At 49.8% G+C, this 141542-nt stretch overlaps 2 protein-coding genes, 1 long non-coding RNA gene, 1 other non-coding gene and 1 pseudogene across 13 annotated transcripts; 4 read left to right on the forward strand and 1 right to left on the reverse strand.

The window, feature by feature from the left end:
• The first annotated feature begins 677 nt into the window (after positions 1-677).
• On the forward strand, positions 678-1575 carry LOC140595185 (large ribosomal subunit protein eL19-like; annotated as a pseudogene).
• Positions 1576-12221: 10646 nt separating this feature from the next.
• On the reverse strand, positions 12222-15746 carry BARX1 (BARX homeobox 1). The gene is made up of 4 exons (XM_072734609.1): positions 15417-15746; positions 13491-13782; positions 13312-13396; positions 12222-12836 (listed from the first exon to the last, which is right to left on the reverse strand). The coding sequence occupies exons 1-4, from the start codon at positions 15640-15642 to the stop codon at positions 12672-12674; spliced, it is 768 nt and encodes a 255-aa protein (XP_072590710.1). The 5' UTR covers positions 15643-15746; the 3' UTR covers positions 12222-12671.
• A 9923-nt stretch (positions 15747-25669) lies between these two features.
• LOC140599300 (uncharacterized) lies at positions 25670-42239 on the forward strand. 3 transcript variants are annotated; one of them, XR_012002012.1, is made up of 7 exons: positions 25670-26111; positions 29110-29368; positions 34422-34572; positions 34772-35009; positions 35255-35342; positions 36145-36275; positions 41991-42239. It is a non-coding gene; the product is annotated as an uncharacterized lncRNA (long non-coding RNA). The 3 variants fall into 3 exon arrangements; XR_012002016.1 differs by lacking the exon at positions 25670-26111 and adding an exon at positions 28885-28991; XR_012002011.1 differs by lacking the exon at positions 29110-29368 and having other exon boundaries at positions 25689-26111.
• A 2259-nt stretch (positions 42240-44498) lies between these two features.
• LOC112908878 (U6 spliceosomal RNA) lies at positions 44499-44602 on the forward strand. Its single transcript, XR_003232999.1, has one exon. It is a non-coding gene; the product is annotated as a U6 spliceosomal RNA (small nuclear RNA).
• Positions 44603-49216: 4614 nt separating this feature from the next.
• On the forward strand, positions 49217-114808 carry PTPDC1 (protein tyrosine phosphatase domain containing 1). Of its 8 annotated transcripts, none has more exons than XM_072760984.1 (10): positions 49217-49338; positions 89812-89899; positions 99128-99299; positions 101360-101440; positions 101654-101772; positions 102732-102869; positions 105286-106523; positions 109427-109612; positions 110862-110972; positions 113012-114808. In XM_072760984.1, exons 2-10 carry the CDS (start codon positions 89818-89820, stop codon positions 113129-113131), a joined length of 2247 nt encoding a protein of 748 aa, XP_072617085.1. In that variant the 5' UTR covers positions 49217-49338; positions 89812-89817; the 3' UTR covers positions 113132-114808. The 8 variants fall into 8 exon arrangements, 4 of the variants coding, with proteins under 4 accessions (XP_072617085.1, XP_072617087.1, XP_025840172.2 ...); XR_012002050.1 differs by having other exon boundaries at positions 49228-49338; positions 110857-110972; XR_012002052.1 differs by having other exon boundaries at positions 49228-49338; positions 110857-110972; positions 113015-114808.
• Positions 114809-141542: the final 26734 nt, after the last annotated feature.

Consider the following 141542-nt stretch of genomic DNA (forward strand, 5'->3'; position numbering starts at 1 on the left):
GCTGGACGCCATCCTCTCCAGTGCTCGCTGCCTCTTCTTCATGGGGCTGCTGTCATGGCCTTGCCACCGCATCGGCCAGGGAAGGCCCCTCTGCAAACAGCCGCCCACGGGGGTAGGCCAAGTGGGCTGACCATCCCGCTCCGGGGACTCACCCTGGGGTGCATGCGAGTCCCGGCCGTTCTCACGGGTGTCCGCGGCAGCCCTGGCTGCACCTGCCAGAACTTGGAAGCACCTGGGATGCCCTTCGGTGGGTGACGGACACATGAACCATGATCCATGGGGACCTGGGAATACCGTCCAGCTCGGGAGCCCCCCTGGGCCTCAGAGCCAAGGACGCAGAGGAGCTGGGCATGCGGAGAGGGGGCGAGGCTCCCCGCCATGACACTGCGCGTGCGGGACCGCAGCAGACACGCCTGGTGGATGCACCGAAACACCCCAGGGTTATGGGCTCTGGGGTGGTGGGCGGTGCGTGGGGCGGGGAGGGCGCCGTCACCACCCCAGGGCAGCTTCCGCGTCCCCAGGTGACACGGTTCCCACGTGCGCACATCGGTGGTAGCGGTTGTACCATCTGGCAGGGGTGTGGAGGGTAGGGGGCACACATTTTAGTACCTTTTCAATTTGCTATGAAGCGAAAACGGCTCTAAAAATAGTGTTTATAGCCTTTCGGTGCTGCAGCCGCAGCCATGAATATGCTCAGGCTTCAGAAGAGGCTTGCCTCCAGGGTCCTCCACTGTGGCAAAAAGAAGGTCTGGTTGGACCCCAATGAGACCAATGAAATCGCCAGTGCAAACTCCCGTCAGCAGATATGAAAACTCATCAAAGATGGGCTGATAATCTGGAAGCCTGTGACTGTCCATTCCTGAGCTTGGTGCTGGAAAAACACTCTGGCCCATGGAAGGGCAGGCATATGGGCATTGGTAAGAGAAAAGGTACTGCCAATGCTTGAATGCCTGAGAAGGTAACGTGGATGAGGAGGACAAGAATTCTACGCAGGCTGCTCAGAAGATACCGTGAATCTAAAAAGATTGGCCAGAGGATCCCTGGGTGGCGCAGCGGTTTGGCGCCTGCCTTTGGCCCAGGGCGCAATCCTGGAGACCCGGGATCGAATCCCACGTCGGGCTCCCGGTGCATGGAGCCTGCTTCTCCCTCTGCCTGTGTCTCTGCCTCTCTCTCTCTCTGTGACTATCATAAATAGTAAATAAAAATTTAAAATAAAATAAAATAAAATAAATAAAATAAAATAAAAAGATTGGCCACCACGTGTATCATATAGCCTGTACCTGAAAGTGAAGGGTAACGTGTTCAAGAACTAGCGGATTCTCATGGAACACATCCACAAGCTGAAGGCAGACAAGGCTCGCAAGAAGCTTCTGGCTGACCAGGCTGAGGCCTGCAGATCTAAGACCAAGGAGGCCAGCCAGCACTGTGAAGAGCAGCTCCAGGCCAAGAAGGAGGAAATCATCAAGACTCTCTCCAAGGAGGAAGAGACCAAGAAATAAAACTCCCTCTCTCTTGTCTGTACATAGTGGCCTCAGCATGAATCAGATCAGTTATTCAATAAAACAAACCTTTATCTGCCAAAAAACAATAAAATAAAATATAGTGTTTATATTAATAAAAAGATACTGAAAAATTCTAAAATATAGAAACAGGAATTTATTATTTTTTTTAAATTAATGAAGAGGTCTACGGACGCAGGGGGACACTAGTGTCCTCTCTCTGCAGCCTCTGCTGGCCTACCAGGGAGAGGACACAGCTCCAAGACTCTGACTCATATGTCACCCGGGAGCACCCACTGTGCCCTGAGCCTCCCGTGTGTGGGCAGAGGGCTCTGAGGCCAGGGAAGCAGTGGCCCTGCCCTTCCAAGTCTCCCACTTGGCTGGGAGGCAGGCGCATCATTGAGGATGGTGCAACTGAGTTGTGGGACTCCAGGGTAGGAAGATCTCGGAGGGCTTCCTGGGGGGAGGTGGCTTCTCAACTGAATCTGAAAGGGAAGCAGGAGTTCAGCAGCATCCAGGACATGGCCAGATAGGGAGGGTGGGCGGTAGGCTGCACAGGGGCACCCACATCCCTGAGCACATTCTCTATGATGCCGCCCTACAAAGAACATTTGCAAGGTGCTGTGTTAATATAACCATTGACAATGGCAAATAGGCGGCAGGAATTGGCACAGGCCTGGGGGCATGTGTCTGTGGGTCCTGCCTGAGGGGCCGCCTGAGGAGGGGAGGAGGGCCAGGTGGCACTCCCCAGGCCAGGCTCTCCCGGCAGCCCTAGTGTAACCAAGGATTTAATCTACAATGTGCACAGTCTCCTACAACTTCATAAGGAAAGAAAAAACAGAAAACAAACCAGGTGGCCCATAGGAACGGGGAAGAGGTCCCGAATGAGCACGTCACCGATCAGGATGCCCACATGGCAATCATCACAGCAGAAGGCGCTAGTGGAAAATTCCCGGCGAGCTGACACTGCATCCACGGAACGGGAGCCCAAGGGGCCTCGGGGGGAGGCAGCAGGCATGGCTGGCTCACCCACCTCTGCACTCTGGGAGCTACCCCATGGCAGGTTCTCAAAAGTACAGGGTCCCCTGGCTGCCTGGTGCACCCCAGCATCCAGCCCAGGACCTGATGTTCCTTACCTGACCCAGCTGTCCCTTGGAGCAGGTCTCAGGGTCCCAGGGCGGGCAGCTCATGCTGCTGAGCACAGAGGCAGGCAGCCTGCACGCCTGGCCCAGCGTCTGCGGCACCCCAGAGGGGCCCACTGGGCATGGGCACAGCCTGGAACCCACGCGGCAGACCTGCCCCGCACGCTGTTTACTACTCTCCATCCCTATAAATACCCGGCCGAGGCAGAGAGCCTCCCGATCATATTATGACCAGCCAAATAAGACTCCTTTAGTAAAAAGAAACACACGGCCCCATTTATACACAAGTGTGTAAAATATATTAAAATAATTTTAAACGCATGAGTCACCCAGAGAAGAGTGTGTTTTTTAAAATCTCACAAACAGCACTTTGTGGTCAAGAAGGCAGGGAACGGGGGCTCGTCCTACAGACCCAGACCTGGCAGGGATTGGGGCACAGACGTGAGTAGGGCACAACCGTGTCCCCCACACTGGTCGGCCTTCCCTCGGTGGGCGCATCGAGTCCCAGCTCCCGCCCAGCATGGGAGCCTGAGTCTGGCACACCTTCCCCCGGCGCAGTAATCCTCTCATGGCCCCTCTCACACCTCACACCACCCGTGTCGGGGAGCTCACGCCCTCAAGGCCTCCTCGGGCAGCTGACAGGAGCCCCAGCCCAGCCCTGCTTCTGCTCGAGGCCCCCACCGTCAACCGTTTCTAAGCTTACAGGTCAGTGGTTGTGCACCCACGTCCAAAACTCTGTTCATGTCGTAAAACTGAAACTGCACGTGTGACGCGCTGATCCCCGAGCCCTCCCCCTCCTTTCTGTCTGAGTCTGACTGCTGTCAGAGAAGAGTGTGTTTTTTAAAATCCTGTGGGCTGCATCCTCGTGTGATGCTCATTTCTCCTGGCAAGGTGCCCCCTGGGTCCATCCACGGTGTAGCAGGTGCCAGGATGTTCTTTTATTCCATGCCTTGGATATACCTCGTTTTCCTTATCTATTCATCCATTGGTGAACACTTGGGTGGTTTCCACCTCTTGGCCACTGGGAAGGATGCTGCTGTGAACATGGATGTGCAAATAGGCATAAATACCTTTTTGTTACAGAATCAAAGGAGGCGGTGAGATGTGCACGCATTCATGGGGCATGCAGGCTGAGGGTGTTCCCGCAGACCCTCTGGAATGGCCCCTGTGTCCCACCCCACCCCCCTCACCACCCTGGGCTTGCACATCCTCCAGCAGCTGGGTGTCGCTCACCTGGCAGGGCCTAGGCTCCAACAACCATGTGGCCCCCTCTCTACAGGGGCTCCTGCCAGGTTGTGCCTCACAACACTGTCTACCACTCAGGTCTCCTAGACACACAGGAAGTGCAGGCCGGTGTTCAGAAGTCTGGACGGCGCTGGCAGGGACTCTGGGGCTGGGCTGGTGTCCTTCTCTGCTTCCACCCTCAGCTTCCTTCCCGCCCCCTGCCACACGCCAGGGACCATGGCCATGCAGAGCCTGCAGTGCTTGAAGGTGAGTGGATGGCATCAAGGGCCCCAGAAGCTCTGAGCTGGGAGGGGTCCTCAGGAGGCCCTACAGTCCCAGACCCCATGGCTCAAATGCAATCATACCAGAGCTCCATTAACTCAGAGCTGTCAGGGGAATGCTTGCTATGGTCCCATTCACGTTACCAACAGCAACACACCATACAGGGGACAGAGGGGTATGTTTTCCAGTAAGTTCTGCGGTGGGCCACTGGGAGTGAGTGGCCACGCTCCCCCTCCAATTTCACCAGCCATGGCTCACTCACTGGGGGCAGGGGCTGGTGACAGCAGAGGCCCCCAGCCAGTCCAAGGCTGGCCCTGGCAGGTGGAAGTAAGACCTGGGCCAGCATTCATTCACGCACTCACTCATTCCTTCGTTAACAGGCCTGCCAGTGTCTGCCCACAACCTGGAGGGGACGTGTATTCGCATTCAGGTTCTGGGCAAGCCTAGGGACTGTGGGAGCACAGCCTGGGGTCGGGCCCAGTGCCAACCGGGATGGGGATGCTGCTTCTGCAAAGCATTTGTGGGCAGCCTGCTAAGGAAGAGCAGAGCGGAGCCTTGGGCCGAGGAGTCAACATAGCCCTGGAGGCCGGGGCCTGGACAGACTGGTTCATGGAACTAGCCGGAAAAGGTGTGTTCAGAGAAGAGGGTGCAGGGAGGGCTGGCCTGATGAAGAGTTAGCAGTAGCCCTGTCCCCGAGAGCATGTAGCCCCCCTGCCCGGGGCCACACCCAGGCTGCCCTGGCATAGCCTGCCAACCCCAAGGCCCTGAGAGGAGGGGCCCTGCGTTCTAGAGCAAAGATCAGGAGAACTTTCTCAGGTGAGACCTTCACAGGCATCCTCAGGGCACAGCAGGGGTTTGGGCCCAGATCTCCAGGCCTCTAAGTGGCATCTAGTCCTCTGGCCTGCAGGTGTTTCTGGTACACTCAGCATGTCCCAGGAAGAGGGGTGCAGGGGCCAGCAGGACACCAGGGCAGACATGCCAGAAATCCATCAACTCACGACCACGACGATGACAAGGATAGTAAGTGCCATGATGACATGAGGGGGGAGTCGGGAAGGCAGGGGCTACTTCCTTGCTGGCACCCCAGCAGCTCCCATCAGCCGCTGAGACACCACACCATGTCATGCCCTCAAACTCATTCCAAAACTCCTTTGTGAGCAAATCCCATTCACTTCAGTGGTCAGGCACCTCAAGGAGGACATGAGATTTTTTTTTTTTAAAGATTTTATTTATTTGAGAGAGAGAGAGTATAAGCTGGAGGAGGGGCAGAGGGAGAAGCAGGCAATTTGCTCCCCTGCAGGGAGCCTGATGCAGGACTCAATCTCAGGACCCCAGGATCATGATCTGAGCTGAAGGCAGATGCTCAACCACAGCCACCCAGGTGCCCCAGGATGTGAGATTTTATGATCAGTCACTATTTTAACGAGAGAGAGGCATGGAAAGAATGCATCACCCAGCCAGTGAGTGGTGAAGTCAGGCCACCTGGCTCAGGAGCCATGCCCTTCACTGTGAGGCAAGTTGCTTCCATTGCTCCTGGCCAGACAGTCCCAGAAGCCTCCATGGGGTCAAGGACACGGAGCCGGAGCCAGAGCTGGAGCCAGAGCCCGAGGAGCTCTGTCTGCCCTGGAAGTGGAGGCGGGTCACCCAGGTTCCTCACCTATGACAAGGACTCGACTCGATAGTCTCTGTGTCTAAGGGCTTTGAGGCTATCCCGTGCGCAGTGACGGGGCGCTGCCCTGAAAAGGGTGGAGGCATCGTGTGGCAGGCTTGCAAGCTTGGGGAGGGTGGTGCCATGCAGAACTCTGCACACCCTCAGGCAGCACCCTGGAAGGTGGACAGTGCTTGGCTCCAGACCCCGCTCCCAGGCCAGCCCCCCACCCCCAGCCTGTTCAGGCAGGAAGGAAGGACCCTGCGGAGGCCCTGGCAGGGGGAAAGATCTCGGCCACAGGTCACCTGGGCTCTGGGAGCTTACAGAACCCCTGCAGGGGGTGCCCGCCCCCGCCCTCCCCGCCCCCCACCCCCTGCCCCAGCCAAAGCCCAGAGGTCCCAATCCGGGTTGCCTGGCCGCACAACCAGCACTGCCTGTCGTGCAAGGGAATGCCAGGTGCAGAGCAGCTATGCTGTGGGGTCCCAGGGCTGTGGGCGGGTGGGAGAGCTGGGGCTGCCATCTGGCACAGACCCCAGGGAAAGGCACCGGGCAGCGGGGCCAAAAGAGTCCCAGCCAGCAAGCTGCGCTGGGAAGGCCAGGGTCCGGGAAGCAGGGAGGCTGGAGCCTTTGAGAAGCTGACACACAGTGGGAAAGCCGCGGGCAAAGGCACCCGAGCTGCCTGCCTTCCACGTCCCTGTCTCACCACCCTCAGGTGAGCAACACCTGGTGTCACCTGGCCATGGGGGATACGGCCGGCCGGGGAGGAGGCCCAGCCCTGAGGTCCCTAGCTCTGAGGTACCCGACAGGTCCTCCCCTCCCCTGCTCCTCTGTCCCCTTCCTGTACCCCCCACCCCACCCCACCCCCACCTCACCCCAGCAGGGCCCTGCCCTCTGTCTGCACCTAGGCCAGGCTGTGCGCTCCTGGTGCACGCAGCGCCCACTCCCTCCCAACCACATTCGTGGCTCCAGTTCAGCTCTGGGTCCGGTACGCCCCCTCCTGCTGTCTCTCGCCTCTCCCCGCGTTCCCCAGGGCCCGCCCCGCCTCCACCTGCCCCTTCCTGGTGCCGCCTCCAGTGCACAGCGCCTGAGCCTTGCTAATGCGTTTCGCATGGCGCGTCAGTCAAACGCCCTTCTAATGTCCTTAAAGCACGCAGAAAATTGCATCCTTATGAAAAAAAAAAAAAAAAGCAAATTGCCTGGTGGAGGCGGAGCTGCCGCCGGGCTCTGGCAGCCGGGCGCCCAGTTTGGAGGGGCCAGCAGCGGAGGCGCCTGCCCCATGCTCTGAGGGCTACCGATTGGAGGGAGCCAGGATGCCGCCTTCCAGGTAGGCCTGGGCCCACAGTCTCGTCCCCTCACCCACTACCCTTGACCACCTCCCCACCCTTGTTCCCCCACTCCTGCCAGCATTTAAGGACAAACTCCTAACTGCCTCAGGACCTTTGCACTTGCTATGTGGGCTGCCTGGCATACATTCCTTCAGGTCTCAACTGTAGGTTCAGCTCCTGCCAGAGCCTCACTGACCATGCTGACCACACTGACTAAGCCCCCAACCCACTCATTGTCTATCACCTGCTTTATTTTCTATAAGGCATGTGTGACTCTGAAATCATCTTGTGGGTTTAATTGTGGCTCCTTTGGGACCTACCCAAGGCCCCTCACTTCCCAGATGAGCTCCTGGCATTAGAGGCTATAGTGCAGTGCCTGGTGCACAACAGGCATTTAATAAATACTTAATGAACAAGTGGACACACTCATTCTGGGCAGGCAGAGGCTGTTGGGAACCCTAAGGCATCTTGGGACTGCCCAAACTGAACCTCTTCACTGCTGGGTGAGGGGCAATGGAGACCCAGAGTGGTGAAGTCAATCCAAATTCTCCTGCTAATAGCTGTGTGTCCCTGGGCAAGTTGCCGAACATCTCTAAACTTTATATTCATTTGCAAAATGGGAGTAAGGTACCTACCTTGCTGGGCTGTCACTGGATCAACACAGAGGAGGGGCCTGTTGGGACTGCACTGGGCACTGCCCACCATGCTCAGTAACCTCTTTGTTAAACAAAGGAATGGCCCAAGGAACTGCTTGATGAACATCAGGGTCCATGATGCCACTAAAGTCAGACACTGATATTTCCGGAGGCTCTAATAAAGAAACATTTGTGAAGATATTGCCAATAGAGTCGTTACCTGATGTTTTCATGTCGCCAGAATTTTTATGTCATACTTACTCAAAGATCTCTTTGGGAGCCCTATTAAGACATTGATTTTTTCCCCCCACAGATCACTACTGAGTTTATATAAAAAGGAAACTTTTACATAAAAAAGAAATCCGTGGCTCGGGGTATCCCAACACTTTTCTAAGGTCAGAGCTATGTCTGAATCCGCGCCATCCTGCAGCCCAAAGCCTGAGCCCCTTGCCCTCTGCCTGGAAGGCCATCTGTCCCCTGTCCCTCCCCCCATCTCCCTGCACCTCAAGGAAGGTCTCCCTCTTCCAGCTGGCTTCCTGGATCTCTCCTTGAGGTGAGGGGTCTGTGCACCTGCTGCTGGAACAGTTGCATCCTGCAGACACGAAGCCCACAGGGCCCTGGACACCTCCTCCAAACTGTCATATGAACTGAGAGTTCAGAAAAGGGAAGACGTTGTCTTAAACCTGGTGAGGTTCAGGAAATCGGTGTAAGAACTAGGGCAAGGGGGGTATAAGGGAGAGGCCCCTGCAGAGCTAGGCCATGAGGTACCTCCCTGGGCCCTACTGCAGACAGGAGCAGGACCTGCCTTACTTTTTATTATTATTATTATTATTATTATTGGAGTTCAATTTGCCAACATATAGCATAAGACCCAGTGCTCATCCCACCCAGTACTCCCCTCAGCGCCCAACACCCAGTCACCCCCAACCCCCCACCCACCTCCCTTTCTACTACCCCTTGTTCGTTTCCCAGAGTTAGGTTTCTTTCATGTTTTGTCACCCTCACTGATATTTTCACTCATTTTCTCTCTTCTCCCTTTATTCCCTTTCATTAATTCAGTTGGAGAAAGACAAATATTATATGGTCTCATTCATTTGGGGGATATAAAAATTAATCAAAGCACCTGCCTTTCACCGAATCCTGTGCGTCTGGTGTCAGGGCCAGGGCCAGGCTGGCTCTGTGTGCCTGGCCCTGTCTCTGTGGCCACCCATCTGCCCTAGTCACTGAGTAAGACTCCCCTGCTCCCGGAGAGGTAGTGTCAGACATTCCCTTCAGCTCCAAGAGTGTAGGCCTGGCTGAGCTGGAGAGGCTGGTGGGGCACTTGTGGTCCTCCTCAGCCTTACTATGGCTCCTGGAGAGGCCTAGAGAGCAGAGGCTTCCTGGATGAGCTGGGACTCTCTCTGGAAGCGGGATCTCTAGGTGGGATCAGAGCTGTCACTTCGGAGGCAGGAGCTCCTCTAGACTGTATAAAAAAATCAGGCCGTGGGTGTCCTACAATGAAGGAGATGCCCAGTTTGTCCTCCCACCCTGGAGGCCTGTGAGGGTGGGCAGTTGTGCCAAGTCCAGGCTGAGCAGCTAAGGCTGCTCCCTCCTCTGCGTAATGGAGCCCCCTCCCTCCAGGAGGCGCAAACTTCCCACCGGCCTGACTGGTGTGGCTGGGCCCGGGGTTCCTGCTCATCCAACCTACGGGTCCCACCAGTGGCGTCCAGGACTCCAGACAGGGAGAGGGTGAAGCCAGAGTAAACTCTCTGTTTTATGCGGTGGAGTGGCATGCGGAACCCCCGCTCCCGACTGCACCTGTCACGTCTGGCGGTGCGGGCTCTGCACTCACCCTGCGCACCCCAGGCCCGCCTGGATCGGACCACCCTGTCCCCAGACGCTCCAAGGTGCCACGGCCCAGCTAGGCTCCCGCTTCCACCGACGAGTGCTGCTTTCTCGGGGCCGGGGTCACAGTGCCCCCTCCCTGCCTCGGACCGGCAGCCAGCCGTCCTCCAAGGCCTCCGCCGGCTGCGGGGCCTCCGTCCCTGAAGCACGGAGAGCGCAGGTCTGGCGGCTGTCGCCTACTGCGGCAGCCCCGCTCACCCAGCGCTGAGCAGCCCTCCGGGGGACCTGGACCTTCCAGCGGAGGCAGGGGGCCCAGGTGCCCAGGACGCTTCCCCCACCCAGCACCTCGGTTCTTGCGAGACGCCTGAGCCCGCTCCCTTCCCCGGCCGCCGGCCCTGCGCTCCGGAGGCGCCGTCGCGACCTCGCTCAGCCCCCGGCTAGTGTTTCCCAGGACCTGGGAGCGGAGAGACGTTCCCGCGGCAGGGAGCGGGGAGGAGAGCGGGGAGGGGAGCGGACAGGGGAGCGGACAGGGGAGCGGACAGGGGGGGAGCGGACCATCCCTCCCTGCCCGCCGGCCGCGGTGAGGGTCCTCTGCGCCGGGTGGCTCCCCGCGGACTCAGCGCGTCACCTCCGAAGGGGAGGATGCGGCCCTTCCTGCAGTCCCGGCTCTGCGCGCCACCGCTGGGGCGCCGTGGGCACGCCGTGGCTTCTCCGGGAAGGGCTGAGCTCCCTCCTTCCCGGGCTGTCCCGAGCTGCCCAGCCGGCCGCCCCTTCCGGGCCCAGCGAGGGCCGCGGCGGCCGGCAGCGCCAGGAACCCCTCCCACCCGCTCGCGCACGAGGCCGCTCCGCCTCTAACGGGCTGGCGACCTCGACAGCAGGGCCTGCTCGGCTCCCCATCTGCGTCTGGTGGGCCTGTGGTCCTTAGACTGTTGGGGCCCCTATGCTCAGGCGCCCGATTCTCCCTCCCCTCCCACCCCCCACACTCCGCTCTGGTCCCTCGAGGCCCTTCCGTGTCCTCCAGTGAGGGGCTGCCTTGGGGAATCCCCGCAGGACCGCAGGCCAGGTGCTTAAAATCGCATTCCTCGCAGTAAGTCCAACCCAGAACCCAGAACCGAGTGGGAGGGGTGGGTCAGAACCCCTCCTGCTCTCCTCTGGAACCCTCCTTGCTTCTACAGCTGCCCCGGCTGCCAGAGGCTGAAGCTGGAGTCCATGCCCAGGGCCCACTGGCCGAACTGTGGGACAGAACTTTCCCTGCCCTTTGAAGTGCATGTAAGGAAACACAGCAGGCCTCGGAGTTGGGCTGGCCCCCGGGGATGGGAAGGATACCACCCACGCCATAGGCAGTGGCTGGGTAGCCAGGAGGTAATCCCCCAGGGCCCAGGGCCGGGAAGGATGGGGTGCTGTCAGCCCGACACCCCATCCATTGGCTCCAGTGGCCTGGGCCCCCAGGGGACGTGCCACCTAGTAGACTGGAAGCTGTTTGCAACGTCGGGGTAATGGCCTTTGAGCAGGAGTTAGTTTCCCTGAGACCTGGCAGGGCCAGGGCCTCTGAGATTGTCTGCAGCCCTGGGAAAACCCACTCTCCCCTCCTCCTGCCCTAACCAAGGCCCCGGGGTGCTCGGGGACTGGAAATCCCAGTGCTGATTTCACCCGGGAAGGTCAGGCTTCCATGTGAAGGACAGCTGTGGCCACCCCAGATGGAGGCCATCACTGTCATTTTCACATTCCAACATGCGAAACCCAAATCTGGGTATGCTGTTCCTCTGTCCCCCGTATTTGCGGCTGGAGGACCCACCTGGAATTCTGCAGGGCCAAGATGGGGTCTCTCCCTGGACTTTAGCCAGCAAAGTGGCCATCTCTCCATCCCCATACTCTGGTGGTGGTCCTTGTACAAGTACAAGGACTGGAAGCCACAGGCCTGCCCAATCCAGCCTAGAGGGACGGAAGTCAACCGAAACCCTCCGGCAAGGAGAGGGCGACTGGGGGCCCACGCTGCGGAGCTGCACCTCTGGAAAGGGCGTCTTGCACCAGCTGGGTTGGCCTGATGTCCTCCGCCTGGTCAGATGCCCTCGCTGCCGGGAGCTGGGGCGAGGTGCCGGCACTTGGCGTGTACCACGTACATCGCAGAACGTGAAGACCCGGCCGCAGGCGCGCTGCGGGTGGGGCTGCGGCGGGTGGCGCACCGCGGTGCGGGCCTCGAATCCCAGGCGTCCCCTCTGCCTGTTGAAGAGCGGGCCGGGACCATCTCCAGGACCTCTCAGGCGGTTCTCCGAGTCCCTGGAGACGGAACCAGCAACCCAAGGGGCTCCAAGCCCCGGGACACGTCCGGAGCCAGCTTCGCGGCTCCGGGGCTCCGGGGCTCCTGGTCCTTTCGACCCCTGTCCGGCCAAGCTGCCCCCGCCCGTGCCCGTGCCCTGGCCTGGGAAGAAAGTGCAGGAGGCTCACCCTGGCCCCTCACCGAGAGGAAGCGGCGCCGGGGATCCTGCAGCGACCGGGCCGCCTGCCGAGCATTGAGCATTCGGAGCCCAGGGGCAGGTCACCTTTTGCTTCCACAGCCCGGGGTGGGGGTGGGGGTCCCTCTCACCTCGCCGCAACCCCCTCTCCAGCCCCGCAGACTCAGAAACCCCTTCATCAAGGCCCGCTGTGTCATAAAATATTTTATTGGAAAAAAAATCACTGTCTTCGCAAGAGAGGGGTAGAAGCCCCAGCGACGGACGTCGGGGACCCGGCCTCGGGGTGGGGTCTGTCCCGGCGGGCCGGTCCGCGCCAGCCTCGGGGCCCCGACAGGCGGGAGCAGGTGCGCGCCGGCGACGTCGGGACGCGGAGGGCCGGCTGAGGCGGGTGGGGGTGCGGGAGAGGTGCGGGCGTGAGTGCGCGGAGCTCCAGGCCCGGGTGCCGGACGCCAGTCTCCAGGCCGGGGCTGGGAGCGCACGGGGCCGGGCTTGGCTGCGGGCTCTGTGTCCTTTCTTGCTTGGCCCCAACTGTCCGCATTCAAGGTAATAATAAAACGTTTAGAAAGCAAACGGCGTGGCCGCGGAAGGGCCGCTCTCGGCTTCCAGCGGGCGGAGGGGCCGCGGCGGCGCGGGGCGCGCTCAGTCCTCTCGGCTCCTGTCGATGGTGTCGCCGGGCGCCTCCGCCGGCTTCTCCGCCTCCTTGGCGCGCTCCTGCTCCGTGAGCTGCTCGCTCGTGGGAATGGAATTCTTCTTGGGCCGCCCCTTGGGCTTGGTGGGAGACTCCAGGCCGCCGCCCTGCAGCACCTGCGCGGAGGACGGCCGGCCGGGCGGTGAGCGGGGCCGCGCAGCGGAACCCGCGCTCTGTGCGCAGGCACGGCCTCCCCGGCACAGCCAGGCTCTCTGAGGCCGCGCCTAGCCCGGGGACAGGGCAGCCGCCATCTGAGCGCTGCTGGGGAAAAGCAACTGAAGGGTTGGGCCTAGGGGTTCAAGGCTGCGGAAGGCCTGAGGGCGCAGCAGAGCAGAAAGGAATGTGGGCTGTGCTGGGGCACCCAGGGGCAGGGACAGAGCAGAGAGGGTCCCTGCGGGTACCAGGCACCAAGGGAACAACAGAAGGGTCGGGTAGAGGTCTCCGCGGTGGGGGTGAGGGTAGGGGGAGCTCCTAGAAGGCAAGGGGGCCTGGGCGGGAGCTCCTGGAGGGCAGGGGGTCCTGGTGGGTGGGTGGGAGCTCCTGGAGGGCACAGAGGGTGACCAGGGTACGAAAAGTCACAAGCACACTCACTATTTTCTTCCACTTCATCCTGCGATTCTGGTACCACGTCTTCACCTGCAACTGGCTCAGACCCAGGGATTCCGCGAGATCTATTCTGGAAAGAGCAGGATGCACCTTCAGCGGAGCAAGGAAACCCCTCCCACCCACCCTTCCACCCACGTTGGGCTCAGCCTGGCCCCCACGGCTACCTGTCCGGCGTGGAGAGGTATTTCTGCTTCTCAAAGCGTTTCTCTAGGCCCATCAGCTGGAGCTCAGTGAACACAGTGCGGCTCCGACGCCCCTTCTTGGCTTTGGCACCCGGCTCTCCGGGGCCCGGTGTCTCCAACTTCCCCCGGAGCTGCAGCTCAAGCGGCAGGTGCGGCGCGCTGGGGGCACCGGGCAGTCCAGGCCCCGCTGCCAGCAACGCAGAGCTCAGCCCGGAGCAGCCGAGCGGTGCCAGCGGGAACTTAAACACCGCTGCCTGCTCGGCCTTCAACACGGCTGCAGGGAGAAGAGAGTGGAGAGCGGTGAGCTGGGGCCACGCTCTCCTCCTGGAGATCCCCGCACTGTGCATCGGTGGGAGAGCTCACGCTAGGCCAGTGCCACCCAGCTTGAAACCTTCCTTCCTGCCTGGCCACTAAGTGCAAGATTTGTGCTGCACGCCTCCAGTGACCCTCTTCAAAGCCAGTGTCACTGGAGTCTGGGAGGGGGTAACCTCCCCACCCCCCCAGGCCTCTGCCTGGTGTTCCCCAGGCCCCAGTGGCCTCTGGGATTCTCTGAGAAGCACAGTGTGTCTTTCACAGAAAAGGGAAAGCAGGAGGAAACGGCGGCAGCGAGTCAGGAAGGTGAGCGTTTGCCCCCACCAAGTCGGCATTGCCACGTCCCAAAGCAGGAATGGTAACTGCCTGAGCACATCTGCTCTGTGGAACGGGAGCACAGCCACGCGGCGTGCAAGCGGGGGTCTTCAGCCCCAGAGGGCTTGGGCGCTTCCTGGAAACTCCAAGCACCCCCTGCACCAGGAAACTGTCCTTCCTGTTGTCTCTGTTTGGACTGTTCCTGCAAGATGTTTCCATGTTTTCATTAGTCCTATGATGATTTTTTTCCCCCCCCGCTTCAAACGAATTGTTAGGCACAGTGCAAAGAGCAGCGGAGAGGCTGCATCTGAGCTGCACTTCAAACGAACAAGCTGGCCCTGCTGCCCTTCGTGCTGGTGGGGCAGTGCCTGGGGGCTCATGGGTGCAGAGCAAGGCCAGGGGCGTCTCCAGCTGGAATGTAGGCAGCCTTCCTTCTCGGATGCGGATGCTCGCCCTGCTGGAATCGGCAAGGGGCCGGGCAAGGTGCTGGCAAATGCGCAGAGGGGGAGAAGCCATCCTGGGGTGGAAGGTGGGAGAGCCAGGGCACACAGACCCCATGGAAAGAAGGCCACCTATGAGTGGAGAGGGCCTGGCGAAGGCTGGAAGAAGAAGGGGTGCAGTGGAGAGAGCACCGGCAAGGAAAGGTGGCATCAGCCAACGAAGAGAACCAGTGGCGGCAGCTCAAGCTCCAAGGAGGCCCAGCCGACCTGGAGTTAGGGCCGGGAGGACAGCGGCTCACCGCCAGGCCTCTGGTCTCCCAGCAAGGCCCGCAGGCAGCGGAGCAGCAGCACAGGCCGCGGGTGCCCCACCCGAGACCCCAAAGCCAGCGTCTGCCCCCAGCACGGCTCTCTCGGAGACGCGGGCTTCTTTCCCCCACGGTCCGGCTTGGCCGCCGTGGGTAGCCGCCGTGGGTAGCCGCCGTGGGTAGCCGCGGCCACTCCCGACCACTGTCCTCGGCGTAGGCCCGGGAGCCCGAGGCCCGAGGTCACTCCGACCCGCAGTCTGACATCCGCAGTGTGGTCGGACGCCCGCGCTGGGGATGCGGGCTCGGGGCTCGTGGGCTCGGGGCTCGTGGGCTCGTGGGAGGCCGCAGGTCCGCGCCGAAGGAGCCGACGCCCGCCCGGCCCGCCCGGCCCGCCCGGCCCGCCGACACCAGGCCTGCTTCTGCGCGGCCCGGCGCCCGCCGCCCCCGGCCCGGCCCGCGCGCCCGGAGCCCCCGAGCTGCGTCCTCGAGGCTGCGGCCCGCTCCCGCCCCTCCCGCCCCCTCGGCCCCGCACGTACCCAGGTGGCTGTGGAAGGGCCGCGCCGCCAGCAGCGCCTGCACACCGAACTTGAGCAGCTCGCCCGCGGCGGCGGCGGCGGCGGCGGCTGGCGCGGCGCCCTTGGGCCCCGGCGGCTCGGTGAGGATCTCCTCGATCATGAAGCTGCGGTAGCGGTGCGGCGGGGGGTCGGCGCAGCCCTCGGGCGGCCCGAAGCGCGCGGCGCCCGGCTCCCCAGGCCGCTGCATCGCGGCGCCCGCTGCTCGGCGGCGGCGCGGCTCGGGCGCGGGGGCCCGCGCGGGGCTCTAGGCCGGCCCGCAGCTCGGGGCGGTGCGCGGGCGCCGGCTCATGCCCCCTCCCCCGCCGGCCGGCCGGACCCGGGACTGCGCCCCCGCCCCGCGCCGCCGCGCCTCTAGCCCGGCTGGCCCCGCGTCACCGCCCCGCCCCGCCCCGCCCTCGCCACCGCCCCCACCCCCCGGGCCGAGCCCGAGGGAGGCCGGAGCGGGGAAGGCGGCGGGAGGGAGGGGGCCGCGAGAGGGGCGGGCCGGCGGGCCAGAGGGGACCGGCGGAGCGCACGCCCAGGAGGGCGAGAGCGGGAGAGCGCTCGGAGACCAGACCCCCAGAGATGGGAGCGCAGGGTTCGCGACAGAGGTGAGAGAGGGGCCAGCGCGAAGCGGCGAGGCCACACAAGACGCGAGACAGTGATGAGAGGGTGCCACGGACGCCGCGGCGTGCGCACGGAGAGGCCGGCGGAAGCGCGGGAGCCAGCGGGCCGCGACGTGCCGCAGGGCACAGAGGCAGGCAGGGCCGGGCGAGGGGCAGGGAGAAAGAGCGGGACGGCGAGGAAGGCAGCGGCCCGGCCCCGCCGGGGTTAGGGAGGCCTGCAGGGTCGGGGGAGGAGAGGCGAAGGCCGCGCAGCGTGGCTGGGAAAGAAGTAGCCATGCGCAGCCTCCCCGCGGGCGCTCGCAACCACCCGCCAGCGCCAGCGTAGGATGCAGCAGCAGGCAGGGGTGCAGGTCTCCGACAGGGGCTGCACCTGTGCACTCCCGCCTCAGTTTACCAGACACGGCCTCACCTGTCCCGAGCTGCCCTGACGGGTTCTCCTGCCCGGATGCGCTTATTATATTGCCAAGTGATGAAGGGACACATCCTCCCTGGCGATCCCCCTCCTGAGGGGCGGGTTCTGTCCCCCAGCTTAGAGGGAGAGATGGATGCCATGCCACCGCCTCACCTCCTCCCAGCTTTAGAGAGGGAAAACTGGCACAAGGCGGAGCTGGGTGAGGGGGCACTGGGTGCACTGGGAGCCCCCCCCCCATATGCCTGAGAGAGGTCCAACTTTCCCTGGTCCCCTGCCGTCACTGCAGGAATATAAACCCAAGCTGTGGGGTGAAGGATCCCCCCAGCTCTCTGCTGAGTCTCTCTTTCTGGCTCTGCCACTCCCAGCAAGCCACTGCCCAATCAGGGCCTCAGCCTCCTGACCCGTCCTGAGGAGCTGCTGCCTCGGGGCTCCAGGGAGGCTGTGATGACTGAACAGGATGTGCCTTAAGGTCTGTTGGGGAGGATGCACCATTTGTCTGGGCAAGGAGGGTGGGGTGTCCATGGGTGTCGATGGGTGTCTCTGGGAGGCTGGGGACAGTGCCAGCCCTCTCCTCTTATCCCTCTGGAGTCCATCTGCCTGGGTCCTGGACCATTTCTCCCATGATGTGAGCTCTGCTCCCGGCCTCAGTGTTTGCTTCTGGGAAATAGGGCCTGCCATACCTATGGCCCTACACTCTGCAAGTTGATGCAATTTCTCTAGTTCCAGCTGCTGACAATGAGATCTTGTGGCCAGTTCCAAGCACTGGCACCTGCCCTAGACCCTTCAAGAACTAGGAGATGGCCAAGACATCCCTCTGGATGTCCCTATGGACAAAGAGAATGTCTTAGCAGAGGCTCTAAGATCCCAGCTGCCTCTCTCCACAGTGGTTGGGTGACTTGCTGGGGCTGCCCCTTCCTGAACATAACAGCCATCATCAGGTCTGAAAGGTGGTCTCCAAGTGTTCTACCTGTGGGTGGTCCTCTGAATCACATGGTGATTGTTTGGAAAGGGACAGGGTTAGTATCTCACACCCAGCAGGCCTCCCCGTAGTGAGAAGTGGCAGGATGGTGGGTGGGGCCATGCTGCCACCAGTCCAAAAGAGAAAAGCCAGTGTCTCCTGCCACGCTGGGCAGCCTAGCCTGGACGCACTGCCCAGGGGGCCACAGGAGTGGGCTGCTTTGCTGTTACTCCCTGCATGCATCAGCACCACAGCCTGTTCCCCTCAGCTCCCCCCACCCCAGTAGGACCCACAGGCCACTGCTGCCTCCATCTCCTCCCCGACCTCCTCCTCCTTTCCACTTCAGGGTCTTTCCAAGGGCATAGCCTGGGGGTGTTTTCATTGGAGGGTTAGGCCCAGCCACCCCCATTCTATCCCTTCACTCCCATTTGGACCCCTGATGGAAGCTGCCCAGCTTTGAACCACCTCTTTTCTGGGCAGCTGCTATTCTTGGGGGGGGGGGGGGGGCTCATGTCCCTTAGATGAAGACCTGGTGGGAGTCCCATTGGGTATTGAGCAGCCCTCACCAAAGCTATTTGGCCGGCAGTCGGTCTCCTGGGTCAGGTTTGGGGGAAGGTCATTTTCAGGGTGAGACCTCCCGTCTAGATTTTGGGGAGTCAGAAAACCAGCGCAGCCCAGACTGTACCTCATTCCACAGGTGCCTCCCCCAGCCCTTTGGACATCCGCCAGGGCTCCTTCCCTGTGGCCCAGAGGGGGCTGCTGCACAGGGAACCAGGCCCGTGGCTCTTTGGGGAACGCCCTTCGGGAAGAGTGGGAGGCCTTGTCGAAGTAAAGTTCTGCCTGGCAGGCCCATCACCATCCCCCTGCATCCCAGAGGCGGGAAGGCCTCTGACCTCCCCCAGCCCGACAAGGTCTCCCCGCGTCTGGCGATCCCAAAGCAGACCCAAAGATAAACCCCTTTTAGGCGAAAAACTGCGCGCACACAGCGGCAGGGCCTCCTCTGCTGGGGAACTGCGGCGGCGGCGGCCGACAGAGGGTTCACAGCGGGTCCCTCCTGCCCGTTCGAGCCCCGCAGCCCCCACCCCAGGGGCGCAGCAGCCCGGCCAACGCCTGGGACCCTGCCGGGGCCTCTCGCCGCCGCCGCCGCGAAAATCCCGGAAACCGTCCGCTCGCGGCGGGCGCAGTGGAAAAGGTGACCTCAGCGCCCAGGCCAGCCACCCACTCCGGCGGCGGGCGCGAGGGGCTTCGGGCGGCAGGGGGGTCCCGGCGCCGCCCCGACGCCGGCTGGGGCCCTCCCCCCAGCGCTCTGCTCTTCCGGACCCCAAGGCCCAGCCGGAGGGGAGGCGCGGGGCAGGGGCTGCCTCCTCCCCTAGCCAAGCCCCCGGCCGGGGTGCGCAGGTTCCAGACGCTCCCCCTCCGCCAGCCCAGCCTCCCCCTCCCCGGAGCCTCCCCGCGGGACGCTACAGTCGTTGGCCCGGAGGGGTCCCGAGCCCCGCGCCGCCGGGAAGCTGAGCCGGGAGCGCGCAGGCCCGGGTGAGGTCGGCGGCCCCGCGCCGCCTCTGCGCGGGTGGAAGGTCCCGGCACCGACTCCCGCCGGCCCCCACCCCGCCCACCCGGCCCGGCCCGTTTCCCCGCGTCTCCTCTCGCACCTGCGGCTGCGGGTTAGAATCTCAGGCGGCAAAACGGAGCTGGGTGGGCATGGAGGGTGGGCATGGAGGGCGGGCATGGAGGGAGGGCGGGCTGCTTCTGGGCCTGCGGTCTCCCCTCCGAGTGCAGTCACCCAGCAGCCGCCTGCGGGGAGTCCCACGCCTCCTCCCGGCGGATAGGATCGGGAACCCGGGCCCCCTGCAGCTCCGGCCCGCGCAGGCCTCCCCCAGCGCGGTCCTCCTCCGCTCCGCGCTGCGCTCCAGCAAGCCCCGCGTCCGACGGCCCCGCTCCGCCTCAGTGGGCAGCACCGGGAGCGCACCGTCCGGCTTCGGCCCGGCTCTGCTCGCGCTACTGGTGCGTGGGTTCGAGCCTGGTGCCCGCTGTGCTGCCTTCGGAGGGGGAAATCGCGGTGTCCTCACGCTCGCGGGTCACATGGTCCGGGGACGCCGAGTCACTTTCTCGTTGGAGAAGCCGGTCTCTGTGGCGCCTTCCTTTAACAAAATTTCGATGTCGAGGGTGGACTTTTCGTTTCGGATCATTTCAAACCCCTGTGAGCTCAGGGCTCAAATCGGTTTGGGGACAGTGCCTCAGGACACATCCCTCTGTCTTCCCTTCAAATTATCCCTTTTTGGGCATTTTACAAACTTGCTTCTTTGGAATGTATTACTTTATTTTTGTTGTGTGGTTATTTTTCTTCAGCGTATGGTTTTCTTTAAAAAGGATGAATTTTAAAAGAAATCTACAAGCAGGTAATGACTGGCCTGACATATCGAAGACCCAGAGTGACCCTGCTGGACAAGCACAGACCCGGCCACCTCAGCTTCATGCCCACCTTTTAGGCGGCTCCCGCAGGGACCTCAGATCCCAGCTAAGCGGCACACGCTAGTCTGGTCAGCGTCTGAGTCCACACCCAGGGCCAGAACTGGTGGCCACTGAGGCCTGGGTTTGGTGGGGCCCCGCAGCACGTGCTGGAGCTGCTGGGTGACCGCACTGGGGCAGGATGTGGGTAGTCCCACGGCCTCCTAGATGTGCCCCTCCTAGATGTGCCGTGTGTTCTGGGCACTGCGTACCCGGGAACGGGCACCAGGCCCTGGAGACTGGGTCTGACTCCTGCCCTGCGCCCATCCGGGATCACACTGGGACTCAGGGGCTGCTCTGCCTTCCGGGAGAGTGAGTGTCGGTGCAGGCCGCCCCCAGGGCCCTTGCGGCTTCGTCCTGGCAGGTGCCAGGTCTTGGAGGCGCAGAAAAGGAGAGGCCCTGGGGCAGCGGCCAAATCCCTCGGGCGCCATCGGCCAAGTGGCCGGGTCTCCTTCCTTTCGTTTTCTTTGTCCTTCATTCTTTGCTCTCTTGGTTTTCTTCCCTCCCTCCATTTAGTTACCCTCTTTCTTTTACTTTCCAGCTCTTCCACCACCTGGCCCACCTTCCGCTCTGGAAGTCTGGCTGGTGCTTCCTCTTGCCCTTCTGCTCCCCTCTCCCCTCCTTCCCCAGCTTCTTTTAGTGAGCTGGAGAGCCTAGCCACCGCAAAGGGGAGGAGTCGCACTCACCGGTGGCCCCCAGGTGCCAGAGGCACAGATGTAGAACCCCTAGAGGTGAGGGGTCTGTGGCCTGTGTGCTGGGCGAGGGTCTTCTTCCCCCCCAATCCAAGAGGCTGCCTGGGGGCCAGGCTGAGATTAAGTACCCCCAGTCCTCAGCAGGTTGCAAGGGGCTTGCTACCTCCTCCAGGTTCTGTTCGGCCAGTCCACGTTAAAGTAGGGACTCACACTTGCATCTCTCCTGCCTGATGCAGAAATCCGTTCTCCTGGGGACTGGGACTGAGGCTGGGGCTCCAGGGGACAGAGAAGGCACAGCTGCCCTACCCCTCAGATACCAGGGCAGAACCAGCCCCTGGCCCCCAGATTCCAGGTCAGCGCTCCTCCCTCCTGCTGGTCTGAGTGATGATGGGGTCAGGAGTCTGGTGCCCATCCACATGCACTGGGGCTTTCGGGGCACCCCCCGGGGCACCCCCCCACCCCCACCCGTGCTTCCTGCACCACCTTGGACCTGTCCCTGGGTGCCAAGAAGGGACTCAGAGGCCCAACTCACGAATGTCCAAAGGCCATGCAGAACACAAAGGACCCCCATGAACCCAGGACCCCTGGTTTCCAGTCCTTTCCTCCTCCTGCCCTGGAGCAAGCCCACTCCCTGTCCACACCTCAGTGTCCCCAAATGATACCATGAAAGGGGTGACCTGGATGAATGCTCCTCCTTGCCACTTCTAATAGCCTAGATCAGGGTCCCCCAACTTTTTCTGTAAAGGAACAGATAAGTCAATAGTTTAGACTTTACACCCAGTCTACTGCAGTAGTCCCGCTCTGCCCTTCCATGTGGACATCCCACCACACTTCATTTCTGCACACTGACACTTGAGTTTTATTTAATTTTCATGCGTACCAAAATACTATTCTAATTTTTATTTGTTCTGACCGTTTAAGAATGTAAAAGCCATTGGCAGTTTACTGGCCATAGAAAACCAGGGCTGATGGTTTCCTAGTCTACTTTCAATTCTCATGGCACAAACATACACACTTGCATGTCAAAAGCATTGCATATATATATATATGTGTGTGTGTGTGTGTGTGTGTGTGTGTGTGTGTGTGTATTTTAGTTTTTCCTCATAAAAGCACCCATTAGTTTTCCAGCACTGGGGCCTTGGACACATAAATTATGTAGTTCATTCCTAATGACCATATTCGATGTCTCAACGATTTAAAATCTTCTTGATGCTAATATTGTATTATACCTGGATGGGGTACAGCTCATTTAATAGATGGACTCTCTTGGGGATCCCTGGGTGGCTCAGCGATTTAGTTCCTGCCTTCAGTCCAGGGCGTGATCCTGGAGTCCTGGGATTGAGTCCCGCATCAGGCTCCCTGCATGGAGCCTGTTTCTCCCTCTGCCTGTGTCTCTGCCTCTCTCTCTGTATCTTTCATAAATAAATAAAATCTTAAAAAAAATAATCGATGGGCTTTCACAATAGTCCTTAGGGATTGTTCGCCCCACTTCCCAGTGCCTTGCATACTCCTGGTAACAGGGAGCTCACTCTCATCAGTGGTAGCCCTAAGAGTCTCTAAGGGCTGAATCCTCTGGAGAACCCTAGCTACCAAAAGCCCAGTGACCTGCCTGATAGCCCTGGAGGGACAGAGACCACTGTGGATATGAGTGCCCCCTCTAGGGCCCATCCTTTTCCATCTCTGCTCAATTCTATCTAAATCCTCTCCAGCTGCTGAAATGTGGATGGACAAGGCAGCAGTGGGGGTGAGGGGGTGGGGGTACAGCCTTGATTTTCTGGAAGTTTCCCAAGCCCTGAGCCTTTGCAGGCTTTTGCAGCTGCCAAGTGACAAATCTTGCAAGGAATAGGCGAGGGGAAAGGATATGACAGAGAAATAGCTATTACAAATGTGTTACTTGCTAGAAATATTTCCAGGAAATCTTGCTCATGATGAGGCCTCCCCTGGACACCCCCTGCTTGAGTATCTTCAATGGGTCTTGCGCCCTCTGCTGGTGGGATTGAGTTCTAGCCAGGCCCCAGGACCTCCATCCCTCATGAAAATGAAAAACAAGCCAGAATTTTCTCTCCCTTTGTATACCAGATGCTGACTGGATACTAAAGAGACAAAAGAAAAGGCATGTTGCCTGTCCTCCGGGAGCGCAGTTTAGTGATTTCACTGTGGAGAGCTGTCGACGACGTGCTCATGGCTGATGGCAGGGACGGAGCTGTGGACGCAGGTGGGGACACGTGGGGACAGGTGTAGAGCTTCCCAGACCAGGTGACATGGCATCACACGGAGCCAGGGGCGAGGAACTTGCGGACACAGTTGTGGTGAGCTCACAGCTCATATGGGGGTGTTAACGCTCCAATCAGTGGGCTGGCGGTGCATGTCGGTGTTTAAATGTTTGGATATTTTTAGTGCCTGCCACAGCGGGCCCTTGGAGACTGCCCAGCTGGAGCCCCATGCCCCACGCGCCCTCCTGAGGGCCATTAATGTTTTCTGGCCCCTGCTGCTGAGAGAGGGCATCTCTGCACCCAGTTATCGGCTCCAGCGTGTGCTCCCTAACTGGCATTGCTCTGGGAACTGTCTGAGCACCAGCCCCCCAAATTATGTCACTTAATTCCGCTTCTGGGCAAGGGCACTTTTACCCTGAATTCACAGGTCAGGAAGCAGGCACACAGAGGCAGGGCCGGAGTTTGAACCGCTTTCCCCGTAGATCCACCACGGCCTTTTTTGGGCTCCTCCACCTACTGACTCAGCCCCAACTTTCTCTCCAGCCCTGATTGCCACCGAGCTTCAGACTAGTAGCCCTCACAGCCAAAGGCCCACCGCTGTACCATGCGCACAGTGTCTAAATCTGGACTCATCATCCCCTGCACCCCCCCTCCCCAGGCCGCTGTTCCTGCTCCCACAGGAGGGCCAGGGGCGGGGGGGCTGGAGATCCACTGAGCAGTCCTCACTGCAAACATACCTCGCTGCCTGCCGGCTGGAGGCAGCCCTGGGAGGCCCCACTGGGAGGCCCCTGGGAGGCCAGAAAGCACACAGAAGGCAGGGTGTCCCCATCAGGGGGCAGGGCAAGCAGGGTACTGGCCCCTTCCACAGGCTGGCCCCTTACTGGCCCTGACTGGCGCCCATCCTGACTGTCTGGGAGAGCAGATGTTCATCAAGGACAGAGGATGACCACACATGGTGGCTTCGAGTACCCCAGGAGCAGTCAGGGGAGGAGGCAGCCAGGTAGGTGTCAGGGCGGGGTGGGCAGACTGAGGAGGCCAAGGGAGGAGGCCAAGGAGCAGTGTGTGCTGGGGCTGGAAAGCTCTCTGAACACCCCTCTGAGGTGTCCAAGCCCTCCTGGGAGGTCTGTTTAGTCCCCTTGCTTTGAAACTGAAAGGCTTGTTCTAGAAACACAGAGGTTCCCAAATGGTTTGACATTCAGTGCTGCATATGGCAGCATCCTCGGCCAGGGAGTTGTAGACCTTTCTGGTGCCCAGGGACAGCTGTTGGAGGCCCGGGGAAGATCTGGAGACCTCTGAGGTAAACACAGAGCCAGACGGCCTCATACAGACTATGTAGTTCTCGGGAGTATCGTTGACTGTGCTCTGAAGGGCACTTCAGTGCACAACCCGCACAACTGTCCAGCAGTCCTGCCAGGTATTCATTGCCTTCATTTGCTCTCATGGAGCAAAATGGGGTGGATGAGACTATTGTTGTTCAGCTTATCCTGGTCTCCAGGCGCCTTTCCCGGATGAGGAGCCACGTGTTGGAGCGAGGGGGAAGCACATCCTTTCCACACACATCACATAACGGACCTACTTAGTTCAGAGATCCAGTTTTAAAATGCTTTGCTGTTTTGTGTTTCTATTACAGAGGAGAATAAAATTTATGTGTTGAAGTTCTGAGCAGGGAGGGATGGATGCAAGGCCGGTTGAGTTCCATGAGCGCCCCCTGGTGACATGCCCTGAGTGACCCCGAATGTGGGCCCACCTGTGGTTTGATAGGCTTGTTACCTCACCTGCAGAAGGGACGTGCTGACGTGCTGATGTAATGAGGGTCCCTCACCTGTTGTGTTGAATAGACAGGGAGATGAGCCCGGATCTGACCTAATGGGGGGATAGGGCCTCCCTGAGTCAGAGCTGTTCTGCAGGCCTGGAGGTCGGATGCATGTGCTGAGGGGCCCACGGACAAGCCATGGGGCCAGGACCCAGGGCGGACTCTGGGAGCGGAGGGTGAGGACGTAGCTTCTGTCGACATCCTGGGAGAGCTCCGAGGCAGCCCTGTGGTCAGTGGGCCTGCAGCTGGGCCATCTTGGAACCCTGGCAGAGGACCCCCCCCTCCCACCCCACTGGGCGTGCTGGAGCCACAGACACACTGAGCTGACAGGGTGTCCAGTGCTGGGCCCCTGTGCTTGTGGAAGCTTGTTAGGCAGCAGTAGAAACAGATTCAGGGAGAAGCCCTGTGCTGTCAGACCAGACGTCTGCCCCGGGAGGCAGAATACAAGACAACAGGACAGTCTGGGGACCCAGGGGTAGAACTGGGGGTCTGCCCTGCTGAGGGCCCACCGTGCTCCTGGTCTCCACTCACCTGCTGACCCCCGAGGAGGCCCCTTTGGCAGCAAGCTGGCCACGTGGGCAGGCCCTCTGGCGGAGGACAGGGGGTGTCGCTGTGGTCACCTGATGTCCTGGTATCCAGATGCTGTGATTAAGTCCCAGGAGGCCCTGCCTGTGTCTGTAGCTGCAGAGAGGCCCAGCGGTGGACACGGCTCCTCTGTCACCCACAACTATTTGACTTTGTGGGGCTCTGGGGGGCAACACAAAGTAGCAGGTGGAATTTAGGCCTGTTCTTTGACCTGGGTCTGGTGTGGGGGGCCAGCCATCTCAGCCCCCATACCCACTCCCCTGCAAAGGCACTGCCCACAGGAGGCCTCTCCTCCCTCGCCTTGACAGACTTCCCTGTGCCCTTGCTTCCCTTGTCCCTCCAACAGACGCTTCTCCCTGCAGGACGACATGATGGGCACAGCGGCCTTGGCAGCCTTGCCTACGCAGTGAGGTGAGCACATGAGGAGTCGGGAAGGTTCTGACTACCCCATGGCTGTGCTGTGTGGACACCATGGGAGGAGCCCCTGCCTTCTGGCAGAGGTTTGCCCAACTCCGTTATAGCTAACAGCCCAGTGGCAGCCACCCTGCAGTGTGTACGGACAGGCTCTGGAGCTACGTGCCAAGGACACGTGTCCAGCAGTCAGGGCCCAAGGCCGCGTCCACTAGCACCCCCGAGGCAGAGCAGGGAGCCAGGCCTTAGGCGGCAGCCAGTCTCTCCCCACCTGGAGGGGCTGGGTGAGCGCAGGTGGTGGAGGAGTCGGAGGCCTGCCCACACCCTGCAGGAGCCCCCGCAGCAGCTGCAGCAGCTCAGAGGTGCGGAGGTGCACAGCCAGAGCGCCCCAGGCACCTGGGGGAGAGACTGGCAAGGAGACTGCGGTGGTTCTTCTGGAAAGCTCACAGAGCTGGGAGCCGGGTGAGTGTCTCGGGGTTTGGGGTCTGTCTCCCTCCACCACCACCCTGAGGCCTGGTGGAGGCTGTGATCCAGATAAGCACTGCTGTGGACAGTCCCTCCTGAAGCCACCTATGGACAGTCCCTCCTGACAGCCATGTTGCTGACGGTGGGAGGTCAAGGGATGGGGGTGCCAGCTTCCCGGTGAAATCACCAGGCTGGGGGGCCTCAGGTCCAGCTGTGTCCCGGCCCCCAGACACCGCTCACCCCTCCCCAGGCTTGGGCCAGGCCCTCCTTGGGGCCCTTCACCTGTGTGGCTCCCCCTCCTAGAGGGGGCCCGAGCTCCCCGCTCCCTGTCCCCCGAGCCTCAGGCCCCCTCCAGCTCCTATGTGCACTGCCTGTGCCTCTGACATGGGGTGGGTCATGTTCACATGGTCGCCGTGCCCCAGGTGGAGGGTACAGGGGTGAGGGTGTGGCTGCCTTCCTGCCTGGCCCACCACGGGAGCCAAATGAACAAAGCTCCCCCCCCACACACACCCATATGAGTACCTACGGAAGCCTCACCGCTAGGGCGACTCCATGTCTCCTGCTCGGGGCTCCTGCCTTCCCTGGACCCTGGGTCATGGACCCCACCCCGCAGCCCTGCTTCTGCTCTTCCTTCCTGCTCCCCTCAATTCCCACCCTCTGCCTCTCTCTGGATCCTACTCTCCAGTCACTGGTACTACTCCTGCACTTCCCAATGGGGAAACTGAGGCCTGGGCAGGGCCCCACTCTGAGCCATGTAGGTGGCAGCAGAACCGGAAGGACCTCGGTCAAGACACTGCAGGGGAGGCTGTGGTATGTGCCAGCCTCCCTGTGAGTCCCTCTCAGGAGGCTCCTGTGGGACCACTGGCCATGAGGGGCTCTGGGCAATCCCAGCACACCTAGAAGGGGTAGGCCAGGCATTTGGGCAGCAGGGGCTCTGAGTCTGGTCCCTCCTCTCCACGGAGGGTGCAGCTGGGGGCGTGCTTTCCCAGGGCCCTCCTCGTCCGATGAAACCAGACTGCCATGTTTCCAGGACGGATCACTGCACCCCAATAGCCCTGACCCCCCTCGTTGGCCTGGGACTGCGGACAAGCCACAGGATTCGCTGAGCCTCAACTTTACTGTCTGTATGGTGGGGACGGTAACAACCCCACGTTCAGGGATTACTGAACCTGAAATGAGGTGCTACTTGCAAGGTGCTTCACAAAAGATCAGCCTCAGAGGAAGTGCTCACCGACTGGAACAAGTAGACACTTTCTGGTGCTCTGACAATCCTCGCTGGTGGTCACTGTGGGCACGGGCATTGAGCTGCATGCGTAAGTCCCATGGATTAGGTAGCTTTGTCTTCATCCTTCTGGCAAGGACGCTGGCCTGGAGGCATTCCCCACACCAAGCAGGGCAGCCACGGTCCGACTCCTGTTCCAGAAGACCTGCAGGTGCCTGGCCGAAGAGGGGGAGCTAAGTGGCCCAACAGCGGAGATGGACCGGGCTGGAGGGAGAGATGGAGGAAGGTCCCAGACCCCCTGTGGTGGATGGCAGGGGGGTGCGGTGGCGTGGGAGTGGGCAGGCAGGCCTGGTGCTGGATATGTGTGTTTGAGAGCGGCTCAGAGGCTTGAGGGCAAAGACGTGCTGCAGGCGGTTCTAGGCACAAAGGTGGCATGGCCTGGTGCCCTGCGGCCCCGTCCGTGTGGACCCTGTCCCTGCAGACGGCTGAGTGCTCGCCGCCTGGAACTGCTGGCTGGCTGCTGTCACATGCCTCTCTTGTCCAGGCCTGGCTTTGGGTTTCAAGTCTTGGGGTGAAGCCAGGTGCGTTCCCAGGACAAATGGGGACAGAGGAGATATGAGCATCCAGACTGGACTGTCCCTGCCCCTCTGGAGCCCCGGCTTCCTACCCCAGGACTGTGGGCCTCGCCTATATTGGGAGGACCTGGGACCCCACAGACAGGGTGGTGGGGCCGTGAGGAGGGGGGGACCCTGGGAAGTGCCCCCAGGGCTCTGAGCTCAGCCTGCCCTGGGCCTAGTGCAGGGTGGAGGGCTGACCGCGTGGCCCCACCGCCCTCTGCTGGGCTCTAGGGGAACTACAGGGCCTCTCCAGCCCAGGCTGCCTCCTTGGAACCTTCCTGCAATCCTTCCTGCAGTCCGGGTTGCGTGTCTCCTGTCTTCTCTCAGCCACAAGCCTCTCAGGCCTCTGAGAGCGAGACTCACGGCCCCACCACCACCCCAGCAGAGAGCCTCATGTGTCCAGGGGCGTGGGGGACGTTCTGACATTAAACAATGCCCATGAGGAGGGTTCTGGAACGGGGCAGCTCAGAACAGCAGCGTGTCTCGTCCCGCGGTGCTGGAGGCTGGAGGGGTGAGACCAGGGTGTCCACAGGCTCCCCTGTGATGCCAGGGCCTTCTTCCCCTGTGTCTGTGTCTCCAGATCTCCCTCCTCAAGAGGCCTCCAGGGCTCACCCTGACCCAGCCTTATCTCATCTCAACTACTTACACCTGCAAAAATACCTGTTTCCCAAGAGAGTGACCCTCAGGGGTCACGGGGAGTTAAGACTTTGGTAGGTCTTTCTGGGGGAACACAATTCACCAGGACCGCCCAGGGAGCATCTTTGTACAAGTTAGAGATGCCGCCTCTCGCAGGTCGGCATGGCCACAGCAGCAGACCACAGGCTGGCACTGAGCCTCTCACTTGCCCTCGAGGCAGTGCCCTTGTGCAGTGGATAGCCCGCACAGCTGTGAGCAGCCCCGTCCCGGAACCTCTCGTGTATAACACCCACCCAGGTGGAACGTCCAGACCGGAATTTCAATTTCAAGCTGGGCCAGAAGGAGCTTTGGAGCCAAGGGTGGAGGCCAAGGCCAGGTCTACAGCCGGTGAGACCATACAAGGTGCATTGTCGGCAGAGAAGTGAAGAACAATCACAAAGCTGAGCATGAATTTATCTGCTTTTTATTATCACCCTGTGCCACCTGCGCTAATGTAGCCCAAATCTTCCGTTGGTTTTAGTTCCAGACAACCAAGACGGAGATTTCAGACCAGCACATACTCCCTCTCTGGCTTTCCATGACTGCTGCGGCCTGGTGAGGGTTGTTCTGAGAACTGGGACGTCCGCATCCGTCATGAGGGCAGGAGGCCTCGGGACCGTTGGCGGCTGTGGCGCCACCGGATTGCACATCCTGGATACCCAGGGTAGCCCACGTCCCTCCGGAAGCACAGCGACCACCAGGACAAAAGCAGACCTCAAGCTCCATCGAGTGCCCATCGTGTGAGACCGCTGGGAGTTTCTATTTGTGTTTAAACCTCCCGACAGTGAGGCGGACCCTTCTGTGCCCTGAATGTGGAGGTCACTACTAAACTGTGGTCAAATGGCAAAGAACAGGGGCGCCTGGGGGGAAGGGCTCCATTGGTGAAGCGTCTGCCTTCGGCTCAGGTCGTGACCTCAGGGTCTTGGGATCGAGTTCCGCATGGACCCCGGGATCATGCCCTGAGCCAAAAGCAGATGCTCAACCACTGAGCCACCCAGGCGTCTCGGTTCTTCCCCTTTGAAAAAAATACATTCAAGGGAGTTAGAGGTATTAATCTGTCAGTTTCTTCCTATTGTGTATATGTCTGTTTTTCACTGGCATGTAGGTCAGGAAAAGTTGACTGTCTGAGCTCTTTTAGGGCCGTGATAGTGGTTATGATTCATGTCATTTCGTGATTATAACTGAAACCAGCTTTGTGGCATAGTGGGGGGCAGTGCTAAATAACGAGCCCCTCCGGCATGCTGGGAGCGCTGCTGGGCCCAGCCCACACCGTTAACTGGAATCATCTCCACCAGCTTGGGGCCCAAGCCCGGCTCTGCCCAGAGCCCTCCACCCTCTGACCCATCTGTACACCTGCAGCTCAGTGTCTGCAAGGTGGACACAGGTGCACCGCTGGCCCTGACGCCGAATACAGGCTGATTCCGCGTTTGGTTCCCAGGACCCAAACAAGTTTCAGGAAGCTTTGCCCCCAATGATGAAAGCTGCCCCGCACAGGTGAGCTTATAAGCACCCCCGTGGTGCTGACTCGTGGTCAGTGCGGGGCCGGCGCATGTGGACACGGGGGGCCAGACTGTGGGCGGGAGTCCTGAGGGCAGGTGTGTCCCCTCCGTGGGCCTCCCACGGACCCACAGACACTCGTCCTGGTGCCGCAGTCAGAAGGCGGCAGGCCGCGTCCTCACCACTGTACACACAGCACAGCTCTCTGCTGCTGTGTACGCAGCCTGGGTCCCACTCCTTGCCTTGGCCCAGTTTCCCCGCCTGTGATTGGATGGCTCTCCAGGTGCCCCTTCCCCTGCGGTGCTGTCGTTTGTGTGCCGGCTCTCATTGTCCAGCACCTGTTTCTCCGTGAGCGAGCCACTTACTCGCTCAGCCCTGGGGGCCAGGCATGGTCTCCTACAGATGAGGAACCCCAGGTGAGCTCACTGATAAGTTGCCTGTTTCCTTGACCTTGAGCGTGGAGCTGGGGCTGGAACCTCAGTGCTTGCAGCACTCGCTGGCCGCTAGGTAGGTCACCAGTGTCCACTGGTGACACCGAAACATCGTGTGGCAGTGAGCCCACTAACCTTGGAGGTGTGCGTGCAGAGACGGGGTGATTTGTCAGGCAACTTGTGGAGGCTCAGATGGAGGGTCGGTGAACACCCCGTGTCAGTAGCAGCATCGTGTTAGTGTGGATCATGCGGACATATTAATGGTGGTGACTCTTCCAGTCCACAAGCGTGGAATGTCTTTCCATTGATTTGTATCTTTTTCAGTTTTTTTCATTGCTATCTTATAGTTTTCAGTATATAGGAACTTCCTTGGGTTAAATGTATTTCTGAGTATTTTATTCTTCTTTGATGCAATTGTAAACGGGATTCTTTTCTCTCTCTGTCTCCTTTTTTTTTTTTTTTTTTTGAGAGCACGTGCACACACGAGCAGGGCGAGGGGGGAGAGGGAAAAGGAGAGAGAGAATCGTAAACAGGTTCCACGCCCAGCTCAGAGCCCAACACAGGACTCAATCCCATGACCCTGAGATCATAACCTGAGCTAAAATCAAGAGTCAGATGTTTAACTGAGCTGCCCAGGTGCCCTGTGATTGTTTTCTTAATTTCTCTTTCCAATAGTCTATTATTAGTGTATAGAAGCGCAACATATCTTTGTGTATTTTGTATCTGGCAATATTACTGAATTCATTTATGAGTTCTTGAAATTTGGGGGGTGGAGTCTTTAGGGTTTTCTGTATATAATACCGTGTTTCTGCAAATTGTGGTAATTTGGCTTCTTCCTTTCCAATTCCAATGCTTTGTATTTCTTTTTCTTTCTTAGGTACCCTGGCTAGGAGCTTGTGTTTTTATATTTAAATGAATTTCTTTTTTGTTGACAACACGTAATTGGGTCTTGCTTTTTTATCCGTGTGACTCTTTTAATATGAACATTTAAAGCACTGATGTCTAATGTAGTTATCCATATGGCTGGATTTAGGTCTGCAGTATGGATATTGTTTTATTTTTCTTTATTGCTTTTTTACTTTTTATCCCTGTCTCCTTTTAGGGCAATAATTTTTGTGGTTTTAGCTTGTCTCTATGCTTATTTCATTATGTGGATCTCTTTTATTTACTTATTTGTTTTATTAGTTGCCCTAGGGTTTACACCGGTCACAACTTATGTTCAAATAATATTATATCACCTCATATATCATATATGAATCTTACAACAGTCAACCTGCATGTCCTTCACCCCTATATTTGTGTGTTGTTATCAAACATTTTAATCCTACATATGTTGTAAACCGGAAAATACCTTGTTGGGTTTTGCTTTAAGCAATCCATCTTCTTCCTTTAAGAAGATTTAAAAATGGGAAAATGTATTTTTTAAAAAATTCCATTTATTTATTCAGGAGAGACACAGAGAGGCAGCAATGTAGGCAGAGAGAGAAGCAGGCTCCATGCAGGGAGCCCAATGTGGGACTTGATCCTGGGACTGTAGGATCATGACCTGAGCTCAACCGCTGAGCCACCCAGGCATCCCATGGGAAAATGTCTTTCAAATTTACCCACATACTTGCCAGTCTAGATGCTCTCCATTTCTTTTCCGGAGGAACACAATTTCCCCTAGTAGCATTCCCCTAGTTCTTGGAGCAATCCCTTTCATGTTTCTGGTAGTCAGGTCCACTGGTAGCTCAGCTTTTCTTTCATCATTCTTGAAAGATGTGTTCACTGAGTATGGAATTCTGGGGATATATATTTTTTCTCTCAGCACCTAAAAGTGATGTTACCTTGTGTCCTGGCCCTAATGGTTTCTGCATAAAAGGCCACTGTCCCTGTCCCCTTGTCTGTGTGCCTTTTCTTCTCTAGCTGTTTAGATTATGAGGTACCTTTGTGGGGTTTTCTTTATATTTCTTCTGTTTAGCATTTGCTGAGCTTCATGGATATTTGGATTTGCAATTTTCCTCAAATTTGGAAGTTTTCAAGCATAATTCTTCAAATATTTTTATGTTTTTCCTCTCCTCCTGGGACTCCAATTACAAGTCTGTTGGACCACCCAATATGGTCCCACAGCTCACTAAAGTTCCAGGAGGGCTTTTTTAGGATTCTTTTTCCCTGTGTGCTTCATTTTGGTTATTCCCAATTGCTAGCTGTGAGGTCGCTGGTCTTTTCTTCTACAGAATCTCATTTGCGCTCAATCCCATCCAGTTTATTTTTCACTTCAATGTCACATTCTTCATCTCTGCAACTTCTGACTTCCATCTTTTTCATACTTTCCCTTTCTTTCCTCACGATGTTCACATTCTCCTTCATAGCCTTGAACACAGTTACGAGATTTTTAATGTAATTGTCTAGTATTTTCATCCATTAACACCATTATCTGTCACTTCTTGGTCTGTTTGTGTTGACTGCTATTTTTCCTGGTAGTGGGTCCTTCTTCTTGCTTCTCTGTATCTCCAGTCATTTGTGGATATTATAACTTTATGGTGCTGTTCGGTGCTAGGTGGTGTTACATTATTTTATAGGAGATTGTGTTTTGTTCTGGCTGTAGTTACTTGCAGATGATTCCAATCATCTGAAATTTTGAAATTTTTTAAAAATATTTTATTTATTTATTCATGAGAGACAAACACACAGAGAGAGAGGCAGAGACATAAGCAGAGGGAGAAGCAGGCTCCATGCAGGGAGCCCAATGTGGGACTCAATCCTACAACTCCAGGATCATGCCATGACCCAAAGGCAGGCGCTCAACCACTGAGCCACCCAGGCATCCCTCAATCCTTTAGAATTTTAAGATTTACTGCAGGAATTTCAGAGCAGTACTGGGTCTAGGGGTAACTTAGCCCTACCACTAGGCCCTCGTGAACACACTGCTCAGTATCCCAGGCATGGCAAGGACTACGGGAACATGGACTATTCCCAGCCTTATCTAAACTCCAGGAATTGTTGCCTACTACTTTGCAGGTTTCTTTCCTTGGTCTCAGAGAGTTTGCTCCCATATATGCGCAGGTACTCTGACCAAGACTCATTGGACCTTTCTGCAGATGTCTACAACTCCGTCTACAACACCGTCCCCTTCTGCATTCTGTCCTGAAATTTCTGACCTTCTCGGTGTCCCCAGAACCCAATATCTGCATCCTGCGCTCAGTGAGACCTCCGAGTCCTACTCTGCTGCTCAGATGACACCCCCAGGCAGCAAGTCAGGGCACCTGTGCGGATCGCCTGCCTTTCTACGTCTCAGTCCTGTGCTACCTGCTTTCCGATGCCTGGAAACTGTCATTTCAGACATTTTCCCAAGTGTTCTATTTTTGTATGGCCAGAGGGCAATTCCCATAGCATTTAATCCTTCACGGGCAGAAGTAGAAGTCATCCACTGAGTTCTTAATTTCAGTTATTATGGTTTTCAATTCTAAAATTTCTGTTTGATTGTTTTTAATGGTTTCCAGTTCTCTGAGAAGAATTTTCCATGTTCTTGTTGGACTTATTGAAGACATGAAATATGAAACTTAAGTATTTTCAAGTTCATGTCTGATAATCCCAGTATCAAGGCATTCTGCGGATCTGTCTTCAGGCTTATTTTTTCTCTTAATTTTTGGTCAATTATTGTCTTTTTTTATGCTTTCCTAAATATGGTTGAGTGCCAGAACTTTGCGGTGTAAAAACTATGAAGACAGCTAGAGACTTTGGATTTTTTTCTCATACAGAGAAGATTTACTTCTGCTTCTAGCAGGCAGTTAGGAAGGGAAGGGTCACCTTATTCACACAAGACACTGAGTGGCCTTTTGTCCTCGTGATTGATGGCCTGCTCTCCATCTGCCCTTTCTGTTAGGGTGTATCCCTCCGGGGACCCAGCCAAGAGCCTGGAGTGTTGGACGTCCACCCCTCCTCGGCCACCTGTGAATGACACTTGTCCCCAGGTCCATGCAGCTACCAACAGTGCACTCCACAGACTCTGCAGAAGCAGCATTTTTAACTGGCAGGTACATTCCTTGAGGGGAAGATGTACCAGATGTTGAGCTCCCTACCCTGGGCTTTCCCTCCTTCTGCAATGCTGTTGAGAGATGCTTGTTTGGACTGGGTCATCTCTTCTAGTCATTCTTGGTTCAAGGGTTAGTTCAAGACAACTGTTCACTGGTTCACTGTTATGGGAAATAAAACTCAGCCCTAATTTCTTCCTAGCAATACTTCTGGAGCCTGAGAGGGCAGAGGCTGTGCCCAGTGGTGAGACCCACATAACTGGAAACTCCCCTGCAGCTGAGGCTTACTCTGAGCTCCTGAACGCCAAGGCTGGAAATGTGAACAGACCTCTCCCCACCTCTTCCTGAAGCCAGACAGCAGGATCCTTGAACCACAACAACTTTTCACAGAAGAGGTTGACTGCTATGACATATGCAGCCACCTTGTTAGGGTACAGTAGGTATGATCCTAAGCTTAGGGACACAGTTATCCTATTAATATCCAGGAAAAATCATTCAGGTGGCAGTTGCTGGCAAATCCAGGCTCTAGGAGTTGGATTTTCTGAGGGTATATCATGGAAATCGAGTCCAAATGTCTGTATTAAACTCCGGACCCATTTCGTCAGTCACCCCTGGAGACCTCCTTAGATGTCCACTAGCACCTTAGGCTTGAGGGCCCAGGCTAAACTTCCTGTCTTTCCCCTAGATCCCTGATTTTCAGAGAAACACTTCTGAAAGGACACAGATGATACTGTTTTCGCAGGGGCCACATCTGGGGAGTTGGAGAACAGAAGGTGGGGGTCGCTTTTGCTTTGTATCTTTTGCTCCTCTGTGGTCTTGAAAATAAATTTAAACTATGAATTGGGTTAAATAAAATAAAATAAAACAAACCTGTCTCCCCCATGCTCCCCATCATGGCCATCAAGGTGAGAAGCCCTGGAGCCTCCCTGATGTTCCATCCCAGTCATCCCAGCTCACCTGGGGCCTGACCCCCTGCAACCCCACCTGCAGCTGCCCTGGGGACCTCCCGCCTGCCCCCCTCCTGCCCACCCCAGTCCAGCTCCACTCCTGCCCTCTTCCTAATTGTCCCGAGTGTGTGCCTGCTCGGTAGAGCGGTGACAGCACCCCATCCCCATTCCCGGGTTAAAGTCCCAAGTCCAAACATAGAACAGAAACTCCTCCCAACCTGAACCCAGGCCAGCTGGCTGTCAGAAGGTCCATTGGCAGAGATGTCAGCTCTAGTCATGATGAAAAACACAAACTGCCACTGCCAGGGAGCCTGCTACGGTGCCTTATGGAGGTCAGCCTCTGGGCACTGCTGGTGCGAGGGAGGGAACGGATCTGATGGGCAAGCAGACTACCAGTGCACCAGCCCAGGTTCAAATCTGGTGGCCCCCAGACATCTCTTGTAGCTGCTTTGGGAAAGCCGGGTTCCCAACAGGCCTCAGAGAGGGTTGCCCATCCCAGGTTGTCTGGCTGCATCCCTCTTCTCTGCAGCAGGGAGAGGTGGGAAACACTGACCTTGTGTGAGCTGAGGGAGGACACACACGGTGGCAGTATTCTAGCTCACTGCTTGCTCCAACTCTCCTGATGCAGGTTCCACCGGATTCCTCACCCAAGAGCAAGGCTTCTGGTAGAGACATGACCAGCTGTCCTCCAAAACTGGACATGGCCACCCAGCCAGCCTCCCTGGCATTGCGTGTGACCCTCACCATGGCCACAGGATAGTGAGTAGACGTGCTGAATGTTACTCCTGGGAGAGGGTGCCCTCCTGTCTTTCCGTCACCTCTCTATTGGTTTTCTCAGGCTGCCATAACAAAGTACCACAGCCCAGGAGGCTTTAACACAGAGACTATTCAGAGACTATTCTGTCCTGGGGGCCCAGAGGCCAGCAGGCTGAGGTCTGGGTGTAGGCAGGCCATCTCCTCCAGGCCTCTCTCACGGCAGGTGGACACTGCCCTCCCCGGGTCCTCACACAGTTGTCCCTCTTTCCCTTGCGTGTCTGCGCCCTGACCTCTGCTCAGTCATACTGGTTGAGGGCTCACCCTAATGACCCCATGAGAACCAACCTTTACCATCTGTGAAGACCCTCCCCCCAAAGAGTCACATTCTGAAGCACCAGAGATCAGGGCTTTGACTAAAAAATGCTTTGAACTGAAAAAAAATGAAAACACACATCAAAACACGTGAGGTGCACCTAACATGGTGCAAACCATGTCTGGTGCTCTGCAAACTGGTGAGGTGTTTGCAGTGTAGAGGGAACCGTGTTGACACGTCCATGGCAGCCCAGCAAGTGCCAGAGGCCATGTGATCAGCCCCAGTAAATGCCGACCCAGAACCCCCACCTGCTCAGCCCACCGTCCTCCTTCAGGAGCTCTTGCACGGGTCCAGCTGCCAGGTCCAGTGGGGACACCACGGGATCACCACTCCTTCCTTCAGGGCTTTGATGGCAGCCTTCATTCCTGCCAATTTGCCATCCTGGGGGAGCAGAAGGTCCAGGTGCTGCCATCTAGCCTCTCCTACCACGATGGTTAATCCAGATCCTCCTGGGCCACTGTGCATACCTGCTCCCAAAGGTCATGCTAAGTCCAACCCTACTTCTGCGTTGAGAGGAACAGGGAGGTAGTGGTGTCTTGGAAAGAACGAGGATCCTCCCGTGAGGCATCAGCCCAGGCGAAGTTATCAAAGGGCTTTAAAGCAGAAGAAGCTGCCTCCCTGGGCAGCAGAAGATGAGCTGCTTCTGCTGATGGGGGAGGCTCAGGGTGACTTGTGGGCTCAGGACTGCTGGTTTCATCTGGGTCCAACCACATTTTTCTCCCTTCCGAGTTTCTCCATCGTCAACTTTCAAGATCCCATTCCTTTCTGATCAATACCCTAACTTTTATGTGAGAAACTTGGCCAAAATTGAACTCAACTGTCGAAATTCAGCAACCCGCATAGATAAATGTGCTTGATTCCCATCAATATCAGTCTTGTGGCCACAAGAAATGATGCCTTTCGGGGGCTGTCATGGAACCTCCTTGGTTCCCAGAAATGGCTTGAGCCAGGAATTAACACCTTTGAGCTTCTCATTGTTTCTGGGAAAGAGCTCAAGGGCGCTCATTCCTGCTGTGATGGCCAAGCACAGCTGCTGCTGCTCCAAGGCACATCCCGTTACCACCTCTTGCTTCCCCTTGGTGAGTACAGGTCTGCATCCTGGGACCAGTCCCAGAGTCAGTTCTCTACCCATTTGGATCCACGCAAGGGACAGAAACCACATAGTGATTCAGGGAGGAGGGGAGTTGAGTCTAAAGAAATATTAGGCTGTGATGAGGGCATAACAACGAGATGAATAGAACTTTCTAGAGGGAGCCTGATGGCTGGATAAACAAACCGTGGCTCATCACAGGGAAAACACGTGTGCCACATGGTTCTTGCGTGTACACCTGGGGAGAGCAGACTTGGGAGGGGTCCTGTTTCCCCAAGCCTGGGGCTCTGACATCGGCAGCAGCAGGTGGCTGCAGCCCAAGATGGCACAGGATTCTGCTGGTGGCCTGGCTGGAGGTGGTCCGTGGTCTCTGGGTTTGCCTTTGCTTTGACCAGGCAGCACATGGTCTCAAGTGTGGGGCGGGGGGGGATCATGTTGGGAGAGGCGCAGCCACGTGGGTGCAGCAGAAGAGAGAAAACGTGGGATACAGCACGCGGCTGTCAGAGGGAGGGACCCCTTCTTCCTGCCCTGGCCTCTGGTGCTGCCCGCTGACATGCTGGGCCCCCTTACCCTGAAAAACAGAGACGTGGGTGGAGCCCAGGCTGTAGGAAGAGGTACTTCTGGGGACATGCTGGGGCTCAGGGGCAGGGAACACACCTGGCAGTGCCCCGGCACAGAAGCCATGCCAGTGTTTATCAGCAGGTGAACGGGTACACAATCGTGGCATGTCTGTGCCTCGGGAAACACCGCGAGCGCCTGGCTGGCATGTGCCCAGCACACGCCCATCGCAGAGGCATTTTACTGAGCAGGAGCAGCAAACTCAAAAGGGCACCAGCATGTGGCTGTGTTTATGGGAAAGACTCTAACAGGCAACGCGTCCGCCGGGTGGGGCTCCGGGGAGGAGAGTTCACCCCCACAGGGCACACAGAACTTTCTGGGATGATGGGAAATGTTCTCTATTTTTATAGTCACGCTGCTTAAGTGGCTGTACACATTTTTCAAGACTCCTAGGCTCTACACTAAAACCAGTGCATGTTATTCATGTAAGTTATGCCAGAATAAAGCTATTTTTTGAAAAGTTAGTGGAAAACTATGGCCTCTCAGTAAAAGCAGGACTGTTGGGAATTCAGACCGCCCAGTGTTGGGGCAGGAACCCCACGCCCAGGGGCAGGCTGACAGGAGGAGAACACACAGGGGGCGGTGGGAGACACCGACACGTTGACTGTGGCGTCAGGACCAGTTGTTCACGTGAACACTGTGGAAGCTGTGCACATTCGTGTGGGCTTCCCTCCTGGGCTCCTGGGTGTGTAAACCGAGCTTTCCTGCCTCCTCCTCCCTTTGTGCGTTCAGCAATTTGGGCAACGATTCATTTCTGTGACTTTCTGGGGTTACAACATTTCCAGGTAGGGACTGAGCCCGAACAGGAATGAGCCTCCGGACACTGTAATGGGGAGTAGGGGGACTTTGTGCGGCTCCTCCAGGGGATGGGAAGGGAGGACTCCCACAACGTGTGACTGCATCCTGTTGGAAAAATAGGAGGCTTCTGTTCCATGGTCATCAGGACGTTAGGCGCAGGTGGTGGGAGGCAGTGATGCTGGGCGCCGCAGGGGCAGGCTCGGGGTTGTGCTGTTGTCACTGAGACACCTCTGCCGTTTGCCCTTGGCTTTCGCTGCTGGAGCGGAGCGTCTGAAGCCTGCCTCTCCTAGGGGCTCCCAACAGCTGGCTTCTGGCCCTGATTTGAGAGGCACTGGCAGGAGCTCCGAAGCAGGTGGAGGGAAGATGCTCCTCTGGCTGTGACCCCTGGAGGTTGCTCTGCAGGTGGGGGGGCATCGCTGTGCTCCAGGACCCTGGGCTCCTGCATCCCACACCAACCCGGGGGTGGGGGGGGGTGGGGGGGGGTGGGTGGAGCAGGCGGGAGCAGGTGGCCAGTCCCAAGCAGGAATAGTGGTAGCCCCTGGGCTCCTGGTTATCATTCCTTCCTGTTTGTTCCCCTATCTCTTCAGTAAACAAAGCCCCACAACAAAGGCACTACTGTCTCAGGAGGGATGTTCTGGCTCAGACCCTTCAGAACCTTCATCCCAGGTCCTCCCCGAGCAGCTCTTCCCCTCCTGCTACTTTCCCTGAGGGCAGATCTCTAGCTGTCTGATCCCTTCAGTGACTGGAGCTGGCTGGCCTGGCCTTGCTAAACAGAACTGTGGTTCCTTCCCAAGGGCCCTGGAGCCCTGAGCCCTCTGGTGGCCCTGAATGGGGGTGGGGGTGGGGCTTGTGCCTATAGGGCCCTCCCACCACTCCTGGCTCCCATGGCCCCACCCTCACTGTTAGGCCACCACACAGAAGATGCACAGACGTTGGGAAAGTGCGGAAACTGAGGATTTAAATAGGAACTGGCGTCTCATGACCTATTATGTCCAGAATGTAATAGAAAACCACTAGTTCACCCAAGACCCAGGCAAATCTCAACTTCACTGAGAGAAGACAATGAACAGAAGCTAAGACTTAGAGGATGCAGATGCTGGAATTATCTGGGAAGGATTTTATTTTTATTTCTTTTTTAAAGATTTTATTTATTCATGAGAGACACAGAGGCAGAGACACAGGCAGAGAGACAAGCAGGCTCCCTGTGGGGAGCCCCATGCAGGACTTGATCCCAGGATCCCAGGATCACGACCTGAGCCAAAGGCAGATGCTCAACCCTTGAGCCACCCAGGCATCCCTCCGGCAAGGATTTTAAAGCAGCCATCACAGAAATGCTCCAGAGAGCAGCTCTGAGCACAGTTGCAACAAATGAAGAAAATAGAAAGTCTAAGGAGAGAAACAGAAGATGTAAAGGAGATTTAATGGAACATACAAATGAACGACTCAGTGGATGGACATGTGGCCCATGGACAGGAGGGGTTGGAGGCAGAAAGAGAAATGACCCAACCCCAACAAGAAGATAAGCTGGAGAAACACACACACGGAGCCCCCAGATCCTGCGGACAGAAATCACACATTGAGGCACCAGCATCTCACAAGGATGAAGAAGGTGGGCCAAAAGATTTTCAAGGAAATCACTGCAAAGATTCCCCAAATTTAGCAAAAGACATAAACTTGAAGATGCAAGGAGTTGAGGATAAACAGGATAACGCCAAGGAAGCCCACATCAAACATCACAGCCGAACCCGACACAGAAGCAGAACACTCAGGCGGTGGGACAGAGGACCCCTTATCTGCAGAGCAAACAAGCCACAGGGAATCGTGGTGGCTGGAGGATGCGACGTCCCTTGCTGCGAGCACAGACAGAGGACAACCATGGCCCCAGAACCCCATCAAGAGGAAAAAGGAGGGACGCCTGGGGGGCTCAGTGGTTGAGTGTCTGCCTTTGACTCGGGTCGTGATCCCGGGATCCTGGGATTGAGTCCCACATCGGGCTCCCCGCAGGGAGCCAGCTTCCCCTCTGCCTGTGACTCTGCCTCTCTCTGTGTCTCTCATGAATAAATAAATAAAATCTTTTTTTAAAAAAGATTACATGATAATAGTTTATACCTTTAAACCTGTGATTGGACTATTTTAAACATGGTTTAAAAAAATTTTAATGTAGATGTGAAGATCTTCCCAAATCTTAACCAACACGGAACATTCTTTATCGGTTTCCCAAGCACCTGAACTAGACACCAAGTAGCTAGGGTGGCCAGTGGGTACTGCATGGCTTGGGCCTTGCCTGCCTTCGGCTGCTCCTCGTCCACTACCCGGGCTGTCATGTGTTGCGGGGAGGCACCAGGCCTTATCCCCACTAGCCACTTCTTGATAATGACTGCAAATAAATTGACAAACAGTTTAAGCTCAACGACAGACGTGGGGTCATGTCCTTTCTCTGGGGCTCTTGTCTCCTCCATCTGTAAAATAAGAAGGCTGGACTGGACTGGAGTTCACCCAAAACAGGATTGGGATTCCCGGGGAACCTCGGAGGTGGGAGCAGATGGGCGTGCTAACAACCCACCGCGCGGCCCATGGAGGGACTTGCCGGCCAGGTGCAGCTTGACTCAGTTCATGAAGGAGGGGCTCCTCTACCTATTGTACCACTTCCACGTTCAGAAGGGGGAATTGTCCACAGAAGTGAGGTGGGGAAAGCAGAGCTGGGGTTCTCCGAGGCCAAGTGAAACCAGAACCACACTTCTCTGCTTTTAAATGGAATTTATCAGTTTAATAATGTAACCGGGATCATCCAGTTAACAGGGGTGACACAGATAAAAAGAAGTGTATTCTCGCTTTACAGATGCCTTTCAAAATGTGACCCCTCCCAGGGATGACTGCACATCCTTCTGATAAAGTTGGAAGCAAGTGGAATGGTCAGTCGTCTGCTCGAGCAGTTCGGGGAGTACTGGGCTTGAGAAAACCTGACTTGCAGTGTGTTCCTCAGTCATCTGCTGCCATGGGGTGGCACAGCTCTCCGTGACAGCATCAGTCTGGACCCACGCCTCTGCCTTCACTCACAGTGCCGTTTTCCTTTTAAAAGTCTAGTCTTGATTGTTCTCTTTGGTAAGGACTGGACTACAAGCCTGAGGTTACTCCTTCGGCCTGGAGCTTCTCCCAGCCTCCCCTTAATCACTCACATCAATAATAAAAACAATGAGCTGCCACTCGGACCTCCCACCCAAGAGCGTCCACTGCTCTTTCTAGTACCTTCTGTCTTCCAGTGTATTGGCTGGGTGGCTCCCTTTTGAATAGATATAATAGGCAAGCGGCAGGCTCCCCCTAACCATGAGTGTGCCAGCACCCACAGCCACTAGGAATTGCAAGCCAGCCTGCCAAGGTCAAGTCATCTCTGGAAAGAGCCATGCTGCTGAGGAAGAGAGCCACACATAAGTCACCTGTTGTCTTCCCTCTCCGGGGCCAGGCTAGAGGATCATGCAAGGTGCTCTCGCTGGCTCACATGCTCTTGTGCCAGCTGTGGTTGTGGGCCTTGTCCATTCTGGAAGATAAACACTCCCATGAACTGCCTCAGGTGTGTACATGCCTACACCATGGCCAGGCTTCCCCACCACGGGGATCTGTGCACTATCCAGAGACTGTCCGTGAGCATCGGGAAACCCCTTGAGCCCTGGGATCAGACTGTTCGGGGGTTTAGAGCTTGATTCCTCCACTTAATTGGTAACCTTTGTTCCTCTCTGAGCTGCTTCTCCTGGGTGAAATGCAGCAATCAGAGTATTCCTATCTTGTGGAGATCGGATAGGCTAAGTGTGCAGAGCACTTACTGCAGAAACAGGCACTCCACAAACGGGCTACTTTGGTTGTCGGAATGTGGCTAAGCTCCTCTTGAATACCTACACATTTATTTCCTCAAACCATCAATCACTTATCCCGTAAACATTCACTAAGTGCCTAAGAACACACCAGTTGTGGAGCTGCGAGGGGGGCTGAGACGCATGGGAGACGATGGGGGGACCCCACACGGAGCAGGGCTCTGTGCTAAGTGCCAGGTATTGAGCAGATCAGCCCCAGCATCTGAATTTCGGGTTCACACATTCATTTAGCTAAGAGACATCACGGCCCATGGCAGCTCTTGTAGCTTTCTGGGCACCAGAATTTCTTTAGGAGTCAGTGTGCTCAGGAGAGAGCACCCGGGAGGCCCACTTTCCACTCCAGACTGTCCTGTGCTGAGACCCTGCTTCCTGCCTGCAGCAAGGGGTACCCACTTTCTCACCAGGAGCCTCGTGCCCTCTGCCTCGATGGTACTGAAAGCAATGGTGCCTGGCAAGATCATCCTGGCCTCTTCCTTAAGGGCTGTGTGGTTTTGGTCCTTATCCTGGGTCCTCCTGATTCGTCATGTTGATTTGTTTGTGTTGTCAGCCCTGTCACTCAGCCTGTCCTCTGACATCATGTTAGTACAGCACAAGTGACACACTTGCATAAAAATTTCAGGAAAAAGTGGATATTCCTGGAAACGAAATTACTCAGAGGCCGCATGTTAAAGACATTCCACTGGGCTAATTTATTCTGTTTCCCACAGATCTGCAGCCAGGAGTGACTCATCTTTAAAATAGCTCTAGAGGGATACCTAGGTAGCTCAGTAGTTGAGCATCTGCCTTCAGCTCAGGACGTGATCCCAGGGTCCTGGGATCGAGTCACGCATCGGGCTCCCTAAGCCTGCTTGTCCCTCTGCCTGTATCTCTGCCTCTCTCTCTCTCATTTATAAATAAATAACCTCTAAAAATAAATAAATAAATAAAATAGCTCTGGAGTTGTGCATCTAGAATAACTCAAGGAAAAAAAAAAAAACAACCCTTGTCATGATCCTCACTGAAGCATCAGTCTTATAGCACAATCATTCCAGAACAATGAAAACTGAAGACGTAAGATGAAACCATAAGAATTTTACAATCATGCTGTGTGAACATTTTTACACTTTTGAGGGTGGAAGAGATATTTCTAAGCATGACATCAATGGCAAAAAGCATTAAAAAAATGACTAACAAAATTAAAGCTTAAAACTTTTATATGACCAATGATTTCCCAAAATAGTGACATAAATTGGGAAAAACACTTGCAACCCACAAGGGGTACTTAATAAACAAAGTGCTTTCACAATTGCAAAGCCAGCAAGTCATTTAAGGATAATTTACAAAATAATGTCCAATAAGCATAAACATGTTCAACCTCACCAAAGAAATACAAATGAGGGACACCTGGGTGGCTCAGTGGCCTAATACCTCTAGAGGAGAGTTAAATTATGTCACATTCACACAATGGAATATTATGCTTCTACTGAAATGATAATGATTCTGTGCTCGATTTGGCAGCACATACCCCCAAACTGGAAGGACACAGAGATCAACATGGTTCCCTCTCAAGGGTGACATGCATATTCATGATGTGTGCCCTGTTTTTTTTTTTAGCTACACCTGTGGTAAACGTGGCATAATGGACAGGGCTGTCGAACCACTGTGTTGTACACCTGAAACTGATGTAACATTGTGAGCCAACTCCATTTTTTTTAAAAAAGTAAAAAAAATAAAGGTAGGCCTTGGATAGTAAAAATAATTTTTAAAATGATGAATCTTTGTCCTTTGTTGGCTTCAAGAAGCTGCTGTGTTGTGAGACGGTGTAGGGAAGGACCACGTCGTGAGAACTGAGGGCAGCTTCAGAGCTGCGAACAGCACACTGCTGACCTCAGCAAAGAAAGTGAATTTCCTGCAGCTGCACTGAGGCCAATGCAGCCAGTAACTCAGTGGAGGAGCTTGGAAGCAGGTTGTTCCTCATCAAGTTTTTGATGAGGCTGCCACCCTGTCCAATGCCTCAGTTACAGCCTGGCTGCGAAAACCATGAGATCATAAATATGTGTTGTCTTCAGCTGCACAGTGTGTGCTGGTTTGTTGTTTTTTTTTTTTAAGACACATTTATTCAGTGTCATGATCAGACTATTACATTTAGCCATCAACAGCATGGGTGCAAAAAAAAAATCGACATTAAAACGCTTTGTTGGAATGCTTTACACTTTCCACAGAATAGAAACTAAAATACCCTGTTATACAATTAGTCACAAATACAGTCCTCAAGGTTTTTGCCCATACATGAGTATTGTCTAAAATATGTCTTCTTTGTAGCAGTTAGGCCCTGCTGCCACTGTGCTTGGCTGAGTTCACAAATCTATTGTAACCTGTACCTTCCCTGTCACTTCTCTGGCTCTCCTCTCCTGCTAAGCTTTGTTTCCTGGCAGAAATTAAAACCTTCTGCCACAGTGCCGGTGGCTCAGCGGCTTAGCACTGCCTTCAGCCCAGGGCCTGATCCTGGAGACCCAGGATTGAGTCCCACATCAGATTCCCTGCATGGAACCTGCTTGTGTCTCTGCCTCTGTGTGTGTGTGTGTGTGTGTGTGTGTGTGTGTGTGTGTCATGAATAAATAAATAAAATCTTCTGCCACTGCCATAGCTGCTGCTGCTGCTGCTGGAACTGCCATAGCCACCTTGGTTTTGTGGTTTGGCAAGATATTGGCCTCCACCACCATAGGGGCCAGAGCTTCTGCCTCCAAAATTTCCTCCTTTCATGGCCCCAAAATTTGAGGATGGATTGTTGTAATTGCCAAAATTGTTGTAGCTTCTGCCACCTCCAAAGTTGCTTCCACTATCACTGACATAGCCACCTCCACCTCCTCCATTGTTATAGCTGTCATAGCTGCCACTCCCACCATAGCCACTGCCCTGGTTTCCATAACCCTGTCCACCATTCCCATAGCCTCTGCTTCCTCCAGAGTAACCAGGGCCACCTCCTCTATAACCACCATCATTACCAAATCCGTTACAGCCATCCCCACTCCCACTGTATCCACCACCACCTCAACTGCCACCGAAGCCACCTTTGACCACTGAGGTTCCCTCTACAACCAAAGCTTTCATTCCCACCAAAACCACCTCCACAACCACCACCAAAGTTTACAGAACAACTTTGGCCTCTTTGGCTGGATGAAGCACTAGCCATCTCTTGCTTCAATAGGGCTTTCCTTACTTCACAGTTGTGGCCATTCACAGTATGGTATTTTTGAATGACAATCTTGTCTACAGAGTCATGGTCATCAAATGTTACAAAAGCAAAACCTCTCTTATTGCCACTGCCTCGGTCAGTCATGATCTCAATCACTTCAATTTTCCCATAGTGTTCAAAATAATCTCTTAGATGATGTTGTTCAGTGTCTTCTTTAATGCCACCAACAAAAATATTTTTCACAGTTAAGTGGGCACCAGGTCTTTGAGAATCTTCTCTTGAGACAGCCTTCTTCAGTTCTACAACTCTTTCATCTACCTTGTGTGGCCTTACATTCATGGCTGCATCCACGTCCTCCACGGTGGCTTATGTGAGAAACTCAAAGCCTCTGGAGCACTTGGTGTTTGGATCTCTCATTATCACACAGTCTGTAAGCATTCCCCATTTCATTCATTAAGTGGTCTGTGGATATGGTTAAACATGAATCCCGTCTTATATTAAGAAATAAAATGAAAGAAATTGCAGTCAGAGCTTTTGCACTGCTAAGAATAGCTCATATTAAATGGATAAAATTGCATTATGGCTATTTCAAACACAGTTGCAATGGTGATAAGGAAACAAAATCACAACTGGGATGCCAGACAACTCACTCTGCCTGAAAGAGGACATTGGAGCTAGGCTAATAGGCCACATGCTTCAATACAAGCCCACAGCCTGTTCAGGAGTGATTATCCATTTATCTTCACTGCACTGGATGGAAGCAGTGAGTAGACTATATACCTGAGAAGAACATAACTGGAAATGATACCATCAAGTAAACCATTTTAATATTAAGCAAAGAATGTGGAAGGTTGAAAATATGACTTAAAGATTCTTACTTGTATCAGAATTTTCTCATTAATGCTGTAACTCATTGGCCAGGCTACTGAATTAGTCCAATCAATCATTAGTTTTTAGAGATTTGAGTGGAAAGAAAAAATAGGTAGGAATTAAAATAAATGGAAATGCTTAAAAAAGAAAAACCCTATCATCTTAATGTAATCTAACTTGCAACTTTTTTATGCCCTAAGAAAAAACATTACTTAGAAGGTGTCACCAGCAACATAGTATCACATATCAAAAATAAGTTAAAGATTTTCCTTGCAAGTGGCTCTAATTTAAGAGCAAAGCTGTGTTTTCCTTCCATACCACCCACAGTGTCCTCTTATCTCAACATTATTGCTCTTTATCGTGAGCCCATCATAGGGCTCCCTCGTTCCAAAGTTAATACCAATTTGTCTAGGCAGGGTTTCCTGTAGCAGGAATAATTAAGAAGCTTCCCTGATGGATCACATAAGTCATTTTTAGGTAAACAGAGCAGTCACTAGACAGATGAGAACTGACATTTTCATCCACATTAGTTTGAAAAGTATTCTGTATGTGATAGGCTTCTCACAATGATACTTGTACCCCAGGGTAGCAGCAAAAGGAAAGTACGTGTTAGCACGTCAGTTCTAATTGACTCTCAGCATTAGAAAATGCATCTACGCTAAAATCCACAACTTTATCCACTAGGAAAGAAGGATTCGGACTCATGGGAATACATTTAGTAGATAACTAAGCCTCTGATCAATTTTTCTTCCCTTATCAATATTTTGACTAGAAAGCGCTATACTTAGCTTGTCTTCTCCAGTTTGTTTTCAAGACCCCCATTCTGTTATCACTTCTTGGGGCCCTGACAACCCCCCTCCTTCTTCCTTGCCTCCTCTCCAGGGTGGATGTGTTTCCACACCATCCAGGGTTACCCTCTCCTGTGCTCTTTTCTCCCCACAGACCTGTAGGGGCTCCCTACAGGCAGAGCAGTGTCTAATTTTCCTCAGTAATCGCGGATGCTTGGTGCAGCAACAAGCATTCGAGAGCCATTTAAACCAGTCCTGGTGCTTATTAATAAGCCCTAGTAGGGGTGCTCTTCTCCCTTGGACAGTGCTGAGGAATAGCAAGTTCAACCTTTTTCACCTCACTTTCAGACTCCACTATTTATCAAAAACATGTTCTTTTGCATTGTCTCGACATGACAATATTCTTATATTGGTTTATTATGAGGCCTGCTTCCTGAGCTACAAAAGAGTAGCCTTGTCTTGTTATTCCCTTTTTTTTTTTTTTTTTTTTAAGATTTTATTTATTATTTGAGAGAGCGAGAAAGCACGAGCAGGGGGAGGGGCCTAGGCAGAGGGAGAAGCAGGCTCCCCAGGGGTGGGGGTGGGGGGAGCAGGAAGCCCCATGCAGGGCTGGTTCCCAGGACCAGGGATTATGACAGGAGCAGGCCCATCGAGCCATCCAGGCGCCTCGTCACCTCGCTAATTCGTGTCCTCTGTAGGTCAGGGCGGCCCCCGTTGACTTAGCACAGTTGCATTCCTTGGCCCAAGCGCTGGCGACAGTGCCTAGCAGCCATCCCCCATCACCTGCTGGATCTCCAAGCCCTAAGCACCCTGCACGTGCCCCCCTTTCTGTGCACCGTGGGGTTGTTGAGAACTCGGCAAGGGGATGCCTGTGAAGCCCTGGCTCAGGGTCAGGCAGAGCGTGTAAGTAGCTCCGCACACCCAGGAGGGTTGTCCGGCCCGCAGGCACCGTCCCCCTCCTTCCTGCAGGGAGAGCTCAACGGTACCTCCCGGCCCGGGACGTGCTAGGTCCGTTAGGGTGGGAGGGGCTGCGGGTCCCCGCGTCCCCAGCTGACCCCGCCCCCCAGGAGGGAGAGGGGCAGCCTCGGGCATCGGCGCGGGCCCCGGGGTTCGGGCTCTGACCAGGTCCGCGCGCGGGGCAGCAGGTGCGGGAGCCACGCCGGGGCCAGGGGGAGCGCCGGCGTCGGGGCGGGACGGCCTGCGCGCGGGGACGGCCGACCCGGGAGCCCCCGCCGAGCCCCCGCCGCCCGCCGCCCGCCGCCCGCCGCCCGCCGCATCCCGGGCCGCCTCGGGCCGCCATTGGCTGGCGCGCGTCACGTGAGGCAGTGCGCGGCGGTGATTGGCGCGCGGGGCGGGGGGCGGGGCGGCGGCGCGGCCCGGGAGCGGCCTCAGCCGGCGACCCGGCGGCCCTGGCAGGCGCAGGCTGTTGCGGTGCGCGCGAGGGGCGCGGCGGGGCGTGCGGCTGCGGGAGCGACCTCGGCGAGCGCGGTGAGTGCGGCGGGGCGCGGCGGGCGCGGCGGGGCGGGGGGGCGGGGGCCAGTCGGGCCTGGCAGGTCTCCGGAGAGGCGGGGGTCGGCGCGGTGCGGTCCAAGCCGCATCCCGATGCGTCGGCCGCGGGGGCGGGGGGAAGCGCGTGGGAGGCCGGGCGGGGGTCGTTCCGCTGTCTGCGCCGGGGCAGCTGAGGCTGGGGTGGAAACCTGAGCCCGGAGCCCCCTGCGCGCTACCCCGCCGCCCGCTTGCCCGCCCCTAGTGCGGAGGCCCTCCGGTGCCAGAGACCACAGGTGTGGATCCCTCCAGGTGCAGGGGCCCCAGGTGCGTGTCCCTCCAGCTCGGGAGGGGGGGGTCTCCAGCTGCTGATCCTCAGGTGCGAGAGCCCTCAGGTGTGTGGGTCCCTCCAGGTGCAGGGACCTGGCTGCAGGTCCGTCCAGGTGTGGGTCCTCCCAGGTGCGGGGGCCCCTCAGCTGCCGGTGCCTGGCCGGGTTCCACGCCGGTCCTCAGGTGCTGCACCCCTCCCCAGGTCTGGCAGGGACACCGCTGCTGGCCCTGCGGAGCTCCCGAATGGGCGCGCCTGCTGGGAAAGTGCTCACGGGTTGGCCTTGCCCTGTCGTCCTCCCCTCCCTCCCGTCTGGGGAGCGCTCCCTTCCACGCCTCTCCGAGCCTCGGGAACTCCGGGCCCAAGGCAGTTCCTTTAGAGTTAATATTAGACCGCAGCGCGCCGCGGACCGGGTCCAGGACACCGTCCACCTCAGCCTGCCAGCCGGGGCGGTTACGGGCACGGCCCGCCTGTGCCTCTGCTGTAATGAGCGGTCTCCCCGGTGTGGGTGTGGATCTTACACTTTTCGGGGTCACAGCACTTAGGAGAGGCTTCCGACAGGGATGGGGCTTGCGCGTCAAAATTCCACTCGGAAATCTGGAAATTTTCCTGAGGACAAACCTGAAATCACAGTTCTCTTAAAAGCACATCTCGACCTTTTTGCAAACTAAAAATGCCTTAGAATCTGAAGATTTTCTTTAGCTTTAAGCAGTATAGCGGGTGTGAAAGTGTACACATTGGGATGTTTCTTTTCTGGTGACTTTATCTTTTCTTTCTCCCATCACTGCAGCCTCACCAAGAGACACATGTAATTATTTAGTTTATTCATGTATTTCCTTTCCCAAAACGTATGTAAGTCAAATAATCAAAACTTTTTTTTTTTTTGCAAATGTTAACTGTGTCATTTAATGCACCTAATGTGTTGTTACTGAAAAAAATACACATTTTTTGTGGTTCCTGTGAAGGCAGCATTGGGGAGAGGAAATAATGTGGGTTTTGGTTTAAGGAAGAACTGGTGTTCTCATCCCAATTCCAACACTTTCTTGACCTTGGGCCACGGACTGTCTGGCTGATTGTCACTGCTCATGTTGAAGACAGCGACGGTGCCTCCAGAGGGTTTTATCTGAGACAGTGGATAGAAGGCCTTGGTAGAGTACTAAGCACAGCTGTTTTTCTACTGTTCTCTTTCTCCTTCACTGTTTTTTTTTTTTTTTCCTTCACTGTTTTTAGAGCAGATTTGTGAGCTCCAATCCTGCTATAATATTCAAGGTCATTTTCATTTCCAAAAAGGATGCAGTTTACTTTTGAGAATCTACTCTGCAAGGCATTAAAAAATCCATAAAAATAAGAATGAGCCACCTTTTAAATTTTTTGAGAACTCAGAGAGCGTGGACTATTTATATTTAGCTCCTAATCATGCTTTCCTTTCTGTGACTAAAATCATCCATTTGTTAACTTAGTATTTGTGAATGGTTTTTAGTATCAGGCTTTATGTTAGGTGAAGGGGAAATACCAGTGAGAAAGGCAGACAGCATCCCTGATCTTACAGAAATTATATAGGAAAAAAAAGCAATCAGCAAATAAAACAAGATAATTACAGATTATGATAAATGCTTGAACAATGAAACTATAAAGTCTCTGAATGTTAACATGATGAAGAAATGTGTTTCTGAGTTTATAAAAAATAGTGGTTGGAACATTCGCTTAAACTCTTAAGTCTCATTTAACCTTATGAAAAGTATATTGTGTCAGGAAAAGGAAACTTCAGGAAAATAAAAGAGCACAGTTAAAGATTTAACAGGCCTGAAATACCTTTTACAGTTGATCTAAGAGATGTAACTTATGTTGGTTCCATAAAAATGTCAAGGCTTCCATAGTTCTTTGGCTTAATTTTTAAGAAGTTGTAATCATTTTTTTTTCTTGGAAATCATTCCTGTGCTGCGATTAGAATGGACACCTAGTTTGGTAGAAAATTGTGGCCCCAAAAATCTGTCTCTGTGATCTCTGAAATTATTTTTTAAAAGATTTATTTTAGAGAGAGAGAACATGTGAGCAGGAGGAGACTCCTCACTGAGCACAGAGTCCCACTCCCAGTTCTGTCTCACAAACCTGAGACCACAACCCGATGATCACCACCTGAAACAAAACCAAGAGACGCTTAACCGACCGAACCACCCAGGTGCCTCTCCATGGTCTCTAATTTATTGATCCTTAAGCTCATGAGAATTTTAACACAAACAGTGAGTATGGGCTGACCATTAAACAAGTGTCTGAGGGATGCCTGTGTGGCTCAGCGGTTGGGCATCTGCCTTTGGCTCAGGTTGTGATCCTGAGGTCCTGGGATCGAGTCCTGCATCCAGCTCCCTGAGAAGAGCCTCCTTCTTGCTCTGCTTATGTCTCTGCCTCTTTCTCTGTGTCTCTCATGAATAAATAAATAAAATATTTTTTAAAAAATAGGTGTCAGGGAGCAACTAGCCCAGGAACCTTAGACATAATGTATAAGTTACCCATTTTTATGTTTCTGGTTGACCAAACAGTGATCAATCCAATCACAGCAAATTAAACAAATTGGATTTTTAAGGAAAATTTTGCAAATAACTAGTTTGCAATGATGAGAATTTGAAACTTCCCAACTACTTACACTTGCATGAAAAAATAATACGGTTTCTGCTTATTATTTTCTCAGTTTGTTATTAGTCACATTTTCTGGGCTATATCTAGGTAGGTAAGTATTTGGACATGACTTTTTTGTCATGGTTTACAACCTAACATTTGTCCTCTTGGGTGGTAAATCTGTTTTTTAAATTTATTTATTCACGAGAGACCCAGAGAGAGGGGCAGAGATAGAGGCAGAGGGAGAAGCAGGCTCCCTGCAGGTGAGCCCAGAACCCTGGGATCACGACCGTAGCCAAAGGCAGATTCTCCACTACTGAGCCACCCAGGTGCCCCTTGGGTGGTAAATCTTATTATTTTAGTCCAAAACCTTTTGAATGGCAGGTCTCACCACAGGGCCATTGCCTAGCCTCATTGTAGCAGCTAAGGAAGAGCATTCCTGCTCCTCTTTCCTTCTGTGTGAGTGTGAACGCAATCTCTCTCTGGTCAAACCTTCCTGTCTGGATACTGTCTTGATTTTAGCATAGGAGGTGGCCACTGCAGGTGGAGCTTGGCTGGGAGAAAGCCCACTGCTAGTTCCTTGAGAAAACAAAATCACTAACTTGATTAGTGATCACTAATACCTTGGTCTTGCAGCCATTTCTATTCGCTGCAGTCCAAGCAGCACCATCTTTTCTGCATGGTTGATCTCATAGTTTGTGGTGTTCAGCCCTTCAAGAGAAAAGATGTCTGGCCCTATATATAAACTCAGGACTTTATTTCATCAATAATTTTTTTTAAGATTTTATTTATTCATGAGAGAGACACAGAGAGAGGCAGAGACACAGGAAGAGGGAGAAGCAGGCTCCATGCAGGGAGCCCAATGTGGGACTTGAACCCGGGACTCTAGGATCACACCCTGGGCTGAAGGCGGTGCTAAACCACTGAGCCACCTGGGCTGCCCTCATCAATAATTTTTGAGCCCTTACTATGTGCCAGGCATTGTAATGCTTTAAATGGATCTGTTTTGATGGATCAGTGGTAAGTTCTTGTATAAGAAGGGCCACATGGGGATCCCTGAGTGGCTCGGCGGTTTAATGCCTGCCTTCAGCCCAGGGCGTGATCATGGAGTCCCGGGATGGAGTCCAACATCAGGCTCCCTGCATGGGGCCTGCTTCTCCCTCTGTCCCTCTGCCTGTGTTTCTGCCTCTCTCTCCCTCTCTGTGTCTCATGAATTTAAAATATATATATATATATATTTTTAAAAAGGCCATGTGATCTTAGCTCCTCACAGAAACATGTTCTTATTTAGAATCGTGCCTTTCCACAGTCAATCCTGATACGTTACCTTTATAGTTTATAAAGACTAAATCAACTCTACGTGGAAAAGTATCTAGAGATTTTATATTTTCTCCATTTTACTATACTAAATTAAATTTTTTTTAAAATTGTCTTTTAGGAATTAAATTGCTCAGTAGTTTGGTGTTGTGATGGTGTTTTTATTTTATTCTCATCTTGGTACTTTTTTATAAGAAGTTTGCATATAGCATATAGGGTTTTTTAAAAAAAATTACATATTTTCCCTTAAAGGTAATAAGTACTTAGTGTCAAATTTAGAAAGTATTGATAATCAGAAAATAAAACACACCCTGTTAATATTTTGATATATATTCTTCTAATCTTTTGTCTAAATACATATTTTATTTATATATTTCTTTTATAAAAGATTGTACTCTGCATTCTATTTTATAGCTTCTATTTTTTTCTAGTTATATGATAAATAAATCTACTTTTTGCTCACGTGATTCTAATTCTTTTTAAACGGGTGTTTTATTGCTAGAATAGGGACCAGAAAAATCCATTTATTAAATTACAGGATAAATTTAGAAACCCAAGTCACCAGTCCAAGAACAAACTCCAGTTCTCTGTTGCTTTCCTTCCCAATTGTGGCTTCCACCCGCACTGCAAGGGCTGTGTCCGAGAGCCTCTGAAGGAAGGTTACCCAAGCAGTTGCCCATCCGTAATACTGTGGGTTCTCTTCAAACCTTGTCAGCCAGTCCTTAGAATTTTTATCTTTTACTTAATTTCCTGGAGGCAAAGCATGGATAGTAGACTCGGGAGGATTTGGGGTTAGTACCAGAAAGTAAAATCACAGGCTGAAATTTTTTCTCAGAATTGTAGGGAAAGGGGTAGGTAGCTGACTAAAAATGTATTTAGTGTTGAGTAATAAATATTTGAGTTTAAAAAAAAATTTTTAAGCATTTTATTTATTTATTCATGAGACACACACACACACACACACACACACACACAGGCAGAGACACAGGCAGAGGGAGAAGAAGGCTCTATGTGGGGAGCCTGATGTGGGACTCAATCCCAGGTCTCCAGGACCAACCAGGCCCTGGGCTGAAGGTGGCGCTAAACCGCTGAGCCACCCAGGCTGCTCAGTCTAAAATTTTTGTATTCCAAAGAAAATGGCCCCAGTTTTTAAATTCCACTAAGCCTTTTGTATAGTACCTCAGACTTTCTAGGAATTTTGTTGTGTTATCATTGATGTGTAAATATATTTGACTATTAAACTATGGCTGTTTTGAAATATATGATAGTTTTGTCTTCATCCCCAGTGAGAAATTATATATAAAAGACTCAGGCCACAAATTAAATTTATAACAGACATTAAGAACAGTTGTAGGAATATATTGTAATATGTAGCATGAGAATAAATACCTAAAATGTATATAATAGTAACCAGGAGAACTAGAGAATCTTTTGAAAATAGAAATATCATTCCCATACAAGTAAAACTTTACTGAATATAAATATTCAAGGAATACTGATAAGCCAGAAAGAAAAGAAAACAATTCCACCACTGTTAATATTCCGTTAGTTTACTTTGTCTTTACCCCACAGTGGGTTTATTCATAATGGTCATATAAAAGGACAGCTCTCCTGTGAGTGCTTTACCCTCTTTATTTGCAGAGAACATACATCCATTGTATGTTATCTATTTTGAACCTGTTCTGTGAATGAACGAACTTATTTCAAGGTCAAAAGCTTTGATCCACTCTGTTAAAAAACTAGAGTGGATTTTGACTTTGGCTATCTTCAGACATCTGGCTCATTGTGTATCTTTAGGGAAAGGTATGAGTGAACTAACTTTTTGAGTTTGGGTTAGTCATTTGAGTAGCAACTGAACAATAGCAAAATAAATAAGTACTAATGGAAAATATGGGACATATAAAGGAAAATAAGTCAGCTGTACTCTCCTGCCAGCATTTAGTCTCTTTATGTACAACTTTTGTGTTTGACTTTCTTTAACAGAAATGTTTTATCATTTCAAGTCAATTTTTAATATTTTAATATGTTCCTAAAATGACACACTGCTGCTCCCACTAGCCCGTCTGTCTCAGCTCCAGCAGGCTGTGCTCCTGGCTGCCACCCACCCTCACCTGGGTCCTTTGTAGGGCTCAATGTCATCATTGCTGTGGTTCCTGGAACACTTCTTGGGCTTCTTGGTGTGTGTCAGTGGCCTACCCAAACAAGCTCGCCTTCACCGTGTCTTGTGAGCACCGACATCACACTGTTCTCTCCTTCCCCTCTCTCCCCTTCCTCCCCCAGCTGACTTGCTCTCCACATTCCCTTCATAAGGCTCCTTTGCAAAGATCCTAGCATGCATCCCATGTAGCCTACATGTGCTGATTTTGTCAGTGTTTGTCAGAATTGGCAGGTTTTTTCCCGTTGAGCAAAAGCTCATTGAAAGCAGAGATGATAAGCAGGAGCATGGGGGAGGTTTTCTTCTCTCGGTGATTAATTGTGTGTGTTTCCTGGTGCACATGGGAAAAGCATTCTCATTTAGATAATTTTTCTTCTCTTCCATCTGACGCAACAGGTTGATACTTCAAAACAGGGAAACAGAATGCTAATTATGTGTAGAGTTTTAAAGTGTGAGTGCCTTTAATGGTCTAAAGTTCTAGAAAGTGATCATGCAATAATTGTGCTTTTCAGTTAGTGCCACCCAGAGTGTTGTTTTCTAATTGCCTATCACTTGGATCTGCAGTAGACTCCTTGAGTCAAACTAGAAAATTCCCCATGTTCATGTAGGCCGAAACAAATCTGAACTCTTTTTCTTTAGACTTAAATTTTAGACTTTTAAATTCTATACTTAAAAAAAAATACCTAACTTCTCCGGTTGATTGTAACAGTATAGAATGGAAGTAATATCCTTTTGTCACCTAAGTGGTGAAATTTGTTGATTTCAACAGTTGGTTTCAATGCCTGTTGTATTGGGCATTTGGGGAAGAGATCTCTTTTTTTTTTTTTTTAAGATTTTTATTTATTTATTCATGAGAAACACAGAGAAAGAGGCACAGACAGAGGCAGAGGGAGAAGCAGGCTCCATACAGGGAGCCTGATGTGGGACTTGATCCCTGGTCCCCAGGATCACGCCCTGGGCTGAAGGGGGCGCTAAACCGCTGAGCCACCCGGGATGCCCTGGGGAAGAGATCTTCACATACATTCGTCACTTATTTTGTGCCAGATATTGAACCCAAGTCAGCCTGTTACAACATCTGGCCTTCATCCTAAGCTGTCCCTCAGGCCATGCAGGTCAGGAACTGTTTTATTCATACTCGTATTCCCCCATGTTTCTATAGTTCTTGGTGCCCAGTAGAGACTCCAGTATTAATTATATTGCATTGGACTATTGTTCATGTGAATCCTGAAGCATCCTGGCCTTTCCCCCCTCTAAAACATACTCCAGTTTGTCCTTCTTAATTTGAGTTCCTGATATATTCTGCCCTCCTACTTTTAAAAAAATATACTTGCACAATGATACAGTTTTATATTATTATTGAGCGTGTCAAAGGTTTCTGTTACTGTTACTTCACCTATAACTGAAAACCACATTTTTGTTTTATTATTTTGTGGCTCAGATTGTTCCAGCTTTTGCCATTGGGAGCTCTTTCATTTGGTTTCTGTATCTCTGACATATTCCCAGCAGTTTATGTTTTGAGCACTTCCCCACTTTCTGGTACTAGAGGATGCTCCAGACTCATCGTGTATATTGCCTGTTCCAGGCCTAAAATCAGCCATTTCAACAAGGGTCTCTGGATCCTTTTATTGGAGAATGGTATTAAAATCAGAATTTGCTCTGATGTGCTCATTGCTACTGGAGTGTCGTTGTTTTTAGGTCCTGGCAGTGAGCAGAGCTAGGAAATAAATGTATGTGGGGAATCCCTGGGTGGCTTAGCGGTTTGGCGCCTGCCTTCAGCCCAGGATATGATCCTGCGAGACCCGGGATCGAGTCCCGCATCGGGCTCCCCGCATGGAGCCTGCTTCTCCCTCTGCCTGTGTCTCTGCCCCTCTCTCTCTCTCTCTCTCTCTCTCTCTCTGTCTCTCATGAATAAATAAATAAAATCTTTTTTTTAAAAGAAATAAATATATGTGTATTTATTTACCTGTGTATGCATACACGTCTATAATTTTTACTTTTACTCATCAGTTTCTGTATTAAGCTAAACAGGAATTCCCACTGATGTCTCAGACTCTAATTCAGAACCCCATGGTTCATTTTAACCTTTTACCCTTTACTTACCTGCTGTCTGTAATCTTCCACTCCCTCAATGAGAAGCCTGACTTCTGCCATTCACCATGTTTTTAACCTACTTTTTCAGTCCCAGTATATATGTACAGCAGTATCATAATAGTTAATCAGCACCTCCAGGAGAAACAGTATTTCCAACTACAGTGGAAGTAGTTCGGTTCTTTTGTTTTTCAGTATCCAGTCATTTCCAAACTTACTCAGGTCCCTTTTTCCCATCCTCCCTGTGACTTTATGTAGTACATTTCTAATATTATATTCTTTTTTTAAGGATTTATTTATTTTTGAGAGAGAGATAGCACATACATGTGAGCAGGGGAGAGGCAGAGGGAGAGGAAGAGAGAGAATCTGAAGCAGGTTCCACACAGCACACAGAGTCTGTTGTGGGATAGATCCCATGATGCTGGGATTACGACTTGACCTGAAATCATAAGTCGGACACTTAACCGACTGAGCCATCCTGGCACCCCATAATACAATTAAATTCTTTTGTCGTAGTCTGCATCCCCCATCTCTCCACCTCCTTGTTGATTTTTAAAATTTTCATTTTAAAATATTAACGATTATTGTTTGTGCTACAAAATAGTTCTAGGGGTTTTGACAATGGATGGCATCATGTATCCATCCCTGTAGCTGCCCTCTGAATGGCTGGACCATGCTGCAATCATTCCCACCTGCAGGGAAAGAAGGTTCCTGTTGCTCTCCACTTGTACCACCATTGATACTGCTAGGTTTTCCTGTGTTTGGTTTTTGCTAATCTAATAGTTGTACAACAGCATATCATTGTGATTTTAACTAGCGTCCCTATACTGAGCATCTTTTCGTATGCTTCTTTTTATCTGTAGATCTTTAGTGAGGTATCTGTTCAGATCTTTTGCCCATTTTTTTTGTTTCAGTAGAAACTAAAAAATATAATATCAAGGTTTCATTTTTAATTTCAAAGTAAAGCTCAAATAATACAGAAGTGTATAAAGGGAATAAAATAAGATAAATACTCCCTGTTTTTCTCCAAATGTAAATCTTTTAAAACTGGTGTTTACAGATTGACACATGCTGCCAATTTTCCCCTGTGCTTCTAATTCACAAATGCATTTTTCTATCATTTTGAAAATATTTACAGATAAATGTAACTAGACTAAAATTATTACTCTGAAACTTGCTTTTATTTTTAACTTATCACTGTATTACAGTCCATCTTCTAGCTCAGTACATGTATACCTAACTTGGTGAAAACAACTGGTTTGTATTCCATGAGAAATACATGCTAGAATTTGCTCAGCCATTTCTTTAAAAATTTCAAATTAATATCAGTTTCTTTTCTACAAGAAAAATACGATAGCAACCACAATTCATACACGCTGATGGCCTTCCCAGTTTTTCCTTAAATAAAAATACAATATGTAGGTATCTATAATATTTCTAATTACCAACCAATATATGAGCAGGAAAGAGTAGTAGTCCTCCTGCAAATGTTAAATCATTTTCTCTCTATCCTGGAACCTGCTCTTAGTGCCATCATGCTCTCCCCGCCCTCTCCCGTAACCCTCTCTCTCACTCATTTGCAAATTTAAAAAAATTGAGTTGTCTTCTTATCCAGCCTTACAAGCTCTCGGCAGATGCAGGGTGCATGTCCTTTATCAGACCTGGGATTTGCAGGCATTTTCTCCCAGTCTGTCTTCTCATCCTCTTCACAGTGGCTTTCACAGAGTTCAGTTTTCATTTTAATTAAATCCAACTTAAAATTTTTTTCTTTCATAAATTTGCTTTTGCTTTGTACTTAAAAATCATCACCAAACCCAACATCAAGCAGATTTCCCCATGTTTTCTTCTAGAAATTGTATAGTGTCTGCATTTTATGTGCAGGTCAGTGATCCATTTTGAATTAATATTTGTGTGAAGCTCAGTTTCTGACATCACTTGTTGAAAAGTTGTTCTTTGTTGAATTGTCTTTGCACCTTTGCCAAAAACTGTGTTTTTGTGGGTCTTTTTCCAACTCTGTTACTTACCATTGATGGGCGAGTCCATTCTCTTGCCCCTCTATGGTCATTACTGTAGCTTTATAGTAAGTCTTGAAATCAGATAGTATGTGTCCTCCAACTTTGTTCTTCTTTTCTAGAATTGAATCGGCTATTCTAGTAACTTGACTTATTCATGTAAATGTTAGAATAAGCCTAAGTATATTTCATAAAATCTGGCTGTGATTTCAATAGGAATTACATTAGGCTATAGATCTGCTAAGGGAGAACTGACATCTTTACTATGTTGAGTCCTCCAATGCAAGAACACTGATCCTGTACTTAAGAACTTAAATAATAGTGAAAGGGAATATAAGGGAGAAGAAATTTGTGGGAAATATCAGAAAGGGAGACAGAACATAAAGACTCCTAACTCTGGGAAATGAACTAGGGGTGGTGGAAGGGGAGGAGAGCGGGGAGTGGCGGTGAATGGGTGACGCGCACTGAGGGGGGCACTTGACGGGATGAGCACTGGGTGTTATTCTATATGTTGGTAAATTGAACACCAATAAAAAATAAATTTATTATAAACCTTCATTTTGGGGGATGCTATTATAAATGTATTGTTTTTTAAAATTCATATTCCAAGTATTCACTGCTGGCATATAGGAAAGCAGTTGACTTTTATATCTTGGCTATGTACCCTTCAACTTTGCTAAATTCACTTAAATGTACAGGAGTTATTTAGTAGATTCTTTGGGGTTTTCTGGGGGTTTCATAGACAGTTATGTTGTTTGTGAATAAAGACAGTTTTAATTCTTTTTTTCCAATTTGTATACCTTTCATTTATTTTCCTTGTCTGATTATACTAGCTAGGACTTTTAGTATGAAGTTGAATTAGAAGTGGTGAGAGAAGACATCCTTGCCTCATTCCTGATCTTAGGGAGAAAATTTAACATCTCATGATTTAGTATGATGTTAGCTGTTATTTTTAAAAATAATATTATTAGGTTAAGGAAGTTCCCTTCTAAGTTTTTGAGAGTTTTTATCATGAATGGATGTTGAACTTTCTGATGCATATATTTTTTTAAAAAGATTTTACTTAAAGTGAGCAAAACAGAGGGAGAAGCAGACTCCCTTCTGAGCAGGGATCCCCATGCAGGGCTCAATCCCAGGTTCTCAGGATCATTATCTGAGCCGAAGGCAGACGCTTAACCAACTGAGCCACCCAGGTGCCCCAATCCTATCTTTTTTTCATTCAGTCCATTAATATGAGTTATATTGATTTACAGATGGTGAATCAGCCTTGCATTGTTAGAATGAACCCCATGTGATCATGATGTATTACCCTTTTTATATAGTCAATTTGCTAATATTTACATCTAAATTCATGAAAGATGGGGATCCCTGGGTGGCTCAGTGGTTTAGCCCCTGCCTTCGGCCCAGGGCATGATCCTGGAGCCCCAGGATCGAGTCCCGCATCAGGCTCCCTGCATGGAGCCTGCTTCTCCCTCTGCCTGTGTCTCTGCCTCTCTATGTCTCTCATGAATAAATTAATAAAATCTTAAATATAAATAAGTAAATTCATGAAAGATGTTGGTTTATTGGTTGTTTTTTAATAATATGTTTATCTAGTTTTGGGATAAAGTAATGCTGGCCTTACAAAATGAGTTGAAAAGTAATCTCCCTTCTGATTTCTGGAAGAAATTGTGAAAGCGGTATTATTTCTTCCTTAGGTATTTGGTAAAATTCACCAGTAAAACCATCTGAACCTGGTGTTTTCATTCTTGGGGAACATTTTCTTCTAATTTAATTCCTTTTTTAGACATAGTGTTATTCATATTGTGTGTATTTTTTGGAGTGAGTTTTGTCTCCTTCAGTAATTGGTCCATCCATTTTATCTGAATTATCAAATTTATGTCCATAGAACGGTTTGTACTATTCACTTGCTAACTTTCTGATGTCTCTAGGATTTAGTAGTGATGGCTCCTATTTTATTTCTGATATTGATAATTTGTGTCTTCTCTCTCTCTCTTTTTTTTTTCTTAGTTCTTGGTTTGGTTTACCATTTATTCCCTTCTACTTGCTTTAGGCTTCATTTGTTTTTCTTTATCCCATTTTTGAAATTGGAAGCTTAGATTATTGATTTTAGATCTTTTTTCTATGTCCATCTTAAAAGTAAAACAGCCAGTTGTTTTATAAGCAAAATGGCTATGTATGGGAATAGAAGATGAATTGCAATGTAGGACGTTTAGGTTACTACAAACGATGGGCACATTTAGAGAACAAAGGAGAGGAATGTACTTTTATGGAGGAAAGGGGGAGTTGGGAAAGTGTTCTAAGCAAAAGTCCATTGGAGGAAAGAAAGTACCCAGTAATGCAGCCTTTCATTGGCTGGGCCTTGACCCTCTCTCATTGGCTGGGCCGTGACCCACTCTCATTGGCGGGGGCATGAGCCTCATTGGGCTGTTGGCAGGTGAGGAGAAAATCTTCCTCCCCCCTGCAGGAGATAGAAAGTGAGTTAGGTCCTGTGGGAATGCAGCCTACAGCTCCTCCTGTTGCAGCTGCAAAGGGCTACAAGAAGGGGTGGGCATGAGAACTTCCCTGTCTGACACCCCAACTCCATTTTATTTTATTTTATTTTTTAAGATTTTAAAATTTATACATGAGAGATACAGAGAGAGAAGCAGAGACATAGGCAGAGGAAGAAGCAGGATCCTTGGGGGGAGCCTCACGCAGGACTTGATCCCGGAACCCCAGGATCATGAACTAAGCCAAAGGCAGATGCTCAACCACTGAGCCACCCAGGCTTCCCCCAACTCCATTTTAAATGAGGTTTTCTTTACTCATTTCCACATTGCCCCTTTTAATCAAGATCTTTTCCTGAAAGCATAGCTGATCCCAAGTCAGGTTTTCTGTATTTAGTGGTTGTCCTGCCCTAGGTCAGAGGGAAAGGTGCATAGTAGTTGGAAAGCACTTCAGGCCACAGTTGAGTAACAAGGAAGGTGAGGAGGGAGAAACTCCCAGGTACTTTCCATCTGAAGTCTCTGTCTTCTCAAGGTTGTAAGTGTTGGAAATCATCTTGAAGTATGAGTTAGAATCACCTTATTGTGCACATAATGTTTGCAAAAGTTGACGGGCGATAAAATGCAAAATTTGGGGCACCTGCATGGTTCAGATGGTTCAGTTGGTGGAGCGTCCAACTCTTGATCTCAGGACCTGATCTTAGTTTGTGAGTTCAAGCCCACTGTTGGGCATGGAGTCTACTTTTTAAAAAATGCAAGACTTAAAAATAGTTATAAAAAACAGAAAAAGTTACATGACAATTTCAAGTTATATTATGGTCTTTGCAAGTTTTGCCATGTGAGACGTCATGATGCCATCAGCAAGCGTGACCAGCTCTGAGGACTGAGGATGGTGGGCACAGGGCAAGTGTGGTGACACCAGCCAGACAGTGCATATTTGTTGAAGCATCTGACTGGTAAAGCGGGTTCCCCGATCGCTGTGAATGTTGAGAGGAGTCTCCAGGTAGGACAATCTTTATTAAGAATTTTAGCCACAGAAGAAATAATAGCCTGTCTACAGGGGAAGCTTTGGTCTAGTCTTAGAACATGCAGACCACAACTAAGATGGGGAAGTGGTATGAGATCCATTCGCCAAACCTGGAGTGAGAGTCTGGGAGCAGGGCGGTTATCCCTGGATCATGGTTTGAGCAGGTGGAATGAGCAATGTAGGCACTTTCTGTGGCCCTATTACCTTTCCCTCACCAGTATCGGTTCATGAACGTGATTGCTGTGTTAGGAGACCAAGGGTTTAAAGCATGTACATGGTAAGTACTGGGAATCTTGGAACCTCTGGTGGGCAGATTGTTATTTGGTCCAAACCAGAGTTCTCCCTTTTATCAAACCAGAAACTATTAGATTTCCAACACTGTTTTTCCTTTTCTGAAGCCAATTTTTGTGGTTTCTGGTAAATTTTTCCAAATTAATATTTGGGAAAATGTCCCTTTGGACCATGATAGAAGTCCAGCTATTGGTTTCCTTGAGAGCAGCTTCCCCCCAGAAATACCCGTGAGGTGGTTTCTTTAGGCCTCCAGGGAGTCATATCCAGAATGCTCAGGAACATTAGCAATAGCCTGAGCAGCCAGGAAAAATATGACATGTAATAAATTTTGGATATAACCACTTAAAATTTTATCTCCATTGGAGGTAAACCTCACTATTTCCATAATAGTAAAAGTCATGGGCTAGTGGAAGGTGTATCATCTCTTGGTATAAATACTTGTTAGTTTACCCTTGGCTAGGGTATCAAGCTCGAGTCTGGGCATGTAATTCAGCCTGTTTGGCTGAAGTAGCCAAAGGTAAATGTGCTGCCTCAGTGACTTGAAAGGGAGTTCACGTAGCAGACCCAGCACAATACATACCAATTTCATTTTTAAAATAAGAACCATCAGTAAAATGTAAGAAATCTGCATTTCATCTGCAGAGCAATTCCTGTAAATTGTCACAGGGTGTGGAAAGGTGATGTCAGCATCAAGCAGCCACAAGGGGTCTTGTCAGGGATGGAGGGGAGAAGAGTGGCAGGATTAAGGCTATCGCAGTGAGGTAGAATTACACGAGGAGCAGTTAGCGGAGGATGTCAGGAGGTGAAGCAACTGGCTGAAAGTATGGAGCCTGAGGAGAACTCAGGAGGGCTCCTACTGCGTGGGGCACAGGGATGGCTAGAGGGGACCCCGTGACTGTTTCCGCAGTGGCCTTAACTAAGAGGGCAGTGACAGGAATGGCTGCGAGGCAAGGGGGGATATACCCGAGCCATAGTCAGGGCCCAGTTGTTGGCTGTAATGCTCTACGGGGCAAGGATGGTCCCCGTGTTTTGGGGGTGAGCGCTCTGAGGGCATTCCCTTTCCTCTCACATACAAAGAACAAGGGAGGGATCCCTGGATGGCTCAGCGGTTTAGCACCTGCCTTTGGCCCAAGACATGATCCTGGAGTCCCGGGATCGAGTCCCACATCAGGCTCTCTGCACGGAGCCTGCTTCTCCCTCTGCCTGTGTCTCTGCCTCTGTCTCTCTGTGTGTATTTCATGAATAAATAAATAAAATCTTAAAAAAAAAAAGAACAAGGGAAATTGATAATTAAGATGTCCAAACTGTCCAAAGTCTTTTCCTTAGAGTCCCAAAAGCTCTGTCATCCTCATCTTTCCAAATAATAGGGTCAGATGTGTTGATTTTCAGGAAAGCATGTAGAGGTTGAGCTGTAAGAGTTTGCAATCCAATTTCGACCATACTCAGTCCAAGAAAACCTCGTCATTGGTGCTTAGTTGTAGGTTTAGGGACGTTCTGGATGCCTTGAATTCTATCTGGATCCAAGTCTAGTCCTGGTTCTGAGATCAGGGGCCCTAAGTATCAAACCTCAGTTGGAGCAAACTGCCATTTTTCTTTGAAGATTTTATGTCGCTCTAAAGGGCAGAAGTTTTAACAGATGAGCAGTGCCTTCCTGTGAAGAGGTTTGAGAAAAGGATCAGAAGAGCAAATCACCTACATATTGGAACAAAGTAAAGCCTGCAGAAAACCTTCCGTTGTCCTATCAGCTTTTCAGGTTTGTGAAAAGTAAGGACTCAGAAACCCTGCAGCATAACTGTCCAGATGGATTTCAGTTCTTCCCTAGTGAAAGCAAAAAGATTTTGTCTGTCTTTACTTACTGGAATGCTGAAGAATGCACTGCATAGATCAGTTACAGTGAAAAACTTGTCTTCAGTGAGGTTGGGTGTCAGTATGGGTGGGGTCAGGAACAGCAGGGTGCTGAGGGGTAGCAGTGCTGTTTGTTGCTCAGGATCCTGGACCACCGTGCATGCTCAGCCACTGAGTGTTCTCACAGGTAATCTAGAAAGATCACAGAGACTAGTGCAGGAGATAACAAGGCCCCGAACCTTATCATCTTCTGTTATGGGACTTGATGCCTCCACAGGCTGCTTTATCTACAGGATATTACTTAGTTCTGGGGAGAGATTTAGAAAGATCTATCTGAATCTTGATGGGAGGTGCAGTGTGGATTCCTCCAATATCCACTGGAGATTTTGCCCATAAGGGGGATGGCTGCTGATCTAATAGGAATGGATGATTCATGTCTTTGGAATCAGCTCCGGTTAGCTCAGATGCAGAGCACATAAAAGATATTGAAGGGGCACTTGATTTAACTTCTTATAAGTGGAGTTACCTGTAGGTATGCTTTCTGTCTGCTTTATTTAGTAATTTATTTCATCTTGCTTTTGCATTTTTGTTAAAAGTCAGTCATCCAGCAGATGTGGATAGATAGATTTTTGTTCCATTGCTCCATTTATCTGGCTTTAAGCTCCTACCTCATTGTTTTTATTACTTCAGTTAGAAATTAAGTAGTGTTAGATGGACAACTTTTTTCTTCTTTTTCAACAGTGTTTTTGCTACTGGGGATCCTTTGCGATTCATATGTTTCATAATTGGCTTTCAATTTCTACAAAACACCTCATGGGATTTTGGTTGAGATTGTGATGGTTGTGTTGGTCATTATGGGAAGAATCGGTATCTTAAGTAGTCTTCTGAACTATGAACACAGTAGATCTTGCCGCCACCCCCCCTTTTAGGTCCTCTTTAATTTTCTCAGTAGTGCTTTTTTTAAAAAAAATTATTTATTTATTTGACAGAAAGAATGAGAGTAAGTACAAGCCGGGGGAGTGATAGAGGAACAGGGAGCACCAGACTCCCTGCTGAGCGGGGAGCCCTATGTGAGGCTTGATCCCAGGACCTGGAGATCATGGCCTGAGCCAAAGGCAGATGTTTCACCAACTAAGCCACCCAGACGCTCCTTAGAGTACTATATAGTTTTCAATATACAACCTTTTTATCTTTTTCATCAGATACATCCCTAAATATTTCATATTTTTCGGTACAATTGTAAATGTGTTTTTAATTTTAATTTAGTTATTTATTCTTATTATATAAGAATGTGATTAATTTTATATATTGATATGTATACCATAACCTTGCTAAATTGGCTTTTTTTTTTTTTAATTAATTTTTATTGGTGTTCAATTTACCAACATACAGAAAAACACCCAGTGCTCATCCCGTCAAGTGTCCACCTCAGTGCCCGTCACCCATTCCCCTCCAACACCCGCCCTCCTCCCCCTCCACCACCCCTAGTTCGTTTCCCCGAGTTAGGAGTCTTTATGTTCTGTCTCCCTTCCTGATATTTCCCAACATTTCTTCTCCCTTCCTTTATATTCCCTTTCACTATTATTCATATTCCCCAAATGAATGAGAACATACACTGTTTGTCCTTCTCCGACTGACTTATTTCACTCAGCATAATACCCTCCAGTTCCATCCACGTTGAAGCAAATGGTGGGTATTTGTCGTTTCTAATTGCTGAGTAATATTCCATTGTATACATAAACCACATCTTCTTTATCCATTCATCTTTCGATGGACACCGAGGCTCCTTCCACAGTTTGGCTATTGTGGCCATTGCTGATAGAAACATCGGGGTGCAGGTGTCCCGACGTTTCATTGCATCTGAATCTTTGGGGTAAATCCCCAACAGTGCAATTGCTGGGTCGTAGGGCAGGTCTATTTTTAACTCTTTGAGGAACCTCCACACAGTTTTCCAGAGTGGCTGCACCAGTTCACATTCCCACCAACAGTGTAAGAGGGTTCCCTTTTCTCCGCATCCTCTCCAACATTTGTTGTTTCCTGCCTTGTTAATTTTCCCCATTCTCACTGGTGTGAGGTGGTATCTCATTGTGGTTTTGATTTGTATTTCCCTGATGGCAAGTGATGCAGAGCATTTTCTCATGTGCTTGTTGGCCATGTCCATGTCTTCCTCTGTGAGATTTCTCTTCATGTCTTTTGCCCATTTCATGATTGGATTGTTTGTTTCTTTGGTGTTGAGTTTAATAAGTTCTTTATAGATTTTGGAAACTAGCCCTTTATCTGATACGTCATTTGCAAATATCTTCTCCCATTCTGTAGGTTGTCTTTTAGTTTTGTTGACTGTATCCTTTGCTGTGCAAAAGCTTCTTATCTTGATGAAGTCCCAATAGTTCATTTTTGCTTTTGTTTCTTTTGCCTTTGTGGATGTATCTTGCAAGAAATTACTGTGGCCAAGTTCAAAAAGGGTGTTGCCTGTGTTCTCTTCTATGATTTTGATGGACTCTTGTCTCACATTTAGATCTCTCATCCATTTTGAGTTTATCTTTGTGTATGGTGAAAGAGAGTGGTCCAGTTTCATTCTTCTGCATGTGGATGTCCAATTTTCCCAGCACCATTTATTGAAGAGACTGTCTTTCTTCCAATGGATAGTCTTTCCTCCTTTATCGAATATTAGATGACCATACATTTCAGGGTCCATTTCTGGGTTCTCTATTCTGTTCCATTGATCTATGTGTCTGTTTTTGTGCCAGTACCACACTGTCTTGATGACCACAGCTTTGTAGTACAACCTGAAATCTGGCATTGTGATGCCCCCAGCTATGGTTTTCTTTTTTAAAATTCCCTTGGCTATACGGGGTCTTTTCTGATTCCACACAAATCTTAAAATAATTTGTTCTAACTCTCTGAAGAAAGTCCATGGTATTTTGATAGGGATTGCATTAAACGTGTAAATTGCCCTGGGTAACATTGACATTTTTACAATATTAATTCTGCCAATCCATGAGCATGGAATATTTTTCCATCTCTTTGTGTCTTCCTCAATTTCTTTCAGAAGTGTTCTATAGTTTTTAGGGTATAGATCTTTTACCTCTTTGGTTAGGTTTATTCCTAGGTATCTTATGCTTTTGGGTGCAATTGTAAATGGGATTGAGTCCTTAATTTCTCTTTCTTCAGTCTCATTGTTAGTGTATAGAAATGCCATTGATTTCTGGGCATTGATTTTGTATCCTGCCACGCTACCAAATTGCTGTATGAGTTCTAGCAATCTTGGGGTGGAGGCTTTTGGGTTTTCTATGTAGAGTATCATGTCATCGGCGAAGAGGGAGAGTTTGACTTCTTCTTTGCCAATTTGAATGCCTTTAATGTCTTTTTGTTGTCTGATTGCTGAGGCGAGGACTTCCAGAACTATGTTGAACAGCAGTGGTGAGAGTGGACATCCCTGTCTTGTTCCTGATCTTAGGGGAAAGGCTCCCAGTGCTTCCCCATTGAGAATGATATTTGCTGTGGGCTTTTCGTAGATGGCTTTTAAGATGTCGAGGAAAGTTCCCTCTATCCCAACACTCTGAAGGGTTTTGATCAGGAATGGATGCTGTATTTTGTCAAATGCTTTCTCTGCATCTAATGAGAGGATCATATGGTTCTTGGTTTTTCTCTTGCTGATATGATGAATCACATTGATGGTTTTACGAGTGTTGAACCAGCCTTGTGTCCCAGGGATAAATCCTACTTGGTCATGGTGAATAATTTTCTTAATGTGTTGTTGGATCCTATTGGCTAGTATCTTGTTGAGAATTTTTGCATCCATGTTCATCAGGGATATTGGTCTGTAATTCTCCTTTTTGGTGGGGTCTTTGTCTGGTTTCGGAATTAAGGTGATGCTGGCCTCGTAGAACGAATTTGGAAGTACTCCATCTCTTTCTATCTTTCCAAACAACTTTAGTAGAATAGGTATGATTTCTTCTTTAAACGTTTGATAGAATTCCCCTGGGAAGCCATCTGGCCCTGGACTCTTGTGTCTTGGGAGGTTTTTGATGACTGCTTCAATTTCCTCCCTGGTTATTGGCCTGTTCAGGTTTTCTATTTCTTCCTGCTCCAGTTTTGGTAGTTTGTGGCTTTCCAGGAATGCGTCCATTTCTTCTAGATTTCCTAATTTATTGGCGTACAGCTGTTCATAATATGTTTTTAAAATCGTTTGTATTTCCTTGGTGTTGGTAGTGATCTCTCCTTTCTCATTCATGATTTTATTAATTTGAGTCTTCTCTCTCTTCTTTTTAATAAGGTTGGCTAATGGTTTATCTATCTTATTAATTCTTTCAAAGAACCAACTCCTGGTTCTGTTGATCTGTTCCACAGTTCTTTTGGTCTCGATATCATTGAGTTCTGCTCGAATTTTAATTAACTGTCTTCTTCTGCTGGGGGTGGGGTCTATTTGTTGCTTTTTCCTCTAGTTCCTTTATGTGTAAGGTGAGCTTTTGAATTTGAGATCTTTCCAGTTTTTGAATGGATGCTTGTATTGCGATGTATTTCCCCCTCAGTACTGCTTTTGCTGCATCCCAAAGATTTTGAACGGTTGTATCTTCATTCTCATTAGTTTCCATGAATCTTTTTAATTCTTCCTTAATTTCCTGGTTGACCTTTTCATCTTTTAGCAGGATGGTCCTTAACCTCCACGTGTTTGTGGTCCTTCCATACTTCTTGTCGTGATTAAGTTCTAATTTCAAGGCATTATGGTCTGAGAATATACAGGGGACTATCCCGATCTTTTGGTATCGGTTCAGACCCGATTTGTGACCCAGTATGTGGTCTATTCTGGAGAAAGTTCCATGTGCACTTGAGAAGAATGTGTATTCAGTTGAGCTTGGATGTAAAGTTCTGTAGATATCTGTGAAATCCATCTGGTCCAGTGTATCATTTAAAGCTTTCGTTTCTTTGGAGATGTTGTGCTTAGAAGACCTATCCAGGGTAGAAAGAGCTAGATTGAAGTCACCAAGTATAAGTGTATTATTATCAAGGTATTTCTTCAGTTTGGTTATTAATTGGTTTAAATATTTGGCAGCTCCCACATTCGGGGCATATATATTGAGGATTGTTAAGTCCTCTTGTTGGATAGATCCTTTGAGTATGAGATAGTGTCCCTCTTCATCTCTCACTATAGTCTTTGGGGTAAATTTTAATTTATCTGATATAAGAATGGCAACCCCTGCTTTCTTTTGAGGACCATTTGAATGGTAAATGGTTCTCCAACCTCTTATTTTCAGGTTGTAGGTGTCCTTCTGTCTAAAATGAGTCTCTTGTAGACAGCAAATAGATGGGTCCTGCTTTTTTATCCAGTCTGAAACCCTGCGCCTTTTGATGGGGTCATTAAGCCCGTTCACGTTCAGAGTTACTACTGATAGATATGAGTTTAGTGTCATCATATCTATTCAGTCCTTGTTTTTGTGGATTGTTCCACTGAACTTCTTCTTAAAGGGGAATTTTAAGAGTCCCCCTTAAAATTTCTTGCAGAGCTGGTTTGGAGGTTACATATTCTTTCAGTTGCTGTCTGTCTTGGAAGCTCTTTATCTCTCCTTCCATTTTGAATGAAAACCTTGCTGGATATAGTATTCTTGGTTGCATGTTCTTTTCATTTAGGACCCTGAATATATCCTGCCAGCCCTTTCTGGCCTGCCAGGTCTCTGTGGAGAGGTCTGCTGTTACCCTAATATTCCTCCCCATAAAAGTCAGGGACTTTTTTTCTCTTGCTGCTTTAAGGATTTTCTCCTTATCTTTGGAATTTGCAAGCTTCACTATTAAATGTCGAGGTGTTGAACGGTTTTTGTTGATTTTAGGGGGGGATCTCTCTATTTCCTGGATCTGAATGCCTGTTTCCCTTCCCAGATTTGGAAAGTTTTCAGCTATGATTTGTTCAAATACATATTCTGGCCCTCTGTCCCTTTCGGCGCCCTCAGGAACCCCAATTAAACGTAGGTTTTTCTTCCTCAGGCTGTCATTTATTTCCCTTAATCTATCCTCATGGTCTTTTAATTGCTTGTCTCTTTTTTCCTCAGTTTCCCTCTTTGCCATCAACTTGTCTTCTATGTCACTCACTCGTTCTTCCACCTCGTCAAGCCTCGTCGTTAGGACTTCTAGCTTGGATTGCATCTCATTTAATTGATTTTTAATTTCTGTCTGATTGGATCTAAATTCTGCAGTCATGAAGTCTCTTGAGTCCTTTATGGTTTTTTCTAGAGCCACCAGTAGCTGTAAAATAGTGCTTCTGAATTGGCTTTCTGACATTGAATTGTAATCCATATTTTGTAACTCTGTGGGAGAGTGGGCTGTTTCTGATTCTTTTTTTTGAGGTGAGGTTTTCCTTCTAGTCATTTTGCTCAGTGCAGAGTGGCCAAAAACAAGTTGTATTGGGAAAAGGAGAAAAAGAGAGAGAAGGAAAGAAAAGAGAAAAAGAAAAAAGAGAAAGAGGAAAAAAAAGGGGGGAAAAGAGAAGAAAAAGAAAGAAAGGAGATAAAAGAAAAAAAAGGGGGGGTGGGGCGGGGTAAGCAATCAGAAATCAAGAAGAAAGAAAGAAAAAAAAAAAAAGCACAAAACAAATAAAATAAAAACACAAAAAACAAAAACAAAAACAAAAACAAAAAAAACCAAAAGCAAAAACCACGGGGGAGTATCTTCCGATTCTGTGTACTTTAAGTCCCTTGACTTCCCCTGGAACTGGTCCGTGTCGCTGGTCTTCTGGGGGAGGGGCCTGCTGTGCTGACTCTCAGGTGTTAGCACTTGGGGGAGCTGCTCTGCCCCTGCCTGGTGCAGGGCTCAGTGGGGGTTGTTCACCCCGTGAGGCCCCAGGAGGAAGCCACAGTGGCGGGGGCAGCTCTGGGACCCTGGGGTCAGCTCCCGCAGTAGCTCCGGGGCTCTCCGGCTGCAGGGCCTGGGGGCTCCCGGGCGGGGCCGCTGATCTGCTCAGTTCCAGGCAGGAGCGTCCTCGCTGTCCTGGGCCCTCCCGGCCTCTGCCTGTCCCGGGGGAGGCCGGATCCTGGGCTGTGTCCCGGCGCCCTATGCTCCGGGGCCTGCGCTGTTGGATTCGCGCTCCTGCCCCGTAGCCCCCTCCGCGGAGCCGCCGCCCGAGCCCCTCCGAGCTGTTCCCGGAGCCGCGCCGCCCCCTCCGCGGAGCTTCTTCCTCCGCCCGAGCCGCCGCTGCCGAGCTGTTCCCGGAGCCGCGCAGCCCCCTCCGCGGAGCCGCCGCCCGAGCCCCTCCGAGCTGCTCCGGGTCCCGCCGAGCGCTGCAGCCCTTAGGGAGCTCGGCGCACTCTCGGGGGCGCAGTTCCTCTGTTACTGTCCCCGGGAGCCCGAGGGCATCCCCGCCTTCCTGGGGATCCTGCTCCAATTCCCCGGGAGGCCTTTCCGCCCAGGAAGGTTGATGCAGCTCCTGCTCCTCCGGGCCGGGGCTCTCCTGTCCTGGGGACACTCGCCCCGGCCTCAGCCCGGCTCCTCGCGGGGCCCCTCCCCCTTGGAGGTCTTTTGTGTCTTTATTTCTTTTTCCCCGTCTTCCTACCTTGATAGAAGCGCGGACTCTTCTCACTGTAGCGTTCCAGCTGGTCTCTCTTTAAATCTCAGGCCGAATTCGTAGATTTTCAGGATGATTGGATGGTTTTCTAGGTAATTTGTTGAGGACAAGTGACCTGGAGACCCTACTCCTCCGCCATCTTGCCCCTGCATCGCTAAATTGGCTTATTATCTCTTTTTTAAAATTTAATTTCAATTTGCCAATGTAGAGTATAACATCCAGTGTGCATCACATCACCTGCCCTCCTAATGCCCATCACCCAGTCATGGCTTATTATTTCTAATAGGTTTTTTGTGGATTGCATCAGATGTTCTGTTCTATGTACGATAATTTGTCATCCTTGAACAAACATAATTTTACTTTTTCCTTTCCAGTATGAAAGCCTTTCACTTATTTTTCTTGCATTATTGCTCTGACCTCCATACTGTGTTAAATAAAAGTGGCAAGAGTAGATGTGCTTGTCTTGGGAAATACATTGAGTTGAATGAAATCTCAACGTATCAAGAATTTGTCGGCCCTCTCTGAGAGAGAGTGCAAGGCTGGTTCAATATTTGAAAATCATTCAGGGTAATCCACTATATCAACAGGTTAAAAAAACAAAAATTATGTATCTATATCAGTTGACGCAGAAAAAGCATCTGACACAACTAAACACTGACTCATTATTAAAAACTCTCAAAATCAGGAGTAGAGGGAACTGACTCCACTTGAAAAAGAGCATCTTGGGACACTGGGGTGGCTCAGTGGTTGAGTACCTGTTTTTGGCTCAGGTTGTGATCCCAGATTCCTGGGATCGAGTCCCACATCAGGCTCCCTGCTTGGAGCCTGCTTCTGAATCCTCTGCCTATGTCTCTGCCTCTCTCTCTGTGTTTCTCATGAATAAATAAATAAAATATTAAAAAGAAAAGAAAAAGCATCTCGAACGGTTTATAGAAATAAAACTATAATTCAAGCTTAGAGAAGTAAAATTGGATTTGTGTATCAATCTTAAATCTTGCCAACTTACTGAACTCACTTATCAGTTCTGTAGTTTTTTAAGTCAATTCCTTAGAACTTTCTAAATACAACATCCTATCTGCAAATAGAAATAGTTTTACTCCTTCCTTTCCAATATGGAAGCCTTTTCTTTTTCTTGCACTGACTGGAGCCTCCGTTACAATGCTGAGTAGACATGATGGAGTACATATCCTTGTCTTACTCATGATCTTAGGAGAAAGCCCTCCATCTTTCTGTAAATCATGATGTTAGTTGTGGATTTTTCATAGATGCCCTTTATCAGGTTGAGGAAATTCCCTTCTTCTGTTAGTGTATTGAATGTTTTTACCTTGAGAGGACGTTGGATCTTGTCAAATGCTCTCTCTGTGTCTGTTGAGATGATCATGTGGTTTTTGTCTTTTATTACTGATATATTACATTGATTTTTGAATGTAAACCAACCTTGCATTCCTGAGATAAATTCCACTTGCTCAGGGTATATATATTTTTCTATATGTTGTTAGATTTAGTTTGTGAACATTGAGGATTTTTGCCTCCATATTTAAAAGGTATGTAGTCAATATTTCTTTTCCTGTGATATCTTTCTCATTTTAGTATCAACTTAATACTGTGCTCATAAAAGGAATTATGACATGTTCTTCTTCTATTTTTTTAAAGAATTTGAAAAAGGATTGATGTGAATTCTTCTTTACATGTCTAGTAGAGGGACACCTGGGTGGCTCACTGTTGAGCATCTGCCTTTGGCTTAGGGCATGATCCTGAAGTTCTGGGATCGAGTCCCACATCGGGCTCCTGCAGGGAGTCTGCATGCTTCTCCCTCTGCCTCTCTCTCTATGTCTCTCAGGAATGAATGAATGAATGAATGAATGAATGAATAAATTAAAAAAATTTATTTCTTTTTTATTTTTTTAAAAAATAAGTGTTTGGTAGAACTCAGTAGTAAAACCCCATCTTGGCTTGGCATTTCTTTGTGTGAAGTTTTTTGTTTTTTAAAATATTTTATTTATTTATTCATGAGAGACACAGAGAGAGGCAGAGACACAGGCAGAGGGAGAAACAGGCTCCATGCAGAGAGTCTGATGTGGGACTCCATCCCAGGACCCCGGGATCACGCCCTGGGCCAAAGGCAAACGCTCAACCACTGAGCCACCTGTCCCTGTGTGAAGTTTTTTAAATAATTTAATTTCTTTACTTGTAGATCTGTTCAGGTTTTTCTATTTCTTCATGAAGGTATTCTTGGTAGTTTGTATCTTTCTAGTAATTTATTTCATCTTACTATAGTTGGATGTGTCTTTTGCAGATATTTTCTCCCAGACTCTGGCTTATCTTCTCATTCTCTTGCTATTGCCTTTTGCAAAGCATAATTTTATAATCAAGTCCAGCTTATTAATTATTTCCTTCCTAGGTGATGTGTTTGGTGTTGTATCTAAAAAGGCATCACTAAAAAAAAAAAAAAAAAAAAGGCATCACTACACTAGGGATCATCTAGGTTTTCTCCCGAGTTCTCTTCTAGGATATTTGGGGTTTGCATTTTTTGGTGAGGTCTGCCATCCACTTGAGTTAATTTTTATGAAGAGTGTAAGGTTTGTGTCTAGATTTTTTTTTTTATAGTGGGTATCTAGTTGTCCCAACACCATTTGTTGAAGAGACTGTCTTTCCTCCATTCCTTGTGTCAACTTTGCTCCTTTGTCAAAGATCAGTTGACTGTATTTATGTCAGTTTATTTCAGGGCCTTCTGTTCTATGGATCTATGTTTTTGTGCTTTGGCCAATTCCAAACTGTCTTGATTACTGTCACTTTATAGTAAGTTTTGAGGTTGGGTAGTGTTAGTCCTCTAGCTTTGTTCTCCCTAAGTATTGTGTTGGCTATTCTAAGTCTTTTGCCTCTCCATATAAACTTTAGAATCATTTTAATGAGGTCTATAAAATAACTTATTTTGGCCAGGACTGCATTGAATCTATATATCGAGAAGAATTGACATTTTGACAATAGTGAACCTTCCTATCCATGAATATAAATAGCTCTCCATGTATTTAGTTTTTCTTTGATTTTATCAGAGTTTTGTAGTTTTTCTTATGTAGATCTTATATATTTTTTGTTAGATGGATCATTTTAAAATCCATTCTGCTAGTCTTTTACTTGAGTGAGTAGGCATGTGATCCATTTACATTTAATATAATTACTGATAAATTAGAATTTATGCCTGCCATGTTTATATTTGTTTTTTTATATGTCCTATGTTTTTGCATTTATTTATTCCTTGATTCTTGCCTTCTTTCATATTAGATTTTTTAAAAGATTTTATTTATTTGAGAGAGAATGTGTGTGTGGCAGGGGGCTGAGAAAGAGCAGAGGGAGGGATGGAGGGAGAGGGAGAGAGAGGATCACAAGCAGATTCTGAGCTGAGTGTGAATCTCACAACCCTGAGATCATGACCTGATCCAAAATTAAGTTGGATGCTTAACCTACTGGGCTACACAGGCACCCCATTTATAGTTATTTTTATAATACCTATTTCATGAACTTTTTATTACTCTTTCTTTGTGTGGATTCTGGTTACCCTTTAGTGTTCTTTATTTTGGCCTCAAGTATAGTATTTCTCATAAGGCAAGTCTGCTATCAACAAATTCTATTTTGTTTTGTTGTGGGTTTTTTTTGGGGGGGGGGGGATCATTTGTTTTTAAACCTGGAGATGTTTTAATTTCTCCTTCATTTTTTTCAGGGAAAGTTTAGCTGGACATGGAATTCTTGGTTCACTATTTCTTTCAATACTTGGAAGATGGTTACCTTCCTCTCTCTTCCATCTTTCTGATGAGATGCAGCCATGTGTTCTATGGGGGGTATACTCTCTGCATGGCATATTCTGAGCTGCAACTTCCTCAACTCTAGCTTAGTGGCTTATTTCTACCTGCTTTCTTTCCTCCAGAAGCTTACTGAGATAACTAGTCCACAGATAACCTCTTCTTGTTCCTTGCTCTGTCAGATTATTCTTTTTTAAATATCTTTTCACTGAAGTTTTAGAAGGAGAAAGCTAGTTTATAAGCCCTAATCCACCACCTAAACCAGACATTCTGTATATCTTGCTATAGAAGGTCTGATGTAAGCCTTTGAAGAGCCAGGAGCCACATACCTGCTTATGTTTTAAATCACCCAGGCTTGTCACCCAAGTATTTGAAATATGTTTCGCAGAATAGTTTTCTCATAGGGAAATAGTTCAGGAGTTGAAGAGATAGAAAATCACGTTATCTTCATAGTCTAGAAATAAATGGGAATAATCAAGAGAATCACAAGCTGCTTTACCTATTTTAAGCTTTTCATGTTGAACTACCTGAAATAGAGAAAAAAATTGAACAATATGTCATAGGGATATTTAAATGTGAACATAATTATATATCCAAAATATTTATGTACTTACGAAAAGGAATATCCAGTTAATAAACATCTGTTGGTTAATCCAAATTATGCTGTCCAAAATGGTGTGGTATTTGTTGCTTGACCAAAAAGTGGTCCTGTGGGGAGTCTTACTTCCTGCTGATAACAACCACATGTCAGTGACCTGATTCCAGGTGATCACTTGGTCCAAACTAAGATTTGGGGAGGAATATTAGTACCCAGGTCTCACCTAGGAATATGAAGCTTTTTCTAGGTCTGGTTGATGATTTGGGGCTTCTTAATGCATTTCAAAATTTCATGAAGATTGACTGAGGAACTATAGAAGGAAGGTTTTATTATCTGACAGCTGAACAGAACCCAGGAGACACACTTTCACAGTAACCTCTATTAATATCTGGTGTTAGATAAATGTAATGGTTTACCTAATGCAGCAGTTCTCAAAGTATTGCTGGAAACCAGGTAGAAATGCAGATTCTCAGCCACACCCAGTCCTACTGAGTGGAAATTCTGTGGGTAGGACCCAAAAGTCTGGGTTTTTAAGAAAACCCCTCTGATAGGTGTCAGATCGGTAACTGTTGATATCTTGATGAATTTGAAGTATCTATGGTGGTGACATTGATGTCAGGTGGGTTCAAACCTGTAAGAATGAACCTTGTGTGGCTGCAGGAAAAGGCTAGGGACAATGGAAACCTTGCTTGCAAAAAATCTGCTCCACCTGTGGTTAACATTTTACCCATTTGCTTTATCATAATATGTTTTCTGAAGAATCTGAACCAAACAGCATATTTCTTTAAATGATGAAAAAGCAAGGATCCTGCTGTGATGTTGTTTTTCCCTGATCTGTGATGAGTCTCCTGAGAGCCCAATGACCTTCCCTGAGGTGCATTTAAGGTGTGAGATCACAGAAGTGGGTGAAATTCATAGCAAACTGTAAGACATCAGTATATTCAAGGCAGCCCTTAGTCCTTTCCCTGAGGACTTAGCTTGCTGGAAAAGGCTGGAGGGGTCTCAAGAACAAAAAAACATTTTTAAAATGTTGCCTGCCTGCCCCCAGGGGTGATTTGAGGAGAAAAAGAATTTTATCCAGTTTCATCTTTTTTTTTTTTGAGGTGCAGATTCAGAAGTGAGGTTGTTTGTTTTACTTCATGTGGAATCATAAAGAGTGCTTTAATTCCTTAAGGACAAAATACTAGTGTGGTATCAGGAAGCTATGCTTTATAGCATCCGAGCCACTACATCTTCAGTCAGCCCTACATGATAAGGGATGTAAGAAAATGTGTAGTTGGTATTAGGGAAGCCATCCTAAAGCAGATAAAATTTGGGTCAAGGATTGAAAATAAACACCCACCTCTCAAGGAATTAGAAGGAACACAGATCTGTCTGTTTGAAGACCTGCAAGAAGTTAGAGACATAAATGTGATCAGGAAAGCTAAGAGAAATGCCACTCCTTGTGTTTGTACGGTGATACTGTTGTTTCCTTTCATGGCCTCAGCAATAACCTTGACATGAGGAAAGGCATGATTATGGTTTCCCCTTTACAGATGGAAAGGTTGAGGTTCAGCGAGACTAATGGTGGTGGTGGTGGCAGCTACCTTTGAGCAGTAATTCGTGTATTCATTCATTCAGTCTTTACTGAGGACCTGCTATGCACTGGGCCCTGTTCTATGCAGTAGTTGACAAAGCAGACAAAACTATATGCCTTCATGGAGCTGAAATTCTATTCTAGTAGGGGAAGACAGACAATAAAAGGGATAAATCAGTAAAGTATGTACCATGTTAGGTGTGTTTTCTTCAAAAATCCTGAGGAGAACAATGAAACAGGGAAGGGGAGCTGGTTTAAATTGTGAACAGGGTGGCAAGATGGGTTTTGAAGAGAGGGGTAGCATGACTTGGCTGAAGTTAACAAGGTCACTCTGGCTGCTGTGTTGAGGACAGACTGAATTACTGGTAAGGCATGGAATTAGGTCTGTTATATGGGCTTGTAGGTCATCTCGGCAATGACTGCAGGGCAGATGTGAGTCTACGAGATACTAGTAAATGTGCTTAAGATCACTGAGCTGTTAAGTGGCAACAACTCTGTCTAACGTGTGTGGATTTTATCACTGTGCAGTCAGATCAGCTGTGTTTTTGTTTCTGTTCAGGGGGAGGTGGCCAGAATGTGTAAAGGAGCTTTGTTCTTGATACTTGTCTTTGGCACAGCAGTGAATTAAGATTTGGCTAAAGGATTAGCAAAATGTCTGCACAAAGCAAAACAATTTTGAAAATCTTGCTGTGGATAGAGAGGTCTGAAGTTTTCCTGCAAGCTAAGGAATTATCAGGGTAGCAGAGTTAAAATGAGTTAAAATGCATACAGTAACATTGAAGTTTCTTTTATCCAGTGTGAGGTCTTTGCTGTTGAGAGGCTGTATGTGTGGTGGTGAAGAGCACAAAAAGAGTAAAAGGTGGGGGATCCTTGGGTCGCTCAGCGGTTTAGCGCCTGCCTTTGGCCCAGCGCGCGATCCTGGAGTCCTGGAATCGAGTCCCATGTCGGGCCCCTGGCATGGAGCCTGTTTCTCCCTCTGCCTATGTTTCTGCCTCTCTCTCTCTCTATGTCTATAATAAATAAATAAATATAACCTTAAAAAAAAAGAGTAAAAGGTGTGAATTCAGATCCTAGCTCCACTATTTAATGGCCGTGATTGTAGGCATTTGACTTTTCTTTACGTTTGTTTTCTAATCTGTAAAATGGGAATAATGTATGAAACTAAACACATTTTTGCCAGAAGATCCAGCAGTCATGCTCCTTGGTGTTTGCCCGTAGGAGCTGAGAACCTATGCACACACAAACACCTACACATGAATGCATACAGCAGCTTCATTCATAACTGCCAAACCTTAGAAGCAAGTCAGATGTCCTTCAGCAGGTGACTGGAAAAATAAAATGTGGTTCATCTAGATAATAGAATATTATCCAGCACTCAGAAGAAATGGACTGCCAGGCGATGAAGACATGTAGAAATCTTAAATGCCTATCACGAAATGAAAGAAGCTAATCTGAAAAGGTGATGTACTGTTTGATTCCAATTATATGACATTCTGGGAAAGGCAAATCTTTAGAGACAGTGAAAGATCAGGAGTTGTTGGGGTAGGACAGATAAGGGGATGGCTGAATGGAGCAGAGAGGATTTTTAGAACAATGAAAATTCTCTGTGTGATCCTATGATGGCACATATGTGTTCATCTATGTTTATCCAAATCCATAAAATGTCCACCATCAAGAGTGAGCCCTAAAGTAAACTGTGGGCTCTGGGTGATGACGATGAGTCCATGTGGGCTCATCGGCTATAATAAATGTGCTATCAGACCAGAGTTTTGATAGGGAGGCTGTGCGTGTGGGATTGGAACAAGGTGTACAGAGGAACTCCTTGTACCTTCCATTTGGTTTTGCTATGAACCTAAAACTGCTCTAAAATACACAGTATTTTTTTTTAATTGAAGTAATAGTAGTAATCCCCAAATGGCATTGTGGTGAGGATTATGAGTTAAGACAAATAAGGGTCTTGGAACAATGACTGGCATGGACTAAACTTATGTGTTTTATTTGTGAACATAAAAGTATATAACTTCTGTAAGTTCACTCCCATACTTGGAGATCCCTATTTTTGCCTGTACAAACTTAAATTTTTCAACCTCAAATTCTTCTACCATGATTGCCATGTAGGAAGTAATCCTGCTGACACATGTCTTTAATGTGGGCAGAGGGCCTCTTGCAGCAGGAGAGGTAGAGTACAGATTGACTCCTCACCAGAGGTCCCACCTCACGTATCTTGAGGCATCCCTGATGGCCCTGATGCCAGTGGAGCACAAGTGCTCTGCAAGTCTGGGGAGGATTATGCTGCACTTCTGACCTCCCAGCATTTATTCTTCTTCTTTTTTTTTTAATATGATTTTATTTATTTATTCATGAGAGACAGAGAGAGGCAGAAACACAGGCAGAGGGAGAAGCAGGCTTCCTGCAGGGGAGCCCAATGTGGGACTCGATCCCAGGACCCGGGGATCATGACCTGAGCCGAAGGCAGACGCTTAACCACGGAGCCACCCAGGCATCTCTTACCCCCTGCACTTTTAACACAGTCCCCACACATTCTCCCCTAAAGTACACCTGCAGGCTTTTTGTCGGGAAGATGGAAGAGAAAGCTATGACCTCAGAACTTGAATCACCACAGAGCCCATCTTTTGTGTGAAATGACCTTTATGAAGGAGAACATTCTTTATGTCAAACTCTTACTTTGTGACGACTCTTCTTAATGGTATGAGTGATCATCCATTGCTGTTCTGAGTTTTAAGTATTAGGTACTAATTAGTGAGCCTGTGATTAATCCTAAATGTTGAGTCATTTTGAAGAACTTCTTGGGATGAAAGCAAATTGTAGGATAGAGAGAGCAAAATATCTGTCATTAGCAGCAGAAAATGAAATTAAATAAGATGATTGTACAGTGAAATGACAGGATTGCTGTTCCAACCCTCTTTCTCCTGACTCTGCAACCAGGACTCATGAAATGAATTCAGTTGTGAATGAAGTTAATGTTTTATAAATCTTCTTGAGAAAGTCAGCCATTACTAACTGCCAGCAGGACTGTTTTATAGATAATGAAGGGAATACTTAATGAAGTCTCATACTCTGATATTGGTTTGCAAATTAAAATAACAGTACTATATTGGATAACTGTATGCCAGAAATTATGCTAGAAAAGCACAGACTCAATCGTTCTTTATCCCCACAACAAGCTAAGAAAGATATAATAATTCTCATTTTGCAGAAGAGAAAATTGAAGCTTAAAATGGTTTGTATAGCTGGCAATGAACAGAGTCAAAGTTTAAAAACAGAACTTCTGGCTGTACGATATAGTTTAACCTCATCAGGCTGGATGTGATTGGGCAGCAGTTATATTCAGTGGGACTATGTATGTCAGTGTCTTCAGGCAGAGTTCCCGTGACTTTCAGTTATTCAGAGAGATCCAGGGAGGGGATTCTGCTTCCAACCACAGTGAAATTACAGAGACCAGGGTTACCCTTCTGCCTTAGACAACTGGAAAACCAGACAAATTATATAAAAATGGGTTTGGGACTGTAGAAAGCAGGCAGCTCGGGACGATAATCTCTGAGATAAGAGAAGAGACACGGGTAGCCTGAGATGGCACTGGCTCCTTCCCTGGAAACAGTTTCCAGCTGCCGCATGGGAGGAAGAGCGTCCTCAGGGATGCGCCAAGAGCCAGAGTGGCTAGAGTTTGTGATGACGGGAGCAGCACGGAGAGGGCGGTGGCCGCGTGCAGAGGGCCTGCCGGTCTCTGCTGGTCCCAGTGTTTACCTGAGTACTGATTCGTGCACACTACCCAAGGCTGGGGACAGACGCAGGAAGGAGTGGACAGTACAACTGCCAGGGCTCTCAAGGGCTGGAAGCGGATCGTGTGCCCACCAGCCAGAGAAGAAAGGCCTCGCGACACCCAGAGGAGCAGGTGGAAGCCTCGGAGAGATGTCACTTAAACCATGAGACTGATCTAGCCTGGAATGAAGGCTGCCCTACAGCTGCCCTGCTGGTTCCAAAGAATTAATCTAATGAGACAAGGAAGATAAGTGAGTGATTGAGGTCGTTGGTAATTAATTGGGGTTTCCTGGAGGAAGCTGGAAGGTGAAGCCGACGGCAGGACCAGTGTTTGGGCAAAGAGGAGGCTGTTCACTTTGTCAGGCAGTGGAACTGGGGCTGCTAGACTTTGTAGATCAGAGCAGGTGATGAGCGGCTGCAAGAAGAAGGAAGAGGAGCCTGTGTGGATGGTTTTGATTATCTGTTTTAATTCTCAGACTGAAAGGTCTGGAAATACTCCATTTCCCAAACTGATGTTTATTACATATCTCGGATCTTTGAAGGTTTATAGTTTACTCTAAGCATATACAGTAACTCTCAGGTAATTAGACCATTCAAGAATACTTTCCTTTTTTCCACTGGTTTTTCTAGGTTAAAAAGAATTACTTTTTCATAAAAAGCATGTATTCGTGTTGTTTGACATATATTTAAGCCACACGTAGATTATTAACAAATAGAGCTTTTATTTTACTTTTTTTAATTTTACTATTTTTTTTAAATTTTTTTATTTATCTACGATAGTCACACACAGAGAGAGAGAGAGAGGCAGAGACACAAGCAGAGGGAGATGCAGGCTCCATGCACCGGAAGCCCGACGTGGGATTCGATCCCGGGTCTCCAGGATCGCGCCCTGGGCCAAAGGCAGTCGCCAAACCGCTGCGCCACCCAGGGATCCCTAATTTTACTATTTTTAAGATGACTTTTATAGTCACATTTGGATACATATGATATTGTTTGAAGATGGGCCATCTTTAATTTTGTAGATTATATGTTTTATCAATACTGTCAGCCTGCAACAAAGGGATAGCATTTATCTATTATCTATTATTAAATTGAGATTTACATGCTGCATTAGAGAAACTTTTCTTATTTTGGTAGGAAAGTTAAAGTTATAGGAAAAATCTCACAGGTTGGACAGCATGAAACAGTAGTACTGCTAGGCAAAATACACCAAGAACATATATATGATAAACTAATTCTTAAAAGTGTGATTTTTAAAATTACGTTCTTAAAAAAGATTTTATCTATTTATCTGGGAGAGAGAGCATGTCTGGCAGGTGGGCAGGGAGAGGGAGGGGGGAAGCAGACTTCCCGCTGAGCAGGGAGCCGGACGTGGGGCTCAATCCCATGACCCCAGGATCATAACCTGAACTAAAGGCAGATGCTTCACCGACTGTGCCATTTTAAGTTTTAAGCTTTAATTCCAGTAGTTAACACACAGTGTTATATTAGTTTCAGGTGTACAATATAGTGATTCAACACTTCATACATCACTCCGTGCTCATCACGACAGGTGCACTCCTTCCTCCCATTACTTGTCCTCCCCATCCCTCACCTACCTCCCCTCTCCTAACCATCAGTGTGTTCTGTAGGTAAGAGTGTGTTTCGTGATTTCTCTCTCTCTCTCTTCCTGTGCTCTTTGTTTGGTTTCTTAATTTCCACACAAGATTTCATTATTTTTTAATGGCTTAGTAATACTCCATTGTGTGTGTGTGCACACACATGCCACATCTTTATCCATTCATCAGTCAATGGACGCTTGGGCTGCTTCCATATCTTGGCTATCGTAAATGCTATAATGGATATAGGGGTGCATGTATCCCTTTGAATTCATGTTTTTAGGGGGAGGAAGCAAACACCCAGTAGTATGATTAATGGATCATAGGTTTGTTCTATTTTTAACTTTTTGAGGAAACTCTATACTGTTTTCCAGAGCAACTGCTCTAGTTTGCGTTTTTGCGTTTCTACCAGTAGTGCACAAGGGATTCTTTTTTTTCTCTACATCCTTGCCAACACTTGTTTCTTGTCTTTTTTTATTTTAGCCATTTGGACAGGTGTGAGGTCATATCTTATTGTGGTTTTGATTTATATTTCCCTGATGATGAGTGCTGTTGAGCATCTTTTTATGTGTCTGTCGTGTCTGTGTCTGTTGTGTCATTTGTCTGGATGTCTTCTTTGAAAAAATGTTTTTCATGACTTCTGCCCATTTTATAACTGGATTATTTGTTTTCTGAGTATTGAATTTTATAAGTTCCTTATATATTTTTATACTAGCCCTTTATCAGATATGTCATTTGCAAATATCTTCTCTCATTCAGTACAGATTGTCTTTTAGTTTTATTGATTGTTTCCTTCACTGTACAAAAGCTTTTTATTTTGATGTGGTCCTGTTGGTTTATTTTTGCTATTATTTCCTTTGCCTCAGGAGACATATCTAGAAAAATGTTGCCACAGCTGATGTCAGAAACACTATTGCCTGTGCTCCCTTCTAGGACTTTATGGTTCAGGTCTCAAATTTAGGTCCTTGATCCATTTTGCATTTATTTTTGTGTATGGTGTAAGAAAGTGATCCAGTTTGATTCTTTTGCATGTAGCTGTCCCGCTTCCCCAACACCATTTATTGAAGAGAATATATTTTTCCCATTGGGTATTCTAACCTGCTTTGTTGAAGATTAATTGACCACATAATTGTGGGGGTTTTTTCATGGGCTTTCTATTCTGTTCCATTGATCTGTGTGTCTGTTTTTATGTCAGCACTGTATTGTTTTGATTACTACAGCTTTGTAATATAACTTGAAGTCTGGAATTGTGATACTACTAGTTTTGTTTTTTCTTTTTCAAGATTGCTTCGGCTATTTGGGGTCTTCTGTGGTTCCATAATTTTAGGATTGTTTGTTCTAGTTTCATGAAAAATGCTGTTGGCATTTTGTTAGGGATTGCATTAAATCTGGAGATGGCTCTGGGTAGTATAGACATTTTAACAATATTTGTTCTGCCAAGTCATGAGCATTAAATGTCTTTCCATTTCTTTGTGTTGTCTTCAGTTCTTTTCATCAGTGTTTTGTAGTTTTGAGAGTACAAATCTTTCACATCTTTGGTTATGTTTATTCTTAGGGGTTTTATTACTTTTGGTACATTTACAAATGAAACTGTTTTCTTAATTTATCTACCACTTCATTATTGTTGTATAAAAACACAACAGCTGTCTGTACATTGATTTTATATCCTGCAACTTTGCTGAAGTTAATCAGTTTTAGTAGTTTTTTGGTGGAGTCTGTCAGGTTTTCTACTACAGTATCACATCATCTGCCAATAGAATTTTACTTCTTTCTTACTAATCTCGATGGCTTTTATTTATTTTTTTTTAATTTTATTTATTTATGATAGGCACACAGTGAGAGAGAGAGAAGCAGAGACACAGGCAGAGGGAGAAGCAGGCTCCATGCACCGGGAGCCCGACGTGGGATTCGATCCCGGGTCTCCAGGATCGCGCCCTGGGCCAAAGGCAGGCGCTAAACCGCTGCGCCACCCAGGGATCCCTCGATGCCTTTTATTTCTTTTTGTTGTCTGATTGGTGTGGGTAGGACTTCCAGTACTATGTTGAATAAAAGTGGTGAGAGTAGACATCCTTGTCTTCTAAACTTAATCCAGCCTCTTCCCTTAGGGGAAGAGCTCTCAGTTTTTCCCCATTGAGGATGATTAGCTGTGGGTTTTTCATATATGGCCTTTATTATGTTGAAGCATGTTCCTTTTAACCCTACTTCCTTAAGGGTTTTTATCATGAATGGTTGTTGTGCTTTGTAAGTGCTTTTTTCTACATTTATTGAAATGACTATGTGGTTCTTATCCTTTCTCTTATTGATGTGATGTATCACACTGATTCATTTATGAATGTTGAACTACTCTTGCATCCCAAGAATAAATCCCACTTGACTGTGATGAATGATTTTTTAAATATATTGTTAGATTTGGTTTGCTAGTATTTTGTTGAGGATTTTTGCATCCATGTTAATCAGAGATATTGGCCTGTAGTTCCCCATTTTAGTGGTGTCTTGATCTGGTTTTGGTATCAGGGTAATGCTGACCTCGTAGAATGAATTTGGAAGTTTTTCTTTCTCTTCTATTTTTTGGAATGGTTTGAGAAGAATAGGGATTAACTCTTCTTTAAATGTTTGATAGAATTTGCCTGTGAAGTCATCAGGTCCTGGGCTTTTGCTTATGGGAGTTTGTTGATTACTGATTCAGTTTCATTGCTGGTAATCAGTCTGTTCAAATTTTCTATTTCTTCCTGCTTCAATTTTGGTAGTTTATATGTTTCTAGGAATTTGTCTGCTTCTTCTAGGTTATCCAATTTCTTGGCATATAATTTTTCATAGTAGTCTCTTAAATGTTTGTATTCCTGTGTTTTGGGTTGTTATTTCTCCTCCTTGATTAGTGATTTTGAGTCCCCTCTCTGTTATTTTTTTTTTTATGAGTCTGGCTAGAGGTTTATCAATTTTGTTGATCTTTTCAGAGAATCACCTCCTGGTTTCATTGATCTGTTCTATTGGTTTCTTTAGTTTCTATATCATTTATTTCCTGCTTGAATATTTTTTTAAAGATTTACTTATTTGAGAGAGTGTGTGTGTGCATGTGTGCTAGTGGGGGGAGGGGTGGAGAGAGGGGAAGAGAATCCTCAAGCAGACTCTACACTGAACACGTAGCCCAACTTGGGGCTCAATCCCAGGACCCCGAGATCATGATCCAAATCAAAATCAAGAGGTGGATGCCGAGGTGACTGAACCATCCAGGAGCCCCATTTCTGCTCTATTCTTGATGATTTCAGCTGCCTTCTACTGGTTTGGGCTTTGCTTGTTCTTTTTCTAGCTCATTCAGGTGTAAGGTCAGGTTATTATTTTTTTTAAGATTTTATTTATTTATTCATGAAAGACACAGAGAGAGAGAGAGAGGCAGAGACAGAAGCAGGCTCCATGCAGGGAGTCTGATATGGGACTCGATCCCAGGACTCCAAGATCACACCCTGGGCCAAAGTTAGGCGCAACCGCTGAGCCACCCAGGGATTCCCCACAGTCAGGCTATTTATTAGAAATGTTTCTTGCTTTTTGAGAGAGGTCAGTTATTGCTGTAAACTTCCTCTTAGAACCACTTTGGCTGCATCCCAAAGATTCTGGACCCTTGTGTTTGTATTTTTTTTAATTTTTAGGTTTTATTTAAATTCAATTAATTAACATATAGTGTATTATTAGTTTCAGAGGTACAGTTCAGTGATTCATCAGTTGCATATAACCCCCTCATTATATCACGTGCCCTCCTTAATGCCATCAGCTAGTTACCCCGTCCTCCACCCACCTCCCCTCCAGCAATCCTCAGTGTGAGAGGGTTCCCCTTTCTCCACATCCTCACCAACATCTGTTGTTTCCTGACTGTTGATTTTACCCATTCTCACTGGTGTGAGATGGTATCTAATTATGATTTTGATTTGTATTCCCTGATGACAAGTGATACAGAGCATTTTCTCATGTGCTTGTTGACCATATGTAGGTTGTTTTTGGAGAAATGTCTGTTCATGTCTTCTCATTTCATGACTGGATTTTTTTTGTTTTGGGGGTGTTAAGCTTGATACATTCTTTATAGATTTTGGATACTAGCCCTTTATCTGATAAGACATTTGCAAATATCTTCAACCATTCTATAGGTTGTCTTTTAGTTTTGTTGACTATTTCTTTTGCTGTACAAAAGCTTTATATCTTGATGAAGTCCCAATAGTTCATTTTTGCTTTTGTTTCCCTTGTGTTGGAGATGTATCTTGCAAATTTGCTACAGCTGATGTCTAAGAAGGTGCTGCCTGTGTTTGATGCTAGGCTTTTGATGGATTTTTGTTTCACATTCAGATCTTTCATCTATTTTGAGTCTATTTTTTTAAAGATTTATTTATTTATGGTAGACATAGAAAGAGAGAGAGAGGCAGAGACACAGGAGGAGGGAGAAGCAGGCTCCATGTTGGGAGCCCGACGCAGGACTCGATCCCGGGACCCCAGGATCGCTTTGGCCCCTGGGCCAAAGGCAGGCACTAAACCGCTGAGCCACCCAGGGATCCCTTGAGTCTATTTTTGTGTATAGTGTAAGAAAATGGTCCAGTTTCATTCTTCTGTGTGTGGCTTGGACCCTTGTGTCTTCATTTTAATTTGTCTCCATTTCTTATTTCTTTGATTTCTTGGCTCACCCATTGGTGTATGATTTTTTTTAATGAAGAATTGATATTCTTAATATAGAAAAACATCTTGTAAGTCAATAAGAAAGGGGAAAATGTCCCAGTAGGGAACAGGGCTAATAAGCTCTGAAGCAGGCAGTTTAAAATTCATTTTTTCATTTAAGTATAGTTATATTTATTTCAGGTATGTAACATAGTGATTTGATATTTATATACATTACAAAATAATCACCACAATAAATCTAGGTACCATCTGTCACCATACAAAGTTATTACAATATCATTAAATTTTTCAGGTTTTCCCCATTGAGTCTCATGTTAGCAGTGGGTTTGTGTCTATAATGTCCATAGCATTGCACTCGTAGCATGGCACTGTCCAGTGGAATATAGTGTGAGCCTTGTAGTCAATTTTAGATTTTCTAACAGCAACATTAAGGATAAAAAGGATCAGAGAAAATTAATTTTGATAATATATTTTATTTAACCCAGTATATCAAAAATATTTCAATGTAGAATCAAGGTAAAAAAATTGTAGTGAACTATTTTAGTCTATTTTGTGCTAGACACAAAATCTTGTATTTGACATTTGACACCTACAGCACATCTCGAGTCTGTACTAGTCACATTTCAGGTGCTGGGGAGACATTTAGCTAATGGCTATTATTATAGGTAGCAGAAGTCTGGCACTTGATAGGTGATTCATAAATGAACATGCCATAGGTAAATTCTCAAAAACTAATCCTTTTTTTTCCCCTCAACAGACTACCATGCCTGTGGGCATCTTGCCCGAAAATGAAGAACCATGTTCCACTTTGGTGAATAACAGTGCATATGCTGCAAACATGAAGGGTAAGAGTGCTTTGATATACTTGTTGCCTCTTTGTACAAAGTGGCCTTAATAAAACAGTGAGCAGACAAGACACACAGCTCAAGGCATCATACTGGGATCCTGAGTGCAGCTGCTGCTTATGGCTCTTGTTTATTTCTGCCTCACTGTTTTGACCTATTAAAATTCATTTTCAAAATCCTGAATAACAGGTCTTTTGAGAAGACATGTTGAAAATAACGTTTATCTCCTGTGTTATCCTCTCAGACTGAAATTATCTGCTCCTCTCATCAAACACCTCCTTGTGAGTCAAGCTTTCCTTTCTTTCTTCTCTCCTTCCTCCAAGTGTCACTTAGAGGCACGCTGAGGAGCACGGAGCCCCAGGTCCCCCAGTCTTTCTCTCCTCTGTGCCATCCCTCAGTTTGGATCTTTTCCACGGCAGCCCTGGAAAGGAAGGGCGCCATGACTGCACCTCTGGCTGCCACACCGGCCCTCAGACTGTCCTACCGTCGCAGGTGCTAAGCCAGGGGCACACCCCGACTTCCTGCCACATTGGCACCACCAGTGGGGCCGCCCACCACCACCAGCACTGAGCCAGATGTTGAGTCATTTTTCTTGGCAGTGCCCTTTGCGTGATTTTCTTGTGGCCTGCTGTCGGTTCGCATTGTTCACAGTAGTGCTCCTGCTCAGGGAGCTCTGAAGGACTGTCCCCTAGGGTGGATCAGGTGATGTAAGGAGGAGTAAAGGAGGAAGGGTGCCTCCAGGTACTGGACTTCTTTGTCCGCTGGGAGCATCTGGCTCTCGGTGATTGTAGCAATCCAACCAGCCACCAGGGGGAGCCGTCTCTCTCCAGGAAACCAAGAGTGTCCTTCCTGAGACCTGGCAATTGGAAGGAAGTCCTCCCAACCATCCTTCATGAGTCGGTGCGGGCAGCACTCCACCATCCCTGTGCACCTGCTTCCTGGCCCAGTGGTCTTTTCCTCTTTTCCCTGTCCCAGCCCTGGAGTCACCCAGGGAGCTCTGGTCCCTTTCAGTGGAGAATCATGTCCAGGAACCATGATGTGCTCACTACTGCAAGGGCAGAGCTAGGATGAATGTGTTAATAAGTGTGCACAGTGAGAATCCACAGAGAACTTGTGACTCCCCAAGGACTTGAACCCTGCCAGCTGCCTGTTGACCGGGAGCCTTATCCATAACCATTGATTGACACAGCTTTTGTGTGTTACATACTGTAATTGTACAATAAAGCAAGGTAGAGAAAACACATTCACCATATTGTGCTGTATTTACCAAAGGCACATGCAGTTCACATGCATGCCATTCAGGGGTCACCTGCCGGCGCCTCCTTGTGTTGGGCCCAACTTCTGCTACGTGACCCTCCCCCTGAGGCCTGCCTCATGGCTGTGTTTGATTATGTATATACACTTTTAATTAACTGAGGTAACTGTACCATCACACACAACTACCGGTTGCAAACAAGAAAGACTCTTGAGGCAGTTTCCACCACTGGTAACGTCTTGCAGATGCAGCATGATATCGCAGCCAGGATGTTGACGTAGTTACAGTCACCATACAGGACAGCACCAGGGCGCCTGGAGGTTCGGTCGGTTGGGTATCTGCCTCTTGGTCTCGGCTCAGGTCGTGATCTCAGGGTTGTGCTCCACACTGGGTGTGGAGCCTGCTTGAGAGTCCTTCTTCTCTCTCTCCCTTACCCCATGCTCAGGCGTGCTCACTTTCTCTCTCTAAAAAAAAAGGATACGGGACCACGCTGTCACTACAAGGATCCTCCTGTTGCCCTTCTGGCCCCTCACAAGAACTGATCTGTCCCCATTTCCCCATAAATGAAGTCATACAGCACAGGACCTTTAAACATGGCTCTTCTTGCCTGGCCTCGTTCCCTTGGTTTGTGTGTCTCTCCGGTGTGCTTATTAATGCTGAATGGCACTCACCAGCAGGGCTGTGCCATGGGGTCGACCCATCCACTTCTGAAGGGTGGTCTGGTTGTTGCAGTCCGGGGCAATCTTGGACAGAGCTGCTAGAATCGCACACATGCGGGTTGACACGTGAGCAGAAATTTCTGTCACTCTGGGAGAATTGGTCAGGAGGGCGCCCCCTGGGTCGTGCTTGCAGCAGGGGCATGTTTAGTTTTCTCTGAAACTGCCAAGGGATTATCCAAAATGTATGTGTCATTTTACGTCTCCCAGCAGTGGATAAGTGGTCAGGTCCCCCTGCAGCCTCATGGGGTAAGGGGCTGTCACTGTTACCTTCCCGTCCCTGCAGGTGTATGGTGGTGTCTCATCCTGGTTGCTGGCCTCACTCACTAGGCCCAGGAGGTTCTGGGAGATTCCTTGGGATTTTCTGTATAAATAATCACATCTGCAGATAAGGGGCATTTTCTTTCTTTTCTTTACAGTCTCTGTGCCATTCTCTCCTTTTCTCATTGTGGCGGGCTGATACTTCAGAGCAGAGAGGGCATTAGGAGGGCAGACACCTTTGCCTTCCCGCTGACCCTGGAGAAGATTTTGCAGGTGCTCTGGAGCAAGGGTAACCCAGTGCCCTCCACTGTGAAATTACTCAGATCTTTTGTCACGGATGTTGTTGGAATTTGTCGTGTGCTTTTTCTGTGTCCATTGATAGAATCATGTCTTCTCTAGCTCATTGATGCGGTGGATTATATTGGTTTTTGATGTCTAACCGTCTTTCCCATACCTGCAGTACATCCCATTTGGCAGTGCCGTACAGTCATTCATGCATCGCTCGGCTTGGTTTGCTGACACTTTGTTCAAGATTTTGTCTTAAGTTCTGGGGAGACACTGGACTGTCATTCCCTTTTTTTTGTACTATCCCTGTCTGCTTAGGTAAAAGAGTAATCCTAGCTTCATAAAAGGGGTTGGAAATGTTCCTTCCTCATCTGTTTTCTGGAAGATATTTTGAAAACCAGTTTTAATTCTTCTTTAAACATTTGGTAGCATTTTCCAGTGTCTTAGCAGGAGGCTTTGGCCCCCGGAGGCTGCAGATTTTGGGCTCATCACAGCATATTTTCAAGTCACACCTGTGACCTTTCTGCCCCGCAAGGTGCTGAGGTGCCCAGACAGGTTAGAATAAATGCACACAAGAATCTTCAAATCAGGACTTCTGTGCTGGTCCTGGAACTAGCGATCAGGGTCCCACACTGGGAAGGCAGACTGCCAAGCTGGGGAGAGGGTGGGCAAGGACAAGTGATTAGTCCATAGATGGGGTGGTCCCGGCACAGAGACAGACGTAAACCAGTGACTGAAATAGAGATCCCAGGGAGACCCCTCACGTAGGTGGTCAGATGCCATCTGCCAAGGGCGACGAGACTGTCACCAGTTGGTGGTGGACAACCTGGGTGTACATGTGTAGGGGAATGACATTGGGCCCTTATGGTGTGCCATGCACAAAAGTTAACTCAAAATAGCTCAAAATCCTAAACGTAAGAGCTGAATGTATAAAACTCTTAGAGCATTTCCAGGGGAAATGCTGCAGGACCCTGGATTTGGCAGTGATTTCATGGCTGTGACACCAACAGTACAGGCAACAAAAGAAACAGTATATAAATCAGACTTCATCAAAATTTAAAACTTTCCTTCACAAATGATGCCATCAGCAGAAAGGAAGGTCTGTCTGTGAATGGGAGAGACTGCTTGCAGATCACATATCCCTCTCATTCGGGCCAGTCTCCAGAAGGTGTAGAGAATCCTAGATCTCAACAAGCAACATGAGCGAGCAGGTTCAGAAACAGGTGCAATAGATGTGTCTCTGAAAGGACACACAGAGGCCCCACATGCGCAGGAGACGTTCACTGTACCCATTACAGACATGCAGGTGAAAACCACACTGAGGTACCACTGTGTGTCCAGTTGGATGGCTGTTAGCCAGCACGAGGACCGGAAATGACTGGTGTCAGTGATACGTGGAGAAACTGGGGCCCTCATCTTCCTGCTGGTGTGGGTGGTGCAGCCACCATGGACATCTGCATGGGCATTTCTCAAAAAATTTAAAAAGCAGTTAGGATGTGATCCAGCAGTTCTGCTTCTGGCTGTAAGCAGAGAACAGAAAGCAGACTCGGCAGGTGTCTGTGCACCCACATTCCTGGAGACGATCGCAGGATAAGACTTTACATATCATTAAATCGCAGTAGCCCAAAGTGGGAAACACCCCACAGAGTGTGGGGTGGACCCTGAGGACACTACACTGAGCGACAGCAGCCAGACATGCAAGGACGGACACTGTGCAACCCCTCATCTGCAGGAGACCCGGAGTGCTCACATTCTAGGGACAGAGAGAGGGGTGGGTGCCAGGCACTGGGGCGGGGGAGATGAGGAATTAGTGTTTAATGGGGATAGATAGTGGGATGGTCACACATGCAGACGGATGTCCTTAACGCCAGTGTAGGTAGTGTGCCCTTCAAAAGGGCTACAGTGGCCTATCTTGTGTTATATATATTTTACCGCAATTAACAAAGGGAGGTTGGAAGGCACTTTCTCTTCCTCTTCTTTTCCCTTCTCTTCCTGAACACATTGGTCCAAAGCCATTGACGAGGCCACAAAAAGTAGCCGCACACACCAGAGGGCGGGTGAGGCTGCGGTGCTGGAGACCAGGCGAGGGGCGGCCCTAGCCATGACACCCACGCAGGGGGCGCCACTTGGGCATTAGGGCCTCGGGTCAGGTTAGGAGGGTATCTGTCCGCCCGGAGGGCCTGCATGCTGATGGCTAGGAGCACACCCAGCGCCCGGACTCGTGTCCTAAGCACCACTGCTTAGCCTTGAGCACCTGGGCTACTTGGGTCTCATCATGAGGAAACAGATCGTCTGCCAAATAATGGGCGTGTTCCCTGCACAAGTCAGGGAAAGACTGGAGCTTGCCCTGGAGCAAATCGGTGAGATGTGGGCCAACATGTGGTTCTGACATGCTGTGGGCTGATTTGCCGCAAGGAGCATGAGATCTGGGGACAGAGGCACCTGGTCCTGTGTCTGTCGTAACCTTCTGGCTTGGGGGAATCTACAGGATGTCTTGTTTATGGGAAACATATGCTAAATTATTTGGGGTAATAGGGCAGTGTATCAGCAGCTTATTCTCAGATGGTTCAAGAAAAAAATACTTTATTATCGTTTTCTGTAAGTTTGAGATTGCTTCAAAATGAAATGTAAAGTCTTCTCCAAAAAATTTTTAACATCAAACTGAATTGTGCAGCTGTGGTGTGTGCTGCTGAGCAGCCTACTGAGACCACAGCCGTCCGGTACCATCGGAGACCTTAGCTAGAGCACGATTCAGTGGCTGGTGGAGGCAGAGGCCAGAGAGATAGGTGGGACAGGCGACCTGCATGTGAAGTTTTGCCAAGAAGGGGAATGGAGGAGGGCCTTCTGACACAGGGGCCTGTGGTGAGGGGTCTGGAAACAGTGATGTATGCAGGAACGCTGGGACAATTAAGAAACCGCGGCCCTTGGAGGGGATGACCTGGAGAAGTTCTGCTTCAGATACTTAAAGACCTTGCAAAGTCAAAGAGATGCTTTGTTTTAATTTTTGGAGGAAAGAAGTAGAGCCCGTGTTCACGCATTGGGCCATCCAGCCACTGAGTTTGGTAGCTGTGCCTCCCACCACAAAGCACGGCAAGCAGAAGCTGCTCCCGGATGTGAGTGCTCTGGTTGCTTCCAGCTGAGGACATGTGGTTGTCCAGCTCCCACTGTGCCCTCGGCCCACGGTCACATGGCTTTGTTCTCAGCCCCTTCTGAGATCTTGAGTATAAGAGAAAATGACTGGAGCCTGGGGTTCCACTCTGACCACCAGGTGTGCGGAGTGAAGAGGAATCACAGAGGGTCTCCCCGTTGCTTCCTGTGTGCACCCCTGGGGTAGACAGCCCGCGTTTGTAGTGACCAGGGACTCCCGCAGCCCTTTAGCACTGTCGTGTGTCGGGGAAGGCCTGTTGCCCACCTGCAGTCAGGTTGAGGGCCACAAAGGTATAACGGTGTGGAGCCCAGAGCCCAGTGCTCACGTTCCCCATGCCCCGGTGGCAGCAGAGGCATGGACTGTATAGGATGGGCCCTGGGGAGTACCCCTTGTCTTGTGTTCCTGCTTTCTTCTGGAGCCTGGTCTCTTTAGAGATGGCATGTGTGGAGGTAAGCAGAAGAAGAACGGTAGCATGGCAGCGCCCCTGAGTCCACGGCCCTGGGATGCAGACGTTTGCCTTCCTCCGTCCTTAGAAGAACACGTCAGAGGAGCAAAAACATGAGATCTTAGCAGGGGGTGGGACAACTGCATTCATGTGGATTCTAGTGGCCTGCAAATAAATGACAGTGATGTTCTCTCCATGGCTGCCAGGAGGACACTCTACCTTTTAAGTGTCTGCGGACAGCTTGGCCCTTCACAAAACCACTCAGAAACATTCCATTTTATTAGTCATGACATCACAGGGCTCCTGTATCTAGAGAGGGCCTCTGTTGGTTTTCCTGCTGGTAATTTACATATTAAAATGTTACCTCTGAGAGTTGGAACAGTTCATCACTGACAATCTGTGATTCATCCCAACTTAAAATTTTTGGTGGATTTTTAGGTTGTTAGATGACTTTATGCCATTTAGCATAAATAAAAACTGGCTTTCAAAGATGGGTTTGGCCGCAGTTTAGGCATTTTGCCAACAAATAGTGTGGAGCTGGAGATGGTGGGTAACAGTCCTGCTGTGCGGGGAAGGAGCACCCATGGGGGGACAGAGCCCCTCTTGAGCAGCAGATGTGGCCCCCACACCCTCGGGAATTGAGGGAAGGTGCAGACTCGTGTTTGCCTTTGGCTCCGCTTCACTGAAGACCTGGCTGCGGGGGCCCTGAGCGCCAGTGAGCCCACACGGGTAGTTACACGTTTGTGGGAGGTCGGCTTGGTTCTCCACATATTACAGCAGAGATAGTTCTTGAGCTGACACACAGCCACCCCTTCTCGGCGTCGCCTAGATGAGGCCAGCCGTCGTCAAATTCATTTTCATGCTCAGTGCTGTTGAAAACCCCACAGCGGGGCCTGGTCTGCAGACGTGCACCTCCCGCTCCCACACTGGCGCCAACTTCCTGGGACTTGGGCTGCTGCTCCTTGTGCCGTGGTGCCCCCAGAGCTCTGTGCTGGGCTTCCCCATGGCCACCTGAGCCGCCTCGGCCTCTTGCCAGCGCCCTGGCTGCCGTCTGTCCACCTACATGGCGTCGGGCCTCCCATAAGTCCATTCCTGGCATCACTGTCCCACAGGCCCAGAGCCCCCACAGAGACCTGCCTGAACCCCCTGCCCTGTGTGGCTGGTGCAGCGCCCTGGCTTTGTGTGCAATAGGGCTGGGCCACCAGGCCTCCCTCTCCTGTAAGGCTCTGTGGAGGCCCTGCTTCTCCTCCATTGCTTACATTAAAGAAAATTCTTTTTGGTCACCTTGTGCACATAACAAGGGTGTGAACCGGCCCTTGGGGAGGAGTTCGGGCACCACATGGAGCTCCGTGTCCATCCTGTTTGACAGAGTCTGTTCAGGTGGGAGGTGGGGGAGCGCTGGAAAGGGCACATACTTCCAGTGTCACCGAGCACACGAACCAGAGTGGCCTCTGTGACCTGAGGTTGTTTCTGTCTGTATGGGGCTAAGACCCCGCTGGAGACAGAGACGCGGGCTGGGGCGGGACTGGCATTCTCCCGGGCGGAGGCGGCGGCAGTGTGAGAGTTTCTGTGTTCTCTGCATCCTTTGCCCTCACATCACAGCCTCCTCCTCATCCAGCTCCTGAGAAGAATGTGATTCTTGGTGGATTTTTTCCGCCAGCCTCCCCAGAGACCTTCCTGGAGCTTTGTTTCCCCCACAGTGGGTGACAACAAGCATAGGATGGGGTCCTGGAGTCTGTGCCAGGCAGGGCCGCCTGCCCACCTGATGCAGGCATGATCCGGGTCTGTGTTTTCACATTCTGGAAGCCCGTGTCTTCTGATTGAAACATGGGCCCTACAGACATTTAATGTGTTCTGTCCAAGCATTTCTTTTTTCTTTTTTTTTTTAAACAGTTCTATCAAGAAAATTCTAGGGGACTTTCTGGTTTTGACGAACTAAATGCTGTTTTATTCATGTTACGAGGTACACTGTGCATCCTACTTCATTACGGTTCACTTCCTATTTTCCCTGTTCCGGAGAGCAGTAGAACGAGAAGCTTTTTCAGAATGTTCAGATAATAGGTACCTAAGGAATAGCAGAATTTACACCTTTCAGTATGTGTATAAAAGGCAGTGTCTGTATCATAGACGCATTTTTCTAAATTTATTGCACCGTGTCAGGTGTAATTGTTTGTGCTGGCAGACCTATCCACGGTGGATGAGAAACAAAACAGCACAGCTGCAATTTAGTGTAATCTATTTAAAATACATGTTCTTCCCTCTCCTTGAACAATCTGTCCAAAAGGCTGTGGGTTCGTGTGGGACTCCGCCTGTACGGGCTCCGAGCGGGAATCAGTAGTTTCTTTGTTCGTCGCCATGGAAACAAACCAGCCTATCCCCAGCGGCTGTCAGGTCTCGCAGGGCAGTGCGGGGTGGCTCAGCGGAACTTGGTCGCGGAGCGGGCTGGCGCGCTGCAGTCCCGTGCTGTCCCCGCAGCCCAGCCATGCAGGACCTGCCCCGGCGGTGCTCCGCCCTGCCCTTCCTCAGCTCCTTCTTCCAGGGCCGCCGGCACTCGTCTTCGGACCCCATCCTACAGCAGGACCGGCGTGGCTCGGCCGCCCAGACGCTGTCCTCATCCTCTCTCCAGGTGATGGTGGCCGTGGCCTCAGTCAGCTGTGCCGAAGGAAACCCAACCTGCCTCCAGAGAAAAAGTAAAGCACAGCTTTGAGTTTAAATTCAGACTGTTGACAGTTAATTCTCCGTTGTTCTTTCTACTCTCTGTTGTACTAAGAGCTTCAGTGGACATGTACTAGCAGATAAAGGGATTAAATGTTTTGTGCTTTGCATTAAAAAATGTAATTTTTGAAAAAAGTCATCCCCTTGTTAAGAGATCTGCTTTTACTGTTTCTTCCTCTTCATTACCAATGTGACAGGTAGAGATTATTGTGTGTGGAAGCCTTTCTGTATTAAGAGACCGTGCACTCAGATGAAAAGGAAACGGTTTTATTTCTGACAAAATCACAGAAATGTAGCACCGGCTTGTCATCTACAATCCTGAGATAACACGGAAGCTGTTTCTGGTGTTACTGTTCCATTTGGAGAGTAGAATCTTGAGTCCTTCCTCCCTTGTATGTTCTAGGAAACTCAGGACGTCCAACACCAAAGTACACGAAAGTCGGAGAGCGCTTACGGCACGTGATTCCCGGACACATGGCCTGCTCCATGGCGTGTGGTGGCAGAGCGTGCAAGTATGAAAACCCTGCCCGCTGGAGTGAGCAGGAGCAAGCCATTAAGGGGGTCTACTCGTCGTGGTAAGTGACCCTGTGGGTGTGCAGCAGGCAGTGGCTGTGGAGGAGGCCGCGTGTGGGTGTGAAGTCAGAGCACCGCACCTCCGCCTGGCCTGCAGCATGATGAGCTGTGTGATCTCAGCATGCCAAGCCTCATCTGTAAAACAGAAATAATAAAACCAACCTGTAGGGCTTTTATTGATAAAATGATATACGTAACATATCTTAAAGAAATGATAACAAGATAGCTCTTGTTATCATTTCTTGTTAAGATATCTTCTCAAGTTGCTAGAAATAACGTGTTCAGCTACACATTTGAGAAGGCAGGAGGTAATTACATGTTTTGTTCCTTTCACACGGGTATATATTAGCCCCGTTTTTCTTTTGTTCCTGTCTTCTGTATGAAAGGGCACGCTTACACGCAAATATACTGTCCGTGTGCCTCAGTACACAGTGGAACGCCTTGTGGGCTCAGCACAGGGTAAGATGCTGCATGGTTTGTGGTGTGCAGATGCGACCTGCCTTTCAGAGGGCTTGGCTTCCCTCTTCTCCTTATTAATAGTAAACTATTGAGTAGGCCTCTTTTGATATAGTCATATCTCTGACAGATTCTGATCATCAAGCCATGTTACCTTTGAAACCCACTGAGAGGAATTTGGGGTTTAAAGAACACTAGTGGTGGATCATTTCCTGCAGTGAAAATCCATTTCCAAACTAGACTTTTGTCAGCTGGCCTCCCTAACCTGCAGCTGGGGCTTTTTCACACAGGCCTGGCTGGCACGTGTGTGGTGACAGAGTCGGGATCTGCTGTTGCTACTGTTCCCCACAGATCACAGTCTGGTCTGAAGACTGTTGTGTGAAAGCAAGTGCTGTGCCTCAGTGCAGTCAGACCACAGGTCTCCAATAATGCAGCTTGAGATCACAGTGATGTTTTTGGGTCATTGTTGACTAAACCTCTGAGTCTTTTTCACCTCCCGTGCTTTCACAGCACTTCTCTCCTTGTCTCCATATAAGTGCTACTGAATTGGGGGGGCCCCCATCAAATTTCAGGGCTTGCCCCCGTGGGGAGGCATGATGTCTTTTGGGATCGTGCTCTGCTCAGCTGATGTCTCCGTCACTCCTTGGGCTCGTATGACCCACTGCTCCTGACAGACTGCCTGGCATATCTGTCACCAGAGCCCTTGGCGGGGGGGGTGGGGGGGGGTGGCAGCTGTCTGTTGGGCCTCTGCCCGTCTATCCTCAGGCCAGGCACTGTGCTAGACACTGTCAAACTATCACATCATCTTCATAAGGCTCCTGAAAAGTAGCCATGGTTACTGTCATTGTACTGATGAAGGAACTGGGGTCCAGAGTAACCTACTACCCAGCTAGACATAGAAAAGCCAGCACTTGAAACCAGGCCCAGTGGACTGCCAAGCCCATATGTTCTGCTGAATTACAATAACTCAGCATTTATTCATAACCACAAGCCAGAATTTGTGCTAAAGATTTCACACCCACATGGTATTGAATGCTCATGCCAACCCGGTGAGGCGGGCGTTATCGCTGCTTAACACCATCAGTAACCAAGGGGCAGAGTTATTTTGGCTGCAGAACGAGGGGCATCTACCAGGCCCTCCAGAGTCTCATGAGAGTCCTTGGAAATATGCTGCCAGAGTCCACAGATACTTTACATGCTGGGGTTTTTTTCAGGGATTCAGGTTTCTTAGAGCCCTCATCAGGGTGCAAAATTGAAGCCAGAACCTATATAAGAAAATTGTTCTAGGGGCACCTGCGTGCCTCAGTACTCAGGCACCTGAGTGCCTTCAGCTCAGGTGGTGATCCTGGGATTCTGGGATCTAGTCCCACATCGGTCTCCCCACAGGGAGCCTGCTTCTCCCTCTGCCTGTGTCTCTGCCTTTCTCTCTGTGTCTCGAATGAATGAATGAATGAATGAATGACTGAATGAATGAATGAATAAAAGAAAATTGTTCTAGAGTTGTTAACATCGTAGAAAAAATAGGGACTTGATATCTCATTCTCTTAGTTCTTAGAGCTAGAACCTTCCAGGTTTTTGCATCTCACCAGCCCCTGCTCCTTTCTAGGGTCACTGAGAATATCCTGGCCATGGCTCGCCCGTCCACCGAGCTCCTGGAGAAGTATCACCTCATTGAGCAATTCCAGAGGTAAAGGCCACGTTGCTGACACACTTGCTAAGCCAACTTGAGTTTTCTTATCCATTGCTTTTGGCTTCAAATAGTTAAACAATAGGCAGCTTATTTCAACTAGGAAATTGAGGTTTGGAGAGTGATTAATAGTGTTTATTATTGCCAAAAATGGGTTGGTTTTTTTTAAACCCTAGCTCTCAATGTGATGACTTTTTTCTTTTCTCTTGTGAGCCATGGCATAAAAACAATCATCAACCTGCAGCGCCCTGGTGAACATGCCAGCTGTGGGAACCCTCTGGAACAGGAAAGCGGCTTCACGTACCTTCCTGAAGCTTTCATGGAGGCTGGCAGTGAGTGTTCCACCTCCCCTCCATGAGTCACCAAGAACAGTACCCAGACTCGTCAGCTCACAGGGTGATAGAATGACCGCTTTCTGCGGGGGCAGGGGCGGGCTCCCCACTGAGAAGATGAGCGCTGATTCCAAATAATGCCACCATTCTTCTCTAGTGCTGCTGCTCAAAGTACAGGATTGCTTTTGTCTGTGGGAGGGATCCTGGGAGGAGCCCTGTCAAGACAATGTCCACATTCGCTACCGTAACAGTGCCCTGGACCATCCCGAAGTACTTTCTGCTTCACACAGGCACCATGCAGGTGCAGTGAGCACCCACTTGCCTGAATCACACAGCATGTGCATGGCAACGGGATTGGAACACAGGACTAACTCATGCTTTTATTGCTGTCCAGCTCTGCTCCCAGGTGGAAATCAGGGGTTCTTTAGGTGACAGTCCCAGAAGCCCCAGTCTTGGGAGCCTAGGGATGGAGTCAGGACCAGGCTGGAAAGGACCAACCCTGGCCACTTTGGGGACTTGTTTTTAAGAAGCGTGTATCTAGCTTTTTTGTCTCCCCTGGATGGAAAATCTGCATGTCCCCACCTGTGCCACTTATCAGTCCTTCAGACACATCTCCGTGCTTACACAACATGCCCTGCCTTCCCTCCGTAGCTGAGTGATTTGGGCAAAGGTCATGGGCTTTATTAATTTCCAATCCTGTTTCATCTTAATTCTTTCTGGTTGAGTTTTAGCAGGCAATGTCTTAGGTAATATAGAAGGTGCTTTGTAAGAAGTGTTGTTAACAATGAACTTGCTGGAAACGTAAAAAGCCTATTATTTTAGGCTATGCATCCAGTTCAATCCATGTGCCTTACAGCTTTACGCTTCTCGTGACTTCACTCACTCTCTTCAAATGGCTATGCAAGGATATCTCCTGTATGTTGATTGTTTTTTCCTGTTTTCTTATTTTCATCATCCAGTTTATTTCTATAATTTTGGATGGAAGGATTATGGTGTAGCATCGCTTACCACCATCTTAGATATGGTGAAGGTGATGACATTTGCCTTACAAGAAGGAAAAGTAGCTGTCCATTGTCATGCAGGGCTTGGTCGAACAGGTAAATTCTAGGAAGTGGGCTTATTGTCTTGTAACATATTTAAATATGTAAAGAATAATATTTAATAACTCTAGAAGATAAATATTTTTCAGAATCTGATCAATGTTTTGAAGTCAAATGGTAGGAGCTACAGAAAATTTGAAATATCTTAAACAGTTTCAGTGACCATTTTTTTGTGAGAGTATTTTTGAGAGATTTAGGCCTGAAAACTCCTCATATTTAGTAAACAGATGGGTTTCCACAGCTCACTAAATGACCACTCTGGTTTTTCTTCAAAGGAAAAAACCCCAGCACATTATTTTAATGAGTAATGTCTTTTAAAAATGTAGTTTTCCTTAACCAAAGTAACGACAATAGAAAGCATTGTCTCACTTTATGTGTTCTAAGCATTTTACACGCACTGGTTAAGTCTTTAGCAACAATGTGACTTTTGAAGGAGGTTAAATAATTTGCTACGTTAGTAAGTGGCAGAGCCAAGATTTAAATTCATGGCTGGAAGGATTATATTTGCGAAAAGAGTCTATCTGTGCCTAAAATTCCAAATAAAAATAAATTATTTTACTTAAAAATGCAGCAAATGTCAATGCAGTGCTGATACTGACACAAAAATAAATACCATAGGATTAGACTATTAGTTGTCTTCGGGTCCAACCAGACATCCAAGCTCAGCACTGTCCATGGGTCCCTGTGTACCTGCCTCCAGGTCTCCCACCTGCTGGCGAGGGCGTTCAAGTGAGGACTCAACCCCACCTACAACATCAGCTCTTAGGGTCCAGCCAAGGCCTCACTGTTCCTGGGAGTTCTGTATGACTGCACTGCAGTCTCCATACTTACTCTGAAGTGCCGTGTCCCAGTGAGAAAGATTTCTGGGTCACTGCCCCTACTAAGAGCCATGCAGTTTGCAGAAGTCCTGATTTTCATCTATGACGTGATTGACAGACTTAGTGAACCATACAGATGTCTTCTGACTTGCCTTTTACCCTCCTATTAGTTAACTATCAGTTGGATTAATTATTTATCACCAATTATGTTATTCATTTTAATTTAATATTAGTTAACAAGAATAATGATGTCTATAACGTTAAGGTTGTTGTTTCTTTTAATAATAAGTATTTATAAAGTTATGTCCTGGTCTGGAGAAAACTATTAGTGCAGACAAAACTCCAGAAATAGACTGTTAATGTGAATAATTCCCAGAGAAAATACACCCAAAAAGAAATAATGCCAGGCTGGGAATGTGGCAACAGGTGATGGCAAAGATGGCAGGAGTGGGAAGTAAGTGTGAGCCAGGGCAGGTAGTAGAGTGGACTGTGCTTGCTCCTTATATTCCTTAGACCCTCTTCAACGGGGTAAAAGTGTTCCTGCTGTACTTCCTGCTCTGAACTGCTCTTAGAATATTCCATCCAGTCAGTCCATAACTCTGCCTGGACCTTCCCCTCACCCACACTTTCTCCCTCATCCCCCCACTCTCCTTCATCCCCCCACCACACTCTCTCCCTCATCCCCCCACCACACTCTCTCCCTTGTCCCCTCACCTACATGCTCTCCCTCGTCCCCTCACCCACTCTTTCCCTCATCCCCCCCACCACATGCTCTCCCCCATCCCCTCACCACAGTCTCTCCCTCATCCCCTCACCCACATGCTCTCCCTCATCACCTCACTCGATGCTCTACCTCATCCCCCCACCACATGCTCTCCCCATCCCCTCACCCACATGCTCTCCCTCATCCCCTCACCCACATGCTCTCCCCATCCCCTCACCACAGTCTCTCCCTCATCCCCTCACCACAGTCTCTCCCTCATCCCCTCACCCACATGCTCTCCCTCATCCCCTCACCACAGTCTCTCCCTCATCCCCTCACCCACATGCTCTCCCTCATCCCCTCACCACAGTCTCTCCCTCATCCCCTCACCCACATGCTCTCCCTCATCCTCTCACCCACATGCTCTCCCCATCCCCTCACCCACATGCTCTCCCCATCCCCTCACCCACATGCTCTCCCTCATCCCCTCACCACAGTCTCTCCTTCATCCCCTCACCCACATGCTCTCCCTCATCCCCTCACCACAGTCTCTCCCTCATCCCCTCACCCACATGCTCTCCCTCATCCCCTCACCACAGTCTCTCCCTCATCCCCTCATCCCCTCACCACACTCTCTCTCCCATCCCCTCACCAACACTTTCCCTCTCAGGGTACAGAGATGAGTGTGGATTCTCAATCATGGGGAGAAATGACATATAGACATGAGAATAAACACTTGCACAAGAAGTCAGTAAGTTATAACTGTCCTTAAAATGTTCCTTTATATGATTTACCACATATTCAAAATTTAAATCTCAAAGAGTGATAAGTTATATGTGTTTTCATACCCATCTTCTCTTTGTTTTCATACCCATCTTCTCTTTCCCTCTAGGTGTTTTAATAGCATGTTACTTAGTTTTTGCAACACGAATGACTGCTGACCAAGCAATTATATTTGTTCGGGCAAAGCGGCCCAATTCCATACAAACTCGAGGACAACTGCTGTGTGTGAGGGAATTTACTCAGTTTCTGATTCCTCTTCGCAATATATTCTCTTGCTGTGACCCCAAAGCACATGCTGTTACTCTAGCGCAGTATCTCATTCGCCAGCGGCATCTGCTTCATGGTTATGAGGCCCGACTTCTGAAACACATTCCCAAAATTATCCACCTCATTTGCAAATTGCTCCTGGACTTAGCCGAGAATAGGCCAGTGGTGACAGAAGAGGTGGCCGAAATGCCCAGCCTGTCTGCCGAAATTGAAAAGACGGTTTCTGAGATGATCACCCTGAAGCTGGATAAAGAGTTGCTGCAGCAGGGCAGCGACGTGTCAGATTCCTTCCCCCCAACTGCGGTGGCCACAGACTTTGAGAATCAGGATGTGATTCTTTCCAGCGAGCAAGAGATTGACCCTCTTTGGAAGAGGCGGAATGTCGAGTGCCTTCAGCCCCTGACTCACCTGAAAAGGCAATTCAGCTACAGCGACTCAGATTTAAAGCGGGCTGAGTCGCTTCTGGAGCATGGCAGTGCTCCGTGGACAGGACCTGCCCCGGCCTTGCTTGGCCATGACCCCGAGCAGCAGAAGCCCATAAGCCACTGGCACACCCCTCAGTCTCCGCAGCTTGATCCAAGTAAGGAAACGCTGGTCCGAAATACATTCTCTTTCTGGAATCAGGCTAAATTTGGAGGCCTGGAAGGACTCAAAGATGAGGGGGCACCAGTTTTCCATAAGGAGACTATGGCAAAGGAAGTTCCGCGAAGCAGAACCTTCTCTTCAGGTGTTTCAGGTTCATACAATCCTGGGGAACCAGCTCTACCGGACCGTGCAGATATTGCCAAGGAGCCAGGCTGTTCGCAGCAAGTGCCCCGCTGTCAGTGCAAAACTCCTGCTGGTTGCTGCTCCGACCCTTCCCGCAGCCCTGTGTCTTGTGGCTTCAGCCCCAAAGCACCCTTCTTGGCTGGGCACACTCAAGTCCCCAACAGCAAAGATCTGCCCACAGTTGCTCCAAACACTGCTTTGCAGTCTGAATTGAGTGTCGAAGCCAGGAGAATACTGGCAGCCAAAGCCCTGGCAAGTTTAAATGAATGTGCAGAAAAGGAGGAGGTAAAAAGGAAGGTAGAAATGTGGCAGGTACTTGTATTTCATTTAATTGTGTTTGTGTGGGAAATACATATGGCAGAGCAAAAATGTAATACATGTTACCAAATTCAAGGGTTACAGGAATTTGAAGACCTGTTGGTGTAATACCTAACTTTTGAATTTCAGGTTTCTTGATCTCTGTGTGAAAGTGCTCAATGTTTAGCACTTAGCGGGGTCCTTGGAGCAGGGCATTGATACCAATGCCTGTGGCAGCTTTCTGCTTTCCCACTGGGTGCGTGGACGGACAGACCACAGCACACAGCTTTAGGAACTGATGTGAGCATCTCTAACCTGAGTCTGATAGGGAGCCATGCTTGGAGAACCACTGACCAAGTGAAATCAGAGAAAATTCTTTTCCAAAGTCATCAATCCAAGTGTTGAGTGAGGTCAGAACACGTGACGGATGCTGTCAAAGATGTTATTTATGTAGAGAGAGTGAGAAGAGTGTGGGGGGAGGGGCAGTGGGAGAGAGAGGATCCCAAGCAGGCTCCAGGTTCAGCACAGAGCCTGACCTGGGGTTCAATCTCATGACCCTGAGATCATGACCTGCCCCAAAATGGAGTCAGATCTTTTACTTAGCCGCCCACGTGCCTAGTACATTAGTTTTACCTAAGATTGTGTCTTCAGGGTCATTTCTTGGCTTTTGCTTAAATTAGATCGTGAAGTTTTATTTTTTTTAAAGATTTTATTTATTCATGAGAGACCCAGAGAGAGAGGCAGAGACACAGGCAGAGGGAGAAGTAGGCTCCATGCAGGGAGCCTGGCGTGGGACTCGATCCTGGGTCCCCAGGATCAGGCCCTGGACTGAAGGTGGTGCTAAACCTCTGAGCCACCTGGGCTGCCCAGAATGTGAAATTTTAAATTTTAACCCTTTTTGTGGTGTGTTTTCGTTAGAAACACAGTCTTCAATCGGTTGTGCTCTTTGCCCTGAATGAGCAGCTGGTGTAGACAAAAGGCAGGCTTTAACACCTAGTTACCAGAGACTAGTCAACTGCCCGAATGTGCGGCTGACCTGGGGAGGCCTGGTTCAGTGAAGTCTAGACTTGTTAGCCCATCATCTCCCACAAATTACTTGTTTGGCTGCTCCTCTGTAGTCTACATAAATTAAGCAAGGCCAATACATGTTCCAGGAGGGTCAGAACCTTCCAGATACAGAGGTGGGAATACTAGCCACAGAGCCTTGCACCCAGTCCCAGCTGTGGGGCTGCAGAGCATGTGCATGCTGTAAGTCAGAACTGCAGGTGTTTGCTGAGCCAGTGGTTAAATGTAGTGACTTCTTACTCCAAAGTGAACAAGCCTTTGGGTCAGTCAGCCTCGATCTGTGAGGACACGTGGCTGGCCCCCTCCTTCCCAGGTCAGCCTAGCACGGTGGACTGTTGCAGCACTTCACACACAAAAGCATTTTCCGGGGGTGAACATGACCCTTTTGTTTGGATAGGCTTGTTTCATTTTCTGGATTTTGTTATGTGCCTTTGAGCAATAAAACATAGCTGAGTTCTGGAAAGAGCCCAGTGAACTGTGATTTGGGCAGCACAGTGCAGCCTCTTCCTGTGCTGGACCCTCTCATCTGCGGCGTTGCAGGGACCCGTAGGGCAGAGGATACCCCAAGATCCTTCGTGAATCTTCACAGTCCACATGAGTTAAGTATCACAGATAGGAAAGCCAAGGGTCACGGGGGTCAAGACACATGCTCAAGGTCACATGGCCCGAATGTGTATGACCCGTGGGGAACAGGGCCTCCACACAACTAGACCTAGTGGCTTCTTTATGAAATAATAAATAGGAACCAGAGGATCCCAGAGCCAGGGACCCTGGCGGGGGCAGGAGTATCACATCTGGACTCATGTACAACCTAGGGAATGAAAGCTGTCTGCCCTGTTTGGGCTCCTGGGTAAGCACCCTCTTCCCTGCACCCACACACTTGCCATCAGGGTCTCACTACAGGTGTTGTAGGAATCGGGTAGGTTATGTGCTACCGGCTGTCCTAAGTCTTGTGAAAATACCAGAGGCATGAATGAACAAATGTGCAAGGATTGCGCTTGCTGCATACGCTCTATTTACTAGCACATACATCTGAGCCCTATCAGAAGTTAAAATTCTTCCTGCTTTTCCCCTGGTCTCCGCACAGCAAACTGTTAGGGGCTCCTCTTTAACCCCCAGCACGTGGCATGTGGGCAAGGCCAGCTTGCCCCACCCCGTCCAGTCTCAGGGTGTGGGGCTGGCTGCGTCCAGGCCTGCAGGGGACTCTGAAAAGGTGGGTGAGAGAGCTGTGTCTGCCGAAGCTGCCCGCCATTCAGTTTTCTGGGGCACACTTGGAAGTTTTAGCTTTTCCTCGTTCTGGAGTAACCTGAAAATGTTGTCTTATTTGTGCTATGTCATCCACCATTCTATATCATCGCAGTACGTATTTCTGTTTTGTCCCAAGGAGCCTAAAAAGAAGGCTCCCTCTTCCTGAGCAGCGTCTATGGTTTCAGAGCGGGGCAGAGAGCTGAGCTTTTGGGCCAGCCAGTCCCTCTCTCAGCGGCTTTAGCACACCCATGGGGCTGCGGCCAGCTTCATAGACGGAAACCAAGGCTCAGAGAGACTCAGCATCTCAGCCCTGTGTGCCACCCGGGCAGTGGCGGATGGGGGGCAGTGTGTGTCTCAGGGCCCGAGACCTTCGCTCATGGACAGGATGAGGGCCTTCAGACCTCATCGTGTGCTGCCTCCCTGTCCCCCTATCCCTCCCCTATCCTTCCTCATCATCATTGCCCCCCCTCCCTTCCTCCCTCTCCCTCCCCCACCTCCCTTCCCTCATCCATCCCTGCCCCTCCACCTTGCTCCCCCTCGTCCCCTTCCTCTTCCCCTCCCCTCCCACCCCTCCCCCACTTTTCTCTTTCTTCCCTTCTTTTTAGAAAGAACTAAATTCCCGAGATGGAGCTTGGGAGAGAATATGCAGCGAAAGGGACCCTTTTGTCCTGTGCAGTCTAATGTGGTCCTGGGTGGAGCAGCTGAAGGAGCCTGTGATCACCAAAGAGGACGTGGACACACTGGTTGCCAGCCGTGCAGATGCCGCAGAAGCGCTGTTTCTATTAGAGAAGGTAAGGAGACTGTCTGGCGAAGTTAGCTGAGGCCCTCAGTGTGGGCTTTACGTGCAGAATCCCACATCTGGGTCTAATGTACATGTTTCCAAGCTAAGAAATGCAAGCCAGCGTCACACGTAGGAGCTGTGAACCAGACGGGGAGAATGCCTGTACCCCCAGCGGCACCACGAACATGGTGAGGGCTTTCCATCAGACTTCTCTGCATTTGTTACCTGGGCTTGGACAACTGTCCACTTCAATCACACATAGACCCAGACGCACATGCATGCACACCTTTAGAGTCCCTTCTGTAGGCTGCCCTCCCGACCCCTGGGTGAGGGACTGGGGGTGGAGGTCATCCCAGGGGTGGCCAGGCCCTCACCAGGTCATGATTTCCGTTGTCCCCTTCATTCATCAACGTGGCCTGGACAGGGTGAGGCCCCGTCTTACAGGAAAGGCCAGCAGCATGTGTCAGCAGGACGCAACCCCCCAGTGGCTCCGGCACACAGCTCACACCCACCTATCATGGGGCTCCTGCTGCACCTGGCCCTCCTCCCCTGCAGCCCCGCTCTAGGATATTCACATTCCCCCGCCAGCCATCCCTGTGACAATCACTTGTGCTTGCTGGGTTCTCCTCATTTCCGAGTACGCCCTCACGGTAGATCTTCAGGAGCCAAGTCAGTGGCTCTGTGGGAAGCATACTGGGTGCGCATGGGCTCCAGACGCAAAGTCTCTCCCTGGCTCCTGTAGAGCGAGCAGCCCCTGGGAGTCCAGTCGGGCACGTTCCTCAGGGACCCTCCCTGTTAGGTTCCAGTGGGCGCACTGGGAGAGCACCCCATCCCTCTGCAGCTCCTGCCGCAGGCATGTGCGTGCTGACACGGGTCCCCACTACATGTCCCCGTCCTGCTGTCCCGCCGTGGCATGTCAGCATCCACCACCTGAACTCAAGCAGTTTTGTCCAGAGACAAGTGGATTCTCTCTCATCAGCTCCCTGCGAGGAAGACATTTGACTGGAAATTACACTTATATTCATTTTCAGTTATACTTGGTGTCATGACGGAGCAGCTTTGATTTTTACCTCCTTGAAAGCTTGTCAGACAGTGTTAACACCGCACAGGAACAGCACCAGAGCCCTTGGGTAGACAGTTGGGTGTTTGAGGTGACGCGGCCTGGTCCCACTCCAGCACCCGGCTCCACAGTGGCTTTGAGTCTATGTCTTGAGGCATTTTCCAAACCACTTGTTTGATTGTGATTTCTGCCAGCACAGGGCCAACACCAGACCATCCTGTGCGTGCTGCACTGCGTAGTGAGCCTGCAGGCAGTGCCCGCGGACGTGGAGGAGGCCATCCTTGCCCGTGCCATTAAAGCCTTCACCAAGGTAAGTCCCATGCTGCCGGCCACAGGTTGTAAACCAGAATCCAGGGTCTCCCACCTGCTCTGAAATAAAACCTTCTGCATGTTTTTCTGTAACAGAAGCATGTTTAACATTTCTCAAACATAGTTGTAGACTTTGGCCAAAAAATACTTGTTTCTCAACACTGATATATTGGAAAAAGCTTAACTGTGGGTTTTTGAAGGAGAACATGGGAACAAAGAGCTTTCAGATGGAAACAATTGGATGTTGAGAAAAATCTTGAAAATCCAGGCAGGAGTCAGAGAATGTTTTCTGGCCAAGCCCATCCTCTTTGGGCCTCCACAGGTAACCGGCCACTGAGAACCCAGCATCCAGCATCGATGACCCAGTGCCTGGCCCCTGTTGAACAGAAAGTAAAAAAAAAGAAAAATCTACGCACAGCCTTCAGGCTTGCAGCCTCTGTTCTGGCTGAAGGGAGAACCGGGGCCGTGTCAGGAGGAGAGCTCCCCTCACCCCTTCAATCTGGTTACTCTCACAGGGAATGTGACCCTGTGATGAAGCCCAGTTTTTCAGCCTTGGTGTCTGCGGTAAATGGTAGCAATGATGCCTGATGCCCCATATGATGGTGCGTGCTCCCCACAGCCTCCCCCTGCACACTCTGAAGCGCGGCCTAACCCGCTTCCCATTCCATCTCCAGAGCTTTGCAGCCTCTTGGTTTCTTCCCAACAGTTTCCAGACCAGTGGCTCAGACCCACAGTGCATGGTCCTTTGCACCTCACGTTTATGTCTTCACAGACCATGAGGCCACCTGCCCTTGGGGGGGTGGCAGTTAGGTGCTTAGCAATGTGGACAATTCAAACCATTATTACCATTAATGAGAAGCTTTTGCAGATAGGTTAGGCGATATAATGAAATTTCTGAATATAACTGAAAAAAATCCTTAGTGTTGGTTTCTCCTAATGTGGTAGGAACTCTCTGCTGTTTCTGTTGGCCTTTTAGGGGAATCCTGATGGAAAGTTAAACACAGTTGTTCCAAACCCAGCTTTGGAATGGTTGAGGGATTTTCGTGGCTCTGTCTTCGGGTGCATAGTCCCATGAGCGGAGGCTCTGACCACCTACCCTCATGCTGGGTCCACTCTTCTAGGGAGGATGTCCCGTGCCCCTTGGGCCAGAGCTCTTCAGGCTTGCCGCAGCCCCTCAACAGACAGTGGGGTCACCTGTGCCCAGGGAGGTCACCCAGGATGCAAAGCCCCTGCTGTACCACCCCACCTGGCAACCCTCACCTCTGGGGTATGGGGGCCTCCAAGGGCTAGGGCAGCCACGTGATTGTGACATACACGCTGCCCGGATCCTAGAATTATTTGTTTTTGACCTGGCTGTCTTGTGTCCACACATGTGTTAGCCAGGCTGGAGCCTCTGCGGGCCCTCCTGGGGAGCCACATGTTCTGTGGGAGGGGGAGAGAGGGGACGGGGAAGAGGTGTGGGAATTGCTCTGGGCCTCTGTCCTATCATCACTCGACCCTGCAGCCCACTGAGCTTGGGCAAATAGCCCAAATACATGGACACAGTATGTCCCAGGAAAGGGCAAGGACACTAAGGCCCGTGGATGTTTTCTCCGTGGCAGACGGACACATGGGACTCTCACATTTACCACTCAAGAAACCCTAAGGTGGCGGCTATTGTGGTGTGCCTGGGACAGAGGGCGGGTGTGAGCAGGGCAGCCCCTACAGCGGTGAGGACGCCTCCCCTCCTGTTTATTCCCAGCCCCCCCACCCCCCACGAGTGGTTAGGCTCCAGATTCAGAGCTCTGCCCTCTGGCGGTCGGCGGTCTCTGAGTGTGCACATCGAGCAGGAGATCCAGAAGGGCAGTATTGACAGGATTGACATTTCTATTGTGGTCTCTCAATTAAAATTAATGTGTGCACCATGTGTGGGTGCTGTTTTATTGTATAGAATTGTGTTGTAAGTCAGGTTTTTCTCCATTCCCCCTTTCTTTTCACCCAAAATCAGCTAATTACAATTCTGTTATGGTTGGTGTCCTGAGTCTATGTGTTCTCTGTCAGCAGGTTGATTTTGACTCTGAAAATGGACCAGTGGTTTACGACACCCTGAAGAAAATTTTTAAACACACGCTGGAAGAAAACAGGAAAATGACAAAAGACAGACTTCAGTCTGGCATTTAGTGTCACTTCACCAGTGGCGGACAGCTGGGACCCAGAGACCTAGGTGGCATTTCTGCGCACAGGTGATCAGGTTGGAACCTGAAGCCACTTGGTCTCACAGCACTTTAATGTCAGATGCTCTTGGCTTGTGCTCAGAACGCTCATTTCTGTTGGGAGCAATTATTTATTTTAAACTATCCGGGAGCTACATTTTTGTGTCAAAATTGCCATCATGTTGGTGCCACTTCCTTGTATTTATTTGACAGAATTAATATTATTGTAAAAACATGTTAAGTATGTGGTGTTTACATCTTTATTCTTTTTGACATTTTGGAGCAAGTTGTAACTCTTCTTTCCGAAACAGTTATTTTGTCAGTGGAACCCTTGCTGAAGTTTTACCAAATAGGTCATTTTAGTAGTAAGATTTCAGTGGGGATCAGTACCCCTGAACCATGGCCTACAGAAGTCACAAAGTGTCTTAAACTGTTTTGTATTTGTTAATAAGAAAGCTATTGACACAGCAGTTTTTAAGGATTTTTTTTTTTAATTTGCAAAAGCTTTTTGTTTTTCTTTTTACAAATGTGTCAAAGGGTTTCAAAGTAATACTGTTTTTCAGAGCAATTTAGCTTTGTGTTGAAGGGTTGACTGAAGCGGTTGGGATTTTTACTGCAGGAGGTAGCCTTGCTCTTGAACAGGCCTCCAGACCCCAGTGCCAACTTCTGCTGCCACAGGAGGCAGGAGCGCTTCCCAGAATGTCCAGCCTGACACCCACCAAACAGCGTCTTCACAGAGGAAGGCCAAGTGGGCAGCTGCTCGGAAGCAGTACTCCACAGGGAGGACCATCAGGTGGGGCAGGCCGTGCAGCAGCATGACCACCAGCTCACACCTTCCACCGTCGTCTTGGGGCCAGATCTTCAGCCACGCATCACTCTGAGAACTAGGATTCTTAAATTAAACATGTCACACGTAGGCCATGATCACCCTACAGGCTCTAGATAAGAAACAAGTGAACTAGTTACTACCTATCTAGTAACTGCCTAACTAGTCTTTGTGAATCATACCAATGGTGGCTCAACCATTGAGCCATTGAAGCCATGATGAATGTGAGCAGTGCCAGAGGCCATAAGAAGGTGATCATTTCTCCCAATAAATTCCACGCTAAGGCTATGACCTAACTTTAAAGACAGAATTTGGGGGGAAGGAGGCTAACCATGGATGAGATGCCCCAACTCCTGCATCTCTGAGGCACAGGCGCATCAGAAATATTGTAGTCTTTCTCTGTCCTATGAACTCCAGTGGCAAATGAAGAATGCTGTTTCCTCCCACACTGTTTGAATTTTCTTAGGAAATCAGATCCAGTGAATTTTAATGAACTGGGTTGCCTGTTCTTGAAATTTCTCATTTTTAAGTGCCTGACACAGGAAAGAAGGTACATTATATCATTATATCCAAAGGTACATTATAAAAATATGTTTTTTACTCAAAAAGATGTTTACCGTCATTTCTGTAAGTCTCACATGGGCAGCTGCCAGCATGGCTCACTGGACAAATGGCTACTGGCCCAAGTGTCTGAGATGGTCTTGCACGGCTATGATGTGACCACGGCAGTGCCAGCCCGAGGACAAGAGCTGATGGGAGAGAGAAATGAGGCTATTTGCAGGCTTTGTGTGCATTTGAATAAAAGTATGAAAAGAACAACCCATAGCCCTCATGCATGTTTAGCTTGGAGCTCTTGGGGTCCTGATGATACAGGTGTGATTGGCGATGAGATGAGCCTAACGGGCAGACAGGGTCATGGCCTGGACATCAGCCAGTCTCTGGTCATGCCGGACTCTGCTGGTGCAGGATGAGCAGGCAGGCTGGAGGGAGAGGGGAGCTCTGGGGGGAGCAGGTGAAGGGAATCTTAAGGCTGCTGGGGTTCCCGCCTTCCTATTTTTGAGTGGATGAGGAGTTCTCTGCAGCCCGAAGGATCGTTCTTCCAACCTGAAGAGCTTACAGGGTTGAGGGATTCAGCTCAATGGAAGCATGAGGGGCAAGAGCACACGCACCCACACTGTGGCCATGCATGTGCATTGTCTAGAAGCACTGTTTGCCCTTGCCTGGGGGAGTCCCAGTCTGAACGACTCTGGACCATGCCCTCCTTCCCGAAGCCGCCTGCCTGTGTACAACTGACAGAGTGCCCGCTGGGGACTATAGACCTTATCGGCACCGGGCTCCAGGGGGAGCTCTGTGGAGCACCGAGCTGTTCGTGACTGGGTGAAGGTACCTGCCTCCTCTGTCCTGCAGAGCCGGTGGGGCTGCCCTGCTACTGTCGCATGATCTCAGCGTATCTCACTTAGGAAGCACAGGATTTCCGGCCACTTACCAGTTTTCTCTCTCAGAGTTCATGGATGCCCTCTGCACCAAGTGCTGCTGGTTTTGAGATTGTATTATCTGTTTGCAGAACTCAGTCTATAGCCAGCTGCCCAGTCTTATCTCAGGAAGAGTATGTGCTTTCATCATGTCAGGGGCCCGTAAAAAACCATGTGTCCAACTTCAATAAAATTTCTCTGTTTTCTCTCAAATGGAGGACACCTGCTCATGTGCTCGTGTGCTGTTTCAGCCAATTCTCTAGATGTCTAAAGAAATCTCCAGAGACAATATGCTGCTGTAGACAACATGCATTCCCCAAGCTCCCGAGAGCTGAAGGCCCACAAGTAATTTCGGGGAGTGATTAAATCTGACAGTTTACTCAAGACATCTTTGTTCTTGTTGTTCCAAGTGAAGAAGGGTCGATATATTTTCAGTGCAAGTAAATCAAGAAGGACATTCCCTTTGGTGCTTTCTATTTTTATGAATAATGGCTCAAGAGTATCACCTTATCTAAAGGAGCCTATTTGGTGCTAGATGCATGAAAATCGTTTACAGATAACATGGCCGGAGAAAAATTCAACTAATCCTATGATACAGTCAGGCATTTTATTTTAGTTATGCCCCTAGGTGTGAGCTGGCCTCTGACTTGCCCGCCACTGACAGTAAACCTGTCTTGCAAGCTATCACGATGGATGCCCGAGCAGTGTAGCTCAGGGAAACCTTTGCTGTCAGCCGTTGTTTAAAACATCCAGTCATGAAACACAGTGTCCAAACCAGACTTTATGATCATCAGGCCCCATGCGCTGGAAGTAAAAGTTTCGTGCATCCACGGTAATTTAGATCACAACAGAGGGCTATTATGTCCTCGCTTCCTGGCTTTCTTGATGAAAATGAAAAGATGTTTTACCCTTCAGATTGCCTGTTTTGGGGAGAAGTTATATTTTTGGAGTAGTTTCCTGCTTACATGGCCGTTTAATTACAGCCTGAAAATAGTTCTTGGCTTTGACTTAGTGAGTTGCTTTCTCATTTTCTTTCTTCTCTTAAAAATAAAATTAAATTAAAAATACTCAGACACTGAATTAGACTGAACTATGTAGAATAAATAGCCTGCAGGTCAAAAATGATCAAATGTGGCCATTTCCTGTGGTTCAACCTAATATTAAATTTAATGCTCCTGAGGCCAGTAGGTGATATTTCCTGAATTATTTTAGCAGAGTTTAGATTAGATGGTGAATTATTTTCTAAGACTATTCTCTGTGCTCACAGTGGCTTCAAAACAAGTAGGAGGGACCAATGTGAAACTCCTCCTCTTTCAGCAAGCAATGCCCTGCCTCCTCTGTGTGTGGCACTCTGCTGATGCTGGGGACACACGGGGTCATTTTTTCAGTCGTTTGTCTTCCATCGGGAGCCTGGTTTAGCACATGCTTGGAACTAATGCTGGAAGCCTCATTTTTTTCTAAAGATTTTATTTATTTATTCATGAGAGACACAGAGAGAGAGAGGCAGAGAGACAGAGGAAGAAGAAGGCTCCATGCAGGGAGCCCAATGTGGGACTCGATCCCAGGACCCCAGGATCATGCCCTAAACCAAAGGCAGACGTTCAACTGCTAAGCCACCAGGAAGTCTGGAAGCCTGATTCTTAACACTGTCACTCACTTAATTCTGAGCATCCTTCTAAACTCAGCTCTGATTCCTCGGAACAGAGTATATTAAGTATAGTCAAATTCGGCTACATGACTATACAGTCCAAGGAGGTGGAGGGATATTACAGGCTGAATTATATCCTGAAATTCATGTTGAAGTTCTAACCCCTGGTACCTAGAATGTGACTGTATTTGAACATCAGATCATTGCAGATGTGATTAGTGAAGACGAGGTCACTGGGGTGGCCCTAATCCAACATGACCCATGTCCCCATGAAGAAGAGGAAATGAAGACACAGACACACATGGAGGGATGACAAGGTGAGGACACAGGGAGGACGGGTGTCCACCTGCCAGGAGAGAGGCCTTGGGGGGCCGGCCTGCCCGAGCCTGGACCTTGGACTTCCCGCCTCCAGAGCTATGAGAACATACATTTCTATTGTGTCATCCGGGGCCATGGTGTTTGTTGGAGCAGTCTGAGCTGACCCACACACTCCGCAGTGCTTCCAATATACCTGCTGTGTGCTTCTCTATTGTGTCACCTCAAACAGCGCATCCCTTGGTTTGGCTTGTTTCTTAACTCTATACAAATTGAAGAACACAATATATATTCTCCTGTGACTCACTCACGTCCAACACGTTCCTCACATTTATCTGTGTAGGTATATGTAGCGCTGCGGTTCCTGTGTGTTCACTGGGGTGTGGCAGCTCTTGTGTGGATGCCCCACAATTTGCCCCTTTGACTTGTGATTGGCACTTGGATGGTTTATATTTGTATTTGTAGGTAAATATAAACGTGTGGGGGCATAATAGGAAGTTTTTCTAGTCTGTGGAGCTGCGAGTGGAATTTATGGCTTCAGGGCATACATATGTCCAGTTTCCTTTTCAATGACGAGGTTTTTCTAAAACCTTGATTGCATCCATTTATCATCCCAGCCGTGGTGAATGAGCGTTCCCATTGTTCAGTGGCCTTGCCAACACTTAGTACTTACTGCGTTCTTGGTTTCTGCTGAATTCCACTGGTGTGAGATGGTGTCCCGGTGAGTTTCATCATGTGTTCCAGGAGGTCTTTTGTGTTTCCTCCCCTCTCCGGTGCTTGTGCACACATGTGACTGTCTCTCGGCACTTACACACATTATGCTCAGTTGGTTTTCTTTCTCCCCATCCGTGATCCTGTCACATGCCATGTAACTCCTGGCACAGAGCAGGGATCAACAATTGTGGGTAAAAGAAGGAAGAGGGTGGAGGAAAAGAGGGGAATGCTGTCCCCCTGAGATCAGGAAGAGCTTAGGGAGGGCTGCCCCACTCCTGTCCACATTATGCTAGAGGTTCTGGCTGGCGAGATCAGGCAGGAAAAACAAATATGACGCATTCAGAGGAGAAAGTAAAAACCATTTTTATTTTCAGACGTGACTATCCATGTAAAAAAATCTGATGGAATCTACAGAAAAAACTATGACAACTATTACGTGAGTTTAGTGAAGTTGGGAGACACAAGATCAGTTCACCAAAACCCACTGAATCTCTACGTATCAGCAATAAAGAATCTGAGGTTGAACAATGGCAGTTACCAGAGCATCAAATGCTAAGGGATGAATCTGACAGAAAATGTGAGACACCTGTTGTGTCCATTTCCAAGGGCCACAACAGATTATCACAGACTGGGGGGCTTCCAGCCACAGACTCCAGGGGAGGAGCCTCCCTGCCTCTTCCAGCTTCTGCCTCCATCTTCACACTGTCTTCTGTTTCTCTGTCCTCTGTGGAGCTCTAATAAGGACAGATTTAGGTCCATCTGGATAATCTGGGATGATCTCCTCCTCTCGAGACCTTCAAGAACAACTGCAAAACTCTCCAAATAAACTCAAGTTCTGGGGATCCCTGGGTAGCTCAGCAGTTTAGCGCCTGCCTTTGGCCCAGGGCGCGATCCTGGAGTCCCAGGATCAAGTCCCACGTCAGGCTCCTGGCATGGAGCCTGCTTCCCCCTCCTCCTGTGTCTCTGCCTCTCTCTCTCTCTCTCTCTCTCTCTCTCTCTCTCTCTCTCTATCATAAATAAATCTTTAAAAAAAATAAACTCAAGTTCTCAGGCTCTGGGGATGAGGGCATGGACAGAATGAGACAGGGGAAGATAAGTGGCATTCAACTCACTGCACCTGCACACTGAAAACAACAAAATATTTCCCAGAGAAATTTCAACAGACCTAAGAAGATGGAGAAATACACCCGTTCGTAAGTCAGAGGGGTCAGGATTATTAATATGTCTGTTTAGATTGACCTCTGGATTCCATACAATCCTAATCAAAGTCCAAGCAGGCTTTTCTTGTAGAGGTTGACAAACTGATCCTGAAGTTCATATGGAAAGACAGAGGATCCAGAACAGCCAAAAGAACTTTGGGAAAGAACACAATTGGCAAACTAATGCTACTTGATTTCAAGAATTATTAGAAAGCTACACTAACCAAAACTATGCAGTACTCATACAAAGATAGGCAGGTGCATCAATGGGACAGGATAGTCCGGAGAGAGACCTACATGCGTGTGGACACCCGCGTTTGGACAAAGATGAAAAGGCAATATGGAGAGAAGAGAGTCAACAAACGGCACCAGAACAATTGCACATTCATATGCAAAATGACAACAATAATTAAAAACCCTTGGATTACCTACAAAAATCAACTTTTAAATGTAAAATTTTAAACTGTAAAATTTCTAAGAGGAAATATATGTGACCTTAGACTAATCAGAGATTTGTTGGATATGACACAAGTGTGGTCCATTAAAGAACAAGCTGATAAACTGGACTGCATCAAGATTAAAAACTTCTCTTCAAAGGACACTATTTAAAAAAATGAAGACAAGCCGCAGACTAGGAGAGACTCTTTGCAAAGCATGTATCTGATAAAGGACTATGTGAAACCTCTCAAAATTCAACAAGGTAAAAGAAGAGCAGCCCAAACTTATAAAAGTGCCAAAGATTTGAAGACACCAGCAAAAATACAGAATTGGCAAATAAGTAAATGAAAAGATGCTAAGCATCTTTTATTAGTTGTGGAAAGGCAAATGAATCTGCACAGCAAAGGAAAATACCAACAGAACTAAAAGACAACCTACTGGATGGGAGAAGACATTTGTAAATGACATATCTGATAAAGGGCTAGTATCTAAAATATATGAAGAACTTATACAACTTAACACCAAAAAATCAAATAATCTGATTTAAAAATGAGCAGAACACAGGCACATGAAAAGATGCTCAACATCACTCATCATCAAGGAAATGCAAATCAAAACCACAACGTGATACCACCTCACACCTGTCAGAATGGCTAAAATTAACCAATCAGGAAACACAAGTATTGGTGAGGGTGTGGAGAAAGGAAAACCTGGGTACACTGTTGGTGGGAATGTAAACTAGAGCAGCCACTGTAGAAAACTGTGTGGAGGGATCCCTGGGTGGCGCAGCGGTTTAACGCCTGCCTTTGGCCCAGGGCGCGATCCTGGAGACCCGGGATCGAATCCCACGTCGGGCTCCCGGTGCATGGAGCCTGCTTCTCCCTCTGCCTGTGTCTCTGCCTCTCTCTCTCTCTCTGTGACTATCATAAATAAATAAATAAAAAATTAAAAAAAAAAGAAAACTGTGTGGAGGTGCCTCAAAAATTAAAAATATAACTACCTACGATCTAGCAATTGCACTACTAAGCATTTACCCAAAAAACACAACACTAATTCAAAGGGATGCATGCATTATCTACAATAGCCAAATTCTGGAAAAAACTCAAATATCCATTGAGAGATGAATGGTGAAGATGTGGTCTATACAGACAATGGAATATTACTCAGCTGTCAGAAAGGACGAAATCTTACCACCTGCCATGATCTGGATGGAGCTGGAGCATAGAATGCTAAGTGAGATAGAGAAAGACCAATACCACGTGCTTTCACTGATGTGGAATTTAAGAAATGAAACAGACAAAGGAAAAAAAGACAAACCAAGAAACAGACTCCTAAATGCAGAAAACACACTGCTGGTCATCAGGGGGGAGACGGTTGGGGATGGTATGAGGGAGGTGATGTAAGGAAGTGTTGAATCACTGCAGTGTATGCTGCCACTCATATAACACCGTATGTTTACTGGAATTCACAGAAATGTGAATAAAAACCACAAGGAGATACCATGCACACCTTGTAAAATGCTGAGAATGCAGAAGACGGAGGGCACTTGGTGTGGGTAGGGATCCGGAGACATGGGCACCGACTCAGGCTGCAAGTGGGGATGGAAAGCGGTACAGGTTTTGGAAAGCGGTCTGGCAGGGGCTTCAGGAGTGTGTGACCTGGACGTTCCATCCCTATACGTCCAGACAAAAATTTGTTCAGGGGTGTCAACAGCAGCTGTGTGTGGACTAGCGAAACACTGCGAACAGCACAAGAGTCCGTGAACAGGAATCTGGAAAACCCAATGGTGCTGGATCCACACGTAGGATGCCACGCGGCCAACACTCAGTGATTTGTACGGCGGCCGCAGTGACTCAGCCTCACGGTGCCGAGGGGACGAAGCCAGGCGAAAGGCGGAGGCGCCATGTAACCCCTTGTACATAAAACTAGGGAATGTAGAGAACGTGTGGGGACCGCACACAGATCTGGCCCCCCCCCCCCCGGGGCCGGGGGAGGCCCCTGGGGAGATGCACCCTTCGGGATCCTGACCCGGCTGCTGGGTTCCCAGATGAAGTTCTCGGCTTCCTGTCAGAGGCTTCCAGCTGCACATTTGGAATACCCTGTGCCAATTTCACCTCGATAACACTGTTCCGAAAAGAGACCGTATTTGCGACAAGACAGGAAATCGTGTTTTGGAAGGAGAACCCGTAGGAGTGGGTGGGGACACACAGGCCATCACAGTCAAGGGCACAGGAGCTTTAAGTGTTCTTGAATTTCCATAGCAGCGCACGTTTGCCCACATCATACCCGTGCTGTTGTTTTAAAGTGGAAAGACGTGGCTCACTCGCACTGGCTGAGCTGCACCTCCACAGAGCCGCTCCGCATCGGGGTATTTTTGCGGCGGGAGCCCTGTGTCTGCATCTCAGCCATCTTTACACGAAGCGAAATGCAGTTCTGATTTTAAAGGTTTGTTTCTGAAGGACCGATCTGAGGAGAATCTGCTTTTTAACAGACGTCCCACATGGCCTGCTCCGTTGGTAAAAGTGAGAGACTGTTTGCCCAGACTGTGACTCATGCGTGGACTTTCTGGCCACCCCGCCCATTGGGAGCTCGGCCTCTCCCGCCAGATGTTTGTCTTCCTGCTTTCTCTGCCTGAAGGGTTCAGAGGAGGTTGAGCTGCCTTAGCCGCCCGATTGCTTTTTCAACAATGGAGAACGTTGACAACTGGCAGTCACATACTCGTGAGGGCCCAGAACCCCGATTTAATTACAGTGCCTCTGAAGGGCTCGGGCCGCCCCTCCCGCGAGGTGCTGCCGCGCCGGAAATCATCCCCCGGGAACTCTGACAGAGCCTCCTGGCCGCCACCCAGGGACTGTGAGTCATGAAGAAACCCCGTGTGCAAAATAAACCCTTGGCAAACAAGAAGTGGCTCTTCAGAAGGCCTGTGTCTGCGTGGGATGGGGGGGAAGTCGAACGAGACGCAGGACCATGGTCGTTCTGTCCGGCGTCACTCGCGCGGGCCTCACTGCGGCCCCTTCCAGCCCCAGGGGTGACAGGAACAAGCAGCCGGCGCCCCAGGGTGCGGGCGGCCCTGGGAGGATGGGCTGTTTCTGCGGAGGAGCAGGGCCCCCAGAGCCGTATTCCCCTGGGAAGAGGAGGGTGGGGAATGGAGAAGCCGCCACGGAGGTGCCTCTGGCCGTGGCTCTGGGACCAGACCCTCCCCGTCCTGGGCTGTGGGAGACGCTGGCCTCACGCTGGTGCCAGCTTTCAGCGCCCCCACCCAGTCCCATGTGTGAGACCCATGCACACGGTGGGCAGCACGGCCCGTCTTGACGCTTTCCTCCCTGTGGCCCCGACCCCTCCCTGCTGCTGCAGGGCCTCCGCCAGCCGAGCCGCGCATGTCGCCGCTTACATACAGAAGTGTGTCCCGGAGGCCGGGCCCCCAAGCTGGCAGCGCCTCCCGCCAGGCCGGCCTGTCCCCTCCCTGAGGAACCGAGGCACCCGGGTACATGGACGGGGTGTGTGCCGCAGCAGGCGGGGCCACGCTCCTCTGTGGGGTCCCCCCTGCCCCTGAGCCAGGGAGGTGGCTCTAGGCCCTGCTGGGAGAGGGTGGAGGGGACCCAGAAACGGCTGCCTGGCTGGGGCAGATCCGCCTGGGGCGCTGACCGCCGACTGGGGCACATGCAGTGGCGGGGTGTGACCCTCTCCAGCTCCTAGGGCCAGCCTGGTCTGGAGGAGCCGCCCCCCACCGCCCCCCAGGGCTGCGCCCCGGTCCAGCCCCCCTCAGCCACCGCAGCTCTGCCGCCTCCCCCAGGAAGTCCCCCCAGGGGCTGCTTACTTCAAAGTCAGGTGTACTGAGTTAACGTAGCCAAGCACAATACCTCTCACGTTCCTAGTCTTGCAGACCCCCAGTCACAGAACCAGCACCACAGAGGAGATCTGGCAGCAGGTCGGAGCCGTCCCTGCGTGGCCACCCTGTCCTGGTTCTGCCTCAGCTGTCACGCAGCCGCAGGCCTGGGCCCCGACCAGGTGCGCCACGCTGTCCTGCGTGTCCATGGTGGTGCCTGGGTGCGGCTCGGGAGCTCCCACAGCCTGTGGGTCTGTCCTCACAGGAGCTCACGCTTGGGAATGAGGACGCGGCCCTGCCTGTGCGCCCACAGGCCCTCCGGTGAGCTCAGCCCTCTGCACTGGTGAACCCCCGAGGCCCTGCCTCGCTCTTGTCCGTGCCCACCATCTGTTCAGCTCAGGCTCCTGGGCAGTGGTCTGTGCCCCATCCCCTGGCCAGACCCACACCTCTGCCTTTCTAAGGAGAGTCTCCTCCCCTCCTCCTCCTCCCCTTCCAAGTCCCATGGTCTCAGGGAGCCCATGACCCCCATGACCTCTGAGCCCCCTCCTGCTCTGCCTCCGCCCTTCTTCCGGTGACATCTACATTTCTGGGCCGTCCCGGGTGGACCCTCTCTGCACAGCCTCCCAGGTCAAGTGACCTCTCTGGGCTGGTTGTCCTGGAACCCCACTCACGTCCACATCTGGGGGCTGTGGGTTCTTGGAAGGCAGGCGGCTTCTGACTGAAATCTGACTCCCAGACCAGCAGGCATCTGGCTGTGCCACAGCATCCGAGGGGCACATAGAGCAGTCTGTGCCACAGAACGGGGCCACGGAGGGAGGGGCAGATGGGAGCCCCATGCACAAGTCAGAAAGCCACAGGGCCAAGAGGGGGCAGGGAGGCAGAGGGTGTTAGCCTTTCTCAGGTCGACGCCCAGGCTGGCCCCGAGCCCACAGGCTGACCTCCTCCCCTGTCCCCCGGAAGCAGCATGGACCCCACCCTCCCCCCTTGGTGCACTGACCCCCCTGCCCCAGAGGGGCTCACTCGGCTGCACCCACCCCTCCAGGCCCTGTGACGCCACCTGAGCGAGCTCGGTCCTGGAGATGGACAGTGAGGACAGCCACACAACAGCAGATGTACTGGGCAAGCCGAGCGGCTCACTGATGGATGGCTGGAACAGTAAATACCAGGGTGCCTAGGCAGCTTCGTCGATTGAGTGTCTGACTCTTGGTATCAGCTCAGCTAGTGATCTCAGGGTCAAGAGATCAAGGCCCATGTCAGGCTTCGTGCTGGATGTGGGGTCTGCTAGAGATTCTCTCTCCCTCTGTGTGAACCGAAGGCAGGGGAGCAGCATGGTGAGTGCAGGGCAGTGTGCGTGCGTGGTGCTGGTGAGCCCACAGAGTGGCAGCTCCGCGGCCCCCACGGCCAGCCTGTGTGTCCAGCAGGTCTGGTGCTGACTCTGTGCTTCTAGAATGGAGGCTGAGGCTGAGGGCGGACAGTGGGTCCTTATTGCTTTCTCCCTGCTGCCTCTGGCCTCACAAGCACATCAGGAGTGGAAGGAGGCCGTGTGTCTCACAGGCACCGTCCTCGCCTGCAGGACCTCACAGGTGAGCAGCGCAGCCCATCAGCAGTGCGGGCACAGCCCGTGGAGCATCGCGCGACATCAGCCTCTCCATTTTCATGAGGTACAGCCCCGGGCAGTTCACCACCCCTCTCCAGGCCTCTGCTCCCTGGCTCAGGTGGAGGCTGCGGCCTGTGCCTGCCTCCTTGGACATGAGGACAGCGAGAGGGCCTGTGGCAACAGCCTGGCTGGGCTTCCCACTGCCCACACTCCTCGCGCCCCCACAAGCCAGGAGTGCCCAGGCCCCCTCTCCGCAGGGGCTGGAGGCAAGGGGGAGCTAAGTGCACACTGGAGGTTGTCGTGTGCAAGCGGGAGGGTCGCACAGCCCCCCAGGCCCCGGAGCTGGAACAAGCCTGCAGAACACTCGAGTGGGCAGTTTATCTTCTGTATCAGAGAGGTCAGCAAACTCAGTAAAGGGCTGGGAAGTGAGTGTGTTAGACTCACAGGCCACATGTGGTCTACCTTACGTATTGTGTATTCGCATGTCTGTTTCTGACTACGTCTTACACGTAAGACCCACTTGCATCAGGTGAGCTATGCTACAGGCTGACTGTAATTTGCCCCCCATGCCGGCCAGTGCCCAGGGCGTCTGAGGAACTGCCCTTGCATCTTGTCCCTGGAGGAAGGCCTGGTGCCTCTAGCCCCATGCTGCTGCTCCCTGGTTCCCACAGGCAGGCCTGGGCTGGTCCTACTGTGCCAGTGGGCAGTTCTGCGGTCCACTGTTTGAAACAGAGAGGCTTGGGGCCCTCTGCCAAGGTGGCAGGTCTCTTTCTGGTCAGCAGGCCTCAGAGTCTGCCCCACGAAAGGCCTGGGGATACCTGGCAAAATGCAGACAGGCGGCCAGAAGCCTCCTCCTCCCTCAGGCTGGGGCAAGGAGTGTTCATTAGCACCTGCGGGAGCACCACGGTGGATGGTGGATACGATACAGAACAGAGGGCAGATGCAGGTTGTGAGGGCGTCCGGGAAGAGAGAGTGGCAGATTCTAGGGTCTGGGGAGGGGCCCACACCTGGAGATGCTGGGCTGGTCTACTGGTGAGATCTTCCGAGGAGGACGTGGGACATGCCCCCAGCAGGGCAGGTGAGACCCTATTGAGGGGTAAAACAGGTCCTGCAAAGGGCTCTGCACTCTGTCCTGTGGGCAGCAAGGAGCCATCAGCTGGACCTGGAAATCATAATCCACACCACCCATCCGGGGACCTGATGTTTGTCTGTCCCCCAAGCTGGAGCGCAAGAATCACCATGAGCCGCTGCAGGTCCCTCGGGGATTTGGAGGGGAAGGGAGGAAGAAACGCAGAATGGATCTCAGGAGGGGGAGCTGTGGAACAGAGGGCAGCCCATCACAGGTGGAGGCCGGGCCGGACAGTCATCCGTGGGGCGGACGTGGGGTTGGGGGAGGCAGTTCAAAATGCCAGATGCTTGGATTGACTCATGCTTTTCATTTTTCAACATGGAAGTTTCACTTATTTGTGTGTTTGTTTTAAAGTCCTCTCAAGGTTGCCCATGCCAGGCTGAAGGGTCAGCGGTAGAAACGGCAAGGAGGGGAAGCCACACCCTCTGCATGGTTTCCCCCCGCCCCCCCCCCCATTCTGGGACAGCCTCTCCCTGTGAACCTGTTCTGGAGCCTTCTTCCTGTGGTGGCCTCACAGCGCAGAGTAACGTGCTCATGCCCTAGCGTTTCTTTATGCCAGCTGTGGACGCGGCCGGTGCTGGCCTCCTCTGCCGCCTGGGCCAGTCCACGCGGTCCCCAGGGTGGTTCTGTCACATGCTAGACAGTAGAGAGGGGGAATTCCCTGGGGAGCAAGGCTCCTTCCACGTCCCCGCCGCCAGACTTGGGAAAATCGAGGATGGGGAACGTGCGGGCGGCCCAGCTGAGCCTGGGTTGGGGGTGTTCCCCAGAGGGGGGCATGCGTGGAGCAGGTGTAGTCCAGATGGACACAGTGCAGTGGAGACTGCCAGCTTGGTGGGGGTGGGGGGACTGGGGGCTGCAGGGATGACGAGCCCACGACCTGATGCCGGCCTTGGAGGGGTCTGGCCAACGTCCTCCCCATGGAGCACTCACACCCCTAATTCAACCCAGCACTGCGTCCTTCAGTGAGTGCCAGCGGGGTGCAAACCCAGGTCCTGCCAGGGACAGCGGAGGTACCGCAGCCCAGGCCAATGTCGTCGGGACGATGGGCAACGCTAGTTCTAAATCCAGTCCTCTTTGAACACTGGAATAGGTGCTTTCTTTGAAGAAAGTGACAGAAAATTCACTTTGAGAACATCAGCGCTAGTAACCTGCTGACAGGTACCCTGGAACAGCTGAGGGAGGAGCTGTGGGGGCAGGGTGGGGTCCCCAGGTCACCCACACAGGGACCAGCTTCAGGTTCCTGCCACGCTGAGCCGTCCTGTCCACACCACCGTGCGGTGGGGGGAGGGCACGCAGCTGGTCCTTCACCCCCATAAATCACGTACATGTCTCCATGGGATCCCCCAGACCGAGGTGGAGTGTGTTACCTTCTCGCCAGGCAGCCAGCGGCCCCCAGGGCACACGGGACACCCATGACCCCTTCCTCTGGGGCTTGGTTTTGCCACAGTTCTAGAGACAGGATAATACAGCATCCTTGACTCACAACCAGTTTCTTCTACTCAACACAGTTTCTCAAAGACTGGTTCTCCGGACCAACTCCCAGCTGCCGTGCCCCACCTACACACGCACACACACCGACCATCCCCTGTCCGGACACACACTTGGTGCAGCTGGGACTTGGTCCAGAGCTTCCCCTTTGGTCACTGGAGTACCCCACGCATCCTCCAAAGAGAAATGGGCACAGTTACTTACCCCAGGGGTGGCGCTGGCATGGTGGCTGTGTGGCATGGGTGTCCCCCTCTCATGTCCAGAGCCCCCGAGGGGGCCCAGAGGTGTCTGTCCTATCCACCCTCACATCCCCAGCATAGAGCATGTGGAGTCAAAGTTTGCTGAACAGGTAGATTGTGACGGTGGCACCTGGCCTTGTTTATCCTGCTTGAAAATGTAGGTTTTATTTTTTTTAAAGATTTATTTATTTACTTATTTATTCAGAGAGAGAGAGGCAGAGACACAGGCAGAGGGAGAAGCAGGCTCCATGCAGGGAGCCCGACGTGGGACTCCATCCCGAGTCTCCAGGATCACACCCCGGGCTGCAGGCGGTGCTAAACCGTTGTGCCACCGGGGCTGCCCGAAAATGTAGGTTTTATTACCACTTGGGTGTGGGAGGCAGCCATCAGATCAGAAGGCAGCTCGTTACCCACAGTCCCCAAGGGGTGGACCTGCTGGGGTTGGGGGGCTCACGGGAGCACCAGGGTCAGCTGGCCAGTTACTGTAACTTCCATGGGAAGGAACAGGTGAGGCAGAGTGTAGCAGGTTTGGGAGTAGTGTGAGTGACCTCAGCAGGTTCTGGGCACAGGGGATGTCTGGCAGCTGGTGCTAGGTGAGCAGGGTGGGCGCAGTGAGGGGACATGAAGGCGGCAGAGGCCGCTATGCAGCTCCACGTGGGCTGGTTTGCTAGTGGAGGCAGCCCTCAGGCGAGCTCCTCACCATCTCCAGGCACGGCCTGTCCCTGTGCAGTCCCCAGATGCCACAGCCTGGAATACAGCAAAGGAGAGATGCATGCAGTCAGTACACTTGTGTCCCCAGTCCCCGGTGCAGGTGCCCTCTCCTGTAGGCAGCCCGGGTCTTCGCTCATCCCAGGAGACCTGCTTCCTCCCTGTTGGTACTCTCCTGTGTGTCATAGTAGTCTGTGAGCGTCCTCAGGGACAAGAAACCCAGAAGAGGGCTGGCAGGCGGTAGCCTCCCCTTGGTGACAGAAACCTGCCCCAGGTTTGTGCCTCTGTGTTTTAGGTCATCTCTCTGAGGGGAGGAGGAAGCAGTGGGTTGCAGAGAGCCATCCTGGCTGAATAGGCACTGGATGGGTGTGAGGAGGCACCAGAGGCACCGACGCCCTGGAGCGCAGCTAGCTCCCTCAAACGTGCGGAGAGCATGGGGAGCCGCGGATCTGGTACCCAGTTCTCGCCGGGCTGCCCAATCTGCCAACTTGCTCAGCCTTACAGCTGAAATCAGGTGTTTGCTCAGGAGTATAGCAGACGATTCCTTTCCAAAAACATTCCCACTGCAGCACTGACTGTACTCTTCACTCCCCACACTGGAGCCCAGGGGCATAGCCCACAGCAGGATTTAGGGGACCTCAGAGAGCGGTGCTCAAGCAGTTACAGCATCTTCAGATTTAGGAGGATTTGGCTACCCCTTGCCATCCCCAAAACAAAGACACAGGGTGGGGTAGGGTGGGAGCAGCGAAGCTGAGGTCCTCCTGTTGGTTTTTGCTCGTCCATTTGGAGAGCTGAGCACGTTTGTGCTCAGGGGGTACATGAACTCTCACCATGTTCCGTACGAGGCTCCATATGTGGTGCACTCACAGGCCCGTGTGTGCAGCATGACAGTACAAAACCGTGTGTCCTCTGCACCCCACAGCCCAGTCAGGAGACCTTCAAGGGTAATTTGACATGTGGAGTATGCCCCTTTGGTACAGACTTGAGGACGATCCCGTGTCAGATAAAACTCAGAGATGAATTGGACAAGAGGCCAGTCAGCTTTAGTTCTAGCCCATCTGCTTCCCTCAGCCACCCCGGAAGGCCAGGGGTGCTCCTCGCCTCACAGGTTATGGAGCAGCGTCTACCAGCGTTAGGCTGCTCGGTCCCTGTGACTCCCTGCTTCAGCTGACCTCCTGGGCCACCAGGCATCTGTTCTGTTCCTTCAGCTGTCCCTCCTCCTGCAAGGACATGAGGACACTCCTGGGCAGGCCGGCCATGCCAGTAGGAGGGCTCCAGAGGAGAGTGTGCTGTTCGGTGTTGCTGTTAGGACTCTGCCTTCGAAAATCAGTTTTGTCTGCCATAAATTCTCAGTGGTTCTGCATTGTGGTCGGTGGTGATCTCCCCAGCAGAAACATGCATGTTCATCCTGAGCCCCCTACTCATGGAGGGAAAGTGAGGGGTCCTCTTCCTTCCCTTCCCCCTATGAGCCCGCAGTGGGTTTGATGTTGTGGAGGCCTTTATGATGTCATCAGTAGCCACCATGTGTAGGATGTCCCCCGAGTGGTAGGCACCACATCAAGTGTGCTATGGACACCCAGCCCATCCTCCTCACAAGCTCCAGGAAGCCGTGGGGTGGCCAAGTGGAAGGGACTCTGCTCTTGGTGCCAGAAGCCGTCTTCTTCCGTGTGGCCCCTCCCTAGCCATGTGTCCATGGGCGCATAACCTAGCGTCTTGGGATCTTCCCAGCTTCCTCGCACAGTTACCATCTAAAGCAGTGGTTGTGAGGATTCCCAGTACTCCCATGGAATACCCAGTATGGTATGCTCTTGCCAAATGTCCCTTGATGCCTGCTGAAGAACACATTTCACAGATGTCACTGGCCTGGGGCATGGTAGGTACTGAGTGCATAGAGCCGGGACATGGAAGGAAATTGCATCAACCAGATGTGCCTAAGTTGTGGAGAACCAACATGTGGATGTGCAAGCTCTGTGGGGAACCACGTCTCACCAGGTGGCCGGGATTTCTGATGAGTGTTGTTGAGGATATTTCCCTGGTGCCACAGAAATCCCAGAGTGTGGCGCACACAGTGCAGGGATGGTGCACATGGCTCGTGTGTGTTTAACTCATGTTTGTGTTTAATTCACATGGTTTTCCCTTCAGGACACAAGCTGACAGAGGTGACGTAGAAATTATGCACTGTGTTACTCCAGAGCTTGATTCTCCTTAAGCATGTCCAGAAACTTGTCAAGTTTTTAAATCAGTGCCTTGAGAAATGGATGAATTCCAATTGCTTTAAGGGCTTCCAAAAATAGTCATTTAATGATGACATCATAAGACAAACATATATAGTGTGTCCCAGCTTCTATGGCCTATTCCCCTTCTTTCATGACTTTCCCCTGCAATAAAGGTCTTGGGAATTAACCTTTGGATACAGTTTGTCAAGAGAAGAAGACTTTCTAAGTCTCACACACACACACACACACACACACACACACATCTACATGCTGAAGACCAGATGGTCTTTTAGAAACAAATTCTAGGGATCCCTGGGTGGCGCAACGGTTTGGTGCCTGCCTTTGGCCCAGGGCGCGATCCTGGAGACCTGGGATCGAATCCCACATCGGGCTCCCGGTGCATGGAGCCTGCTTCTCCCTCTGCCTGTGTCTCTGCCTCTCTCTCTCTCTCTCTCTCTCTCTCTCTCTCTCTGAATAAAAAAATAGAAACAAATTCTAGTGGTGAGCTTTCAGTTCATGTGGAGAAGAGACCCCTGGGGGCTGATATCTGGCCACATGCACCACCTGAGCATTGGTCCTGCAGGTCGGGTTCTCTGAAAGCAGAAGCTGAGACACAGTTTGGGGTACAAGACATGGAAGGGGAAGAAGTAGATGAAACAGAGGGAAGGCAGACCACACATCTGATCCAGGTGGGGAGGCTGGAATCCACGCTGCCCTTCAGAATGTCCCACATTGGGCTGAATGGCCAGGCTACTCCAGGTGGCTGGGTATGGGCTGCTCTGGGGGGTCGCAGCAGAGAGTAACGCAAAAAAGCCTGACAGCTAGCTGGAGGCTGGCCCCACCGTGGCAGGCAGCAGATCCTCCCTGGAAGAAGATCTGGGAAGACTATCTACCACGTTTTTATAGATCTTCTTCTCAATACAAGGAATGTTTGTTAAAATTGAGTTTATTACTTCCTCATCTGGCCAAGATAGAGTAACAGGGTCTGAATTTATCCTCCGTTCTGAAAAGGTAACAACAAAGTAAACAGAAAAACATAGAAACAATAGTTTTCAAGACTCTGGACCTCAGGCAAGGAAGGATAATAATTCCTGAGGGATGGAGACCTAGAGATCTGCAGAGGGTCCCATGAGGGCCCAACAGAGATCTAGGCAGCACGTGTTTGTGGGGAAAACAGATTGGGGAAGGAGCCACAGGAGAGGATTGAGGAAATGGTGTCTGGAGCTCTGACAAGACCGAGAACAACACCTGTTACAGCTGAGGAGACTGGAGAGAGTTTCACACCATGAGGCATTAGGACAGGTGCTCAGCTCCAGCCCCATCCAACAAATGATGAGAGCAGGAGCTGACAGGATCAAACTTAGCTGTATTCAGAACACAGTTTAAGATTTGTGCAAGTTCAACAATATCCAGCATCCTACAGAGTAGCATTCACCCTATCTGGCCTCCAATCAAAGAGGATCAAGCAGGCAAAGGAGCAGGAAAATAGGGCATATGTTGAAAATGGTATCAAAATCAAACTGGAATGGACACAGATGCTGGTATTAGTGAAGACAATAAAAATTGTTTTAATTGTATTCTATGTTTGAAAGTTAGAGCCACTGGAAGACAGGAGAAGCTCTCCAGATGGGATTAACAGCAGGTTAGATGTTGGGGATCCAAGCTTTGTGAACATGGGGCACTGAAACGGAAGCTACACAAAGTGAGACACAGAAAGGAATACAAACTTTCTGAGCTATGTGACAATGTCAAGTGTCTCCATATCCAAGGACCTGAGTCCCTGGAGGAAATAATAGGGTGGGGAGGGGCAGGGAAAGTATTTAAAGAAATGGCAGCCAAAAATGTTCCAAACTTGATGGAAGCTATAAGCCCACATCCAAGAGGTTCACCCAGAATCAGACACAGGAAATACGGCTGTAACTGTGCCAAAACACATCAGAGTCAAAGTGATGAAGAGAAAATCTTAAAAGTGACCAGAGGGGGAGAAAATATATTCCATACAGAATAAAAATAGGAGTGACATCAGATTTCTCCCTGGAAACAATCTAAGCAAGAAGACAGTGGAGCAAAATTTTAGAAGTGTGTACTTAAAAAAAAAAAAGTCAACCTAGAATTCTATACCCATGGAAAATATCTTTCAAAAGTGAAGGCAAAATGATAACCTTTTCAGACACACAAAAGCTGAAAAAAATTCCTCACCAGCAGACCCACACTTCAAGAAATGTTAGAGGGAGCCCCTTCAGGCAGAAGGAAAATCTGGATCTACCCACAGAAGTGAAGAGCACCAGAAATGAAGCCAACATGGAACTTGGAAAGATTTTTCTTGTATTATTTAAATCTTTCTAAAAGAAAATAGCTTTAAACACCACACTATATTGTGGGGTTTACAACACGTAAAAGTGAAATGCATGACAAGAACATCAGGAAGGCCAGGAGGGGCAGGGTGGGAGTGCAGTGTATGTGAAGGGCCGCAACAGCCCTCACAGGCAGACTGGGATAAGATAAATACTCTTAGCCCTAGAGCAACCACTGAAATGGCAAAGCAGAGTTACAGAGAATGTGTTAGCAATGGAGATAAAATGAGATCACACACACAAAAATACTCAATCCTAAAGAAATAGAGGAGAAAAGGAACAAAAGAGTGGACAAATAGAAACAAAGAGCAAGATGATAAAGTTCAAAACTGGGATGCCTGGGTGGCTCAGCGGCTGAGTGTCTGCCTTTGGCTCAGGGCATGATCCTGGGGTCCTGGGATCGAGTCCCACATCAGGCTCCCTGCATGGAGCCTGCTTCTCCCTCTGCCTATGTCTCTGCCTCTCTGTGTGTGTCCCTCATGAATAAGTAAATAAAAAATCTTAAAAAAAAAAAGTTCAAAACTAGCCACCTCAGTAATCACATGCAATGAAAATAACTCTCCTGATTAAAAAGGTGATTGTCAGAATGGATTTAAAAAAATCAAGACCCAGTTATAGGCTGTAAGACACACAAATGGATTAAGAGTAAAAGAACGGGAAGAAAAAAGTCATATTTACATGAATCAAAAGAAGTTAGAGGTGCTTCACCAACATCACAAAAAGCAGATCTCAGACCAAATAATAGAACCAGAGGGAAAGAAGTTCACTTCATTTTTTAAAATAGATTTTATTTATTTTGGTAGAGAGAGTGAGAGAGCAGGAGAGTAGGGGAGGGGCAGAGGGAGAGAATCTCAAGCAGACTCCCCATGGAGTGCAGAGTCTGACACGGGGCTCGATCTCAGGACTCAAGAGAGTGTCACCTGATCTGAAATCAGAAGTGGGATACTCCACCAACTGAGCCACCCAGGCACCCTGAAAGTCACTTCATTTTGATGAAGGAATCAACTAATTGAGAGAACTTAGTGGTCCTAAGTGTTTGTGCACCTAATAAGGGAGCTTCAAAGTATATAATAAAGCAAAACCTGATGGAAAGTCCAGGAGAAATAGACAAAGCCATAATTTTCAATACCATTCTTTCAGTCGCTGGCAGAACAAGTAGGTAGAAACTCAGCAGACACACGGTAGATTCAGTCAACAGCATTGACCAGACCTGACGTGTGTACAACCCTTCCCACCGCAGCCAGAGAGCACACAGTGCACCAGGATGGACCAGGGAGCAATCTCCCAGGACTGAAATCACACAAGGTACGATGTCCAACCACAGTGCAATTAGAAATCAATAACAGAGATCTTTGGGAGGCCTCCAAGTATTTGAAAAGTAAATAACCCACAGATCAAAAAATAAACCAAAATGGAAACTACCAGCTATTCTGAATGGCATGGAAATGAAAACACAACATTCACTCTTGAATACATCCCACTTGGCCATGGTGTTGTATTACATTACTGTGGTGGTGTACTTTCTTTCCTAACATTGTATTATTCCCTCTTGCAAATACATTAAATCTTAAAAAAAAAAAAAAAAAAAAAGTAAAAGTAGTCTTCTATTTTCAAAAATACTCAGGGATCCCTGGGTGGCGCAGTGGTTTGGCGCCTGCCTTTGGCCCAGGGTGCGATCCTGGAGACCCGGGATCGAATCCCACGTCGGGCTCCCGGTGCATGGAGCCTGCTTCTCCCTCTGGCTGTGTCTCTGCTTCTCTCTCTCTCTCTGTGACTATCATAAATAAATAAAGAAAAAAATATTTAAAAAAAATACTCATTTAATTCAATGGTTATTTTTCCCTTCTCATTTCTTACTTCATATATTTTTATTTTCTCTCTTTTTCTTGATTAATTTATTTGGTTGTTTGTTTATTTTAGTGTTATTTTAATAAAGCAAGATTTTATTTTGTTAATTATAGTATTGTTTTCTATTCTCTATTATTTCTTTTTTTTAAGGTTTTATTTATTAATTTACAGAGCACATGAGAGAGCACAAGCAGGGGGTGCAGCAGAGGGAGAGGCAGAAGCAGACTCCCCACTGAGCAGGGAGACTCGATCCCAGGACCCTGAGGTCATGACCTGAGCTGAAGGAAGACGCTTCACCAACTGAGCCACCTGGGCACCCCTTAAACTCAACAATAAGAAAATAAACAATCAAAGTAGGCAAAATATTTGCACAGACTCTTCACCAGAGAAGGTATACAGATGGCAACCAGCACAGGAAAAGATTCTCAGGGTCACTGGTCACAGTGAGATCCTACTCACACCATTAGAGAGACGAGGTCACGTGGAGTGTTGGTGAGCATGCAGAGGAAGTGGGGCTCTATGCACAGTCACAGGGAATGTAAAATGCTACGAATGCTTTGGAAAACAGCATGGCAGTTTCTTAAAAAAGTTAAATGTAAGATCCAGTCATTCCACTCCTGGGTCTCAGTGCTCAGGAGGAAAGGAAATATATATGCATACAAAGACGTGCCCACAAACATTCAGAACAGCTTTATGTAAAATAGACCAGAGCTGGAAACAACCCAAACAACCAGACGAATGCACAAACAAACCGATGCACACAAAAACCTGTAAATGCATCTGAAAATTGCTATGTGAAGAAAGCCAGACAAAAAAAAAAAGAGTATTATCCTCTTTATATAAAATCCTAGAAACTGCCACATTAAGGCACCTAGGTGGCACAGTTGGTGAAGCACTTGCCTTTGGCTCAGGTCATAATCTCAGGGCTCCACATCAGGCTCCCTGCTTAGTGGGGAGTCTGCTTGTCCCTCTCCCTCTGCCCTTCACCCCATTCATTTTCTCTCTCTCTCTGTCTCTCAAATAAATAAAATCTTGAGAAGAAAGAAAAGAAGAAAAGAAAAGAAAAGAAAAGAAAAGAAAAGAAAAGAAAAGGAAAGGAAAGAAAAGAAAAGAAAAAGAAAAAGAAATGAAAAAGAAAAGAAAGAAAAGAGAAGAAAAGAAAAAAAGAAAAGAAAAGAAAAGAAAAGAAAAGAAAAGAAAAGAAAAGAAAAGAAAAGAAAAAAAAAGAACTGCCATGTAGCCCGCAGTTGGAGAACGGAGGGAAGGGATTGCCTTGGGGAGGTTGGCAGGTGGAGAGGGGTGGAAGGCAGGAGGCTGCAAAGGGCCACAGGACAGGTGTGCTCACCAACTGGGGGGCGGTGAGGCTTCCACACACCAAATATGCTTTGAAACCTATCGAATCACATACTCTGGGCATGTCAATTATACTCAATAAAGCTGTTTTAGGGATCCCTGGGTGGCGCAGTGGTTTGGCGCCTGCCTTTGGCCCAGGGCGCGATCCTGGAGACCCGGGATCGAATCCCACATCAGGCTCCCGGTGCATGGAGCCTGCTTCTCCCTCCGCCTGTGTCTCTGCCTCTCTCTCTCTCTCTGCGACTATCATAAATAAAAAAAAAATTAAAAAAAATAAAATAAAGCTGTTTTAAAGACTTAGAGGATGTGTTGAAGAGCTGGGTTTACTGCACTCCTCTGGCCACGGCAGGATCAGTAAGGAAGGCATCCACCTCCCTGATATGTTCACTTGGATGTTTGTATCTGTTGGGTGCCCGTCAGGTGCTTGACACTGGGCGTCCTGTGGCAAGCGACACAGGGGCCCTGCTCGAGGATCCATGCCCAGTGTCCTGGATGGGCCTGTAGTTGCACATCCGTCATGAGTATCTCAGTTCTGCTAACGGAACAGGGATGCATTAAGCTGAAGTTCAGTGGTGCTGGATGCCACAAATGGTCTGGAGTGCTGGCCCCTAGTACCCGCGGAGCGGGAGGGCTGCCTCCAGGGCACCAGCTGGTTTCACCCCAGTCCATGGCACAGCTGCCGGGGGAGCCAGTTGTATTTGAAAGGAGATCCAGGGTTAGGGAAACAAGCAGATCTGTTCTTTTGTGAGCGTCCCCATGCACGTTGCTGCCCATGACAAAATAATTTCACAGCATCACCTATCATAAAAACAGAAATTTGAACGGCTCGCTCAGCATTGCCATCTATGTTAAACTTTTTTGTTGCATTTGTAGCTCCGTTCTCTAGACACATCCTAAAATACTTAGAAAACACATCATTTTATATTTATTTATCACAAAATAGATCATTTTACAGGTGTAAAAGAAGTCCACAATTTGTCGTATTCACTCTTTCGTGTATAGCACAGAACTGTGCGTTTTCTTGGAAGCTACAGAACAACCACACTAATATTAATGCAAAAGAAAGAGAAAGAGACATTGACCATCTTACCAGACCCAGGTGCGTGAGGGGTACGGATGAGCTTACCTGCTGCTCCCGGTCCCCTCGGGTCTGTGTTGCCTGCGGGAGCCACCATCCCACAAAACCCTAACTTCCACGGCCCTGACGCTTTGTGGACCTGCCCCCCTGCTTCCCCTACATGGGCAGCTCCCCGCCCCTGCCCGGCCTTGCTGCGCCCTGTGATTGCCCTAGTAACGGGTGCCCAGCCCTCCCAGCCCCGGGTCTCTGTTGGGGGGGGCCCTGCAGTGGTTCCCACGCGGCCCCACTAATGGCCCCACTTTAGCTCACGTCCTGCCCTCATTCCACACCCCAACGGGTGGTGAGGGTGCACATCCTGGGAGTGAATCCATGGCTTGCCCCCTGCATCCCCACCGTCGGCACCCCCACTCCCAGTCAGGCAGGGCATCCTTTGTGCCCACGGCCCTTCTGCCTGGATAGCCTTCCCTCAGGTAAGACCAGTGCTTGACCACCCTCCAGGACTCTGCTAGAGGATGGCTTCTTCCAGATGCCGTCCCAGACCAGCCCAAGAGCCCCGGAGCCCTGGGAGCTCTGCCGGGGCCGCCACCCCGCCCCTGCAGCATGTCCATCTGTCTGCGAGCGGTCATACCTCTGCGGCTGCCCTCAGGAGGGTTGGGCTAGTGGGTCGAACAGGACACCTCCACCCACGCCGGCCTGGCTACAGGCAGCAATAAGGGAAGGCAGGCATATCTATTGATCAACTACACTGGCAACTTGAAAGGTTTTGGAAATGGTGATTCTCAATAAATGTGCAGTGGTGGGGACAGCCCCATCCTTCTCAGGCCAGTGCCATGTTGGGATGTGTTTGTGTCATACTACAGTGACCGGTGGTGACATGGGCAAGGCCAGCAGGGACCCACAGGTGGAAGAGCCACCGCTGCCTGGGAGGTGTGCGAAGGCGAGCCTGGTCTGCAGAGGGCCTACTGTGCACCTCCTGGCTGTGCACCCTGCAGGGTCCTCTCCAACTCCGTTCACTTGGGCACCCTGGTCCCCTTCCCACAAGCAAGAATCTCAGATGCAGGGGTCTCCAACCATCAGAGCCAAGAGGGCACCCTCTGGAGAAGAGCTGCAGGGAGCTCTAGGGGATGGGGACAGGATGAGCACATGGACCACACAAGGAGGAGCTGTGGCTGCAGACAGTCCAGGGCATCCACAGCTTGACTTTTTCTAGAACTATCACAATGGGTGGGTCTGAGATTTCGTTCCCCTCAAAATTATTGGGTGATCCTTCCATTTGGCCACTCTTTAGCAAGGACCTGCACTGGTCTTAGTGAAAACTCATGAGCAGTGTTTGAAAATCTAAGTGTTCTGTTTCCTCACTGAGATACCCAGGGGCAGGGAGCTAGCCCAGGCAGCTCAGTGCCCTCATGCCCTGCCCTCTGTTGGGTGTGCGTGTGCCACATGTAGTCACAGCATGCTGCCCCGCCTTGGCACCAGCCTGGGCACCGGCCTGGGGTCAAGACTTGTCCCAGAGTCCCCCCCATCACTCCGACCTCTGCTCCTGTTGCTTGCCTGGTTGTCCCCAACTGCAAGGGAAGCAGGAAACGAGTGCAGTCCTTTAGTTGCCCACTCCTTGCTGGCACCATTCAGGGTTCTTTGGGTAGGAAAGGTGAAAATAGGTGCTGGGCTGGTGACCCTCTGGGCCAGCCACACCCAAGGAGTCCCCAGCTCGCGGAGGACGGGAGGCCCAGACGCCACCAGGGGCTGCCCCCAGGAGGCCTTTCCTAAGGAAATGTTCACATTGCCTCCACTCACCTGGGAGTTCCCCACGGGCACCGCCGACTTGCGGATCATGATCAAGGCCACCGAGGGCAGCCTGCTCAGTGGCATCAAGTGCCCAGAGCCACTTTGAAAAGGCAGCTGGAGAACCAGCGCTCCTCCAAGTTGGTGAAGCGACAGCCGGTTGCCCAGGAACTTGATGCTCGCCGGCAGCTGGACCAGCCAACAAGGCTCCCGCAGCAACACTCAAACATAGTGCAGTTTCTCCATGAGAATGAGAGGGTCAGGGTAGAGAGACTCGGGGGGGCGGGGGGGCACGTGTCCCCAGGTCCCTGCCACAGACGCTATTTCTGTCTGGTGTTATTTTCAAGAGCTCATCACAGGAAGAGACCTTACCACCTCTATCACCCCGAGGCTGACCCAGTGCTGGCCGGCTCCTGGCAGGTGAGCTGCGGCACCCAGGGCCACCCACCCAGCGAGCAGGTCAGGCACGGCGCCAAAAGCAGAGGAAGAGACTTGCCCACCTCGTCTCCTTCTACTCTGCTCCACCTGCACATCCTCGGCACAGGGAAGTGACACCGGCCAGGCCCAGGGAATCAACCACAGGACTCAGTACTTTGGCCTCGAAATGCCGGCAACTTTGATCATTTTGGCTGCAACTTGAAAGTTGCTAGACTTCACTTCTTAAAAAAAAAAAAAAAAGACTCCACATTAGGGTTTCTCTCCTGATTATGGGGGGTACCTCACATTGCTAATTGACCATCCAAAACTTTTTCTTCTCTCTCCTTTTTTTTTAAAACAAAATCTGTTGTAACAGCTTGCTGTCTGAGGCTCATACAGGAGGTCCTGGGTTGTGGGGGCCGCAGGCTGGGCCGTGGGGTGAGTGTGCACGAGGGAGTTCCACACAGCACAGCAGAACAGAAGGGCTTTGTGCTCTGATGACTTTCATGGCTCGGTTAGGGCTCAGATACTAGAAGTTACAATGGCAGCGATTCTCCAGAAGTGAAGCCAGGCCGGGTCCTGCCCGTGGCCTTTAGACTCCCATCCTAATAACCACAATTTGTCAAATGCTTAGTATAACTACGAGGCACTCTTTCTGCCAGTGAGTTCATTCTGTTCCCCGAGCAACTGAAAGAGATGAGATTTATTATTTCCACTTCAGAGGAGGAAACTCGGGTCCAAGAGCTGAGATAACTACCCAAGATGACGCGGTCCTTGGGGGCTGGGGGGAAACAGGTCGTGCTGCAAATCCCGTCCAGCATCCAGCGGGAGGCCTGGCTGGTTCCAGCCCGCCCCAGAGTCCTGGAAGGCAGCACCGACCTGGAAATGTCCCCTTAAAGGACACTGCTGCGGCTCCTCCGTGGGGACGGAGCTCTTCCTAAAGCCAGCCCATCTGTGTTTAGTTAAACATTTGCCGTAACATCCAGTGCGCTCATGCGGGGTCCTTGCCGTCTCGATTACGCGGGAGCCTTGCATCGAATCCTCCACGTATTGACATAACCCATAACTGGCCTCGGAGGGTCAGCAGCGGGGAAACCTAGAGGGAGATGGGAGACTTGCGCCAAACCACAGTTGGCTGTGTGGTTTCCGAGGCCAAGGTTGTTCTCAAGCACCCCACTCCTGCTACCCCCTGTTCAGCCATCCCCCTGGTTGGTCCTGGGGGAGAGAAGGGACATCTGGGCAGGGTGGGGTGGCCTCGGGGGTGATGGGACCTGGAGACTCAGGCCTCTCTGCTTTCTCTGTGTTCAATGCCCGTTTTGCTCATTTCCTGCAGAATGACTTCTCCCCTCATTACAGAGTGGGGTGTGAGGCTGTGGGGGGTGAGCGTGCGGGGGGGAGGGGCTCTTCTCCCAGTTCCTGTTAATACACTTCCAGGAAGGGATTCTGCGTGGCCTGGACCCACATCTGGCCAGAGCAATGCCTCCAAAGAGGAGGTGGTGAGGACACAAACTCAGCTGACCATGGAGCCAGGCTCATAATACAAATGAAGCAGGCGGGGGGCCCGTGGCTGGGGGGGTGGGGGGGGCGTGATAAATAGCAGAGCCCACGCTGTGCATAAAGAAAAGATTGTCCTGTTGGAATGTAGGCTGAGTGTAGCCAGAGATCCCAGTTTTTTTGAGAAAAGCAAGAAATCCAGATTTTTTATGTTAAATGTCTTGATTCTTTTGAAAGC

This window comes from Vulpes vulpes, chromosome 1 (genome assembly GCF_048418805.1).
Source record: "Vulpes vulpes isolate BD-2025 chromosome 1, VulVul3, whole genome shotgun sequence".
NCBI lineage: Eukaryota > Metazoa > Chordata > Mammalia > Carnivora > Canidae > Vulpes > Vulpes vulpes.

Coding starts and splice junctions, on each gene's coding strand:
- BARX1 (XM_072734609.1), bottom strand. CDS start 15,642: ATGCAGCGGCCTGGGGAGCCGGGCGCCGCGCGCTTCGGGCCGCCCGAG. Junction 13,783..15,416: donor GCCCTTCCACAGCCACCTGG/GTACGTGCGGGG, acceptor TTCTCCCTGCAG/CCGTGTTGAAGGCCGAGCAG. Junction 12,837..13,311: donor GGATGAAGTGGAAGAAAATA/GTGAGTGTGCTT, acceptor TCCTCCGCGCAG/GTGCTGCAGGGCGGCGGCCT.
- PTPDC1 (XM_025984387.2), top strand. CDS start 98,492: ATGCAGGACCTGCCCCGGCGGTGCTCCGCCCTGCCCTTCCTCAGCTCC. Junction 101,441..101,653: donor CTCATTGAGCAATTCCAGAG/GTAAAGGCCACG, acceptor TTCTCTTGTGAG/CCATGGCATAAAAACAATCA. Junction 106,524..109,426: donor GGAAGGTAGAAATGTGGCAG/GTACTTGTATTT, acceptor CCTTCTTTTTAG/AAAGAACTAAATTCCCGAGA.